At 38.5% G+C, this 108,647-nt stretch overlaps 12 protein-coding genes across 22 annotated transcripts in view; 4 read left to right on the forward strand and 8 right to left on the reverse strand.

Moving 5' to 3' along the window:
* Positions 1-5,088, reverse strand: part of ppef2a (protein phosphatase with EF-hand domain 2a) — an 11,491-nt gene extending 6,403 nt beyond the window's left edge. The window contains exons 1-11 of the mRNA XM_072664704.1: positions 5,037-5,088; positions 4,780-4,809; positions 4,527-4,535; positions 3,755-3,882; positions 3,507-3,561; positions 3,226-3,401; positions 2,830-2,944; positions 2,680-2,726; positions 2,228-2,394; positions 1,643-1,679; positions 218-367 (exon numbers count right to left, since the gene is read on the reverse strand). Coding sequence (XP_072520805.1) covers positions 218-367; positions 1,643-1,679; positions 2,228-2,394; positions 2,680-2,726; positions 2,830-2,944; positions 3,226-3,401; positions 3,507-3,561; positions 3,755-3,882; positions 4,527-4,535; positions 4,780-4,809; positions 5,037-5,088 — 966 coding nt within the window. The remainder of the gene's footprint in view (positions 1-217; positions 368-1,642; positions 1,680-2,227; positions 2,395-2,679; positions 2,727-2,829; positions 2,945-3,225; positions 3,402-3,506; positions 3,562-3,754; positions 3,883-4,526; positions 4,536-4,779; positions 4,810-5,036) is intronic.
* Positions 5,089-9,387: 4,299 nt separating this feature from the next.
* LOC140542061 (N-acylethanolamine-hydrolyzing acid amidase-like) lies at positions 9,388-18,903 on the reverse strand. Its single transcript, XM_072664895.1, has 11 exons — positions 18,603-18,903; positions 16,659-16,823; positions 15,682-15,805; positions 15,434-15,524; positions 15,278-15,354; positions 15,003-15,175; positions 14,199-14,255; positions 14,030-14,096; positions 13,247-13,275; positions 11,933-11,999; positions 9,388-10,252 (listed from the first exon to the last, which is right to left on the reverse strand). Exons 1-11 carry the CDS (start codon positions 18,770-18,772, stop codon positions 10,232-10,234), a joined length of 1,041 nt encoding a protein of 346 aa, XP_072520996.1. The 5' UTR covers positions 18,773-18,903; the 3' UTR covers positions 9,388-10,231.
* A 1,458-nt stretch (positions 18,904-20,361) lies between these two features.
* LOC140541931 (flavin reductase (NADPH)-like) lies at positions 20,362-25,491 on the forward strand. 4 transcript variants are annotated; one of them, XM_072664731.1, is made up of 5 exons: positions 20,362-20,515; positions 21,769-21,930; positions 22,827-23,028; positions 23,120-23,284; positions 25,271-25,491. In XM_072664731.1, exons 2-5 carry the CDS (start codon positions 21,796-21,798, stop codon positions 25,426-25,428), a joined length of 660 nt encoding a protein of 219 aa, XP_072520832.1. In that variant the 5' UTR covers positions 20,362-20,515; positions 21,769-21,795; the 3' UTR covers positions 25,429-25,491. The 4 variants fall into 4 exon arrangements, with proteins under 4 accessions (XP_072520832.1, XP_072520833.1, XP_072520830.1 ...); XM_072664732.1 differs by having other exon boundaries at positions 20,405-20,565; XM_072664729.1 differs by having other exon boundaries at positions 20,485-20,536.
* Positions 25,492-26,273: 782 nt separating this feature from the next.
* On the reverse strand, positions 26,274-39,437 carry LOC140542363 (Na(+)/citrate cotransporter-like). Of its 3 annotated transcripts, none has more exons than XM_072665314.1 (12): positions 35,876-39,437; positions 33,157-33,285; positions 32,926-33,062; positions 32,170-32,354; positions 31,802-31,982; positions 31,399-31,521; positions 30,299-30,508; positions 29,585-29,691; positions 28,758-28,876; positions 28,264-28,425; positions 27,680-27,817; positions 26,274-27,024 (listed from the first exon to the last, which is right to left on the reverse strand). In XM_072665314.1, the coding sequence occupies exons 1-12, from the start codon at positions 35,978-35,980 to the stop codon at positions 26,884-26,886; spliced, it is 1,737 nt and encodes a 578-aa protein (XP_072521415.1). In that variant the 5' UTR covers positions 35,981-39,437; the 3' UTR covers positions 26,274-26,883. The 3 variants fall into 3 exon arrangements, with proteins under 3 accessions (XP_072521415.1, XP_072521416.1, XP_072521414.1); XM_072665315.1 differs by having other exon boundaries at positions 28,758-28,872; positions 29,560-29,691; XM_072665313.1 differs by having other exon boundaries at positions 31,802-31,997.
* A 268-nt stretch (positions 39,438-39,705) lies between these two features.
* On the reverse strand, positions 39,706-50,435 carry LOC140542362 (long-chain-fatty-acid--CoA ligase ACSBG2-like). 2 transcript variants are annotated; one of them, XM_072665312.1, is made up of 15 exons: positions 50,223-50,435; positions 50,037-50,103; positions 49,605-49,912; positions 48,702-48,973; positions 48,190-48,278; positions 47,959-48,079; positions 47,662-47,742; positions 46,879-47,028; positions 46,466-46,633; positions 45,961-46,142; positions 45,134-45,367; positions 42,428-42,645; positions 41,515-41,654; positions 40,508-40,751; positions 39,706-40,159 (listed from the first exon to the last, which is right to left on the reverse strand). In XM_072665312.1, exons 2-15 carry the CDS (start codon positions 50,054-50,056, stop codon positions 40,083-40,085), a joined length of 2,304 nt encoding a protein of 767 aa, XP_072521413.1. In that variant the 5' UTR covers positions 50,057-50,103; positions 50,223-50,435; the 3' UTR covers positions 39,706-40,082. The 2 variants fall into 2 exon arrangements, with proteins under 2 accessions (XP_072521413.1, XP_072521412.1); XM_072665311.1 differs by having other exon boundaries at positions 50,037-50,106.
* Positions 50,436-53,066: 2,631 nt separating this feature from the next.
* hint2 (histidine triad nucleotide binding protein 2) lies at positions 53,067-56,011 on the reverse strand. The gene is made up of 5 exons (XM_072664586.1): positions 55,862-56,011; positions 55,536-55,676; positions 54,406-54,510; positions 54,248-54,320; positions 53,067-54,085 (listed from the first exon to the last, which is right to left on the reverse strand). Exons 1-5 carry the CDS (start codon positions 55,940-55,942, stop codon positions 53,994-53,996), a joined length of 492 nt encoding a protein of 163 aa, XP_072520687.1. The 5' UTR covers positions 55,943-56,011; the 3' UTR covers positions 53,067-53,993.
* Positions 56,012-57,825: 1,814 nt separating this feature from the next.
* mrps30 (mitochondrial ribosomal protein S30) lies at positions 57,826-61,615 on the forward strand. Its single transcript, XM_072664606.1, has 5 exons — positions 57,826-58,421; positions 59,163-59,308; positions 59,949-60,054; positions 60,165-60,341; positions 60,808-61,615. Exons 1-5 carry the CDS (start codon positions 57,848-57,850, stop codon positions 61,071-61,073), a joined length of 1,269 nt encoding a protein of 422 aa, XP_072520707.1. The 5' UTR covers positions 57,826-57,847; the 3' UTR covers positions 61,074-61,615.
* A 65-nt stretch (positions 61,616-61,680) lies between these two features.
* On the reverse strand, positions 61,681-67,685 carry emb (embigin). Its single transcript, XM_072664607.1, has 8 exons — positions 67,548-67,685; positions 66,960-67,013; positions 65,221-65,407; positions 64,486-64,568; positions 63,982-64,121; positions 63,176-63,464; positions 62,546-62,579; positions 61,681-62,350 (listed from the first exon to the last, which is right to left on the reverse strand). Exons 1-8 carry the CDS (start codon positions 67,615-67,617, stop codon positions 62,284-62,286), a joined length of 924 nt encoding a protein of 307 aa, XP_072520708.1. The 5' UTR covers positions 67,618-67,685; the 3' UTR covers positions 61,681-62,283.
* A 2,732-nt stretch (positions 67,686-70,417) lies between these two features.
* On the forward strand, positions 70,418-73,234 carry cplx4b (complexin 4b). The gene is made up of 3 exons (XM_072664608.1): positions 70,418-70,482; positions 71,866-71,953; positions 73,004-73,234. The coding sequence occupies exons 1-3, from the start codon at positions 70,418-70,420 to the stop codon at positions 73,232-73,234; spliced, it is 384 nt and encodes a 127-aa protein (XP_072520709.1).
* Positions 73,235-73,942: 708 nt separating this feature from the next.
* On the reverse strand, positions 73,943-83,749 carry malt1 (MALT paracaspase 1). Of its 3 annotated transcripts, none has more exons than XM_072664986.1 (18): positions 83,476-83,749; positions 83,055-83,322; positions 82,630-82,793; positions 82,140-82,261; positions 81,816-81,963; positions 81,163-81,341; positions 80,273-80,369; positions 79,814-79,861; positions 78,786-78,809; positions 78,658-78,687; positions 78,354-78,557; positions 77,816-77,993; positions 76,611-76,682; positions 76,379-76,506; positions 75,873-76,022; positions 75,543-75,697; positions 74,827-74,946; positions 73,943-74,587 (listed from the first exon to the last, which is right to left on the reverse strand). In XM_072664986.1, exons 2-18 carry the CDS (start codon positions 83,204-83,206, stop codon positions 74,132-74,134), a joined length of 2,427 nt encoding a protein of 808 aa, XP_072521087.1. In that variant the 5' UTR covers positions 83,207-83,322; positions 83,476-83,749; the 3' UTR covers positions 73,943-74,131. The 3 variants fall into 3 exon arrangements, with proteins under 3 accessions (XP_072521087.1, XP_072521086.1, XP_072521088.1); XM_072664985.1 differs by having other exon boundaries at positions 83,055-83,326; XM_072664987.1 differs by lacking the exon at positions 79,814-79,861 and having other exon boundaries at positions 83,055-83,326.
* Positions 83,750-87,203: 3,454 nt separating this feature from the next.
* On the forward strand, positions 87,204-98,675 carry prlrb (prolactin receptor b). Its single transcript, XM_072664710.1, has 9 exons — positions 87,204-87,280; positions 90,435-90,604; positions 92,063-92,195; positions 92,747-92,916; positions 94,093-94,268; positions 94,428-94,569; positions 95,440-95,536; positions 96,153-96,222; positions 97,149-98,675. The coding sequence occupies exons 2-9, from the start codon at positions 90,538-90,540 to the stop codon at positions 97,848-97,850; spliced, it is 1,557 nt and encodes a 518-aa protein (XP_072520811.1). The 5' UTR covers positions 87,204-87,280; positions 90,435-90,537; the 3' UTR covers positions 97,851-98,675.
* A 1,089-nt stretch (positions 98,676-99,764) lies between these two features.
* secisbp2 (SECIS binding protein 2) lies at positions 99,765-108,028 on the reverse strand. Of its 3 annotated transcripts, none has more exons than XM_072664914.1 (18): positions 107,881-108,028; positions 107,199-107,299; positions 106,879-107,077; positions 106,608-106,674; positions 105,800-106,026; positions 105,594-105,684; positions 105,362-105,486; positions 105,034-105,171; positions 104,810-104,890; positions 104,608-104,718; positions 103,794-103,914; positions 103,472-103,638; positions 103,180-103,330; positions 102,772-103,072; positions 102,398-102,618; positions 102,055-102,209; positions 101,543-101,702; positions 99,765-100,366 (listed from the first exon to the last, which is right to left on the reverse strand). In XM_072664914.1, exons 3-18 carry the CDS (start codon positions 107,056-107,058, stop codon positions 100,239-100,241), a joined length of 2,424 nt encoding a protein of 807 aa, XP_072521015.1. In that variant the 5' UTR covers positions 107,059-107,077; positions 107,199-107,299; positions 107,881-108,028; the 3' UTR covers positions 99,765-100,238. The 3 variants fall into 3 exon arrangements, with proteins under 3 accessions (XP_072521015.1, XP_072521013.1, XP_072521014.1); XM_072664912.1 differs by having other exon boundaries at positions 103,794-103,917; XM_072664913.1 differs by having other exon boundaries at positions 103,794-103,917; positions 106,879-107,102.
* Positions 108,029-108,647: the final 619 nt, after the last annotated feature.

The following is a 108,647-nucleotide window of genomic DNA, read 5'->3' on the forward strand; positions in this document are numbered from 1 at the left end:
AACCCACCAGTTAAACCCACAAAAACAAAATCTAAATGTAAAGGATAATAGTAGCTATGCTTAACCATATTATAATTACAACATTTATAATCTCAGCACTAGGAATTAAAAAATAAATCTATCTCCGTTGATGCGTTCGTTGACAGATGCTCAAGTCTTGGCAAGCCTCACTAAAGTGAAAATCATTGCTGTGTTTGTGTTTGTGTGTTGCACTCACTCTGTGTCTGTCCACTCTGGCCACCAGAGCCAGGTCAGTCGTGTCTGAGATCCCTCCATGGACTATCAACACCTTCTGATCAATCACTGTTGCCAGAGGCAACCAGCTAAAGATTTTCTGCAGCAGCTTCAGGATACGTTTACCATGCATCTGAAAGTGGACCAAAAATAGCCCCTCAAAATCTAATTACAGTCAAAATAAAGGATAGGCTGGCAATTTTGTCTGCTTCAACCCTACTGCTCAAAAGGACCAAACCTATAATGCCTAACAACAGGTCATAGGGTTGGCTGGATTCCAATTGCAGGGAAGAAGGTCCTGTGTTCTGGACTAGTGCATACTGCTGTGCAATTTAACATGTCCATAGCTGTAGTAATTATCAACGAGAGCCATTTTTACCACAAATGCACTGCTACATTTATTTGGGGCCCGTCCAAGACCACCTCTTCAAGGATCTCGGTGCGGTTGGTTTGGTCCGCATGCGAGTGCCATTGCTGTACAATGACAAACCAGGGTCTAAAAAACTGACTAAAAATTCAGGTGTGAGAACGCCAGCAAAAAACCAGCTTACACCACTATATTTTTTATACACCATTATAACTGGGGTGGTATGTCTGTGACCATTTCTGTGTCAGTAGCAATAGCCTTGCTCAAACGTCTTTTTGGATTCTGTTCGTATAACATGATTTAGTTAAGTAAATCTGTCCTTAATCTCTAGGGTTGTCACTACGATTTATGCCAGATTCAGTATTTGACCTAGAGACACTGTCTGGACATTTGTAAGACAATTTAATTTAGAAATTCCTAAAAAGATCTTCATTTTGATTCAAATAATCTTCAAAACAATAGAAAAAAGGTGTCTTGAGTCTTTGCACTGCCTCACATCAACATTCAGCGGTCCTCATGACCGGATCTTCATATGTAGACACTTCAGTTAACAACTGTGTCACTGTGTTTATTTAAAGACTGAGTAACAGCCAATACTGATGGAGCTAAAGACAGGCGACATCTTGAGGCCATAGACCTTTAACGACAGTGTAATCCTCTTAGCAGCAGACTGACCTGCATTCAATGTGGAAAAAAATAACGAGTGACCTCAGTTTGCCTGGCTAAGTGTATTTACCATCATTTTTAGTTTTCTTAGACAGCCACATACAGTACTATTAAATTGGCCATAGCATCTTCATAATAAAAAAGGGCCTCTGTTTTTAACCACACTGAAAAAGACTATATATAGACGGCTTCTTCTGGCCACCAGACAGAGCTGTTCACAGTTTATGTGAGGTGTTCTGGGAAAACCTAATGGAATCTCTTTTATCGTTATATAAGGAGGATAAGGTGCTAACACAGCAAGGTAAACAAACAACAGTGGAAATCCTGAGACAGCTTGCATGTAAGAACGCGTTGGAAATCAGATCAAAGGCCTACCTTGTACTTGCCCAGTACTTCTTTGGTGAAGCCATACCTTTAAAAATGGACAGGAACACCACAGTTGTATATATAGTTATGTACACTCAGCTGTATGTCCAAAAGTGTGTAGACACCTACTCATCCAATGTTTATTTGTAAAATCAAGGGTATTCATAGAGTTTCTCTTTCCTTTGCTACAGTAATAGCCTCTACTCTTCTGCAAAGCGTATAAGCTTATAAGCTAGGGCATTACTATGAGGATTTCTTTGTATTCAGCCCCAAAAGTGTTAGTGAGGTCCGGTGCTAATGTTGGATGATCAGTCTTGGATCACAAGCACTGGTTCCACTGCTTTACAGCCCAATGCTGAGGTTCTTAAACCCCTGTATCTGGTGTTTGGCATTAGGGATGGGGGTCTTAGAGCCACATGTTGCTACTCCAGAGCTTTTCATTTTACTAGCAATGCTTTTCTATTAAGGTTATATGAACTGAATGCCATTAAACACCTGTTAAAGCAATGACACCTTAAAGTAGCTGAATTTCAATAATAAGAAGAGGTGTCAACTTCCATTTAGACATAAAATGTACTTTATGTCTAAAATTACCTGAGATTTATTATGTGATCTTCATGATTTCCTCGATTAAGGTGAATTTCTCCAGGGTACACAAGCAAGAAGGCAAACAAAACGAGAAGAATCTCAATGGAGTCTTTGCCTCGGTCTACGAAGTCTCCATTAAAAACATACGCCTTCTCCAGCGATGGCATCCCATTCTACATATTTATAAGCAATATAATAATAATAATTATTATAAATCACACTCACAGTGTCACTTTATAAACAACATAGCTCTTGAATAAATGTGTAAATAAATGTGTATTATATAAACAGTACAGTATAAAATCTGTCAAACAGTCAAAGAAGCATGAATTCCAATGGCACAAGAAAGATCATCTAAAAAGGTGATTTTTCGGTTTAGACTAAACTTGATGTCAAATCATTTCTAGACTAAAATCAGTTGCTCAGTTTAGTCATTATTTTTGACACACAATACATACCTTATAAAATATTAGGAGCAAGTCTTCTAACTGTCCGTGTAAGTCACCTAAAATTAGAATGAATGTTTGAAAAGACTGACACTGAACTACAAAGTAATAAATTATACAATATATTTCGGAACAATAAACAACACTGGTGCGTTTCCTCACCACATATTGTGATTTCTTTGCTATGGCAGGTCGAGATTCGGTTGATATTTGGCAGAACTCTGAGCAACTTCCATGTTTCCAGAAGAAGTTGAAGAACATAACGAGAGTGGAGCTGCTACTCGACAAAGAACACAACATGCATAAAAATGTGTTTAAGGCATGGACCCTACACAAAACTGCTACAAGAAAATAGAATTTGTGATATGATGTAACCTACACAACTGTTTGATGAAGTATCTATCTGCATGTACTATGGATAAATGGAGTATGCTTGCGTTTTTGATTCAGGAACATAATTTGGGCCAATGACTAAAAATAGAAGGTGTTCTTCCCTTTTAAAGAGTGGTTATTGACTAGATCTGAGGGCAAAGTTTGGCGTGCAGTTGAAGCACCTACTTGTTTGTTTCGGAAGGCCTCTACAAGATCAGCAGCTTGATCTGCATCCAGTGGAAAAGTTAACCGTGGGCCTGAGTAGATGTCTGGCACCTCAATATGGTTGTAGCTGAAGTATCTCTCCCACTCTGCGTCACGACATACTTCATTTTCTCTGAAGATGTGGGAGATCAGGTTTCCTAGGTAGAGGAGCATATTATTAGCCCACAAACAGAGAAGGCTGTTGGAACCATAGGAACGCATAATAGAAGGACCTTATAAGGTATGCTCTAGATAAACCTTACTTTCAGTGCTTGGGGGTGTGAAGTTGTCCACAAGGTAACCGAGAAAATTATACAGCTGGGTAGAAAGAAAATAAAAGGAGTGACTAACCATTACTGACCATGGTTGCCTTTATTTTTCTAAGCTGTTGCATACAGTTCTTTATATAACCTTTTTAAAAACTCATTTTGCTAAGGTCAATCCACCAATGCATCAAACTGGCCATCTTATTATTCATTATAATTATAAATAACATGCAGAACTGTTTTACTTTGATCTGGTCTTGTTGCCCGGCGTACTCTATGGATTGGAAGATGTTCCAGGTGTATCTGCGCCTCATCTCCATGCGGGCCACATACTGCCGGTACCAGCGCTGGATCAGAACAGCAGCTCGGATGGCTTCAGTGGCAGTGAGACAAAATGTATATTCACAATTACATACATAATTATTCTGCATGTAGCCCCTTTCATTAGAAGGGGTGTTTCTTGTTATTTTTGCTATTGCTATTTTCTGTCAGAGCAATCTCACCACAGACTCAGCACTCTACGATTAGCAAAATCAGTGAAGAATGAACTCCGATGCAGTCTGACCCAATCCCACCTAATTTTCTCCCCAGTTGTGACTAACCTCTATATTGTTGACAGGCTAAAAACAAATGACCCCGTAGACAGATTCTAACTAACAGGGATGGCCCAAGCAAAGAAGGTTAGCCAAGTCTACAGTCAGCCATGTCCTAATTTCTTTAGAGTCTAGCTGTGAAGATTGCTTGACTGGGCCAGGGAGCAGAGCTCTGTGGGTCAGTCTCTTACTACTACTGATTTTCTGATTTGATGAAACCAGTGTTTCCCAGTCCTGCTCCTGTGTATATACAGCACTGCACATTTCAAGCATTCAGCTAATGAGCTCATTCATTGGGTCAGGTTTGTAGATAAAGAAGCCACCCAAAATGTGCAGTGCGGTGGGTCTCTTGGAGCAGGACTGAAAAACACTGGATTAGCCTACTACCACAGAAGAACTAGTAGTGCATCCCAAAATTACTTACTTATGGCAGCTATGGGTGTGCACATAAGAAAGGAGAAATGAAAAAAGTCGTTACTTAGAATCAATCATTAGTAAAAAACACATTAAAGGAGTGTGGGTTGTGCATATGTAGGCCATCATAGTTAATAGAAAGCTGACTGCGCTGTTAGCATGTTTCATTTAACTCAAAATTACATTTACATTTATCTATGAGGCCCAATTATTCTACTAAGCCTGTAAACAGTGCTGCCATCTGTAACCACATGTGATATTACCTGAGATCCTAACTGAGATGATATTTCCATCTGTGAGAAGAAATACATGGACAAATCTGTTATCAGATAATTTATATTCAAAAACCTATTTACATATACAGTTTTAATGATCAAAACTATCTCCAAAATAGCAACTTTACAGGAGAAAGATTTTTTTTATTAATTATGTAAAAAACTGTAAAACTCCAGAAAGGAGATGAAGGAATGACTCTACTGATTCTACTGATTCTACCTACTTCAGCAGGCACTGATGTTACCTTTGTCATATCGTTTATGGAATTCCCCCCCTTTTGTGACTCCACAGCCCATAACTTCTCCTACAACCACAAAAAAGTTATTTATCAAAAATGTATTTTTTACTTAGGGAAGAACAACCTAGACCCACAGTACCTTATTTGGATGCTGATTGCAAGGGGACAACAAGTTCAAGTGATCTATATTTGCCAAATGGAGTAACAGGAGAGGGAGGCGGTGAAAGGAAACAGCATATCTGGTAACCAGCAAGCATATGTTGTGTTTCAAAGGCTGGTAGGCTAATAAACCAGCACCAGACCAGTACAAACCAGAATTCTTGTTGGTCTAAGCATGTTGAACATGATGTATTTAATGTCCCATTATGTTGCACATATCTGAATATGTTAAATTTATCTAAGACATTCATTCTGCTTTAGAATGTGCAGAAGTGTGTCTCTGTAAAATATATGACTTTAGTGCAGAATTTACCAAAACATTTACCAGAAATTTACCAACATGTAATTTGACAAGGGGTGCCCAATATTTTGTATAAGACCATATATTGATCGCTTCTTTTTTTTTTTAAGCTGTACAAGTGGCAGACAAGAGCAAATGTCATGCTCTTCCGTGTCATAATCAGATCCAGGTGACAGAATAAATCCTAGTTCAGTCCTGTCCGTTCCAATGCTGACCTGACTGATTGGCCTCAATCCCCCTTACAGCACACAAGGCAACAGGAGTTATTTATTTTTTTATTTCACACCTGTAGTACAGCAAACGCTCACGAGCATGATTCCTGGGCCAATTACAGTGCAGGAGCCGGATGTGTTAGCCAATCATAGTACAGGGGAAATGGGTCGGAGTACGGGTGGGATCACACAACGCCGTTGCTATCGTACACTGTTATTGGTCCACTGTTTTTGTAGAACTGGGTGATAATAGAACTATTTAAGCAGATGTGGCAGATGTTTAAGCAGTTTTATCAGTAAGGTGAAAAGAGACTAACAGCGGTTTTGTGGTTAAAAACATTTCTAAAACGAAAATGTAAAAAAACAAAACAAACAAAAACTTAAATGACATTTATATGGTGGTAAATATATATGGTGGCAAATCTCAATAAATATGGATTATTTACTAACACATACATCTAGAAATAAACAAGTTACTGTTGAAATAAACTAACCAATGAATAAATGTTATTTCTAGGTCATTTTAAAGCAACTATTATACTGACATAAATAACTAATTATGTTACACATGTTCCTGCTTTTGAGTAATTATTTTAGCTCTGACTTCCCTTACAAAAATGGAATGTAGTAATACTATAGTAAAACTGCAAGAACCTGTAGGTCTGTGTAGTGTATCTTTCCTGTATAATACTTCTATAATAATGTATTTTTTTACCTCCTGTATGTTTCGCTTTGCACCACTTGCATACTATTCACTAAACTATAGGATTCCACCAAATCTACTGTAAGATTACTTATAGTAATATTGTAGTAAGTAGTATCTCTGTACGAAATCTCATTACTGCAAGTCCTTCCAACATATGAAGTGTGTGTCCAGAGGGATGACTCACCTGGTGGTTGCTTCTTCTCACCAAGAAAATTTGCCGAAAGGCTATGTATTTACCTCCTACACATGCCATGCAAAGGAATGTTTCTGCTGGTCTTTCCCCATTGATCCCTGAGGTGGCTAATTCTAACAACACAGCCCGAGTGGAGCTTAGATATGAAGACATGAGGGCTGCAAAGCTGCTGGCACCAACATATCCTCCATCGATGACCCTCAGTCCTTATCAGAAGCCAGTATAGGTTGTTATGACAATAAAAACACCCCGTTCTGCCAAAGGTAGTACAGGACTCTAGTCCAGTACTGCAAGGTCTGCTTCCTCTCCAGCCGTAGCAGGTCACTTAATTAAGAAAACAAGCCTCAGGGGGATTAGGGTAATAGCTTGATGCGACTAGACTGAGCCTTATATAGGAAATGGAATTCTATGAAAGGGCAGCTTTTGGTAATAGAGACTTATGTCATTAGCTAGGTGGAGCAAGATCAATTTTTGTCATGAGGATTATACAGAATGTAAATCCTGTAAGCACAGAATAATTTATTTTCCTCATTTTTTTATATACCCTAAACATCCTGTTGGCTTTTACACACTAAAACACTATTCTGGAGGAACTCTTTCCAAAAGTATTGACTTGAGGACTTGAGGACATTGCAGTCACTCTTGCAATGCTGGGACTTTACACCTTTCTAGCTGATGCTTGGCACTGGGCACCAATAGAGCATACGGTGCTATTGGTAATGCTTTTCTGATCACAGAAAAATGCTCAGATGCGATTTTACAACCCTGTTATTTTGCCTTTTTCCTTTAATGGTGGGATCCTGACAAGAATATTGAGGATCTGGGTTGATGTAGATTTTGAGGGTAAAAACATAACAGGTCAAGACTTAACTGTAACCATTTTAGAGTTTTGAAATTGAGCTTTACAGCTCTGGATTGTTTATGCTGGATTTCGGTTCAATTTGGAAACAACAGTTTTTGAGGTTCATGTTTTGTTTCTTCCATGTAACAACCTCTCATTATTTAACTATGACAAGGTAAATACAGTTTTCCATATAATGACAACATAGCAATGAACACCTGACTGCTGACGTCAGCCTAGGTTGTTGTCAGTCATTGGTGCACCTGTGTTTTTTTTGCCAATATAACAATACGCCAGAAATGTACCTGAGCACACCTCATTTCGAGACCACCACGCCCATCGGCGTATATATATTCACAAGCACCTTTGCTATTTAAGTGTGAAGCCGCTGGTGTTTTGAGGGCGGACTGAATCATTTCATTTGAGACTTCCAAGATCACTTTCTGTTACTCTATCTCCATCGAGTGGACAGGAGATGTACTGCAAAGATGCAGAACTCTACTCACTTTTTTAGTAACCTTTGAACTGAATACATTCAAGACAGAAACTATTGTTAAGAGATCATCTTAAAAGTCTTTTGGTCCAAAGCTGTTTTTGGAGTACATTCAAATATTAAAATAAAATGTATTGAAACATTTCTTGGAAAGCCAAGATTAAAAATGTGATATAGTGGTTGGTGCGGCGATATGTGATAGGTGATATGTGGTTGGTGTGGTGCAACAGAGAACACCACTATTGGCCAGTGAGCCAGTGAGCTACCACAGCATATGGGAGACTGGGGTTCAATTCCCAGTGTGGGTGACTATTCTGTGCTACACCAATAAGAGTACTTAAGAGGACAAGACTCCTAACACTACATTGGCTCACTTTTGTAATACCAGTAACCTTGTAAATCGCTCTGGATAAGAGCATCTGCTAAATGCCATAAATGTGAATGTAAATGATATTCATACACTCTCCAAACACTTCATTAGCTATACTGATCCAGGATTGTTACAGACTGTTTTGCTCTCAAAAGCTTAAATTCTTCATGGCATGGACTCCACAAGTTGTTTCACACAACCTCACAATGTTTTTGTCATCAACTGTGGTTGTTTTCTGTGGCCGACTTGTTCGATTTGTTGAAAAGGCTTTCTCCCATAAACAGCTCTGTGCTGTCTGTTTCTTTATCCTTTTTAACAACAAATGCAGAGTTCACAGATAAACCCAGGACTTGGACCAAGAGTAGACATTTGGAATCATCAACTGTTTAACCAGTCAATCTAACAGAGCACACCTGGACAACAGGAAGCACTGTCAGTCACATCTTGTACTTGCTCCATTTAAAATGGGTTGGTTCAAAAAAAGAGGTGTCATGTTCAATGTAGTCTATATGAAAATCTATATGAAAATAATTATCTTTTCATTTCAAAACCAAATGTCTTGAATGTACACTGTTAAAACTTAAAAGTCCTTAAAGAACCGTAAGGGGCCCTTTCATTTGAAGCTGTGGAGGAACCTTTTTCTTCTAAAAACCTTTTCTTAAAGGTTCCTTAAAGCACCCCAAGAGACGCATCTACCTATTCAAACTGAAGAACCTCCAAAAGTCCAAGGAACTTTCACTTTTAACAGCGTAGAGCAGAAACAAAAGGATTAGCCGTGTCATTTCACTACACTACAATATTTAATGTGTTAATTGATCAGGCTTTACACCCCCCACACACAAAACCTGTGTTTATATATAGAATATATACATTATACGTTTTCCTTGAGGGCTGCTCATGACTTTGTGTATTATGTACAAATAACTAACAATTTTTTTACATGACCACATTTTAAATGACCAGCACTTCTTATACCTTCAGTGTGAACAGGTGGGTTGAAGAGGCTGTAAGCTGAAGAGGCAAATAGATATATATGTAAACGTGTTGTGTTTTATGGCATCACAGAAACAGGGAGTTCAGTGTAAAAGAAGCTGTAAAACATTTTGAAACTTTAATGTTTGCATACTACATCAATCTCTTATTAAAAAAAAACAAAAAAAAAAGATTTTGAGATGGGCCCTTTAAATCTAAAGAGAGTGCTTTATAAAGCATTTCAAAACTCACAAATTTAATACTTAAAACAAACAAAGTAACAATATTTCTTAATATCGAGTAAAAGTTTCCTGTTTGACAACAGGATTTAAGGAAAAAAAATTAAAGGCCACTAGTTATGCTGGAACAACATTTGCCCACTGCATGTTAACACATACCACATAACACTGAATGGTAACTAAGTGAACGTACATTAAAATATCATCACTGTCCAGCAGAAACTTTATATTTCTATTGTTTGACATAATGTGAATTGTGAATGTGTTCTTTACAGTGTGTCAAATTTCATGATGAATGGACCAATAGAAATGCTCCAAAATAGACTTGGAATAAATTCTTTTTGTATTGACTTCTATTGAAAGGCTTTTGCATGACAGCAATGATAAGTTTAATGGTCATATGTAAGTTTTGTTAAGTACCATTACATCACACATGAAAAGCGTCCAGCTTCTAAATATAAGGCACTTCTTTAGCCTTGTGCGCCCAAAGCCAACCCAAAGTTACAACTCCTCCAATGTTAAAACTTTTCCAAAGAAAACTAATTCTGTCTGCAGGACATGAAACAGCAACTATAAAACCCTGCAGTCCCATCAGTAGCATTGTAAAACAGCTCATTTTTCAATTAAAATGATCTCTATTGGCTCCACAGAGTAAAATTGAAATATCACATTTGAAATGAAACTTGAGTGTTCAGGTTTGGAGCTTGAACCACACCTAAATGGAGTCGACGCATGTCTGTGAAAAGAGAGAAAACAGGGTCAAAGTGGTGACTATTTACAGAATAAGACTGGGGAAATCGAAACTAGAGTTAAGGTCATTTAAAATGTTTGCAGAAGCTCATTCGCTACACCAACAGTCAGCCATGTGACCTTATTGAGAAAGCATTGTCACACTTGCTTCCTTTGTGATGGTAGCACTAGCTGGATTGGAACCCGGACCTCCTGGGTATTAGTCCAGGGCCCTACTGATAGAGCTACCAGGGGTAGTTAGAATGTGACCCAAACGCTTAGCTGTCAAGATGCGGAATAGAAAGGGATAGATATCAGAATGATATCCCCACTACCAGCGGGGATCGAACCCAAGTCCCTGGGATTCGAGACTGGGTGCATTAACACTGCTCCACAGTAATTCTTATAACCCTCTTGGTCTCAAAAAGGTCTTTGAAGAAGTGCAAACTATAAGGTGCCATAAGAAATAGTCTGCTCAAACCCACCTGTTTTAGAGGAGGGTCTGAGCAGGAAAACAGAACAAAGGATGCCTGGGGAGGCTGGCTGCCTTCTTTGAACCGAGGCAAACTAAATTACTTGGACTCCCAAACAAAGCTATGGTAGAAAATAAGGAAATAAGGTGGGAAAGAAAAAAGGCTCCTAGAACCTCCAGTTCTTCCTAAAGAAGAATGAGTGAACTGGGAGAAGGGGAAGGAGAAACCTCACTGCCTTCTTTTAAACAGGAACTGGAAAGTAGGGGAGGGTGAGACCTAACTTTACAAGAGAGACAAAATAGAAGGAACACTGTGTAAGAGACAAACAACACCAAATGACCACCTGAACCTTGCAAACATCATGTGTCACACAAAGAACCAGCCATTGCTTGTTCCTTGGAGAGTATATATACCCAACTAACTCCCAGCATCTGGTGAGGACTGATAATCAGACTATCGCTGCCCTCTGGTGGCTGGAATTGGTCTGGCATCCAGGCCAACCCTCAAATCTGTTTCATCTTCCTTTCCTTAGTAAAACAACTTTTTGAAAATACTTATACAGTTGCCTCTGCTATGAAGGCCTCTTGGCAGATAGTCATACTGTGACATACTGACATACTGTGTGAAGCAATGCAGCCCAAAGTCCACAAAATACTATATTTATATAATTGAGATGGATTTATCAAACCTGTAGTGCCTGAACTGGTCACTTACTGCAAATTTGTGATCTTCATTCTCCCTACTGTACTATAATTTGAGGTGCTCCTGGCACACTGGCTCTTTCAGCTTCAAAGGGTTTGTGGAATATGGTGTGGTAAACATTTTAACAACCCACTATTAACTTCCACTACTTATGACTGTTAATGTTTTTAAAGTCTGACATAAGTAACAGCAACTCAGAAAGGATTCGAACCCAGGCACTTTAGATCCTGAGGCAAACATTCTGATTATAAGCCACAAATGGTACTCCCAACATTTCTTGGTCACAGTTTAACCATTTCTAACAATCTGAAACGATGTTCAGAATTACCCAGCTCGCACTGACTGACGCAAGGTGCTGTAAATATACTTTTTTTAATTATTATTACTTGCTTTCATATTCCACAGATTTCTTTCTATACCAAATGTAAAATTCCACTGACTAGTTATTGTCAGTCTCATTGAAGTGCATGCAATAAAGTAAGTCAGTTTTTTCACAAGTCAGATGCTCTTACCGTTCTAACCACAGTTCTGTACTCCGCTGGAGAAGCCGCACTCATTACTGTTGTGTAGACTGTGATACTACACACAAGAGGAAACTGATGTTAGACAAAGACTACCACAATCACCATTTGTGTTAGACACAGATGGAATCTGACTTCCCCCTCTAACCCCTCCATGCATAGAACACACACATACACACTAGTGAGCACACAGTGAGACAGTAAGCACATGTGCCAGGAGTGGTGGGCAGCCTTGCGGTGGCTGGAGCGCACAGAGTGTTAAGCGCCTTGCTCAAGAGTCTTGCTCAAGGGCCTAAAAGTGTCAGCTTAGCAAACTTGTGCATCAAGCCCATAACGCGGTAATCAATAACCCAGTCCTCTAACCACTGAGCCACCGCTAGCCAGCACTTTAGTGATTTATTACTTTATAAACACCAAAAAACAATAGGTCAAAATGCTAGGAAAGTATCAATAAATAACAGCCAAATGTAGGACTGCTGGCTAAATATACCTTTAATACCTTACTGTACAGATTTGCAGATTAAACTGGGCAACACTGATAAAATTTACTATCACAACAACTTTCAGGCGCATCATTGTTAACAAAAGTAATAAAAAAAGTATGTAAAAAATGTCAGTAATTAATAACGGTTAATGCAATAAGACTATACTTAACCCACATTTTAATTGCTTAATTTCAAATTAAATCCACTGAGGTGTATAGAAGCGAAATGACAAAAAAAAAAAAAAAGCACCACTGTCCAAATACTAATGGACCTGACTATGTTCAAAATGATTATCAGACAGAAACCTTATTTTCAGAAAGGAAATATTGATTGTTTTTTTTTCTCAAAACAGTGTAAAGGAGCCACCAATGACACTTTACTGTACACTACAGTTTTTATCTAATCAACATCACTAAATCCAAACATTAAGTTGTGACACTAATACAGACAATATACACTATACAGACAACATATTGCTCAGTGCAGTGTAACACAAATTATTATTTCCATTTCATAAATGTAAGATTGTGTAACAGCCATGAAAAATGGAACTTTTGGCTTTGTGGTCATTACATGACTGTGGACCATTGCATGACTCATTGTGAGTTGAGCTACTAGGGAATTCAGAGCTGTTTTGGTCTGATGATTTTGCTGAGCATGTGTTCTTGTGTAAGAGCCAAATTGTCTACAGTTCCTCATTATCACAGTTGCAAAATGGTCTTAAAGAGGAAGTGGTGGACGTGAAAAACCATGTAAATGAACAAAACACCAAGCAAAAATCTAGCATGTGATGACATTCCACAAATAACATGCTCCTTACCTGTTGCAGACTGGGACCACTGATAAAACCTGAAACAACATTGCATTTAACACTGTTGGTATAGCATATAGCATAGTGGTGAATAAAGCTGTTGTTGCGAGTCTGGGGCTGTCGATTAAACTTATAAAGTTTAATAAAATATATTTTTAATATACTGTTTAATGAAAAACATGTATCACCATTTATAATTCAATTCACTGTTTAAACCCTGTAGCTGCTCTGTAAATTAATAATAATGTAAATAATGTTGGATGAATAGATCAATAGAAATGCTCTAAATTACTCTTACATTAGAATAAACTCTTACATTAACTCCCATTCAATTTTTTTAATATTTTGGTCTTTTTACTTCTACTGTAAAGTCACCATTTTGGAGATACATGTTTTTTTTTTTATTGTACAGCGACGATATGTGCCTTCATGCATTTATTTCTCTCAGGCTAAGGATTCTGTATCTTCTGATTACATTTGCTTTTCAAGGACTAAAGAGATAAAGAGCATCAGTTCAAATGCCATGTTTGGTTCTGCACCAGAATTTCCACAAAGACATCTTTGTTTGCAACACAGTGATACAATGCTTCTTTATATTGATTAAAACTGACGTGTCATCCAAACACAACTGCTTGCAAATGCACAAAGTCAAAGTAAGAAACTTATGGCTGTTGTTTATTTGTTTGCCTGATATTATTAGATATTACTGACATTTATATATAATCAGGCTAATTATAAAAAAAATTAAACATTAAAAACAATCACTAGACACAAAGGAACTTCACTATTTACCTGATAAAGGGAACGTATGTTGATGTTACTCTGACCTGTAGCATTCAGAGCTTTCATTGCTGTCTCTCTAAAAAATAAATAAATAAATAAATAAATGCATTGACAATAAACACTACCAAAACTTGTAATTTAAATAAAATGAACGTATTAAAATAATTTAAGATAAAACCTTCTATGATCGGGTGAGGGCAGCCAGTGGTCAAAGTTTGTTTCAACAAGGTACCACCTAGAACACAGAGTAAATGTACAGGTCAGTACATACAGAACAACTCTAACACAAGATTACTGCAGTAGTATATGTATTTTTAGGAATTTTTAAGTCAAGGTTTATCATATATATCCATAATGTCTGGTGTTCCTTTCAATCCCCAACTGTTTCCAGAGAATATGACCATGAGACCTCACAGCACATCAAATTTGTTTATTTAACAATGACAACTTCAAAAAAGCTTCTGTTTCAAGGACCAAGTAGCATCATCACCAGTTGTGATAAAATGTCTAATATAAACTGGCTTCTATCATAACGATTACATATTATTATTTTAATATATATGTAATATATTCCATTAAACATTGTTCACTGATGGGAATGTGAGCTTGTTTTGGAGCGTAAATTACACTATCAAGTGCAACGTCCTACATTCCTTAAAGAAAAAGGTGCCAAAAAGCATAACAGAACACAGGCTCCCAGTTCAGAAAACATCCAATTAGCTGGGCCCAGTTTTCTAAAAGCATCTTAGTGTTACAATCATGTTAGCCAGTAGAAAGAATGCTCAGCGTGATGCTTGCTCTACCATTTAAACAACTATTTTGCAGAGATGCTTTTGGGAACCCTGATTAGTTGGATCCCGGACACTCTGATTAGTCAGATTAGGTGTGTTGGGAGCAAGGAAGACACTAAATATGCAGGAGTGGGTTATTACTACAAAAGTAGGTTTGGGAACCACATAGAATTATGAAACATGGTGCTTACTGTCCCATGGTCCAATCCAGAGGCCAAATATCTGCGGGCCCACTCCTGTCTCTGGTGATGACCACGCCCTCTTTTGGATGGACACCACCCACAATGTAGTACACGTCAGTAATGATGGGGACTTTTGCTAGCCTCTGCACTGCATCCTGGAAGTCTGTGGCCTCCTCAAGAGTCTACACACACACACACACATACATACAGCATTACTTAAGTTATAAGATGAGGCATCAGTGGCGGTTGTATTAGCTGTACTCTGCTACCCCTGGTTTATTTACCTCTCTCACCAGCCAGCTAACCGGAGAACTCTTTAGCAGAAATGCTGAGATGACATTTTCCCACCAGTGACCTTTATCTGGGTCGGCAAAATCAAACCATTAGATGCATGAAAGTAAAACACTGAGAGTGAAGTCACATGATAAAGTTGTTCCTACTTCGTTGATCCCCGGTTACAGTGAACTTGTTTGCACTTTGCCCGGTCCATAACCCAACATAGCCAGCAAAAGAAGTGCCCCTGTAGGCCACCTGGAAAAGCCAATAAAATGTAGCTCATGGCAGCTAATCGTCTAACGGGACACACAGTACCACAGGAAATGGCACAAGAAACACATACTTTAAATTTAATGCAGTTTAAGATGCATTTAAAATGGTGTAACATCTAATGTAGAACAAAAAGTCATACTTCTCCATTTTTGATGAACATGATATCAAGGGTAAGGTTTTTTAGAACATCGTGGGGGTAGTCCAAGTTTCGTCCATGGTAGATATTTCCATTACTGTTCTGAGCTACAATACTGGTACAAAACCTGTAACACAGAACAGGAACCTAGCCTAAGAGTGGAAACTCAACATTACACAACCACAGACAAACAATGCTTTTTTGAAATAAACCTGAAATGTGATTAAAATGATAATAATAATATTAATAATAATAATAATAATAATAATAATAATATTAACAACAACAACAACAACAAAACAAATAATACAAAGAATTATGTCTATGTAAATGTTCTTCTCCACTGAAGCTTATGTTTAGATGTGAATTTACATCAGAAGCTTTTTCATAAACCAGTGGAGTCCATGTAGCTTGAGTGCAAGCTCTCTTTAGTAAAAAGGGGTGAGAGTGGATCAGACACCGCAGATTTAAATGCTGTGTCCACTTACTGTCCACTCTAATTGACACCCCTACCTAGTTGATCCACCTCACAGATTCAAAGTCAGAGACAGAAGCTCATCAGTTTGTGTTGGTCATCTTCTAGTCCTTCATCAGTTTCTCCCCACAGGTCACTGATGGATTTTTCTGATTGGTCGACTGTTCTCAGTTCAGCGGTGATGCTGAGGTGTTTAAAAACTGCAGTACAACACATACTAACAGGTGCTGAGAACAAAACTGAGAACAACACTAACAGGTGCTGAGAACAACCCACCACCCAAATACTATCTGCTCTGTGATGGTCCTGTGGGGTCCTAACCACTAAAGAACAGGGTGAAAGGAGGCTAGTATGCAGAGAAACAGATGTAATTCCAGACTGGAATTATAAAACTACAAACTGACAGACTGTGTGTGTGTGTGTGTGTGTGTGTGGAATGAATTGGTTAATTCAAGCAAACATTAGTTCACTGCACTACATGCAGGTGCGAGTGAGCAATACATACGCTGAAACTTCATAGGCGAAGTTGAGAAGAACAACATCGGAGATGTCTGACTGATAGTATGAGGCCATACCCCTGATCTCGCCTGCATACGGCTGTGGTACATACTTCTCCAGAGCTTTCACGACAGGTTTGATAGCAAGGTGCACCCATTTCGGAACAGTGGTGCTGTAGGAAGACAAACTGTGTAAAACATGACAAAGCACAATAGCTGCTGTATATTTAACCTGTATTTCCAAAAGGGGAAATGCAGGTAGGAGGGTATAAAGCCCCCCTGGCATTAGAACTGTGTTCTCTGGAGATGTATCCTTTGGGATAAATTGGAATGGTGTTTCTGATCCAGAGCTAATCATCCAACATCAGTACCTGACCATTCTAATTAAATCCTTACAGCGATGGAACAGTAGAGGCTGTCCTTGATTTCAGAAAAAAAAAAACCTGGATGAGCAGGTGTCTACAAACCTTTGGACAGAGATTATAGATTTGTTAATGCTAGAGAGTTTAGCTTTATTTAGTTAGAAATAAACTATTTAGAGTTCTGTCTCAAATACACAAAGGTGTGTGTGTATATATGTTAACCCTAACCATTTTCAGTTCCTCCGCTGACAGATGCTGGATGTACTGAGAAGTAAAATCACTTACTGTCCCAAAAAGCTTCTGCAGATCTGATGTTGCTCTACTAAGCAGAGCATTAATTCTATTAGGTCCTCTGCTGTGTGGGAACTTAACATCTTTAACATCATTTCTTGTGACGGGTGACAGGTGCCAGTATGAATATGGCTACACAGAGAGAGACAACTACCTGCCACTGTGGTAATTTGATTTCGTGAGAGGTTAGAAATTATGCTGAATTTAGCTGCTCTTAACCATTTACCAATACGAAGAGTTACAATTACTGTTTCGTGTTTAAATGAAGACAGACAGCAAACTTCAACCTCAACCTTCACTAAATTACAACACTTTTACATTATTATATTTGACCAAGATCGAGCTGCACTGTTAGGGACTGTAGCACAATTACCACTCAAAAAAGGTCATGACTAAATCCAATGGTGCAGCTCGCTGCAGATGAGGGAAACAAGGTTGTGACTCGATCTTTGTCCATCAAGTAAATAAAATCAAATGAAACCCGCACTTTATTGTGAAAATGAGTAAATAGATATATTTAAATAATGAATAAAAGTCTCAGAATGTGACCTCATGTTCTCAAACCAACTTTGGCATTCACAGATATATGTATTATATTACTATTACTAACACACTACAATTTTTAAATTAATCAATTAGTTCATTTTAAGCTAATTTTAGTCATTACATGTTCAATGATCATTACAGATCACGGCTGTAAACCATGACATATCGGACATATATAAAAAATATATTCTTTATATACCACAAAGCCTATTTAATTAGTCAATTCATGCATTTTATACATAATTGTTACAATGGAAAAATACAAAACATGTTAAAATTGAGAACCACGTAACTATTATTAATAATATAAGTATGGTATGCACATATCTATACATGTCAAACGACAAATTTGACATATACAAATATGACAAATGAGAAGAAAATATATAAAATAGATGAATGGATTCATAAAAAGGAGTAAGCCATTCAGTACACATATACACACAGACTTATTCATCAGTCCGTAGTTGTGCTATGGTCCCTAACAGTGCAGCTCGATGCGGGAAGGGAGAAGGGTAGTTGCTCGACCTTTGTCAGATATAATAATTTAAGAGCGACGTTCAGTAATGATTGAGGTTGTAGAGTGGCTGGCTGTCTTCCATAATTTGATTATTTGATTGCTCTGATTCGTCTATGGTAATGGTAAATGGTGAGGAAGAGGGGAACTGCGATTCTCTCACCAATGTCGAATAAGTAACTAGCTCCAGTCTGCCTGTCCCGGTCAGGGAACCTGAGGACAGTCGGTGTACTCACTCGATCACGTCTGCAGCAGCTTTCTGTAAAAAGTCTTTGCCGAATATCTTTAGAAGTGGCGCCCATCTCTGCTCGGCAGGTTCGTCCAGACTGATTTTGACCACAGGCGGCGAAAAACTCCCTCCGCACACGCTCACCCCGACCACCGCCCAAAAAATCAGGATCTGCATGGCGAACCCCTGAAGTGCCTCAGCCCAGATCTGAGAAAGGCGCGAGCGGAGTGTCTGCGGTGGCTTTGGTGTCCACTGTGCGCAAACCACACGCAGCGCTCATCCCTGCTTAACTTCCGTGTTGTGCAATGCGTGAGAAGACGGGGCTGGAGTTCACAGCCTCAGTCCTTCCCCCAAACGACCACTAGGGGAGCTTCAGTCAGCTACAGAGACGCTCAGTTTCCCACTGAACCAGTGTTGGGAAGTGGAGTTTTCCCCCCTCTAACGATCACATGAAAAGTAGCAGGTGCTGATTATTAGTGAGCCAAACGTCCTTTATTTTAGTATCCGAGACGGTATAAGGGGACCTAAGGGTGCTGGTGTGTGGGTGGGATCAGTAAGCGCAGTCTGAGGTAGGTAGGTAGGTCTGTTTAGCCCATCTTTGACGGGTCGTTAGTGGGAGGGTGTTCAAGTACAGGTTTAGTGGTGTGTACTGGCTTGGTGGTCTGGAAAACGCGAGTAACTGGCTTTTAAAATATCTCTCTACCCTTAATGGCCATCTTTGCAATGTCGACTGGTATTAATTTGCCGCTGTCTCATGTGTACCTTTTCAGGTAAATGTTTTGACAAGCATTTCCCGTTTAATGTATGGGAACTTTGAGCCTGTTCAGGTTATAATGCAGAATTGCTGGATTATCTTCATGGCTATTCACACAGAACTGAATTTGCAGTGGGGTGTGTTTTTAAAGAAGTGAGGTTTAGTGTCTGGATCCATCCTGGAACTGCTTCTACAATTTACTGATGGCAAGAAAAATACTGTTCTGTGTCTTTCAAGTACTTTTCAAGCCTTATTTTTTTTTTGGCTGGGAACCTAGTGTGAAAAGAGCTTGTCCAACCAGCTAGATATTTAACCCAGGGTTGGGTCCCAAATTGAAGTTGACAGTAACTGTTTAAATGGGGGTTATTGGTCTTTAATTGTTCATGCAACAGTTGTCTAAACTGAACTGTGCAGCCATTTACTGAAGCATTAAGCTTGACCACATTCAGATTTTGACTCCCTATCCAGTAGGTGAAGGTGAGTGTCTCCCAAGACCTTTTGTAGAAGACAGATTGTCATGAGGTAGCTTCTATAATAACACAATGGTGCTTGTATCTTATTGGCTAGGACTACTTTAATAAAGTAGTAATATTTGTATAATCTGGTTGTAATGATGTAAACGTTTCTCCAAAGTGGCAACTTTACAAGAGATGCAAAGAACCTTAACTTTCAATGTTATGTAAAAGATTCATACAGTTGCATTTGTCGAATTTTGACAATGTAAAGGACAAAAGATGCATAAACTGTACACAGACTGACTGAGGTGTACTGTACATTTGTAATTTGGACGATTAACGCCCTCTAGTGGCCGGATGGATAGGTACCAGGCTCTTTACACAAGCAAACAGCAGCCAAAATCATCCATGCTAGAAGAAAAGGCACCAACACTGCCCCACAGTGGCTTAATGAAGGAACTACGTCTTCTACCCGCTGCGTCCGTGCTGTGATCTGAGAGCGCTGGTCCTGCTGCGCATGCGCATGCAGCTGTTTTCATAACTTCAGCGGAGTCAGGCTGAAGTGACACTTTCTCTCCCCGCGCTGCTGATGTCGGGCGTGTGAAGACGTTTGCTTTAATTTGGTGTGCGAGCAAGCCTACAGACAGCCCCGCAGGACCACCTACTTCACCCAGAACCACAAACTGACCCTGCAGATTCGCGCATCTGCAGGTGAAGACATTCACGTTACCAGTAAGGTCTTTCCTCTGTGTTTGGTCTGGGTAAGTCTCTGCAGTGCTGATAAATCAGAGCTCTTGCTTTAGGCTAATGCATGGATATTTATTTGGAGTAAAAGCCTGATGAGGGTATATGTGGAAGCGAAGTCTGGTTGTTATGTTTAATGTATGTAATGTTGAACCCAAATTATACCCATGATAGATATGATGATTTTATGCTCCATTAGCAGCATTCAGTCAGTGGATTTGTACTGTAAATATCTGCCACACACAGGGTTATGTCACGTTTCCTGCCTAATGGCAGGTGTGTGACGTTAGAGGGAGCTTTATCTACTACCTCGCACCACTAGTATTAACCCATTAATGACTTACTTTTGTGTGCATGTATGTGTATATATTTATATATAAAAATCTCATCTTTGAGCTTGCCTTCAAAAGTGATCTTCCCCTAAATCTAAATTTAGATTTGTAAAAATGAGTTTTGTTTTTTTCTTAAATGCTTTCCTTTTGTCACATGAGATTGCTGACTAATTTTGAACAAAACATGATCTTTTCTGAATAAAACATTAAAATGACATGTAGCCTAACTTTAAAAAAACAAACAAACAAAACTAACAAACTAGCTGCTTAGCTAAGGCAAGGGTGTCCAGTCCTGCTTTTTTAAAGCCCGTTCTAACACATCTGATGCAGGAAATAAAGGCTTTAGGGGCATCAGAATATTAGAGCCAGATAGGACTGGGCATCAGTACTCTAAACTTTTGTTTGTTTGAGTGCTTTCCCAACCCTGGTCCTAGAGAACTCCTGCCCCGTACATTCAGGTGTTTTCCTGCTGTTCAAACACATTTGCACTAACAGCTTTGGAGCTCTAAGAACAAGTTAAAGTATGTGGTTCTCTTTATTATAAATTGTTAAATTATAGATCATAACATTGCACACTCATTTTCCAACCTCCAACCCAAATCTACCACACCTCATTCAACTAATTATGTGCTGAGCAGAGCTGATAATCACAACATTTTCCGTAGATCACAACGCTTGATGCCATTTCAGTTTGTATTAATTAAGTTAATGATTTAATGCTTCTGCTCGATGCCAAACGAATGTCTCTCAAGCCTGACTAGGCTTGCTTTGATGAGACTGTTTTGTCCAGTGTTCGTCATGCTGTAAACACTGGCCTCTATACTGTAAGCCAAATATTTAGGGTAACTGGTTACTTTTACAATTAACTTTTAATTTTGCTCCTTTTAGAAGCAATTCGCTGAACCTTTCCTGAAGATGAAGATTGCCGTTCTTGGTGCCACAGGGCAGACTGGGCAGCAGCTGGTGAGCCAAGCTCTGCAGCAGGGGCACATTGTCACTGCCATTGTGAGAAACCCTGAAAAACTGACTACAGCCCACGACAACCTTAAGGTAAAGCATGCCTTCAAACACTCAATGAAGGATGAAGATCAATTAAGATCTTCCGAAGAAAGCATTGTATTCTCAGTGCACCTCTGTCTGGTTAATCATGTTTATAATTAAGTCAAAATAATGACAAGATTCAGTGGGTAAATGGATATTACTGATGTTTTGGGTTTGTGGTTCTTGAACTTGTCTTTCTGTATGAGGATCACTTTGAGTCTGAGGTACGTAAACGCAAGAACCAGTCACAATACACATGGTTTATTGTAGGGTGTATCTGTCTAGTACATGTTCCCTTCCATGAGGCCTTTGTGCAAGTGTATGCACAAAACATGGTCGTAACCGATTTTTACTGTACTGTTTTCCAATGGCTAGCCATCCCTTTTATAGACTAGTTAGAATATTGGGCCTTTGATATAGATGTATCTTGTTTGTAAATGACCTATCTTTTAACTGGCTGTCTTGTACTTTGCCTCAGTCCTTATGACTTTAGTGTGTAGGTGACCAACCAAGATGTTGAAGTTAACATATATGGATTGTGTGAACTCCATTTCTAAGATTTGCCCCCCTTTTAAATTCAGCCAATTAGAAGAGACTTAACATACATTATACATTAGAATTCTGAAAAGGTCAAGAAGTCAAATGTATTAATTTCAAAATGCTGCTGGGTGTTCGAAAACACTTTAATTCTGCCATTAATATCACAAGAAATGCATGACTTAAATACAGCTCTCCTAATCTGATTATCTCTGTCCTACATACTGCATCTGCCCATTGACTATTTTAGGCAGAACTGTTGCCTGAAAGATCATTGACTTTGGATGCAGTGGAGACGAGCCTAAGTGGTAACTAAAATGACAGATTGAGCCACTGCCTTACTGTCTAAACACACTGTCCCACTGTAGGTTGTGGAGGGGAATATTTTCTCTGAAGACAGCCTGAAACCACATTTTAAAGACCAGGATGCTGTTATGTCATGTCTTGGGTTTCCACCATCTGTTTTGGGTGGAGTCACTGGCTACACAGAGTCTATGACCGCAACGCTTGGTGCCATGCGAGAGGCCCGAGTGAATCGAATAATCACCATGACCTCCTGGTACACTGAACGTAAGTGTCTAGCTGTTGCCAAATGAAAGTGTACATTTAAAAACAATATGCATTATAATGGCCTACTTATGTGCTTTATAATGATTCACAGCAAATTCAGGCAGCAAAGCATCATTCTTTGTCCGTAACATGCTGCTGCCGATGATTCGAAGCGTTCTGAGCAACATGTACGAGATGGAGCAGCATTTGCAGAAGACCGAGGACATCAACTGGACAGTAATCAGGCCACCTGGACTCAAGAATATACCTGTAACAGGTGTGTAAGATGATGAACGACTTCCAGTTTAAACGTGTAAAAGACTTTTAAATGGGCAAGTGCTGTGGCAGATTCCCTCTTATAGGGAAATGGGTCTTGAATGCTTTTAGTTTACTCCTAGGGGCAGTAAATGTAGTTATAAGCTTCATTGTTCCTCAGCTGCTTGGAGTGCTACATTCCAGAAATACTGTAGCTAAACAGAACTCTCAGCCCATATAACTGATTTAGCTGTTGGAGAGCTGTTTTAAGCATTATTTTTCCTGCATTATTTTTCATGACTGGAGTGGGCTAAATTGCACAAATGTGATTTTAATGCATTCTGACGAGGATCCTACGAGGTTGCTAAAGATATTAAAAAAATAATAAAATCTTGTGTTTTAAGGTGGTAGTAACTTTAGGCTCCTGTAGTATTAATGCACAGCCCAATTGTCCTTGTGCAACAGGATTCATTGCTTAAGAGGAGGTAGTACAGTGCAGTGAATGTCTTGTTTGACGTGTGAAAAATGGGCCACAAAGTTAACAATTTAGAAAAAAGTACTGATTGCATTTGAGCATGCCAAAGGTATCAAAGGGAAGTGGCAAAAAACCCAGTCTACAGAATTTGTCAGAACTGTCTAAAAGACAAAACTTGCAGCCAGGGACTGCTGTTTGACTTGGGAATGAAAAATACTACTCACAGGCAAGAGCTGCTTCTAGAAGTTAACACTGGTCCTTCAATCAGTTTCTGGAAGAACAGTCTGCAGGGAACTGTATACCATGAACATATGGTGGAGAGTGGCCCGGAAGAGGCTCTGCTCAAGAGTGCCCTGTAGCCCGGGTTTTTTTTTTCCACTGCTGGTAGACCTGTATGACCTGTAGTCTTTCAATACACCTGCAAATTCAGCAACTTCCTGTACACTATGACCTTTGGCATGCCCAGTCACTCCTTTTTGCCAATTACTAACATCTGCTTTGCATTCTCCACACATCCAACAAGACGTTCAGTGCACTCTCTTCTTAATATATGAATCACCCTGCACACCTCACAGGTATTTATAGCCTGATCATCCTTGTGCAACACCATCTGCAGGAGCCGGACTATATTAGTAGTTTTTGGGGAACCTGTATACTCGAACTAGTTGGGGGAAACATAGTGTTTAGATTAGATGCCCAAGTCCTGAGCAACACCATTTAACATTAACATTTTGGACCATATCCACCCTTCATAACAAGCATGTGTAGGTGTGGTGTTACAGATGCAGGAGAGGCTACATTTTCAACCACTTGGGGGTGCACTAATTTAGGTTTGGAACACCAGACAGCAGCAAGTGTAATTTATTGGAATGAAAGTTGTTTGACAATCTCCTGTTTTAAGTTTTAGTCAGTACGATTTAGTTCAGTGTTTTTTAAACGTCCAGCAAAAATTGGATTTGCTATATAGAACATTGCTTAAAACACTGATCAGGCCTTTCTAAGATCATGTCCAGACAGTTCCATTCTCCTAATGGGTCATAAGCCTAATCTCGAATACCTCTTTACTCCCTATATGGTTACATAAGTCATAAACGTATGTCTACACAGACTGCGCTACATTTCAGATTGACTCATGAATAAATGCAAATACTGTTCTATGACAAAGTGAGATGTAAGACTTTATTTGGTGAGGATCAATTGGTTTGGGTTTCTGCTGCTCAGGGTGCTCTATCATCAGTGTTCCTGCCTTGTGCTGTGCTTTTTTTTTTTTTTTTTTTTTTTTTTTTTTTTTTTTTTTTTTCGCCCTCCCTCGTTTCCCCTCCAGCTTTCATATCCATAAGGAAATGGATAATGCTGATCTTTGTTTTTAAGGTCCTTCATCCTTGATCCCAAATGGCAAACTCATTGTATTTGGCAGTAAGCTTCTTTGTTAATAATTAATTCAAGCTAGACCGCTTTACATTCTCAATCAGTTTCGAGCGTCATAACCTTTTGTTTCATGTTGCTGAAATACTATTCTAAATGTCTTCACAGAAAACAAGTTCCTGACTCATGAAGGTTGCTACGTCCCTGATGAGAAGGGCTACCCTATAGGACAGACTATATCCAGAGCAGATGTTGCTCGCTTCATGCTCTCTCAGCTTACCAACAGCTCCTGGATAAAGAAGGCAGTTGCCATAATCACCAAATGATATTTCTGTGATCCATGTGATGCAGAGAATGTTCATTAAAACATTAAACAAGATTGCCATTTATTGCCTTTACTACACATTGCCTACATACTGTTTAAAGTGGTTTCCTACAGGATCTTTAACTATATTTGTATTTAATCATTATCTGATGCCTAAAATGTCTAAACCACAATGCTTCTGCCATTAAATCAGGTTCTTCAAAGTGGCTAAGCAATAGTTCTCTAAAACAGCAGATTCTTATTTAACACAATTTAATATGCAATCACAATGATTCCTTGTGATTCATGAAAGGGTTGTATGTGTAATATTTATTGCAAGCAGTCTTTGACCTGGTCAGAAACATTACAAACATAACACTTAACCAGTGTCCCCAGTCTTGCCCACTCATAACAATAAAGGCTCTTGAATATACAGTTTAGGTACTGTATATTCAGGTCTTTTACACAGTGTGTGTGCATTGTGTTCTTGCATTCAGTGCTTTTTCACTACTGTACCCAGCATACATTATGCAAATGCATCATACAACACCCCCCCCCCCAACAGTGACATTCCACAGTGATCAAGATCAGTGCTGTTACCTATCTACATTATCTAGCGAAAAAGCATTCTAAGCATCTTGTTTACTGTCCTGTACTTTTTCAAATGTTCCTCCCACCAAAGTTAATCTTCAATGTATCTTGATGTGTCGAGAAAATCTTGCTCTACTGCAGTGCCAGAGTAGGAGGTAAGTATATGTATTCTCAGATCTAGCTATGATTCTATATTAAATTTTTTAACAGTGGGCTACTTTAAGTTCTCTTCTGTTCTCAAAAATAAAAACTTGCTATGAATTGATTTGAATCCACTTTATTAATCCCTGAGGGGCAATTCACACTGAGCACAGACATCATAAACATTACACAACAGCCAAGGACAAAACATTAAAAGTGAGTACAGTTGCCAAGCAATTAATGTGAGTGCCCATTTAAGTCTGATGGCTTTATGCACAAAAGGTTACTCTCAGTGATGGCCATACCTTTTATCAAGAGGTGAATGCATTTGCATTACAACTTATTTGACTTGTACTGCTACAACAATATATGAATACAATTAATTCATGCAGATGTGCAAAGAATTATATTACACAATACATACACTTATAATTGTGCAGGATTTATGCAGGGCTGAAAAACGTGCTGCATACACAACAGTCCAAACCAAGTTGGTTTAATTAAAGAATACTTCAGCAGTTTTCAGCTTTTGCATCATGGCTGAATGAGTGTCTAATGAGAGACAGCAAATCTGAGCAGTCACAATGTCACACCTAAGTGTAAATAACACAGTCCAAAGGCTGGCTGCAGCTTCTAGAATGGGACAATTGTGTGTTGTTTTCTTGTTAAATCCGTTCCACTTTCAGTCTCCAGCTTTGTTCATCTGTGCTGTCTATCTGGACTTCTTTTCCCTCTTCTCCTGCACTCAGGGAGCAGTTGTAGGGATGGTAGTGACATTGGCCCATGAGGGAACCTCATTCAGTTGGAACAGAGCAGTGCCCCAAGTGTGAACAGCAAAGTTAACACAGAGGATCCCCAGCAAATTCAGCATTAAGCCAGGCTTTACCTGTAGGTGGAAAGTTACAAAGTTACAGCCATGTTGTCCATGTCATACAGTCCATAGAACTGACTGGAAGAAAGTAGTGCTGGGTGATACGGATGTTGGTCTAATGTGACAATATTAGTGTATTTTGTATGATCCCACAGATGGTATGAAGTCCTCAAAATGTTTAACAATGTCCCCATGCTGTTATAGTAAACACTTACAGGAGCAAGTTTGTATTGTTATCTGTATATTTTATGATGTTTGGGATGTTTTCCCTCCCTTTACCTGTACCTACTTTAGGCAGGGGTGGTAAGTGACAAAGAAGTAATTCTTTACTGTATTTAAGTGATTATTTTAATCCTTTGCAATAATCACTAGTATTATATAGCCTGATTTTAACTCACTGGATATACAAACAATATATTTTATTGTAAAATAAAACATTGAAAGTTATGAAAAAAACATATAAAAAAACAAATAAAAACACTATAATTTTTCGAAAACAAATCTCTAAAGTTAAGACGACATCCCTTATGAGCTGGATAGTCATTTGCTGTCGTCGGGTTTCAGATTGTGTTGAAATAAAAACCATTTCATGCATTTGATCAATTTTGCTGCCCAACACTGTAAGAAAACACACTCAATATAAGCCTGAGAGAGAAACAGTGAGGCTCACCATGTCCATGATCTTGAGTTTGGCATAGGAGAATGTGATGGCATTGGGGGGTGTGGCCACTGGTAGCATGAAGGCAAAGGAGGCAGAGATAGTGGGAGGGAGCATAATGTACAGTGGGTGAAGCTCAACAGCAGTGGCCTGGTAATGCAACATGAGAAGATGATGTCAGAAATACTAAAGAGGCCATATATGATCATACAGTCCTTTCAGATGTGGATATTTTTTGTTTGCCAGGGTTTCGTTCAGTCTGGAAGATCACCAAGTTTATTCCTTTTCTGCTACAAACTGTGTACAGTAACATCACTTCAATGTGAAGGGGCAGGCTAAACTTTATTGGCTGTTGTTGATTGAATGGCTTGTTATATGTAAATGTGGTAATGATTATTACATCATATGTATGGCTAATTTTAAATGCACAGTCTTGCAGCTTACTTTCCATTTACAAACTGTATTGAATCCACCAATATTTACATACACCAAACAAAAATCTAATTTCCCATGATACCAGTCCTTTAAACACACTGTATACATAAATCTGCCAGTCTTTCTTTTGCACGTGTACTTGGGTGTGTGCTTGATCTCACCATGGATGCCAAAACAGGCAGCAACATAGTGCTGATTACTGCATTGTGGCAGAGCTCCGTGAGCATAGCCATTATAAAGCAGAGTAAGAAAGAGAGAGCAACTGGGGGGATGTTCTTCAGAGGCTCAAGAGTTTGTGCAAACATCAATGACAGTTTGGATACCTAGACACAAAACAGAAAGACAGACACAAAAAGTCTCAGTTCATCGTTTAAGTGTTAACATGTGATACCCTGGTGTTTTTATGACTTTAGCAGTGCCCCTCATGTAATTCTGTCTACTGCTCCATTTATCACAGTCATAACATCTGCTCTGTGAATTATTGATGACTGTGCTGCCAGATTGCTCACACAGAGAGATTCCTCAGTTGACTGAATAGACAGGTAAACCAGACAGACTGTCATACTTATGATGTTCGTCAAAGGCTGTGGACTGTCATGATCTTAAGGTTGGCAGGTAATGTGTTTTTAGGTTGGTAGTGATGAGGTCGATGTACCTCACAGCCTCTAGCAAGCGCAAAGGACCCTCCTAGCAGCAGCATGATATTCCAGGGCATCTTCTTCTGCACCAGCTCCCACTGCAGTAAGGTTGGAGGAGCCTTCCATTTCCTCCTTCCTGCCATTAAGAAGAGCAAACACTTCTTATCATGCACTGTTTTTATTTTGTGGATTCAGCTACTTTAAGGGTACATTCACTGCTAGCACTAGTGTTCAGGGATGCCCACAGAGCCAAAAAGCACAGAAGTGCACTTAAATGCAAAAGTGTTCATACAACCTTTTATTGATTTCCAACATGGAAAAACGTAATAAACGTAATAAAGTCCTATACAGAAAACAACCTTATAAATGCACATTATTGCAAATTTAGAACACAATTTAGAAATTAGAACACATATGTTATTTGGAGTACAAATGACACTTCCATAGACTGTGCCATTTACATTAATTCACCATTAATACATCATTCTCTACAGATTAGTGCTGGGTAGAATCAGGCTTTTCCTGCAACAACAGCTTTGCTCACTGTTAGGGAGGGATTTTCACACTTTGTACATGCTACATGTTTTTAAACGCACTATAATTGTGCATTAAAATGTAAATAATTGATAAGAATTTGTACTTATCACTTAAAAAATAAACAAAACAAGTATTTTGACCAGAGCTTCACAAACCTTTGTATATGACTATACTTCTCATATTGAGATAATCAATGAAAACACAGACTAATGGGGTTTAAATTACCAGACTTTGGTCAAGAGTTTGGTTGAGTTTGATTACTTAGTTAAAGGAATGCCTGACAGAGACAATAAGCAAGTTTCAGTACCAGTAATGTCTAAAGAACCAGTATTCCAGCATGAGAACTCAAGTTTGGAGGGGATGATGAAGAACAAGAGGCAGATAAATATGGAGACTGTAGCATCGGTCACAAACCTGAAACATATAACAAAGGACGGATAACTAACAAAACCTAAAATAAGGAAGCTGATGACAGATACACCACTAGTTATATAATAATGCTAGCTGCCATAGCAATGTAGAATTGGAGAGTTGTATAGTACAGAGTTTAGTTCAAAGACTAAATGACATTTATTGCATCTCAGTCATACAGTATGCATCTTCTAACCACATGGCACAACAATAAACTGAAATAAATCTCATATTTTATATGACCTCATATAAACCTCATATATTATGGGTCTCATACAAAAAAACAGTGTGACTTTACATAGAACCAGAGATATTTATGGAGTTCTTATCTCAACCAGTCTCATGATGTGGGGGCCCATAGGCACTTTGGTGGATTGATAATAGGAAACAATGATGTTAAGGAGAACCAGAATATGATTATGCCTATTTTATACATGTGTCTTTAACTGGTTTTATATAGTAGTGTGGAACTACACATTCAGAACACATGCAAATGCTACAATTTACTCCAACCTTTTTTGGTAGTGTACCAAGTCTTACAGCTTTCTGTCTTTCTGGAACTATGGTCGAACGTATGTGTGTGTCTTGTGTTTGTGGTGTGTATGCTCACTTTCTCTCTTGATTGAAGAGCAGTGAGGCCCAGCCCGTGGAGAATCCAGGTTCTCGTGTAAACCACAGCAGCACAAGCAGCAAAAAGAGCACCAACACAGCACATTCAGCAAAGCTCATCCTGCACAGCTTCCTGTACTCACTCTTCATCGTCTGATACACCTGCTGCTCACTTCTGCTGGTCTTTCTGCAGCCAAATGTGTTTTTCACACTGGAGAGTAAAGAAAAAAAAAAAAGAAAAAAAAAAAAAAAGAGTTCATTTATTTTATTTAGGGCCGCTGGTGTGAAAAACAGTATTTACCCAGAGAATATTGTGTTCTACATAATAGCATATTGTAAAATGCATTGCTTAGCAAAAATAATAATAATAATAATAATAATAATAATAATAAAATAGCCCTTAACCAACTGTCGTCAGATAGCATGTGTTTGCACTGACAGGGTTAATATAGTTAAAATGTAGCCCAACAAAAGCTTTTTTACAAGTAAAGTTTCCAAAAGCTATATGACAGTGCTATTTATTAACATGGATAAAATGAGTGAAACTGAGTTTGTACAGTATGTCTGGTGATTTAGAAATGCAGTTTGAGTATTAGCTACTGGGTGGGAATTGGATTTTAAAAGGTGAAAATCAGAATAAAAAACAAACCAAAAAAAATAAAATAATCCAGTGAGAACAACGGATACGGATAAGTATTTAATATGCAAATGTATGCATGATTAATCAGATCATCTTATTCATATATAAATTCGTTTTCAAAGCAAGGGTTCATTATGATAATCAGGTTTCCCTGAAGTGTCTTGCCATAAACCTAAGTTGTGACTTTTAGAAAGCACTAGTTGCACATTAGCATTGAGGCACTACCACTACAAACTCACAGTTAAAGTTCTATTACAGTTCAGTTACACATTAAAATGAATTAGGTTTAATTGCAATATGGGCCAATCATGTGATACAAAAAATCCCCAAAAAACAAAACTAGATTTTTAAATGCTATACTTTTCAGTTTATTCATTTTGGTCTGATGGTCATGGCTGCTTCATTTTTACCATTTTAGCATGGTGTGCACGGTGTCCAGAATATACTGTATTTTAACTTACTTGAACCCCAAGTACAAAAACTGCAACCATAACCAGGAGGTGACCAGCATCAGCACCATGTTGGGGAAGGAGAATAGAAACCAGCTGGTATAGTTGATCACGTCTTTGTTCTCAGGAAACAGTCTATATTGAAATACACAAACAGTGTGGGACATGCTTCTTTAGACAGCACATCGAATATCATATGTTTATTATCATGATGGGTTTCAGATTTATCAATAGTCAATAGTCACTTAAAGCAGTTGATTAACCATTTTCACATGACTGAACTATGTTTAACACAGTTCAACATACCAAAAGTACAGTGAAAGACAAAATTATACTGTGGAAATGACTGACTGTTCATGTATGAATCACATACATAGTATACCCTCACTGGAATGGTTGGTAAAGTGGCTATTACTTGTCAATCTGGCCTTTGAGGATGAGGTTTGGGATGGAAGCGTTCAGGGTGGATGTGCCTCCGATGCTGGCAGCGTAACACACACTCAGGCTCATTCCTTTAGTAAGTTTCGAATACTTCTCCTCATGCATCACCCTCCTTTGCTCATCACTGAGGAGATCTTCAGAGTTCAGTTTGTTCACTACAGGGGAAAGAGCTGCGACTGGTTAGTGACTCTCTAATAAACATGAGAATGATAGCATTGCTCATGACACTCTCTGGAAAGTGTACTGCACAGATGACGGTTTTAAAAGACCCACATCCTTCTCGAGTTGTATAATAGCATTAAAAATCTTTTTAAACCATATTCTGTCCCTCTGTTCACATACCAGTATCATCAGTGCTGTGAATGGTCTGTCTGGCTCTGCTCCTCTGCAACTCATGCTCCTGAGCCTCAGCTTCTTTGAGGTGCTTCAGCACAGAGTGGACAATGGGCAGCATCATAGCTGTGGAGGCCACGTTAGTGATCCACATGGAAATAAAGGCTGTAATGGCCATGAACCCCATCATTAGCCTGAAAACATGTGTGTGATAGAGGAACAGATGGTAAGAGAGAGAGAGGGAGAGAAACACAGGGTGAGAGACACTTCATACTAATGTGTCTAGTGTTTTTGCCTCTAAGCAGCTTTAGCAGATTTTTTTGTGTAGCCCCACTGCCTCTTATCTCTTTTAAGGATGAGTACCACACTTTAATGATGAGATGTATATATAAAATAACGTGAACACGTTTTCACACTCAATTCATCTACAAGCCTTTTTTTTTTACGCAAACTAATCATCTTACCAAGTTTGGCCCCAACTTCCTCCTGTAGAACACTCTTTTGAGCCTAGTGAAGTATTAGCAGAGCTACTGCTAAATAGATTACACTTTATTTATGTTAAAATATGAAATAAATGTTCTAACTAACCCTCATTCTCTTACCCCTTCCTTTAATCTCTCTCACACACACTCACACACACACACACAGAGCTGCTTCCCTCTTAGACTGCTTAATTGCTTAACCAGCTAAATGCAATATATTTTTTAATTCAAAGATTTTAAAAAATTTGTTCAATGTGTTCGATCATGCAGAAAAGGCTCTTACAGTGCTGGCCTCGCCCCTACCAGCATAAGCATGCCCAGGGCAAAGCGCTTGTGGAGGTTCCAATACTCCACAGCTATGGCCACCATCAGGCCACCAGCACCCATGATGTTAGCATCGCCAAGATATTGTAAACACACCTGTGAGGAACCAGATAAACTGGGTCACTTATTCAGACAGAGAACTAGGTTTGCAAAAGCTGGATGTGTCGCGTAAAGGGCTCCGCACTCGTACCTGTTCAGACTTCATGATCCCCATAATGGGGAATAAGATAACAGGGAGAAGACCAGTTGCCGCCAGCGGTATACACTCTGTACACCAGTATAAACCCATCACGAGGACTACATAGCCACATCTGGCCTCCTGCAAATCGAAGTGTTCAGAGTTAGAATGCAGAGATGCACACACAGATACAACGGCAGTGCATATAAAGACATTCAGAGGAAGATACATTTAATCAGAGGTGGATGAATAGAATTCCTGTTAGCAATTACACATTGCTAATTCACTGTTAGCAATTACACATTGCTAACAGTGCTGGAAGGGGGAAGGCTCTATTGCATCTTTTCTAACCCTAGTACAACGTCACTGTACAGCTAAACACACTTGGAGGAGAACACTAACTGCCAATTCTGTTACATCAGCTAACAGACACCATACACTGACTGGCATCACCCTGTATGTTGAGGGGGAGACAGAAGACCATCCTACACATCCAGAAAGGATAGAGCCCAATTATGCTATCTGAGCCTGTAAGCCACAGATGACAGTGGCATCACTGGGTATTAAACCTGTGATCTCAATGATAGGGTCAATGCTTTGACAGCCCTGAAGTTTAGAGACCATATCTCATCCCTAGACCCACACAGGGCCTAATATCGGATTAAATGGTAATGGCCAATCCACCCTCTGAGAAATCAGCCCTACGAATGATATTGTAAGTGGAAGATAAATGTTGCTTTCACATATACTTTAATAAAACACAATATAGTTGTATTGTGGTTCAAATATCTGCATTAATCTGCATCATTTAATCAGGCCTATTTTGAATCAACCTACTTTTAGAGCACTGATCCCTTCTCTTCCCAACATTATTGACGCCGAAATGAATTGTACTGACTAATACATTATGGAAAGAATTGTGTGCTCTATTATTACAACAAAGTTTAGCAAACTAGGTCAGAGTTCAACCAAGACAGTTGTACAAATGCTGGTGAAAGTAAAAACAAACTCAAACTGGTTCCTAAAAAAACATGATTGTCTGATAAGGCCTCCAGGTAAAGCAATCTGCCAGCAGCACGAGACATGAAGTCCAAGGTAACTTGCTAAAAAGATGCAATCACATCTCATAGCAAGGTTTCAATTTGGAGAAACATTGGATGAGCAAGTGTCCAAAAACATTTGACTCTACAGTGTTTGAACCATTGCTAATTTTTATATTTAGCAATTTTAAAAAGCATCCCTTAACTACTACACTCGTTATTTTACTTTTGTCTCTTTGTCGGGCTGGATTACGTTTTTTTTCAAGTATCAGAACAATGTAAACCTTCAGGTTTGCTTTAGGTACTCGGAACAGAATCAACAGCAGTGAGCAGCTAGTTCAAACTATCAGAGCCACCAGTTCACCAGATATTTTATTTGGCAGCTTACCTGTATACATTCTGCATTAATGTAGGTAATTACAACAACATGTTTTATCATGGAATGCTAATTCAGTATCACATACTCACAGTCATTGATTAAGCCTAGTATTGGATTCAACTGCAGTGCAAGTGATGAATAACACTTGAAAATTAGACTAGACTTATGTTTAATCTGGGTCTGGGAAACTGATCCTAAATGTCCAAAAGAAAGTATTCTAGTGAATTCAGCTACAGCACTCAGTTTGTGTAATCTACACAGAAAAGCATGGCCAGTAGAATGGGGTGTTCTGGAGAAGCTGCACACAAGCCTAAAGTCATCATCCAACATCAGTACCAGATCTCCCAAATGTTCCCAAGGCTTAATGCAATCAGACCCTCACTATCTAGTGTAAAGCCTTCCCAAAAGAGCAGATACTGTTTTTATAGCAAAAGGGGGACAGGTTCTCTATGATACCATTTCTTTCAGAGGAGATTTTTGGATGAGGAGTCTACAAGCTTTTGGGCATTAAGACATGATCTTAGTACAGTAAAAGAACCTGTAGCCATGAGTTCTGACATTCAGTAAGCTACAATGTTATCAACACTAATAACTGATATAGTAAGTGTTAAGGAAAGTTGCATATTGAGTTGCAGAGATTGCTCTGAAATTTTTAAGTGAGGTTTAAATTCTCAAATCTGCTGCATAATCAAATCAGCAAGGTTGTTAAACAGTCATACAGGAAGGTTTGATGGGAAATGCTCTGTTCTAGAGAAACCCACAGTAATGGTGATATATTTGAACATTTGAAAAGGAGTCTGAATTCCACCCACTAAAAGCTAAATTGACAAAAGTATTGGGACACTTGCACATTCATTGTTTCTTTACATAAAATAAAGGGTATTTGGAAAAAAATCCTGCTTTTGTTTGAGTTACTGTCTCTACTGCCCAGGGAAAAATGCCTAAAAAAAATAATAATTTAAAAAATAAATAAATAAACAGTGGAATTCCCATTTAAGAGAACAGTGTAATCTTTGCCTTCAATTCTGTATGTTGGGCTGTGAACAGTCAGGCAGTTTGTGTAGTGGATTCTGAGACATTTGTCTGATATCTACCCATCATTTCTAAATGCAAACAAGACTAAGACAAGTTAAATACATGCAGAAATTACAGAGACGTCCTCCAGCATAACACATTTTTTCTAAACTGATGTTGTGAGGGTGTGTGTCAAAATTCAGTTAGCGTGCCTGGAATAGAGCCTGTAGATACACATGCATCACCCGTATGCACTCCAGAGCTGAAGGTTTGTACACATGCACACCCATATTCTTACCGAAGTGTTGACAATAATTGGTAGAGGCAGGAACAGCAGAGGCACCAGGAAGGCAATCAGAAAGTTTTTGTAATCCCCTATACGTCTCACAACAGAATTTGCCATAATCCAACTGTAGGAAGTAGCAGGACAAGAGAAGGAGAAAAACTTCACAGGACAATCTTTTAATCAAACCAGCTGGTTTATGGTGTGATCATGATGACAAAGATAAAGTATGGGTATATAACATACAGTCAAAAGTAAATATTAACCTCAGATGTTTACAAGGCTACAGATAAGAAAAAGTAACAGACTGAAGGTGTTATTCTGATAACTAGGTTCGGTCAAAACTAGCATAACATGCAGGACACTGAAGGCCTTCAGATTGAAGTGCTTGAGAAAGGGGGGTGTAGACACTAAGGAAAGCCAAGAGAATTGAACTGTTTGTCCTTGACCACTAGAGAAAAATAAAAGCTCCATTGCTCAATATCTGAAGCTGAAGAAAGTCTGCACTTATATTTTGTGCTCATGAGGCCAATCTGTTCAGACAATAGCTGTGATAGAGATACATCTTCTAATCCGTGCAAGTTGTACTGAAGACCAATAGGGGGCAGCAGCACATCATTTCCTCCCTTGTTGAATAACACAACCGCATCATTTTGTCTTCCAACCACTTTCATGTTTCCATATTTTAACACTGCACGTTTTAGAGAGGAATTGTATGTTGTAATACTTTTCACAAGATGGCATAAATCTGTCAGAGGGTTCTTCACAGGTCATTTGTGACTGTATTAAGTCAAAGCAACATTCATATTGGTCTTAATCAGGGGTGATCGGGTTGATTGACCCAGTTTTCATTCTCAATCATAGAGCATATCTAAACAACTATCAGCAAAAGAAGATCTGACGCATCTGGACATACTGAATTCCATAAAGTTTTTCGAATTTTTCCATGTTACCTCAGCCAGGGCCTGACAGGTCCTGTCATGGATTTCCATAGAAAAGAAAAATCATGAAAATCACACCAATTTTACTTCAACAAGCTCACAAAATATTACTACTATAGTTATTAAATAGTAAGTAATACTTTTTCACAGCAGGTTTATTTTCTGGAGGAAATTTCTCTATGGTCAAAACACTATTTTTTTTTTTTTTTTTTTTTGTGCAAACGGTGTGAGACGTTCCTGCATTTCTGTCAAATCTAGAGTGTGAATTGTTCATTTCTGCATGCAGTACTTCACAGCACCCATTTTTACTAATATGTTATTCAGGAAGACACAAAAATGTAACTTGCAAGTAGAAATTACTAATGTATCGATAGATGGATAGAAATGCATTGATCGATGTATTATATTGAATTTGAATTGAATTGGGATTATAAAAAGGTTGAAACTGCAGTTACTACAACAACACAAACAACTACACACTGCACAGACAGATACCATTTAATTAAAAGGTTAGTATTACATTAAAACATTGAAAGTAGCCTAAGAATTTGGCAGTTTAAGTTTTTTGACCATTTCAAACTACACATTAAAAATGCAAATCGCTTTCTGATCATCAGTGACTAGAACTGATGCTACTAGTGGTTGGCCTAGTGTTGTGGGTAAGAACATTGCTTTCATCACAGTGGACAGGATTTGATTCCAGGTTCAAATATTTTGAAAGGTGCTAAGGGGAATTTACCACAGTTTACATTCAGTTTTCTGTCACTTGAACACTGATTGCTTGAATTTAGTTGCTCATAATGTGGGTCTTTATTCATTACGTGCGTCAGTGGAGTACCAGTAAGACAGTCTAGTGTTTGTGTTGTGGTTTATAGATATTTAAGCCTTGTTGTAAACTAAATGTTAGCCTCCAGTGCTAAGAAGGACAAGTATGGCTTAGCTAACAACTCCGCTCATGTGTGTGCTCCCACAACTTTGTCTTTATCGTAAATCTGCAGCCACATCAGCTATTTGAAATAAACATGTATTTTTTTAAAAATGCATATTTTAGAAACAGCTACAAGGACAAGTCAAGTTACAAAACTCTGCGACCTTTAGTCCTGCAAATTATGGTCAGAGGGCATTTGTTCATAAGTGGAAGAGAGCATTTGCTAATCAGAAGAGCCATTACCAGACTATTGAGAAAGATGATTGATGAGCCAAGTTTCTCTTTCAAAACTGTAGCTGTATTGCCTCAGAAATGCTGGGAGATGTGCTCACACAATTCCCAGGTTTGTTTAAAAAAAGTGACAGTTATTCTCATGCTAGTAGTTTTACACAAGAAGTTCCAACTTCAGCCAAGCCCTCACATTTCACTGGGACTGAGTAATAAACTGATAAAGTCTCTACACTTTTATACTCTGGTGTTACCTTTACACTATTCATTATCTTTGTTTTCCAAGTTCAAAGGTGGAAGCTGCTGTGGTTTCAAGCAGAGGAGGACATTTAATCTTATGCTTTCTAAATGGAAGAGAGTTTTACAGGCAGACCACTGTGTTTGTAAAGAGGAGAATTTCATTGAACTGTTGTTACAGGAAGGGAGGGGGGGGGGGGGCCAAGAGTAGAGATCATGGTTTATTTATTTTTAACATGGAGAGAAAAAAATAAACTAAAAAATGGATAATCAGAAAGGTGAACAAGGATTATCGGGTGTGTTGTGCTTGGACTGCTTGAGCAACCCACTGATCCCACCGCACTGCAGGGGAGGTGTGAAAAAAGTGAAAAAAAAAAGGCACTCCAAGAAGTGGTGGGGCAAAAAAAAAGGGCAGAAACAGCCAACAAAGGCGACACACTAAATGGTGTTCTCAAACAAAGGGAGACAAATATCCAACAGGGTATTTTTTTTTCACCAAAAAAAAAAAAAAAAAAAAGAAAAAAAAGAAAGAAAAAACACCCTCAGCCTTGAGAATAAGGAACTGAAATGTTTGTTCACAGAAATGACTAAACTTAAAGGCTGTTAGCTGAACCTCAGCTCACACTTTAAACACACTTTTGAATTCTAAATGAAGAATTCAGTTGTCTTGTCTCTCTGTCTTGTTTTTTTTTCCTTGTTCTTAGTTTTTTTTTTGTCTTTTCTTTCTTGTCTTTTCACTTGTCTTTTCACTTGTCTTGTCGCTTTTTCTTCTAGTTTTCTCTTTACCGTTTTACCGTCTGCCCCTCTACAAAGGTGCAGCACTGAGCCATGGGTTGGGAGAGCTTTTATGCAGAGACCAGCAGGTGTGCCTGATTAGCTGTAATTAGCGCCGGGGCTTCTGGGAAATTGAGTTCAGAGCTGCTCCCAACTGCTTTCTTACTACACCGCCTTGGCCTACTGCTGGTGTCTGGCGGTGTGGACTGAACACTTCTGTACGAGTATAAATGGTAATACAGGCACATACCTATTGTATACTCAACTGTTGTAATATGAGACAAATAGATTTTCTGAATGAGAATGTGAAATGTGAAACCCAAGCCAGATCACTCTATGTTAATTTGTGAATAAAGAAAGAATAAAGGAGAAGCCCTATTATTAATTAACAATCCATCTGAAACTGGTTTAGCAGCTAAATACAAACAATTAAAGTGTAAGATGGCCATATAATCTAGTTTCTTTATGTAATCTTTAATCCAGAAAGTACAGTCTAGGGTTACTGAAGTTGAAGAGGCCATACAAATCCAATCTGTGTTGCAGTTAACATGCAAACTATTCCTTTATCTGCATCTGTTAGCATTCATTTATTAATATTGGTTTCTGTTCATTTAGTGATGAATAAAGGAAAATGTAAAAAATAAAAAGGATATATTCAGGATATAACTTGGTTAGAGCAAAATAGTACACTTTATTTAAGCATAATGCTTAATAACATTTTACAGATTACTATTCAGTTTTTTTGGGTAAACTAGACCTACAGTTTTATTGATAGCATAACAATTTACCAAATAGGTAGATTGACATAGAGTGACAGACATAGAGAAACACCCAGTAGTTAAATTAGCAAAAAAAATATACATCAGATACAATAGTGTTATCACAGATGTACAAAGTTGTGGGTGCTAGTTTTATCTATAATTTGAGCCCATTATGTACAAAAAGTGCAGTCATCAGCCGAAAGTGCTATGTACACACAGTGTCAGAGACATGTTTCTGGTAGCTGTGTGTAAGGTGGAGTGAGGGAAACCTGATACATTTCTAAGCAATATAAAGGTAAATGGACAGGGGTGTTTTGGTCTAGATTAACATGTCATTGAGTTCAAGTCCAAGATTATGATGCATAAAACTTGTCGATTTCATCTTTGTACATTTTAGCGACAACAGGCCTCTTGAGTTTCATAGTAGGTCCTGTCAAAATTCAAAAACAGAAATCAGTTAGAGAGTTTAATTACATAAATCATGCATTTTCCTGTTGTTCCTAAGTGTTTTATATCCCTTTATGTGCCTGTCCCACTCCTGAACTGCCTGTACAGTTCGAAAACACCCTCTTCAGACAACAATGGGGGCATCTGGGGTTGTACAATGTTCACATAAAGATTAGACCTTGTTATAAAGGCCTGTAGTACGTAGAAAAAAAAACTGCAGACACATGCTGCAACCTAAGTTGAAAGTAACTGTTAAGAAATACTTGTTATTTAATACTCACAAGCTCAGTCATGCAGATATCTCATTAGAAAACATAAAGAAGAGACTTACCAAGCTCCCCTCCAGATATAGAGAAGTCTCGTAAAAGAATGGCCCACTTCTGAACCTTCTGAGCATTGGATGTGGCTTTTTCATTAATGTGGTTCACGCCCTCCTGAATGGCTTTGTAAATGCCTGGCTCTTTGTTGTTGATAATCTCAGAAACTTTGGTGGCGGTGACTCCTCGCTGTCGGCAGAACTCCACAGCCAGTGGGCTTAGCTCATCCATGGGCTCGCCGTTTTCATCGGCCTTACACTAAAAAAAGCAGGGGGTTTGCCATTATAATGGAAAACACAAGCAGCTCAACTACAAAATGTGTTTGTACTTGAATTAAGTTTTTTGTCAGTTGTTAAAAGCAAAGATGCCTGATTTGATAACTGATGAAAAATGTACAGTCTAATTCCAAAATGTTCTCAACTTGGCTGACTATGTGAATCTAGTCAATGATACTGTTGTAGATTATGCTGCACTTATATAAATATGTCATCCAAATATGTTAATACAGCTATTAATGAATAAAAACTACCAAAAGATGCCATGTAGCCAAAACACATGCTAATCATTACCCACTATCCTGCAGTTATTCTGGTATTTGTTTTAGTTTATTGAAAAACATAGACAGTGTCAGACATACATGTACACTGAAACAGTGTACACAAACAATATAAGTGTTTTATGTAAATGTTATATGTAATTAAAAATATAGGTTTGCTAGGTGGATGCAATTTACAACAAAATACAGATGCTTTAACAGTTGTAACAGCTTTTTGTTTTAAGGGGGTCTGATTTCATTCAATTTAAACGTTCCCTCTCCCTTTCAAATTCAACAAATGGCCTTTTGCTATTAAAATTACATTTATGAACGTAAAACTAGAAGTAGTTTTTAGTAAAACTAAAAATATATGATTTATCATGCTGATATATTCCTACTTATCACTATGACCATCCTGCAGTTAGCAATTTTGGATGAAGTAGTGAAGTATTGGAAAAACCCTAACATTTGTGTGAGCTGCCTTACTTTTAAAGTGAGAAGCATGGCCAGGAATTTCTTTTTATCTCCCACCAACATAGCATTGCTAATGATGGAAACTTCCTCCTTGAGTGCGTCCTCAATTGGGACCGGTGGGACATTCTCTCCTCCAGCAGTGATGATCAGCTCTGCAAAACACATACAGCATTTTCAGTCTTGTGTTTTTCTTATTAGACTCGTTTTAAACTAATGTCATAAACTATTGTCTGCACATTACTGTCAGCAGTTATAAGAACATCCATGTGTTAAATGGAAACAGCATGCAGTAAAAACCTTTTTATGACAAACTACAGCCTGTAAAGCCGGTTTTCAATATATTAATAAATCAAGATATATACACATTATGGCCAAAAGTATTAAGGCATCTCTACATCACTAAATTCAGGTGGTTAATTTAATCCCATTGCCACGGGTGTATAAAATTAAGCATCTAGCCATGCAGTCTGCCTTTACACACATTAATAAAAGATTTGGTGGTTCTCAGCTCACTGAATTCCAGTGTGGTGCTGTAATAGGATGTCACTGTTAAAACAAATCAGTTAGTATCTAGGAACCACAGCAACTCAGTTTTGTCAGAACATGTAGAGTTACAGAACGAGGTCACAACAATTACAGCAGTGCATTAAAGTATTAATGCCTATGGATTTAGAATAGGATGTCATAAAAGCTCCTGTAGGTGTCCCAATAATTTTGTCCATATAGTGTACTTACTTAAATTTAATCTTAAAACTCTCAAGCCTTCTAAACTATGACTAATAAAAACTTTACTGTAAAGTACTAGATTCTATTCTAGCACAACAATTTGATCTGTCCATCCTAGTCTTTCTAGTCATTTCTTTTCGAATGTTAAAATGACCTTTTTACTGCCTCAGAGAAAAACCTACAAAATGGCCACTCCTACCTTTTATTCTGCCTGTGATGAACAGGAAGTCATTTGTGTCAAGCTTGCCCAGATCTCCAGAGTGCAACCAGCCTTCCTGGTCCAATGCCTCCTCTGTTTTTTCAGGCATGTTGAGGTAGCCCATGAAGACGTGCCGGCCCCAGAAGCACACTTCCCCATTGCCGTCCGCATCTGGCTTGTCCAGCTTGGTTTTACAGCCCTGTACTACTTTTCCACAGCTGTGGGAATACATGATTACACATGCTGAACATATTAATTTGTTGAGGGTAAGTCTGAGCATTTTCAGTCTAGCTCTCATGTACAATGCTGAAAAGTCATATTCTCTGCTTGTTAGGACAAATCTCTTGTTAAGATGTGTGACTGAATAGCATTTTGAGTTCAAAGAACCTTCGTATATGGGAAGGTTCGACACACAGAGTTGCTGCACAATATTTTTTGCTTTTTAATTCCCTTTTAACATCAACAGAAGAAAATAATTGGAAATAATGTTAATGATAATAATAATTGAACAATTAAATACCCAAAATTGTGGAAACTGTTTATTGCTATGTTACTTTTTATATTCTTAAATATTTGTTATTATCTTTGAATATATGTTTATACTTAATTAATTTAGGTTACTTTATTTGACAGGTTTAGCAGAACTGACAGGCAAAAGTGAAGTGAAAAACATTGATTATCTTCACCTACATTGGCACCTGTCAATGGTTGGGATATATTAGGCAGCAAAAGTGAACAGTCAGTTCTTAAAATGTGATGTGCTGACAGGGTCATGGGCAATGTAATGTTATGGCAGATTGGTGTACTTTAACCATTTCCATTCCTCTCCTTAAGGAGGTCCAGTATTATTTGTTGTCATCATTCAGTTTGTAGTTATTACATGCTGTGGCTAATCAATGCTTTCATATGTTCATTAATTATATACATTCTGCTGCTGGTGGTAAATTCGAATAAATTCATGAAATGCCTGCTGCTGTGGGCATTGAGGAGAAATCTTAAACCAAACATATGTACAGTGCCCTCCATAATTATTGGCACCCCTGATTAAGATGTGTTCTTTAGCTTCTAATAAATTGAGTTTTTTTCTAAATAATATAGGACCACGATGGAAAAAAGAGTAAAATCCAACCTTTAACTCAAGTGAATTTTAAGGGGAAAAAAAATCCCTGACTAAGAAATAATTATTCTTCATAAAATCACCTGTTCCACAATTATTGGCACCCCTAATATTTCTTAGGAAATAAACATAATTAAAGTATTTCTGTCAATTCTACAGTAGTTTACGAAGTTGATCAGAGTATGTAGGAACATTTAATTAGTAATTCACAACTTCCTGTTACCCTGGGGGTATAAATATGACGTGACACAGAGGCCATTTCTCTTCAACATGGGAAAGACAAAGGAACATACCATTCAAGTAAGGCAGATGTGTGTTGACCTCCACAAGTCAGGCAATAGCTACAAGAAAATAGCCACTCACCTACACCTGTCCATATCAGCTGTCAGAGGAATTATTAAGAAGTTTAAAACAACTGGAACAGTGGTAAACAAGCCTGGACGAGGACGCAAGTTTATTTTGCCACCACGCACAGTGAGGAGGATGATAAGAGAAATAAAAAGGTCTCCAAAGCTCACTGTTACAGAATTGCAACAAATGGTAGCTTCTTGGGGTCACAAAGTCTCCAAAACAACCATCAGGCGCTATCTGCATGCCAACAAGCTGTTTGGGAGGCATGCACGGAAAAAACCTTTTCTCACTCACAATCATAAACACAAACGTTTGGAGTTTGCTAAGCAGTACTGGAACTTCAACTGGGACTGTGTGCTTTGGTCAGATGAAACTAAGATAGAGCTTTTTGGCAACAAATGCTCTAAGTGGGTCTGGCGTAACACAAGAGCTGAGTATGCAGAAAAGCACCTCATGCCCACTGTGAAATATGGGGGAGGATCAGTGATGCTGTGGGCCTGTTTCTCTTCCAAAGGCCCTGGGAACCTTGTTAGGGTGCATGGCATCATGAATGCTTTGAAATACCAGGACATTTTAAAACAAAATCTGGTGGCTTCTGCCCAAAAGCTGAAGATGGGTAGTCACTGGGTCTTTCAGCAAGATAATGACCCAAAACATATGGCCAAATCTACACAGAACTAGTTCACCACACACAGAATCAAGCTCCTCCCATGGCCATCTCAGTCCCCAGACCTCAACCCCATTGAAAACCTGTGAGGTGAGCTAAAGAGGAGAGTGCAGAGGAGAGGACCCAGGTTGCTGGATGATTTAGAGAGATTGTGAAAAGAGGAATGGTCAAAGATCCCTCTATCTGTATTCTCCCATCTTGTGAAACATTATAAGAGAAGATTAGGTGCTGTTTTGTTGGCAAAAGGGGGTTGTACAAAGTATTAACATCAGGGGTGCCAATAATTGTGACACACATGATTTGATGTTAAACAATTATTTCTTAATGTGGGATTTTTTTCCTACTAAATAAATTCACTTGAGTTAAAGGTTGGATTTTACTCTTTTTTCCATCGTGGTCCTATATTATTTAGAAAAAAACTCAATTTATTAAAAGCTAAAGAACACATCTTAACCAGGGGTGCCAATAATTATGGAGGGCACTGTATTAAAAAGTAGTTCAAAGATAATGACTACCAATTTTGTAAATATAATATGCACAGCAGCTGCAGAAAATGACTGTAGTGACTAACCTCATAATACGGACATTGTTGATCCAGGATAAAGTGTGCGGGCCTGTGCTCTCGCTCATGCCGTACAGCTCGTGCAATTGAATATTGAGGCTCATGAAGTATTCCAAGGTCTCCTTGGTGATGGGTGCAGCTCCCGTAAAACAGATTTTACAGCGGTCCAGCCCAAGGGCAGCACGCACTCTCTTAAAGACCAGATTATTGGCCAGCATGAATCCCCAGGGCACAGAGAAATCACTGGGGAATAAACAAAAGAACATTTAGCCACCATAAGAATTGGCCAAAATCAGAATCAGAATCAGCAAGCAGTCAATTTATTATTTTGATATGGGCAGAACTGTTGTCTTTTACTTTTTAATTTCACATTCATTTTATGTTTCATTTAAGAAATCTAAATGCAAAAACTGGAAATGTTTTAGTGTGTATTATGTTATTTTAGCCCACAGAGAGGCTAATTAAAATGTGTTTTGTGTGTTGCCCAATAAAACTCATGATCGGTTCAACTATAGTGTACAATATGGTGTAAAGAACAAAAAAGACAAGACAGTTAAAAAATGTTGAAGTAAAGTGACAGTGAAAGTTGAAGATATAAGATATAAACAGACATAACTTTCTGTGCATAGGCCACATGCATATTCATGTAACACTACTTGTAAATATAAACAAATATGAGGAAAAACATATGCAAAGAGAGAAATAAATAATAAATAATTGCATATTGCATAAAAATTGTTTTAGATTTTAATCAAAGCCGGATCAAATCATTAGGTGCCTGGACATAATCATTCCTAAATTACATTTTTAAATAACAGTAATTGACCCCAATTTACCCATTCATGATGTTGTAATTGGCCTGAAGTCCGATACCCTTTGCCCAATCAGCTATTCTTTTCTTCATGACGGAAGACTTTGCACCAATGGCTTGCATGGCTTCCTGCATCTTTTCCCAAACACGTGGAACTCCCAGAAAGGACGTAGGCCGCACTTCTCTCAGCGTGTTAGCCAAAGAACCCTACAGGAACACAGCATCCAAGTTTGATATTAAGTCATTTACATTCATGCAAGGAATGTAAGGATTCACATATAATGCAAATTAGGACTACTGACTGGTAAGTGCCCAAAACCATAACAAGTGTTTAATGTAAATATAAAGCATTGGACAATTGGTTCTAATGCTAAAGGTTCTAAATAGTTTTTGGCTTGGACAGTTACATGTAGGTTCTTTAAGAAAATAAATGTCGTTCCTCTATAGCATCAATCTAAAGAACCATTTTTGTCAGCATTCACACAGTCGAGAAGAAAAAGACAGTGATAACAAATGATAACAGTGCTAACCTTTAATGCGTCTGGTTCGGCAAAGTAGGTGGTACCAGCAAACTTCATACAGATCCACAGGTCATTGACCTGGGCTGCAACATGGCTAAGGGGGAGGTAGCTCACAAGACACTCTTCCCCCATGCTGACACCAGCCACCAAGCCAGCTGCGTTCGAGATCCATGTGATCTGGACAGAGGAAGGCCAAAAGGTGAAATCTCTATCGATTAACTTTGCAATACTATTTTTAACAATCTAGCTAAGGTTAGGTTTCATAAAGCTTTTTGGGACCCAAATAGAAAGAGCAAGTCACTGAATACACAGATTTAGTTATGTCACTCTATTTGAACTAGTCTAATAGTCAGTGGTCAATACACCAGTGTTATAACCTCTATGAAAACCCCTTTTCATTTTGGGGTTACAGCAAAACTCACATTGTCATGACTAAGCATAACCCCTTTGGGGTTTCCTGTGGTTCCTGAGGTGTAGATAAGTGAGCAGCACTCGTTGGCCTTTTGGCTGTTCATCACTTCGTCCAGCTGGGCATCTGCAACCTCCTCACCAAACTTCATAAACTCAGCCCACTGAAAGAGCAAGTCATATTTAAAAATATCTTTAGATATGGGGAGACATTAATGTTATGGGGAGACATTAAGCACTCATTTTTAATCACGTCCTTGATTGCTTGAAATTGTAGAGTGTGTTCTGTCATTTTTTGTTGCAACAACCAACTGAGTCTACATATTTGACAAATGCTGGTAAAAATGAAAACGTAGCTTGATTAAAGGCATATCAGTGTGTCTTTGCTATGGTAACAACAGGAAAAGTATGCCTTGCATGGCTTGAAACACACAAAAAGCGTGTATTAATTAGTGTGTCACTCGCCATTCCCTTTAAGAGCCAGGTTCGGCCTTACTTTGGCGGATCGCTATTTTAGTGGCGCAAAAGGGGGGTGAACGTGCGTTGGGCACGCGCCTGTGTTAACAATTCACTGCCAAGATAGCAATGAACATCTGACTGCTGACGTCTGCCTAGGTTGTTTTCAGTCAGTGGAGCACCTGTGTTTTCTGTTGACAAGATTGCAATACGCCAGGAATTTACATGAACACACCTCTTTTCGAGACCACCATGCTTATCGGCATAGTTACATTTGTAAACACGTGCAAACGAGACTTCTTTTTGGTGAAACTGACCATGTAATTAAATGAAAGTCTTACCGTATACACATTTGCCATCTTTCTCTCCAGTTCCCCCTTATATTGAACAATAGCCTTCAAATGTGGAAGCTGGTCTTTAACCTAAAAAAAGAAATAAGCAAATTAACTTTTTTCTTTCATAGGTGTTGTATTGTTTAAGAATTAAAAAAAAAAAGTCTTAAATGATATTCATTGAGAAGTATAATGTTTAAAGGAAAAAATGCTCCACTGTGTTACATAATGCTTATATTTGACTCTTTTAGAAATGGGCCCCAGCAACTGGTCTTATAAACTGTCATTCATGCATCTGTTCTCTACCTGAAGGATTTTCGCGAGCTGTTTGCTGTTTTCGACAACAATGACATTGGCTTCACAGTTATTGGCTACATACTGGCAGGCTTCTGGAGAGTTGGTTGTGTAGATTCCAGTGGTGAGGCCTCTGAAGAACAAACAGTGATCAGATCTTGCATGTTTTAGGTGCTGCATAAAGGTTCCTCATATTTTCTAAAACTTGGCTACAGATAAGAGTGTCTGTATAAAATACAGTACCCAGCCATAATACAAGCAATGTTTGCGATGAACCACTCTGGAGAATTGAAGCCCAGAATACCAACGCCATGGAAACGCTCCAACCCCAACTACAAAGGACAAACGTACATTTTATTCATCTTCAGAGAATGGCCATATAAATATGATATGGTTATTTATACATTGTTATATGTATACAGGTAGATATTTATCTATGGTAAGGTGTTGCACACTATTCTATAACCTCATATGTCTCATTACGTTTGTAAGTACACTAAAGTAGCCTTGAAATATAGACAAAACAGGAAGAACTAATTAAGAAATAAAAAAATTATCATTATCATAGAAAGTGTTCAGTGTGATGCTCACTCTACCATTTAACAATCATCTTTGCCTATAATCTATACAGCAATGTTTGCGATGAACCACCCATAACCTTTGCCTATAATCATCTCAGCCTATAAATTAATAATTCCACAATTACAAGCATGCTAGTTTCCAACCAAATATGTGGTTTATGTCTTTCCAGGTACCTTGAGAAAGCTCTTGGCGGCACTTCGGCAATGCTGATGGTATTCTTTGTAGGTCAGTGTGACCCAAGCGCCGTTTTTCTTCCACCGGAGGGCTGGGCGATCGCCAAACCTATTCACTGTGGCTTGAAACATCTGATGGATGGTGAGCGGAGGCTCGGAGCCTGGACCGGATGCAGCCATCCTCAGCTTTACTGCCTTGTCCCTTGCAATGCTCCAGTATTGCTCTGATGGAGCCAGGTGCACTTCAGCTGTTATTGGGATAGACTCTTCCTCTGGTTGATCAGGAGGACAGCATCGAGGACAAACACGAGACATGATGAGTACAGTTGCTTGTTTAAAAAACAAACAAAAAAACAAGCAGTAAAATCAGGGTAAACGTCAAGTTGAGAGGACAGAAGATCCCTTTATCCACACACATGCACACACTGCCCTGACAACTCTGAAGATCCAAACCCTAACTAGATGGAAGAACTATCTCAAGTTACTGGCAGGCTATTGAATCTCACCAATCAGGTTTCTGTTTGTGAAAAAAAAGGTGTGATGGTGATGACAATCTGAAAGTTAGGGTGGAGGAAAGACACTCCCCTTGTGGTTACTAAGCAATTTCCAGAACATGGAAAAAGTTAAGACAAACAGAATTGTTGAATTATGGATCTGAATTTAATATACTGATGGGGCTACACAGACGTGCAATTGAACAAAGGTGCAGTAGTCTGTAATTCAATAATTTTGGAAAGTCAAATGACAACACATTCCACCCTCTAGCACTTTAAATACCTTGAATACCTGACTTAGATCTGGTTCTACATTTGGCAGAAGGTAGTTGTTCAGATGACCATTTACCCGAAGCCTTTTCTGACGGGCCAGATTAAAAATAATCAGACAGTACATATAACATCTTACCTGTGATCTCGCCGGCTCCTTTTCGTGCAGTCAAAGCATCCTCAAAGCTCTCAGCTGATGCCTCCTTGCGTTCGACAGTGGAATCTGAAAGCGACAAAGCTTTCACCTCCTCCAAAAGCTTGCCATCAGAATCTACGCCTGGACTGTCAATTCCAGAATCATCTGCAGAGGAAATCTCCTGTACCTTGCTGTCCATGAGGTTCATGCTACCGTGGCCAATTAAAGAAGTCGGGCAGCTTCCGTTAAGTTGTGCCTTGGAGCCCTGGAGTGCCTCAGTTTCTTTTATAGGGCCTGAGACCTTTGGGACACTTGCAGGAGAGCAACAAAAGAACATTACACCAATGCCCACTTGGAGACAAGCACGTGACATTCAATCCATGTTATTTCCTCCACTGTTGTTATGTAGCTATGTTTGCATGCAAGTCTACATACCTCTCAACTTTATTTTCCATTGCGTGAATTCCTTTGAAATGGTCGGGTTTCCCAAAATCGCTGACACCTTCTTATAAAAATAAAGGGTCTTTGATTAAAATACAAATAATATAAAAAAACTAGATAAAAAAATACAATTAACATGAACTGATGTCAAATTAACATAAAATGTTGTCAGTTATCAACCTTAAACAATTGTCCGACCAGATCCAGAGCCTCCAGTAATACCCAGTTATATCTCTAACATACCCTCAATAACAGTACTTCCCACTCATTGGTGCTCTTTATATGAGACCATGATCTTGCAACATGCTGAAAGTCTGTTAAGTGTACCAATGACAAGTCAGCATTAGAAGAGTGAAGAAAGCTGTCAGACTATGTCCCATTTCACCCATTTCCGCTTACTTAACTACCTCTACAGCTTCATGAGTACACACAATCCCTTACCACTGGTGCCATCTAGGGTAGCTTATAGCTAATGCATGCAATTTAAGAAGTGATGTATTTATTAGAAATCATGGAATTTGACGATACTTTAAACATGCTTTCAGACTTTAGACTTTCTCCCCACTTTTTTATCTTTACTGGTGGTTTAGTCACCAATTCCCAGCGTAGTGGGTTTCTAACCTACATCGACATCACCAATGTAAGAGGGCAAAAGGACAAAGGTCGTAATTACAACATTGGTGTGGCAACATCTAGGTCTGTACTCAAATGAACCTTTGCCCACAATTATGCAAAATCGGGTAAACCCACCGAGCCTCAGACCACATCACATGAGATCAAAGTAAACTTTAATTTCAGAAATGTAATTGTCATCCTAATTCTTTTCCCAGAATTAATGATCTAATCACTTTGTACATCATGCAAGAAGGTCAAAGTTGCAAGTAGATGCATTCATTCATGTACATTTATACATGTACAGCCAATAAACTACATTTGCACACCAGGGCCTGCATTAATAAACTTCGCAAAGTAGGTGTGCTGGTCTGGGCTAGGAATCTGATCCTACAACTGTGAAAACTGAATATGGGTCCTGTTCTTCACAAAGCATCCACATCAGTGCTGTGGACCACATAGTGGTAGAGTTCTGTAAGAAATACAAAGCTAATCTGATCCAGGCTCTTCTGTGCAGTTTCGGGATGCTATGTGAATGCTCAGCCATGGAAATCAGAAACAGACCAATCTTAAAAACCAAGAAGGCAAAAATTGCCTATATGCTTCTAAAGGATGAAGACATCTGATGTGGCCTCAAACACCACCAACATGACAGCATTCAGGAACAGTGTCAGCATTATTGCCAGTTACCCACCACTGAAAGCGAGCCAGTTCCCACTTGATGCACCTGATCCAACTCTTCACCTATTAACATGGCTCCCTTATTACTGTATTACTGGCCATGTAATAAATAACTATGCAGAACAGTGGTACGCTAGGCTTAAGACCGAGGAGCACTGGTTTAGACAAATACAAATACTAGTAATTAGCTACACATACATATGGCAGATCTGAAATTATCATCACCTTATATGATGGGTAGGCTGGGGGATTTTCTTTGACCTAGCACACACTGCTCAGTCTACACAGTAACTAATAAAAATAGCTAATATATGCACGAGTACAGCTGTTAAATTCAATGAAAACAACTTTCAGCCAATTAAGATGCGCTACTTACGTTCACGACAGGCAGACACAACCGTTGTTTTGCCTATAAGTACAGTGGCTCTTTTTTTGTCGCGACTCCAAGCACGCCAATTACACTATTTAAGGGTATTTAAGGACAAATAGGACACTTCACTCAGGTACAGCCTTCCAGGTGGAGGAGAAAGACTACGGAAAAAACAAGACCAGAGGTCATTTCCAACTCCTAACCCTATTCAGCAATATTGGCGTGTCACGTGACAAAGCTATGCCCGCAGGTGCTAGAGGAAAGCCTGGTTGAAGGTGTAGGTGTGTTTTTTTTTTTTACCCACCCATATTCGCACATGTCCCGCCTCCTGCGTTACGATTGGCTGCTAGTGCATCATGAGCAGTTATCCTAGGCCAGGATTGGTTAAAAGTCCACCCTCACGCCTAGCCCTCCAAATATCATTGGAAAACCATCGCACAATTTTTTAGAATTTAATTTGTATAACCGAAAGTCTGTTTCTTACCAGTTCATCAAACTTCCTGCATCCAGTGAAACAGGTATTTATTTACATGTCATTTGAATTATTTTAATGTATTTAAGCCTCGGGCTTATCATGTGATGTAGGGCAAAGGCCTCTCAAACAAACAATAAACACATATATTTTATGTTTATCAGTACTGATAGTGTTGAGTAAGACCCAGCTACACATGTAAGAGGAAAGACTCGTTTTTATCTGCAGATAATATGCAATGTGAGGAGATGAGATTGTACAGAGCCTATAAAAGGTATTCAGCCCCTTGGATGTTCCCCTTTTATTGGAACATCCAATTTATAAATGGAATTATGGTCAATATAATTTGGCCTTTTTATTACAAGAAGTAAAAACAAAGTAATGTCAATTAAATAACATATATAATGTAAAATAAGTGAGATACAAGATACATATTTAAAGTGACTGACCTAATGCAAACCTAAACTTTTGCAGCGACTGTGTCTCAATTGATTGTAGTAAATTGGTCGTTATAAAAGCAATGAAATGGGATGCGTCCAAGGGAGTACATTTTATGAGCACTGTACACCCACAAATGATAAAACCTGTATTATGCTGATAAACTCTGTCTGATACAATCAAAAAGATAGTTCATACTATCTATCCCAGCAGTAAGTGTGGTTTGCCTGTTAATATCATATTTTCAGACATTACTGATATGTAGGTTAGAAGAACATTTTCTGTGAACTTGAGCCACTGTATGGATTTGTTCAATTCCAACAGCAGCTCACCTGATTTACTTTAATGAAGGACTGATTAGATAAACTATGTGTTGGATAGTAACTATTAATGCTAGCTTTCCTCAAGGAGAGGTCTGGAAATGGTTAAGCAACACACACACACACACCCATCAAATCACAGTGTATTTAATGTTACCTGGTTAAAAACTACACTCTGAACCTGTCAGTTTAGCAAACAGTGATGAAATCTCAGTTACTATGAACACAACCTGAAATCCTGGCTATCAATGTCACTCGATTACACCAAATAGTCACCAAATGGTCTCAATATCAGCTACATTTGACTTCACCAAGATGACCTGATTTACAACAGTCTCTGTGAACATGAGAGTGCATCTGACAAGTAAACCATTTTAAGGGTGGCCGCTGGTATAATACAGAGTCTGAGTTACTACACATTTCAAACTATTCTTTATTCTTTGGAGTGCTGACACTTTTCATCAGTGAATCATTTTCGATTCACGAAAAACAAAATCTTTCCGTGGTTGGCTCTTATTTTTGTAATTAAGATGTGCAAGACTGAATATCCTTCAGGTAATGGAAATGTTATAAATGTATGCCAAGCCCAATAACCGCATAATGACCTTCTTTTAAAAAGAGAGTGGCTGGAGCTGGAGTTGTACTACTGATTTACAATAAAGGCTTGGGACTGGCATGAGGGGTACACTGTAAAAATTGTTCAGTTCTACTTACGATAAATAATTAAACAAATAATAATACTAATACTAATAATATGGGAAAAACTGAACAGGTTTTATTTAATCTCTTGAATGAAACCAACACAATATAAAATGCTAGTTTACATCAGTTCAAACTTCAGATACACTACAAATCAACTTACCCTTCAACGGTACAAGCAATAATTAATAAACAAATAAGGAGAATTGTCACTGCCAGTTTGTTGAAAACACACATTCTTGCAATAAGATATCAAAACCATTATTGCTTCTCATATTTTTATCTTCATTTTAAAGTATTACATTATATGTTTTGGTATAACAACACAGAGCACTGATTTACGCTGGTAGAAGGTCCATCTATCCTGGAGGCCATCTCATCTGTCGCCCTCCCAGGACATGAATGTGCAGGTGGTATACAGACTGAGCCCCATTTTTCCCATCATTGATCACTGTTAAGAATTCACACATTCTGTTAGCATACTGCCTTTACTCAGAATAAAAATACAGACCAACACATTAAAATAAGAACAAGATTTTAGATTAGAACATTAACAATACACTATATGGACAAAAGTATTGGGACACCAGATGATTCATTGTTTCTTCCTTACCTATTCTATATCCTTCATCCAATCCCTCTTTCTTTGCCAGGTTTTTAGCCACCACCAAGAGGTGACCGAGGAGCTGCAGAGGAGAATATCAAGGTATGAAAATTATGCACAGAATGAGGTGCTAAAACATAATGAGGAAAAAGAAATCAGAGACAAACCAGTGCATCGTCATCATGCGCTTCACTGATCCTCGGGATGGGAGTCCTTGGAATAACCAGAAAATGCACCGGGGCCTGGGGATTGATGTCCCTGAATGCCAGACACTGATGAAATGTTACAGCAATCAGGGTCAGTGAAATGCACTGCAGCTTGCATCAGTAAGTGTTCAAGTTCAACAGAAGTCAAACCTACAAATGCACTCTAGTCTTGATATCCAAAGGAATTTAACTACATATCACAGTCTACGCTCGGTTTGCCTACAGCGCATTAAGACAATTGTGACATGATGAAAGGAAAGTCAGTAAAGTAAGGGTACATATTTAGACAGCATTCATACTTTTAAATGTATGATAAGACCTTTTAGTAGCTACTGTGGGAGTACATTTCTATTGCAGTCATAGTCTTTCTACGTAGCATATGTGTCACTGCATCTGTGGCAAGCTATTTTAGCCCCAAATACCATCAGAGAAGCTGTAAATTAGCTGTCAAAGCAGTCAAAATCAATTCTTGTTTTTTTTTTATTTCTAGTAATAACACCAGATCTGCAGATCCTTAATGTAATTTTAACTAGACATTTTTACCAATGATTTACGTGAAATCTCATGCGTTTTTATCTATTAATACAATTGTGCTAGTAAAAGTCCAGTTAAAGATATCTGCCATTACTTTTTTCTTTTTAAGTAAAAAGTGTATTTTAAGATATCCACACTCTAATTCTGACTAGTGGACCTAGACTTTTTATCAGTCACAATAACAGATATGTGAAATTAGTATATACTAGTAAAGCATTATGTGTATCCTAGTACACGTGTAATTACAGATGAGAGAGAGTGAGATTCAATGTCAATCAATGGAAACATGACTATTCAGAGATACATTAAGAGCTATTTTATCTTATAAGATATTCAGATCTTGTGTCATAACTAGTCAATACAGCTGTTATCTGAAACATGAATTTCTACTAGGTAAAATAACTGCATTGCAGAGATGTGGCATTTAGGTTAAAGTGGCTTGCCATATGTAGGCCATCAGTTTATGCATGAATATGACATTCTGGCTATTACTGTACATGGGTATTTATTATAGGTCAGTCCTAACAAACCTGTACAGTTTTATCAAAATAAGTTACCTTGTCATCTTCAAAAATAATGTCTGCTGGAATACTTTTCTCAATAACTTTGGAGAATATAGTTGGTGCAGGATTGCCATATTTCTTGCTGGCTTCCTCTGCCAGGCGTACTTCATCAGTGTGTGTAGACATGCAGAGGCTCTAAGAAAGACAGGGCAGACAGACAGACAGACAGACAGACAGACAGTGTCTTGGTGTTTAAAGAAATACAGACATGTACTCTGTGCTGCTCGTGTAGCAAAGTTAGGCTAAACACACAGTTAGCTTGCTAAAATGCTAACCTCAGCGAGCATAACAGCCCTACACAACTCGAAAAATATAAACACCTGCACAAGCACAGCTCGACGGTGCAAATAACACACAAAAGGCAGAAGTCGTCGGGTGTGTAAAACACTTCGCGCTGCCATTGCGGTGGACTTTATTAACGCTGTACTCCAGGCAAGCGTCCACGCACTCCGCGCATGCGCCGAATCGGCAGAGCACACTACAGGCGAAGGGCAGCAGGGGGCAGCAGGGGGCAACAGCACCCAATATCACCACTGGACCAGGGACACAAAGCAGGGGGTACTACATTAAAGCAGGACTGTAGCTGGACAGTGTAAGGAAAAATAACATCAGTTGCCTTTCTTCTAGTTTTGGTGCCAATTTCTGTCTTGTAATTTAAATTGTGTACACAAATCAATGATTTTAAAATAAAAACAAATAGGTATTTAAATGTTTACATTTATTGCTGTCAAGGCAAAATCTACTGCTTTAGCATATCTTTGTTATTAAATAAATATTGATGTTTGACTTTTGAAATTACAGTGTTCACTCTGCATTCATACAGTACTTTTCCTGCATGATAAATCCCTGTTGGTACATGCATGTTTCCCCTGCACTGGACATTTTATTACTGCTTATTTTTGCACTGGTCATGCTTTTTTTTTTACACTTGTACGGATCCTGTTATTTTTTTATTATTTTATTTTATTTTAACTACAGTAATACTACCTCATCTGTGAATAACTGCTATTAGGACACTAACACTGTGGGAGCAGTAACTATGACCTTAACTGTAACACTAACTGTAACCTAATACTGTACATTTGGCACCTTAGGGACAGTGATAGTTTGTACGTATATAGATGTACACACCTGCACACACTTATCTGATTCTTATGCAAAAAGAAAAACAGCTCAGGCTAATCCCAAAACCCAACAAGGCTCGGTATGACAGACACTAGAGTACTGGCAATACTTTGCAAAATGTAAGTGCAACTGAAAGGTTTAAGAAGCAGGGCTGATTAGAGTGGGGATGAGGATCAGGTGGCAGTAATAGTGATTACTGGAATCCATGCACTGCAACATGTAGGAGCTCACTGTCCTGGCCACACATCAGTGTGCATGAACTATTGGTTCTTTGTTTTTTTGGTTTTCAGGCAATGTTGTTTCATTTCCGGTTTGACCGTGTTCCTACCCTCTTCAGGCCATGAGTTCGATTTTTCTGTAGGCCCTCTTTAAACTCATAAAGAGGGCCGGCTCTGTCCTGGGATGCTTCTTAGACCCAGTGCAGGTGGTGGGAGACAGGAGGATGACAACCAAGCTGGCATCCATGCTGGAGAACAGCTCCCACCCCATGCATGAGACTCTGGCAGCACTGGGCAGCTCCTTTAGCGACAGGCTGCTTCACCCCAAGTGTGTGAAGGAGCGGTACCGCAGGTCCTTCCTTCCTGCTGCCGTCAGACTACACAACCAGCACTGCTCCCAGCGGACCACATACACACACACTTAACTACACACACATGTTCATGCTCAGGGAATACTATGTGCAATATCCCACCCCCATGTGCAATTAAGAGTCTTTTGCTGTAAATAATATTGTTTATTGCTTTTTTAATTCTTATCTATATTGTGTGTATATAGTGTAAATTATTTATTTATCTAAATTTTTGTAACTGAGTGTCCTGCTATCCCTTTCTGCTGTTACACTGTGAATTTCCCCACTGCGGGACTAATAAAGGACTATCTTATCTTATCTTATCTTATCTTATCTTTTCTTGTGACCTCAGGGTAACAAGTTGTTTGTTGGGATAAGCTGTTTTGTCGAAATTACAACATACTTTTTCACAAGATTAATAAATCGTGGTCACGAGATAACAGTATAGAAAATGTAATTAACTCGTGGCCTTTCTGAACTTTTCTGGACATGCTTGGAAATGTAACCTGGACTCTTCATCCGAGTCAGCAGGGGGCGGTAAAACCCCCTTTCCAAACGTCATCGTTGATGTAAACACATGTGAAGGAAGCGGAGACGCGTGGGGAGAGGAAACATGGCTGCCTGCAGCAGAGTGCCCTTGCAGCGGCTTCTGTCCTCACCATCACCGCGCCTGACCTGCAGCAGGCATGTCCAGGTTGAAAGTGCAACACCAGGACCTTTATATCCCCCGATTTTACCGTCCCGGACAGCTAAGAGTAAGTCTGCGAAGAGACGGGTGTTGCTGGAGTTCTTCGACAGCCTGCGGGGAGTGGAGCCGCAGGAGAAGATCCGAGCCCTCACCCGCATCCAGCGGATGAAGTACGTCGTTTATCCGCAGACGTTTGCTCTGGGCGCGGATCGGTGGTATCAACATTTCACCAAAACGGCGTACCAGCCTGGACTTCCAGAGACATTCACTGCGAAAACTGAGCCGATTCAAGAGTTCGGGATAGACGACAATGCATTTTCCGAGCTGCGATCAGCGGTGTGCAGCGCTCTCCTGCAGGAGAACTGGTACATGAAGAAAGGCAGGACGTTCGTTTACAAAGAGCAGAATCAATATGCTGCGCCTTTTTTGACCAATATAGTGTCTACTCTTGTCAACTCTCTGGCCAGCAAAAATCCTGTACTTCGTCTGTCAAGCTTAGGTAAGTCAGTGTACTGATCTGAAGTTCACTGTCCATCTTCTCATTTAAGTTCTCCAAACTCTGCTGGACACTTTGCTTCCAAGGCCACACCACCTGGGCCAGAATCATGAGGGACATAAAGACCTGGCATAAATTTCCGTTTCTCTTTAAAACGCTGCAGCAGTTTGGACCCCAGCACGTAACTGATGCACTATTCAAGGTGAATGGAAAATCCATGTTAAATCTCTAGGTTCTTCAGGGTTCTCGTCCAGGTCTGTTCTGGTGTGGTTTTGAAGGGAGTGTGTGGAGGTGTCCCTGCTCAAACAGACCCTCTTCAGCTTACTCCATATATTTAAAGGTTAATCCGGGCACGTTTCTTTGATTGAATTCAGCCACAAGAGCATTAGTGAGGTCAGGAGCTGATGATGGATGACCTTAAGGTCACAAGAAAAATATGTTCAGATCATGAGTTATTTTTTGTTATATTGAGATCTAGGAGTTCTCCATCTAATAATAAATGATTAGCTCTCCAGCTCGTCCCTAAACTATGTATGATGGCCTGTCACCCTGGAGAGTGCCGTTCCCCGCTCCTCTATTCCTCTAGCCAACACTTTTGGTCATTGGCCACTGGTTGTTGCCCAGTGACTGTTCCTGTATCAGTACCGTAAAGTAGGACCAATTAGAAAAGGTGTCTAGATACTTGTCTAGATGCTAGTTTGCTAGTAGATGTTTGCTTATTTGCTCATGTATGTGCTTTTGTAGATGTTGATCCTCAGGTCAGCTTTTACTGGGTGAATGGAGAAAGGACTATTCCAAGAGGACACAGGAGTGGTAGAGTTGAGCCACAAAGGTTTCAAATTGACGACCACCCTCACAGCCAGATTAGGATCCAACACCAGCTACCTGAGGTAAACCCTTTTTTTGGTTCTGTCATTTATAAAAGCCTTCAGACTCAAGCTAATAGGAGTACACATACAGTGATGGTAAATCTTCTGAGCAGTGTACTGTTGGGAACATAACTCTTAGTCTATGCCCAGCATGCTCGTGAATGAGGGAAAGATCACACAGAGAGCTGTCCGCCTTGCGTAGAAGAGTTTTATTGCGTTGGTCTGCAGAGAACGGAGACTACATAACATACAGAGATGTCGGGTGTGGTCTGAAAGACACTTCAGGCTACGTTGCTTATATTCACAATGCAGGGCGTTGTCTAGTCCTATCTTGGCTAGTTTCACTTCCTGTGTTTTGCGTGTTCTGATTGGTGCCGTTGTTGGCACCAACTGCCATGTGCTGATCCAGTTACACCCAACTTGTACATTTTGTTATCTTCCTTATATGGCATTTCTTAGAATATACACTGTTCTGCTTGTCTGGTTTCAGGGTTATATTGAGCAAGCAAGTTCCCTCTAGTCTCATGATTCAAACCCATAACTATAATTATAATCTCACAGTACTGAACAAATAGCTACCACTGTAAGAATTGATGCATCCTTGATTGGACATCTATGCGAATCAGTGTATTAAATAATTGTTGTTGTTTTTTCTCTTCAGTTTGTGCCACTCGATGCAGAAATATCTGCTGAAGTCCCAGTCATCCAGCTTGCTCCTGATCGACTCCCCTTGTTCCGAAGACAGTACGACAACATCATCTACACAGGTTTGAAAAAACCTTCTGTGATCTTTACCTTAATTAATCACTGTGAAATGTAGAGTGGATTAGCAGATCCTCACTGTAACCGTTCATTATGTGTTTAATGTGTTTTATAGGTGCTAAACTGGAAGACCCATGCTGCTATGGGCACACACAGTTCCATCTGGTCCCTGATAAGTTCCGCAGAGACAAGATGAGCAAGAAAAATCTTTCTGATCAAATTGAGGTGTTTTTGAGAGCCAATGCTGTTGCAAGCCTCTTTGCATGGACAGGAGCACAAGCCATGTATCAGGGTGAGTTCTCGTATGTTGCATTACACTTGAAGGTTTGTTAAACATCGGCATCATTACTTATAAAGAATGAAAGGTGGTGTTACGTAAGACACTCTCATTACTTCCACAGATGCATTGAAAGAAAATGTCAGTTGTAGCAGTGTAAGGTGTCCTTTTCTAAACTGATTTCAGGCTCCACTGACATGCTAGATTTATCTATCCTTGATCAGCACTTACCCCCTCACACGTTCTTGTGGCTGACTGGGATCAAATCAAATCATTCTGCTGTTAAAATACAGTATAAACATTCAGTCTACTGGGATATGAGAGCATATTCACTCTTAAAAGTAAAAGGTCTTAAATAACCCCTTATATTAAAGTGATCCAAATCAAATTGCTCTAAAAACCCTTATTGGCAACTTGATTCCAGGTGTGTACATCTGGTTTAACTAATCATGGATATCTTCTCTCCTTGTTCTATTTCAAGGATTCTGGAATGAGCAGGATGTGAGCAGGCCATTTGCATCTCAGGCCATCATTACAGATGGGCAGTACTTCTCCTTCTTCTGCTATCAGCTTAACACGCTGGCTTTGAGTTCGTTCTCCACCCCAAACAACCCCCGCAAGAACCTGTGCTGGGGCACAGATAGTCTGCGCCTCTATGAGGCGATCACCGATGGAGATGTGGTTGGCTGGGATGACCGCGTGCTTAGGCTGCTTGTGCAGTTTCTGCTAAACAAGCCACAAAATTAAACCAAGGGACATTCAAGTATGAAAAGGTGGTAGAACGTTCCCTGTAAAAAAAATAAAAAGGCCAATAAATGTATTATATGCCACTGCCTGTTGCAGTCTTGTTTATTCAAGTTAAACTGCAGGAGTATACTTATGTGCAGAATGGGTAATGAAAATGTAATTGACCCCAATCACAGTAAAATACAGAAATAATTTATAATAATAATAAATAATAATAGTAATTTTGAATTAACTTTTTTGTTTGTTTTTTTTGTTTTTTTTTGCTCGAGTTATTCTACTGGCTTAAACCTTGCAGAGGCTTCCTGCACAATGCCTTCCTAAATCATTTGAATGCTTTCTATGGCTTAAATAGTCCTTGTAAGTCCTTTGTAAGACATTGAAGATGTTTAGTATGCGTTTTGTTTCCATTTACTTGGTTAATAATGCTTCACCTTACAGCTGCAAAAACCTGAACCGTTACTGTCACTTTGTTTACTTTCTATAGCTCGACAATAAAAACATTGCAAATTAGTGAACCATGCAAATAAAAGCTTTTATAGGCACAGTTGTAATGATGTATATGAGCAGTTTGTTGTTTGACAGTACAAACTACCTGAAAACCATCAGATTTATGCAGGCCATCTTTATTCCATATGTCAGTGCTGTCCAAAAACAGAACAAAGCAAAAATATGTATCTCCAAAATGCTTTATAGGCTTAACAGATTTACAGTCATTTTGGAGAATTTATTTTGGTCCACTTAGCATAGGATTTGACAATGTGAGGAGCATTTCAGTATTTGAATGATGTAGAAAAATAAGAACAGACAAACAGTTATTTTTTTGGACAGCAACAATATTTAAAATAGAAATTTTAAAACAGAAAAACAGAAATTTTTATATTTTTACCAGATTTTGAAAAGTAATTGAATTAAAAAATCCAGGCACTGCAAAGAAATTTATATACAGTTTTCCACAAATGTTTGGAAGAAAAAAAAATCAGTTCAGCAACCTGCCTGTATCTGACTGTACATACACATACATTTTTATCATATATATGTATGTATTGTGGGAAATATTTACATATCCAATTTTTATTACTATGTAATACATTATTGCTCTGATTTATGAGATTTGAGTAAGCATGCGATGTTGGTATTAAAAGACTTATATTTTCTTACTTTAGCCCCTAACACAACAGCAAAACAAAAATACAACTAATTAATGTCTGTCTCACTGTTCAACTTTTCTTTGTCTTGTGGTGGTTCCGCCATCCATGCCATTACTCTCGTCCTGCGTCCTAAAACAAACCCAAAAGTCACAAATGCTCAATATTATTTCTGCTTTCAGAAGTCATGCTCAACAGAATCCTATAACATATGGCTTTAGTAAGTTAATAATAATAATGTATGCCACTGTTTAGTAAAAAAAATCAAAACTTTAAAACTGCAGCTAAAGAAGTATTAATTGTTAAAATAAACTATTGACTACTCACAGTTTATTTGTCTGTTCAGACTGTGGTCCGTTCTCTGCAGAAATGAGAAACAATACTGATTAGTAGCAGTAACAAACCTTTTCCCCCATATTCCTACTACCGGTGAAGCCCCACTTCTTACTTACTAAAATGATTGCTTTTGTTTATTTAACTTTGTTTACATTTACTGCAGATTTAGTGAAATGGAAGTAGCTTTAACCCAAAAAAACATTTGCTTTTTTTCTTTAACAATGTGTGGTAAAACTAGAAGCACACACACTAAGATAAATGTAGATACAACATATACAAATAATAATACATAGGCTAGATGGATAGATAAATAGCTAGCTAGATAGGTATTCGGTAGGATTGGCTAGTATTCATACCTGCACAAGAACATATCTAAAGATGCTACTAAAAGCATAAAAACATTTATTTTAAAAAAGCAGTAAGTTAGCAGTAAATCTGAACTCTTTTCACCCAATCCTTGACTAAATATTGTGGTAAATGCCTTTTTCTCACTTTTTATTAAACAAGTTTAAATCCTCATGCTAGATCTGGATCCCCAGGTCCACACTGATTAATCAGGAACTGAAGGCATGTCATGGTTTGTCAGAATACAGGTAGAACAACGCAGCAAGCCTATATTACCTGTGGTTTCTGAGGCCCGCTGGCGGCTGCGGCTCTGTCTCTCATACAGAAGAATGAGTGTGACAAGAATGAGCACTTCAACTGCTATGGCAAGGAAAGGTTTTAGGGGCTCAGTGAAGGATAGAACCTTCAACTCCACACGGGCTTCACTTGTGCCGATGTCCAACACAGCGCTACAGACATATTTACCGGCGTCTTCCTTGGTCAGGTTCAGCACAGTTAGTTTGGTGACGTTTGTGTCCATGTTGAGCATGTACTTTGTTGTGTGAACAGTGACGTTTATTTGTTCCTGGGCAAAAGACACTGTTGTTAAAATATTTTAGTATCATATTAAAACCATTTTGTTTTGTGCATCTTTAAAATAATATGAATAGGGTTCACTGAGGCATTATGGGACATTTGATAACGCTGGAGGTTTTATCAAATGTCCCATAAAAAATGTAAAAAAAAAAAGGTTGTATTAACATACTGTATATCAGTCTTAAAGGTAAAATGGACTGTTTAAGTTTAAAGAATAAAAAAGTGTGATCATGTACAAATGAATTTTACTTAAAAAATAATAATCCCACAAAATGTCTTTCATCAACCTCTGGGAGTAAATTGCACCTCATTAAGAGACAAAACATAAAATTGTGAGCTTTTAAAGTTAATAATAATGCATGAACTAGAGGCTATAAAAACTTTATCACTTGCACAACAAAACAGGTATTTGGATGACCAAAAAGCCACTTTAGCATGGTGAAGCATAGTGAAGCAGACTGAACCTAATGTTGTGTTGCAGTCTCATAAATCCTACAGCGTGTTACCTTCTCGGTACCGTTGACTTTGTACCATTCCCACTTTGTATATTCCCAGGTCTTTTTTTCATGGCACATCTCGCACTGGAGTACGACTGAATCCCCAATATAGCTCACAATGGGCTTGTCTCGCTCTTTAATAACAGGAACTGTAATTAAACATATCCATTCAGAGAAGATGTATATTTAAAGGGAAATGCAGTGATGAGTGTATAAATGTTAGTATGGTATGTTGCTTCCAAAGTGTTTCCAAAGAATTTTTATACAGGACGCTCTAAACCAGGTGTATAAAACATATGAATAAAATTGTGTGCTACTACTTCACAGCACGTTGCAGAGATTTTTTGCCAGTATTATTAAAACTTGTCCAACATAGAAACTGTAAATATGAAAGAACGCATTAATAGGTCAGTTACAAAGCCTTTTGTGAGTGTTACACAAGGGCAATGTGTACTACAATGTATAGTGTCCCAGTAGATGTAACTGTTAAAAGGCTCTATTTTGTGAACTTACCTTTTAAAACAAATGTAGCTTGATTTACAATTCCCAAAAAACTGAAGATACATGAATAATTTCCTAAGTCTTCTATAGTAATGCTGAAATTGAAATAAAAATATGTTGTTATACATGATTAGTATTTATTTGTTTTTATTGACATTTTTTATTGACATTTCAGCCAAAATATAATCTAATATATAATCTATAAATATAATCTAATTTTTTGTCCAATTTTAATCATTTTCAATTACCATAATTGTTCAGCTGAACAGTTTCGGAGAAGAGCGCTAACCACAAGTTCTATTACAGACTACACTTTAACAGATTAGCATCACTCTGGATGATGTGGGGAGAAGGTGGGCCATCCTCCACACCCAAAAAGAGCAAGGCATATTATGCTCTCTGGGACTCACAGCCACAGATACCTGAGGCATCAACAGAGATGGAACTAGTAAGCTCCTGATGATAGGACCAATGCTTAGACAGATGAGCCACTCAGGAGCCCTCCATTTATTGTAATTGAGAGTGTCTTGCACAGATGTACCCAAAAATCAACATACTTTATCACATCAGTGCAGCAACGTTTCAGGTTATCTATATATAGTGTTTATTTTTCCATTCTTTCATTAATATGTGAATAATAATGAATTGATCATGTGAAAAGGTGATATTGTCTAGGTGATATTGATATGTTAGACCAGATTAAAAAAAATAGAAGTTTCCTTTTTCATCCAGGAGAGACATACTTACTTTCTGCTAAGGATGTACTTTTCATTGGTTCTGTTGACAGTTTGTTGTGAATTTTCAATTTCAGCACCGTTCTTTTTCCAATAACCAGTTACGTTTTGGGGTTTACTTGGTATGTCAGCCATTTCACATGAAAACTCTTTACTTTGACGTTTCAGGATTTCATACTTTTTGATGACATGACCTTTACCTGTGTGAATTAAAAGAAGAGAGTTATCACACCCTAAAGGTAACATAATCTGTCTTGTCTCTGTCTGTCCTGCAAATGTTGCTGGATCCTCTAAACAGGTAAGCTAGTACTACTGCATACTTAACAGACAACACAAGACTGAAAATCTCACCAAATCACCCCAAACGAATCAGCAAGCTTCATCCAATGTGGCAATTTCTTTGCTTTAGCACTAACTACCACACTGGACAGTTTAGCACAGTGGTAGCTTTCAAGGGACATAATTGCAATAAGCAGCAGAGTTAGCTTGCACATAGTTATAACATACTATATAAGAAATATACATATTTATATTATATGTATAAATATAACATATTTATAACTACTGAATAACCTCAAAACCGAGAATATCCAGTGAACTTCAGGGGAAAATGTACACAAGCTTGCAGGTAGTTTGTCACAGTATAGGCTGTATATTGACTCCTTGTTCAATAATAAGGAGTCATTCAGGGCGTAATTGCAACATAATTGCAAAAGAAAGAGCGTTGGTCTTGAGTTGGCCTCATTTCTCAGTTCCACAGTTGTTGCTTCATAATTACAGGAAGCATTTGTAATGCTTTGACACAATCTTAATGGATAGTTTAAGGTTTGTTCTTAATGATCAAAAAACATAATATATGTTGTTCTCTAAACATTTGACTCCTAAATGTACATCCTAAATGTATACACGGTCTGGTAAACCAATATAATTAGTTTATAAGTATAAATATTTGGGCTTTATGCTAAATTATAATCTTTATTTTAAATTAGATGTCAAACACATGACTAAGAAGCTAAAGTTAAAGAAAACCCTATAAAATAGCTGGTTGGGTTTCGTTTTCAGTACAAACTCAAATACACTGGGTTATTTAAAAATGTATTTTAGATAGAAGTTTACTTCTATGAATTATTTTAAATGAAATCAAATTGTATGTGTTTGTGTATCTCCACTTCATTTGTTATTATTTAGGGTGTAGTCTGCGTTTATGTGCTGCTGTCTTGGGCAGGGCTCACTTGTAAAAACAATCTCAATGTGTCTACCCTAGTTACATTAAGGTAAAATAAAAATAACATTTGGGCATGACTATAGGATGACACATGAATTCAGAGGTTTATGCTTGCAATGACAGTAAACGCATTTGCTGTCATCGGACAGCCACAGGACATCATCTGTGCATGAGATGAAGATGCCATATATATATATATATATATATATATATATATATATATATATATATATATATATATATATATACACACACACACACACACACACACACACACACATACAGTAATGTTATTAGGAATGAATCTTCTTCAACAATGTAGTACTTGACATGAGCTGCCCAGGCAATCCATGACGTTTTCCATGGCATGTTTATAGCTTGGAAATGTAAAGTTCAGGATTCAAGTGTTACCACAAAGACATTGTTGCCTTATGGTAAAAGGGTAGGCACTGCATTTATCAAGGCAACCCTATTAGTTTAGCTCACAGAGGGGACTCAGAATAAAAAAAGTGATAATCTCAGTTTACCTTCAGATATTACAGCCTTGAATACAGCCTCAGTGGGCTGGGAGGGGGCACAGCCTTAAAAACATACATATAAAAACATCAGGACTTTGGTATACAATCATGACAGCACTTCAAATACATTCAGACACACTTCCCTGTTAAACACATGTTGATCTGAAAGCACACAAAGGCGTACGCAGCAAGGAGACATTTTCTATCCTCGGGCATAAGTAATTAAGAAACACTACACAGCACTCACACAGCTACACAATAAGCTGCATATCTCCTCCCTCCTGGGACAGGGATATAAAATACTCAAATCCCTAATATTCAAATAGCATTAGAGGCACTTTTGAGGCCTTACATCAGCCATCATGATGTACAGAGGTCAAAGAAGGTTAAAACTGAAATCAGCTAATTCTCAACGTGCTGTTAGATTATTATCAGCACAAGATTGTAATATTTACAGTTTATAATTTTAAATCTAAATTATATATAAAATCATAAGAGGCCCAGAAACACTATCACTGCTCTTCGGTACACAGATCAACTAACAAATAGACATAAATACTACTTATCCTATACTATGTACAATAAAATCTACTTTACCTGTGTTCACTCCTCGCCAGAAGAACAAAACAAGGAGGAAATGCATAGCCTTTGTAGCAGAACCCAGCATGGTTCCTCAGTAGCTCCAGTGCGGTCGTCCAAAATGAGGCATCTCTTTCAGTACTACCTCTTCAGATGCTGCACCCCCTTCCTCTTCTGCTCCTCCTCCTCTTCCTTTCTCTCACCCCTCCCCTCAGTGCTTCCTGCAGCCATGGTGACTCTGCAGCAGTGGGACCTGCTTGTTGTGTCTGTGTTTTAAATAAATCATGAGGATGGACCAGCTGCAGCAGCAACCCTGCCTGTATCAAATGATCCCACAGCCAGTACAGTCACGTAGGCGTGTGTTTACCAGGCCACACTTCAGTAGGCGAGGAGAATTATGGCATTTTAGAATGATATGTTATTACAGAGTTGCAAATATACTGTACTTCTGTACTTCTGGGAGCTCTAGAGTGAATGCAGTCCGTAGGCACCTCCAGAAACACATCAGCACACCAGTCTTATCAGCATGTAAAAGAGTGGGGAGACGAGAGAGAGTGTGAGAGAGAGTAAGAGAGACATCGAAAACAGGAAGTTGAGCATTTTTTTCATTTTGAGGTTATACAGTTCTTAACTGATAATCTGCACAGAAGACAATCTTGCACTAAAAAGGTGAAGCACTGATGTACTCAATTAAAATAACAAAAATTACTTTCACACAAATACAATAAATCAACACAATTACAGTTAGAAGGAAAAGAAATGGATGAAATTGTGCTTATGGATTTTAATATTATTATGGAATTTTAATATTATTAATAGGATATCAGGGCTATACTTTTGTATGATTTGGTTCTTCTGAAATGTCTGTATGTCTACTAACATCTGTGGTAGTACCAAAGTCCACCAGCAGAGGGGCCAATTGCAACGACTGATTAAGATTCACTGAACACGAGTTTATTTATAATACAAATACGAAGAACAAGATTTACCATTTTAGCTATATAATTTATATTTATATAATTTATATGGCCGTTACTTTTACAACATTATAATAGACTGTCAATTTAATTTGGTAAACTGAAGCCACATTCACATCTAGCATTAAAGGGAAATGAGTCTCAGAAGGTGCTGCATCTTGCCAGAGGTTTGAAAAAAACCCAAAAAACATTAAAGACATTTCACAGAGAGAAATTGCATGTTAGAGAGAGGACACATCACCCACGAGCAGTCCTATCCCCATTAACCCATTCCCAAACCCAACAGAAACCTTTCCCTCTCTGACACTCACAACACAAAGGCAGTCTCGCCAACCAGGAATACAGAACCAGCCACAGTGGGAGCTGGGCTTTAATAAGGCAGAGACTAGCGATGTGTTTATATTGCTGGAGTTGATTCTGAAGTGACTAGAAAAGCATTTAATTCTCAAGCAAAAACACTGGAAGTGATTAAAGAGAGAAAACAGCACCTGCACAAACTAATTTACCTCAGAACATTTTAGCTAGATAGCTAACTCTAGCTAACTCTGCTAGCTAGCTGGGCTAGCTGGGCAGCTCTTTCTAGCTGCTTGACTTTCTGCTGGTTGTGAAATCGGTTTAAAAGGCCAAACTTTGAATCCTTCTAAAAAATGTTTGGAATACATGCAAATGTTTCCGAAATGTGTTTTAGTTTCTTTCAGCTTTTTTTCTCTCAATGGCAGACACGTTTCGTCCTGCGTGGTCTTCAACAGCACAATGCAAATTAGTTTGGTTAATTAAACAGAAAACAGAGCCTCGCCGAAGTCCTGAGCTTCGTTCAACATCGCTACATTACACAAATAGTGCACTATTAACTATCTGCCATGTTGTAGTGCTGATCACATTCTCAATTCTCAATGTTTTCTGTGGAATTAACCAAACTCATTTGTTAATAAACAAGCATCCGTGCTGTCAACAAAAAAAAACACCCACCTCCACTACCTATAGAATTATAACCTGTCAGCATCCTATTTATGGTATTTATATATTCTGGAGAAAACCTAATTTAATGTCACTGTGTACTTGTAAAGAGCTGAAATGACAATACAAGCCACTTGACTTGGCAATGGAAAATCTTTTAGCCATGGTCCTTCTTTAGTCAAGTCACTACATAGTAAATGTTATGTATTGTACAGTAAATGAGTTAACATTTGAAACACACACAGCAGTACGGCTAAATTGGACATGCTGCTCCGTTACAGCCGAGCCCTCACAAACCATGTAACAGTGCAGCAACTTAAGGAGTTTTTTATTTATAGGCTGGAAAATTGGTCAAATTTGGAGGTGTAACTATTCCCTTTTAACATCTGTCTTGAGTTATCCAATTCTTATTGGACAGCAGTAAATACAGGTGCAAGTGACATCCACTGTGTCCTGGAGGTGCAACAGATTGGAGGTGGACAGTGAAGCGCATACCATTTTTTTGTGAGAACACTAAAGCATCACAAGGGCTTCCCAACAACAATGATGGACCACCTAACATAGGGCAACATCATTAGGGCGGTTTATTCAGTCCACTAACACCAAGAAACGAAATATATTTGAATGTTTAAAAGTATGTTTTGTCTCACACTAAAAGCCTCTGTCAGTTTCATGCTGACAGCAGGACGGTAAGTCCAGCTTATGAAGCAGTTTGGCCACCATGTCCTCTCTTTTTTTGGACACAGTCATTGTCAGTGTGTCCTTGGTGATGCAACTAGTCTGCAGGCTTGTTCTGCTGAAAAGCCTCTCAGTGGATTTACTCAGACCAATCATGAGGCCGGGATGAAGTTTCATTCACAAAAAAGGGAAGAGTATTCTGGCCTTTTGTAGGATGGCTCCTCAGTGGAGATTCAGTGCGAGTTCCCTGCTAAAGAGGCAAGACCTACCGGCAAAATGGCCCGAGATGGAATGTCAAGAGAGGAGTATGAAGAGTACCAGAAACAGTTGGTGGAGGAGAAGTAAGTACAGCATCTTTATTTCCTCCATTGGCACAAAAATAGGATGTGTCAAGAACCACATACTATCATACTAAATGTTATAGTCAAAATAGTACACCTCCATTTTAATAGTGTAGTATATAGTATAGCAGTATGTGGTTTTGGATAAAGCCAGTGTCGTCTGTTTTGAGCAGGACTTAATTGTGCAGTTTTCAAAATAAAGGTACCAGACGATGGCCTTTGGAGCGATGCAATAGAAGCCACATTTGTTTTTGGGGGGGGGGGGTCTAAATGTTGACCCACAAGTGTCACTTCAGACTCTTTCCTGCTTTAGTTTCCTTCACAAAACCACACAAACCAAATTAACTTCAGAGGAATTAGAACATATTTGTTACAAATAAGATAAATGCTGTAAGGGCCTTTTGGTAGTGTTTCTAGGAACAAATAAATACTAACTGTCCAGATATAGTCGAGTTTATAAAGTTTTTCCTCGGTACACCACCACAACGAATTGGCAATAAACCTTTTAAAATATGACCGAAGTGTAGACTTTCAAGGGGACTAGCAAACATATTTGTCGCATTATGGTTATATGCAGTTAGGAATTACAGCCATTTTTGCCTAAGATTAGTTTGAACATGGAGCATTAAAGGATCCAAAAGCATATCACATCTTCTGTCAAACATGGTGGTGTCACTATTATGGCATGGGCATGTATGGCTGCCAATGGAACAGGCTCACTCGTGTTTAATGATGATGTGACTGCTGATGGTAGTAGCAGGATGGACTCTTAACTATACAGAGCTATACTTCCTGCCCAGAATTAGTGAGATTCAAATGCTGGAAAACTGACATGATGGCACTGTACAGTACATACAAGGATAATGACCCAAAACATATCACAAAAAACAACCCAAGAGCTTTTAAGACCAAAAAGGAATGTTCTTAAATGGCTGAATCAGTCACCTGATCTCAACCCAACCCAAGCAGCTTTTCACTTACTGAAGGCTGAACTGTAGGCAGAAAGGTCCACAAACAAACAAATGGACTACAAATGGGCACTACTGGGCACTACAATGCTAACAATTCTGCCCAAATACACAATCAATACATTTTTCAGGGCCACTATCATTCACAAACCCCAGAATCGTCCTAACATTTCCCCCTCTTACGTGCTCTGGTATTGGCCGGGCAAAGCATCTCAAGGAGGAAACTCGCTTAAGGGTTTGGTTGTCCATTGATTTCGGAGCTCAGGCAAAAGTAAAGTGCAACAGGCTCCCAAAAAAGACTATTACGATTAGACTGTGGAAATGTGTAATTATAATATAGAATTAAATACAGGAATACAATAATAATTTTATAATTTCTGTTTCTTTCTGCTCTCCTCTTCCTTCTTGCTTAAAGAATGGAAAGAGACGCTGAGTTTGCGACAAAAAAAGCAGAAAGGGCCTGTCTGAGGTCATGTCTAAGAGATAAATACCGCATTCCAAAGGTAAGACCTTTCACTTGATTATAAGGTGACTATCCCCCTCCTTTTCTGCACACAAATAGCCAGAGTTCACAGTAAGAGTGGTTGTAGTTCAGGCAGGTAGCACTAGTGCTATTTGTGGACTAGCCATGGAGTGCTGCATCATGCCAAGAGATTAGAGCAGAGAAAAAGAATTAAAGGCTTTGAAAGGACCGCAAATGACCGATAGCGTTCAGTCCATCTGTCTCTGCTGCTGAGGTCTAAAGCACCACTCAGCTTAACTCTGTACAAGCTGGTAAACCCATACAGGCAGTGCAGATTTAGTTTCATTTTAGCAATTTAGAATGGGCTATCTCTGTATACATTAAATTTGGAGACCTGATGGCACGGCAGAGTAAAGAAAAAATATTTTCAAATATTAATGTACATTTACTTAGGTAGGCTCAAAATATTTCAATAGGGCCAAAGCCCCCCTAAACCTGCCTAATGACACTGTGTTGCATTTTGAAGTAAACTTCTGTGCTTTTGAGATTGCTGACATTGTATGACACACTGTTGAATGATTCAAGATGGTTTCTAATGCTGCTTTTAGCTATGCCACCTAGTTCCAGTACAAAACTAACAAGGCAAATATTAATATGCCAGCAAAAAACATCATATATTGTGTTTTGAACAATACCAGGTCTGTGTAAACCAACAAAATGGCAAAAACCTAACTTTCAATGGAAGTCAAAGTAAAAAGATTTAATGTAAAAACATTAAATTACGTAAAAATGAAAAATAAAATCAACCAAATACAATTGGTCCATTGAGCATTACACACAAAAAAAGATGTATGTTTATTTTTATGTGCCATATGTTATGTTCTGAACACTGGTATGCTGGTCAGCCAGCACTAGATCAGAAATTACTGGCCAAGTTTCTGTAAAGAAAGGAGGTTTTTGCCCAAATAATTGTTTAAACATAATTATGGACTGTACTTATGAATTGAATCTAAATTGAATATAAGATAATAAACAATATGGAAAAATCTAATCAACTGCAAATTGCTTTATTTTCCTTGGTGTTTTGTAGAGTGAGCAGGATGAGATCATGATCCAGCAGGCAGGAGATGACATTGATGTGCCTGAGGAACTGGTAAAGATGGTGGATGAAAACGCTCCACAAGAAGAAGAAGAAAAGCAGAGCATACTTGATCAAATGCAGAACATTCAAAATATGGACATGGATCAGATCAAAGAAAAAGCTCAGGCCACGCTGGTGGAGATGAAATCCAAAGCTGAGGAAAAGTGCACCGTTATGTAAAGAACCATGTCAGTGGTTCAATTAAAGGATTCACACAACATGTTCTGTAAATGCCATTACATACTGCAATGTGATGAAAATGTAGATGCCACTACAATTATCAGCAGTCTGTTCATCACCTCAGTACTCAGGACAGTGTTTGAAGATTTGCACTTAATATAAAACATTACCAGTTATTATTAGTACACATTATTAGAACTGTGTGCTCAGAATGCTGCTGAACAGAAAACCTGTTTATGTATAGGTGCACATTATCATTTTTAAAAATAAATGGTAATGACAAAAAATAAGAGGTGATATCCAAATGCTAACTTCATATGTTTTGTTTTTGTTTTTAAAATATACTTGTTTTTGGTGAAGGATTTATTGAAAATACTTTAATAACCGTCAAAGTAAAAAACATAAAACCCAAAATGTTTTCTTGCATTTTATTTTTGGGTCTGTGTATCACATGTGTGTGTGACCAAAAACTGTCATATTCAATGAGATGACTGTTTTCTAGCCTCTTTTTAACCCTATATAATTAAACAGGCAGGCAATTAAACTGCATTTTTAAGATTGATATGTGCAAAATGACCTGTTTTGATTGGCTGGATGCCTATAGTTTGTCTATAGGCAGAGTGGGTGGGCGGATCAAAACTGCTGTGTGCAGAATGTGCTGATTTTGTGCCAATAAAATTTATTTTATAAAATGAGGAAAAAAAACAGTTTTTCATAGTATAAGCCTTTATTATCACATTAAGTCTTAATGGAATATGTTAATTTAATATTCTATTTAATATGCTAAAAGTATTTTTTGCATTTGTATGCAATAAATCTATGGAGGTAAAACGGTAACATTGTTACATTGTTGTGATCTCCAAATAATCTAAAAGTAATCTAATTCCAGTGACCCATTCAAGGCTGGTTGTACAGATACAAGCTATTCATGAATTTATTCTGCATATCTTCAATGTCATCAGTGGTTTCAATGGGCACACTGGGTAAGGGCATATATGGTGAATAAGGAGGATCCTCATAGTGATATGCATATTCACCATGCAGAGAGTTCCCATAACCCCCGACAGCTCCATGCAGGGGCTCGTAGACGCTGAGGTAGGGGCTGCTGGGCTGCGGGTGGAGGCAGGGAATTTGTTGCAGCAGCAGTCGCTCGGCTCCTGGACTGGGGCTGGGGCTGGTGCAGGGGCTGTGGGGCATGTGGCATGTCTGCTGGCAGCTGTTTCTCCTGGTGGGTCGGTAAAGGTCCAGCTTGGCTATGAGGGGCTTACCAATGTCCACCTCCATTGTCCACTGGACCTGCTCTTCCAGAGCTGTGAATTCAGCCTGCAGACACACTGTGAAAACCAGATTCTCCTGGGGAGGGGGGAAATAGGGGTGTAAAAATGCAACCATGCATTAATATTGGAACATTAGAATAGATTACAATCAAGTACAGCTAAATGTAAAAGTTTGGGCTGCCTGCTGAAATTACTGTTTAGGTGCAAATAAGTATACATGCTGTACAGATAACACATTTCTGTACATTTTAATACACAATTACTATTCATTTGCTAAATAAAAGCATATTCAGGTCTAAATCATATGGGTCCTACTTTGAGCTTCTGTAAGGAGCTGAGTCTGGTGTAGAGACAATGCTGAGGGAGACTGCCTGACAGCAAGTAAGTCCCTGTCTCTTCTGGAGTCTCCTTATTCATAAGCTTAGGGTCCAGATCCTGCAGGAACACAACAACAATACATCTTAAAATCCAGTCCCAAAACTATAAATTTTTTCCTACATTTAATTATTTAAATTTCACTTGTCTCTCCTGAAAAGTAAAAGCATTCAGAAGAAAGTGTAGAATTTGGAATATGGAAAATTTTGTACAGTCTTGATTTGCATAAAGAAAAAGCTCTATGTTCTGGCATTGTTTGACACTGAAACAAAGTCAGAATGAAGACTCTGGATGGAATACAAATTAAATGTAAATGTAATTACTAGCAGCTAACTGTGTAATTCATTATGTAATAACTATAGTGGTCAAAGAAGCAAAATAGCATGAATCTCTGTTGTCTAATGAAAACCGTGTATCTAATTTCTGTCCGTTTTCTCTATGGTTTGAACCCTACAGCTGCTCTGTACACTGCTTAATTAATTATTGATGAACAGACCAATAGGAATTCTTCAGATTACTTAAGTAATAATAAACTCTAATTTTACATTTACTTTCAAAGTTAAGGACATTTTGCCTTCTCCTGTAAAGTTTTGGAGATACATGTTTCTCTGGACAGCGATGATATGCTCTTACAAGATTAACAGGGTAGAACTCACTGAGAGGTTGATGAGGTGAGCTTGGCAGGAGGACATCTCCTCTGGCTTCTTCACAATGCTGGTGTAGATGACCAGCACGTTGGAGAACTCGGCCGCAAAGCCCATCTTTATCTGCACACCACACTCAAAGTCTAAAGTCATGCTCTCTGGTAGTTCTGGATTGAAATCGAGGAAAGTGTCATCACAAGAAAACATATGGTGCTTACATTATATAGGAGCATTTTCTTTGATTGACTTCTGGTAGACATATTATGCCAGATGACCACATGCCACATGTAGGAATTTATTTAAAAATAAAGTTTTTTTACTTATTAAAACATTTAGTTTTACCATGTGCTTTTGCCCATAACAGGCTGTGGGCCTGGACCACATCTGAACAGTCTCCAGGAAGGATGGGGTCAGTCAGGGACCGTCTCTCTGATAGGCTGCTACGAATCTCAAGAGCCTGTTTCCCTTTAGTGGGGTCAAACTGACCCATATCTATATGCCGACCCAGCAGATCAGAGGACAGGGGAAGATACACACACAAGCGATGTTGGTCAGTATGACCGAATATGAACAGTTGTAGTCATTTCCTAAAACCTAAATTGCATTCCAGTCTGAATGAACACCATAACCAATAAGTAAGACCATATTTTATATCAATTGCATCAATGATTTATGAGTGAATATTGTTATTACTGTTGATTTTGTTGATACATTATGGAAATTAGAAACATATGTGCTTAGAAATGAGGGGATTTCATGTTAGAAAGCATTACTACTAAATCACAAGGATTCTATATGATTATTATATATACTTTATGAATAAATGTAATTTTTAAAAATCTCCACACCTTCTGCCACTCTGTCCAGGAGCACAGTAATCTTTTCATCCTCTAGGAGGCGCCCTTTCAGAAACTTGATGAACACTCCATTGGTGAGTCCACTCGAGCTCAACTCAAAGGCTTCAGCATCTTGACAGCTTCAGTGGTAAGAAATTATGAGTACTTATTATTTAGACTTTATTAGATAACAACATGACATTCCTTAACAAAGGAAAGTCTAGGCATAAAGCATGGCACTTACGTGGCATATCCAAACACAATGTTGGCTGTGACTTGAAGCATGACATTTGGCATGTCCTTATCATGAAAGTTTCTGAAATTATATTGACAGAATTTTTGTTATATTGGCAGATAATTTAGTGTGCATTGAGAAAAGAAAATGCAATCAAATACAATTATATTAAACGAATGATCCACTGTAGAAAGATTGCACTGGAGCTAAATGGATTTATACTTCCTAGAGCTGAATTTTTCAACTGAGGCCTCACGATATAGACCTAAACACCTACATCCTAAACTGCATGGGATCTAGAATGTGAATGGAGGCCAATATACTCTTATGAGCCAAAACATTATATGCTGTTGCGTCTTGCCATTAGCAGACATTTGCAGAATATTGTTGAACGATAAAGCCATCAGAGATCTAACTTTTTGTGCCAGGACATTTAAAAGATGCTCAATCAGATTAAGATCTGAGGATTTAGGAGGCAATGGTAACACCCTGAATTCTTCATTATATTTCAAAAATCATTCCTAAACAATGTGTGCAGTGTGGCAGGGTATGAAAGAGGCCACTGCTATCAGGAAATATCACTGCCTTGAAGGAGAGAACCTGTTGTAGGCAAGTGAAACATGTCAAAAGGACATTCCCATGAATGCCCAGTCAGGACTTTATAGCAGAATATTGCCCAGAGCATCATTCTCTTACTCCACCGACTTCCTGTGCATCCTGGTGCCACCACTTCCAACGTGTCCATTGAAGCTATTTTCAACCATGGAGAGGGTTAGTATGGACACTTTGATGTGTCTGTGGCTATGCATTTTCATACATAACAGGAGATGATGATCATTCCTGTGTGTTGACACATTCCTCCCCTTCCTTAACCAAACCAAAAGCCACAGAAGCAAAACTGTTGCCAGTTGGTGATTGTCTCCTATCGGACCACTGTTGGCCACATGCATCCTACTAGCCATGTAGTTTTAGATGCTTAGAAGTCTTCTGGTCATAATAATTTTGACCAAGTTGCTCAGGTCTTCACGCCTGCCCAATTCTCTTGCATACAACACGCTGACTGGGATTACGACTTACTTAAGGTTTACTGTATAATATATCATGCAGCACTGTTACTAGAAAATCAACATTATTCACTTTCTAATGTTCTGGCTCATCAGTGTATGTTCCATAGCTGGATAATACACATTCATGACACTAAAAAGTGTAGCTACCTTTTTCTGCACATATCCAACAGAAAGACATTGAGACCGGTCTCCTTCTCCTGCATCAGTTTCAGAATACTTTGCACACACAGGCAGTTCGCTGAGCGGTAGGGGTTTGGAGCATCAACAGGCACCATGAAACTGTTCCCAAAGTTCTCATAACCATGTCCAGCATAATACAACAAGCCTAAACAGAGGAGAATATGTTTGTGCAATCAGTGTATCTAAAAACCAAGAAACCAAGAACTAAGAACTGTAGCTTGAAAGTGAGAAGCGGTCAGTTAGTTTAGCTGAAGTGATACCTCCTGACACATTTTAAACCTGAGCTTGCTGTACTCTAGATATTATTCACTTATTATGCAGCAACTATTACAACTGATTTAATATTATAACTGATTTAAAGTTTTAAAAGAGGAAGAGGCTTAAGAACAGATGATACACTCAGAAAAGTGCCCTGTGACAGAATTTATTATGACAAAAATAAAACTCGAAGTATTATATCATATCAAAGCCTAACTGAACCCTCAATGGAATGAAGATGCATTACCATAAACGCCTTTGTGAAGCAAGGACAGGAACTCTTCCACAGCATTGCGCATCTCAGACTCAGTCAGGTCCAGAAGTGAGACCACTTTAAAGTTGAGCTGACGAAGCAGGTTGGTAAGGTCATACACGTCCACCATGGGTGCCTTCAGCTGAGGATGGTTCTGATACGACATGTTCCCAATAAGAAGCGCCACTTTGTCTGTAGCTGTGAGGAAAATAACTGTATTAGATACCTAGCCAGCTGAAATTAAATACTGCATAAACGTTCTGCTAGACTTTAGGAAGACTATTTCTGTCTTACACACCATAAGGCTTCTCGAGACTGTTCCCTGAAACTGAAACACACAGAACCACAATTACCAATAAAGACATTGAAGACCAAGGAGACATTTTGAAGAATTTGTATTGTAGCATAGCTGAGAAAAACGCTTACTCTGTCCAAAGGCAATGAAGTCATCTGACAAAACAAACAAACAATAGATAAATAAATAAACAAAACCTTTAATTAACAGATTTGTAAGACTAACAATGTCAAATAACTTCAGAAAAGCTGACAGAATTGAATGAAGAAAGAAAAGACACAATCAGCACCTAAAGAAACATGCCAAAAATGCCTATTAAGGTTATTAGAAGTCATGCAAATGTGAAAACTTGTTAAAAGAATTGCTCATTTAACAAAAACTGATAATTATATATGTACTTTTACTTACATATTAACAATTTAACCATTTTAATACTTATTGAAAAATCGATAGGATAGGCTTTTGTTATTAACAAGGCAATGTTCAAATGAATTTTAAAGTTATTTTGAGTTAATTGGCTAACTGGTAAATGGTTCTTTGGGCCATACCATAGAAGAACCACTTTTGGTTCCATAAAGAACCATGTTTGTATTAAGATTATGAGTATAAACAACCTGTACTTGTTCTATTCCGCCTATTGCAACTCAGTGGAGCACCACAAAGATTTCAAAGCTGTTAGTTTAAAATAACAATGCTTCATAACAAGCAGAATCTTAAACAAGTATCAGCGTTTGCATGAACTTGAGGTTAAAAGATTGAAACAGTAATTGTTATCCAAACTATGTGAGCAGAATAAAAGAACCATATTCCATTAAGATCTGGCACACGCACACCATGGCATTCAGTACATGCACATACTGTATCTGTACTGTAGGGACTGTATCTCACCACTATATCTTGCTTTTTCACCAGAGGCTCAGCTCTATGTGGTCTTTTACCTCCTTCGAGCCAGTGAGAAAAGCGGTATAAAGGAAAGATAATGAAAGCAGGTGAATACCAGCATAAGAGTAGGGAAAATATGCTCATGCATGCATTAAGCACATGCTTATTACAATTGGTCTTATACCCATCCATATCTAGATTCAGATTCTTCGAAAGGAATTAAAGCCCAGAATTCCCAGATGAGCATGAAGGAGGAATGTTATGTCTTACAGAATACCTTCAGAACATTCTGTTGCCTCTGAAAACTGGAAGGATGTCCTTGGCCCTTTTATTTCAGATTAAGATCAGTTACTTGAGAAATGATGGCTTTATTGTAGCATGGTATAGTATGACATCTCAAACTGGCTAATTCAATGGGCTACACTAAAGAAAGTGAGGCATTCCATTTCAAGCAAAGTTATACTCTACATTGATCTTCTTACAAGGACAATTGGTCACTCTGATGTCTAACTGTGCCTAGCCTGGGAGCAGCATAGCATCACCAGTAGAGCAGCACTGCCATAACCACCTTCTGGTTGCTGGCTCAAATTTTGATTGAAATGTGTAATGTGAAATATTTAACATTACTTCCAAATAAATAAAATGTATTACGTCCACATAGTTGCTGCCAAAACTGTCAACTGATGGAAGAATAATTTGTGTTGATGTAATATCAATGTAATTAGAGATGTCATACCTATGAGAATGTCTACTTCATTACTCCATGTCCGCTCGTTGTTGCAGGAGATTTCACAGCGGTATCTTCCCTGGTGCTCCAGGGCCAAATAAGCAATCTATAAATAACATAATATAAGGTTCTTCATTTAGGATCCTTAAACAGAAAAAGTGATGCTAAATGTAGCATGATAACAGCCATTGCTTTGGAAGAAAACTGTGAACTAAAAAGCTACACAAAAGGTAAATAATGATGTGATTATATTTTTATTACTCTCTTTGAATAGTGCTTAAATCAGCACTTCTCTCACACTCTCACAGGCTTATGATTGTACTCATGTCCTACTTGATCTGTTTGATATTCAGGCAAAGTGGAGTGTATGTTGACTATTGTGTATCCAGGTATCCATACTGACTTTTGTATTTGGCAGCATGGCATAGTTTGATGTATCTTTTGGCTTCTAGCCTATACAAAGTAACTATGGATATTTTCTGGGTTAACAGTGAATCCCTTTTGTTAGTCGTTTTGGATAAGAGTGTATGGTAAATGCTGTAAATATAAATGCAATACCTCTTCATCACAATACACACATTTCAGGGCATATTGCCTTACAAAGAGTTTTTACAAGAGGCTCAAAATTACTGGAGATGTTTGCCAATTACTGTGCAACTTCTGACAATCCTGGATCGGTCCTGCTTAACTGCTTGTAGTGCTGTGCAGTATGTGAAATATTGTACTCATAGTTTAATAGCATGGTGTATTGTTTATGTTTCTCATCAAACCTCTGAAAAAAACATAAAAATTATATGTATGGTATTTCATGTAGCCCATCATGACAACAAAACCATGTGCAGCCTTCTAGGCACAACTAATGTGAACATATTGAAGTGTGTTCTCTACTCATGCCTTACAGTGAACTTCCTCTTGGTAGCGTTCTTAAGAGGAACTCCATTTCTATACCACTGGTAGTGCGGCAGAGGTCTTCCCACAGCTCCACATTCCAAATACAGTGTATCTCCCACAAGCAGACACTGAGGTTTAGGCTGAATCACAACCCTCAGCCTTCCCTCCGAAGGAATAGACATCAATCCTGGAATGACTCATAAAATCAAATGAGCATGAGGTTCATGCAGGGAGCATAGTAAGACAAAACAGTCCCAAAATAGTGTAGATAATAGTGTGACTGCTGCAGTTTCACATCAGAGCACACTAATTGATTAACATTTACCATAAAAATAAATGATGTATACATTGTTAATGCTATTTCTAAGCTTAATTTTTAATTTTTTTATTTCTTTTTTTTTAAGCTTAATTCAAATTTGGGACATTTCTTAATGTTAATCCCCTTAAATTCTAGGCTTATTGTTCTATTATTATTCTTCAGATTCATAATTTAGGGGCTACTATGAAATTAGCATGTTGGTTATGTAGTCATGTTAAAAACATCAAATTAAAGTGTGGGCCCACATAAAGACCCTTGCATTGTAATAGGTTAAGTTATCTTTGCCCACCTTCCCAAAAAGACCCTCCTTACTGAGCAAAACGGATATGGTTTGTGGCTCACCATATGTTGGCATAACATCCAGCACGTCCACCTGAGCCCAGTGGCTAAACTCAAAGGATTCACCGCAGTTCACTCTACAGATATAGAAGCCAGCATCTCGGAGCTGGACCGGACTCAGCACAAGGTCTGGAGAGAAACTGCCAGGAACCTGAAGTTCAGGAGTTCAACACCAAAATGGTGTATATGTCATCTAATTAATGTGAACATGTAAAGCTGGTTCCCCAAACAGGAATAAAGCCTAGTCCTGACTGTTAGGCTTAATCCTAATTCAGGAAACCAGCCCTTAATGATTAATGTTACCCAATAAAGCCTACGTTACTGTACCTCTTCTTTTGCCTTGAACCACTGGTACTGTACAGAGGAGGTTCCAGCTGCATAGCAGCTGAGGCGAATGGTGTGTCCAGCGATCACAGCCACAGACTGAGGCTGGACAAGAATTTGAATCCCTGTTAGAAACCATTAAAAAAAGATCAATAATATTGTCAGCATTACACACTGATGCTAATACTGTATGTATGTATGTATTATCACTGTTTTGGGTATGTACTGTAACTTTCCCAATACAGTACTGTTTATAGATGGCACACCCCCAGTCCAGTACTGTTTATGGTTAGTATAGAAATGGCATTCTGTTACAAACCAAGAGACTAAAAGTGAACATCAGAGAGATTCTCACCAATATAATTTACTGGATTTTAGCAGTCTTGTGTTTTACAGTGTGAGGCACAAGTGTGTCTATTAAACACTCTATTTTAAAGGCGATTAGAACCGCCACACAGCCATGTTAGAGGGTTTTAGGTAGAGGCAGATGTACCTGATTTAAGGCATTGAATGGCTTCGCTGTGTCCCATCATCTTCAGAAACTCCACCAGGTTTCCTAGTGTACAGCCTCGATCTCCCATGAGCCTCAGCAGACTGCGGGAGGGGCTGCCTTCCACCTCCAGCACCTTCAGAGAGCACATCTCCATATCATCTAAACTGAGGGGGGAGGGGGCAGTGAGAGAAGGAGAATGTGAACCAGAACAAGAAAAGAGAAAGAAAGGGTGAGAAAGAGAGAGTTATGAGTTAAGAAAGAAAACCAAGGAGGGAGCGAGAGCAAGAGCGCGAGAGAGAGATAGACAGATTTAAAAACATCAAGTAAACCATGGCCACTTTCGAAACAGATTTAATACAGATTGACCATCACTAACAATCTAACAACCCTGAGATTGAGCAACAGGCTTAGTATTGAGATCTTACCTCACTTTAAAGCGCCGGTCACTGCTGACAGTCTCCCCCAGCTTTCTCCATCCTTTATTGTTGGCTCTATCAAGACACTCACAGAGCTTCTTTAATACAGACTCCCTCAGAAAGTTTATGTTCAGTGAGTTGTCGTGAGAGTCTTGCGACATTGCTGAAACTCTGACGGTAAACTGGGTCAGTCTGGCACACAGGGGTTCTTCAGGTTCCTGGGTTCTGCTACAAACCTGCGTAGCACCTACAGCAGGACACTGCAGAAGTTTCTAATCTGCCTGAAAGAAATAGCACAGCAAGCTCGGTCTAATGTGAGGTTAGAGAAGTGACATAAATAGAAGTATTCAATAGAAGTCCAATTCAATTAGTCCACACAACAGAGAAAGAGAGAGAGAGGGAGAGAGAGAGAGGGGTAAGAGAGATGTACCTCAGAGCTGCTCAGAGAAGAAGGTGCAAAGACAAGAAAACAGGATGATACATGGCTGTAGTTTCCTTGCTCGGTGGGGAAATCCACTTCACCTCAAAACATGTCTACGTTTCTTGCTAAGGTCTACTTCCTGATGTGTGTGGCTGTGACGAAGGTGTGCGTGTGTGTGTGAAAGCTGAAGTTCTGCATCTCACGAGCACATCACCCTGATACACACACCTATACACTCTCCTCGCGGCGATTTCGAGGTTCAGTGATTGAAGATGGTGACCGTGTGGTAATTTAATTTCAGGCTCAGCTTCAACTCGCAGGATTTTAATTTCAGAGCTAATGAACTCGACTAGTATCCTCGACTAGCAAAGTCAGTGTGATTAAACCGCCGCACACTGTGAGATACAGTAAACCTCAGGTTTCGGAGTCGGATCAGGTTCTTCACAAGCGTGGCGACAGAAAGGTCACCCCTCTTTGAAGAGCCTGCAGACAAACGCAGGTCGCCGTAACTGATCTCTCAGCAGAGCCCCAGCCTCTCGGTTTGTTATGTTTCCCACCTGTATTGCGTCAGGCCCCGCCCACCGCGCTGCGACTGGTTTGTACGATGCACTCCAGACTGATTGGCATAATGGCGTACTCACTTAGGTAGATGTCGTGACACATCCTATCCCCCCGGACACAGCCTATCCCCTCTGACGTCATCTTACAAGAAGGACCATTTGGGTTCTTCTGTACTTAAGTTCCTGTGGTTCTTGTGAAACATCATCAGTTGCAGCCCAAGTACTGATCCATTCAAAGGTTCACCAGGTTAAATCCGAATGCCCGGATGTGTTATTGGACTTGTGTGGACTTGGTACAGCCAAATATCCCAGAATGCATTATGCACCACGCTGCTGTTCCAATTGCAAAATGATCATACGATTACCGTCCTCCTGCACTTGCCAGGTCAGTTGTACCAGGTAGACCAGTCCGAGTTTGGGGTGCTCTGTATTGAGAATCCCCCACAGTGGACATTTGTGTTGGACACCGCCTTTAACCCTGCTCATTTACATTTACAGCATTTAGCTGACGCTCTTATCCAGAGCGACTTACAAGGTTACTCCTATTACAGAATTGGGCCAATGTAGTGTTAGGAGTCTGGCCTATAGACTCGTATTGGTGTAGCGCAGCATAGTCACCCAGACCGGGAATCGAACCCCAGTTTCCCCAAGGTGTGATAGCTCAGTGGCAGGTAGTGGTGTTATCTGTTGCGCCACACCAACCAACCCACCCCTGCAGTGAACACACACACAGTGAACTGCAATGAGCATGCTTGCCCGTAACGGTGGGCAGCCATGCTGCGGGAGTGAGAGCAGAAAGGGTGAACGGCCCGACAGTGGCAGCTTGCTGAGCCTGGGTATCAAACCCACAACCCTGTCATCAAACCTCTTTCTTCAACCGCTGAATGATTGTCAAAAGTGGGATGCTGTAACCTCCAAAACTGAAACGCAACAAAAAAAGTGTCAATGTAAAAATGTGAAAAATGATTAGAATCAGTTGCACTAATCAATTAATCACATTATTCAGTGTTTGATTTTATACACAAAATATGACAGTAACTGAAAATGTTTACTGACACAAATCTGTTCCCAAACCTGGTTCTTATACACCCCTTCCTTGTACGCTGGCATCATCTTATCCGCTTCTTCCTGGTCAGGGTTGTGGTGGTTGCAGAGCTTTTGGGTTCAAGGCAGGAATAATTCCTAGACAGTGCAGCCCAGTCGACTGCAGGGTATAAAATATTAGTATAATATATAAAAACTCAACAGTATTTAATTATATATGCTTACTACTTATTTTGATAAACTATATTTAATATTAAAAAGATTTTACATGCAGCTATGTTCATGAACATACATAACCAAGACGAATAAATAGCTTTAGAGCCTATATGACCACATTTTATTTTTTGTTTCTTACAAGAAAAATGAACAAATGTTTTACCAGTTTTTACATATTATTTCTACTCCCGTATGATGCTCTCCTATGTCTGGAAACAAGAGGCTAATGTGAGAGTATCTGTGAGTGAAATAGTTGTCTAATAAATCTATTTTATCAGCTCTGTTGATGGATTTTAGTGCTTTGATACTTGATATTGCCTCTTTACCTTCAAATAAAACATTGAATCATTTACAGATTAAAAAAATCAATAAACAACCTTTTAAAATCAAATCTATGAGCTTATTTGGAACAAGCTTATGCATAAAGACTTTCCCTTTTGTATCAATTTTAAGTTACATAAACATTTAAATTAAGTTAAATATTATTGTATGAGATGTGCTCTAAAGATGTCGAAATGTAGATTCTGGTGAGCTTAACAGGTACACTTACCATACTAATTCAGTCTACTAATACTGACATCATTTTGGAAGTTTGAAATCTGAAAGTGTCGAATGCATTTATATTTGTATTCAGTTATATATTAAAACATGAAAAACATACAACCCCACAACCCAGCATATTTACATTTTTAAAGAAAATGGAGGAATAGCCTAAAACGATAGGAAATAATAAGAGGAAAAAAACACAGGAATCGACTGTCAAAAGAAAGATTTAAAAATGAAATGAACAGAAGACTCGTGAACCGACTCACGAACCGACTTCTAGGTCACTAGATCTCCGTACTGGCATTTTGTACTGTGACTAAGTGAATCATTTACCAATCTACTCTAATTAGATCCAAAACATTCAGTTAATTTAGCTAATGATAAAAAATGGCCTTCCTTGTAATCGCACAGATTCCAAAACGTATTAGCTATCTAAATTATATTAATCTACTTCCACTGAGTGACATTTTAATCAAATATCGCTCTTAATTTAATTTACATTAAATAACAATGACTTACATCGTGCTGTGCCTTGATACTAAAACTTGTTGATAAGTAGCTAGTGCCAGCTTTCCCGAGCTGAGCTGAAACTATCAAACTTACGGCAGGTTAGCTATATCTAGCTTGCGCTAATGTGAACCCCCCTCTCTGAGGTAGCTAGCTAGCTAAACCTTAAACACGATTTTAGCCACATTTAAAAATATAGTAAACATGATATTGTTGGCCGTGTGAATTGTTCACGCTGTAGTTTATTAGCTAGCTTTATAACCATATATTCCATATCTAGTACGTAACATTATAGCTATATGGGCCCAACATCGACTCATTAAAACGTTATTTAGCTACATCCGATTAGTCAGCTAACTTAGCTAGTTAGTTAGGTAGCTAATGCTTATGTATTCAGTTCAGTGCACTTGTTTAAAATGAGATGTCACGAACACTGTACAGATTATCCGACAGGTAAAACATTTAGACAGCACTGAGCCAGCTGTGTTTATTTTAATACATGAATCAAACATTTAGTGAGCCGGATTCTTTACAGTCTACAAGACTTTCTGCATTATTATATATATAAAAAAAAATAATTAAAAAAAAAATATATATATACATAGACGAAATGTCTTCTTTTAAATAAAACAAATAACAATACCCAAACTACTCAAACTGCCAATCATTCTGAGGGCACTCCACCGGCCAATCGTAGCGCAGTGGGCGGGTCTTGTCGGAGTACAGGTGGAGAAAGAAAAACGCTCCTTTGGTTGATTTGTCTTCCTCCACTTCCTCCTTGTGTAATGTGGGCTGCGCCCCCTCGTTTCGTGGGCAGGTTTGTGTTGTGAGAGTGAAGACAGAGCAGAAACTGACTGACTGAGGAGCTACAGGTGCTCTTGCTGAGTCTGGCTGGGTTTTACTGTCGGACACACTGGAAAGGGTCACCTATGAAACAGAAGGTAGGGCGTGTGGTAATGGTGTTTTATGTGGCTCTTGTTTTTCGCACTTCTGAGCGGTGTTGATGCTTTTACCAGGTTTGAAATGAATGCAGGCATGTTGTGGGCTTGGATATTTTTCCATGTGTTATGACTGTGTTTGTGCATGAATGCATATTGGTTTTACGTTTATATATGATATTATACCGCCCACAAATGCTACACGTATACACACACACACACACACACACACACACACACACACACACATAAATACATATAAATATATTCTAAAGGCATTCTACATATTCTAAAAATAAAAGCTATAAAAAACAAGTATGGTATGTACATATGTAAATGTAATTATATTTATATACTATTATATTATAGCTAGATATGTGTTGTATGAACAGGGTTGCCCACACTTTTACTACTCTGTCCAATGTATCTCCAAAATGGTGACTTTACAGGAAAAGAGAATTTTTTAAAAAGTAAAATAAGTAATTTAGAGCTTTTCTATTTGTCTACTCAAACGATGGAGAAACCCAAAAATGGACGTACATTGTTTTTCTATTTATGCTGATTTTAGTTTTTTGATATTTGGAGTCTGACAGTTTCATGACTTCATGATTAATTAATTAATTAAATAATAGAAATGCTCAAGAATGATTAGGAATAATATTTTTTTATTATTCCTCCTGTTCTCCTGTTAAATTGCCATTTTGGAGCTACGAAATTTTGCGTGACCGCAACGATGTACATATAATTTGAACATCTGCTGTATGACCTGTCCCCACAGTAACCAAGACCATAAACAAGCACTGTGAGAACTCAGTCCCCTGTGGAAGAAATACGCTTAGCTGTTTTGATTGCAGTACAGAAGCGGTTCTTCTCAGCTGGTCTCTTTACTCCATGACCAACATCCTTAGCCTGTTTTTGGAGGACTTAGCTTATTTTTTCTCTCAGGCTGGAAACATTAACCACTGTATGAGGAACAGCTCTAGCCTATCTACCTTGCATGTCTTTGTCAGCCAAACAGCCATAAATAATTAGTGCCAAAGGTTGGTAAATAATTAACACCTTTTAAAAGATGGATGCTCATTAACACATTAGATTAATCAAGAGAGAGTGTATAAACAGAGGGTGTGTACTGTGTGTATGTCTGTGTGAGAGAGAAAGATGGCCTAGCATCATTTTGTTGTGTAAATGATCCTTGATGTCAGTCTTTAGTCAACAACTGAGCTTCAGGCTTAAAACACTGAGTTTACATGACAGAGAGAGAAATACACCCTTACGTAAAGTATTGTGTGTTAGTGTACAGGTAACCATAACCGTTAAAGGGGTGGTTCAACATAAACATTAAGGCTTACACAGCTTATATTCCCTTTATTCCAAATGTATTCAATTAACTAGGAAATGTTGATGACTCAGGTTTGCTCATTTAATTCTGCACAGGAACTACACTGTTTAAGGTATAAGATACTTGGTTATTTGGTTTGAAACTGTGGAGAAACCTCTTAGGGTGCTTTGAGGAACCTTTAAAGAATTAAAGGTTCCTCAAAGCACCCTAAGAGGTTTCTCCACAGTGTCAAATTGAAGAACCAAATTGAAAGATTTTGGGTGATGAAGACGTCCATTGCTTGTTAGCTACATTTGACCTTGTATCTTCAGAACTACAGAAGGAGTGACCATGCCAGACTTTTATGAGCCTTTGGGCTCAAAATAGAAAGAGATTGTGACTAAATGTTTCTGAGCAAATCGCTAAATTAAAACTGGACTTTAGTCTGCTTCCTCTTTATGGTAAACACAGGTTATTGACAGTGTAGAAAGGTTTTTTTCAGGGCTGCACAGAGTTCAGCACCTCTGCTTGAAGGTGAACACACACCTCGTCTTCCTGTGCTGTCTGTTCTCCCAGGTGTTTAAAAAAAATTATCTTCTCTCCTTTTCCTCCTCCACTCTCAGATTCATTTTCCAGGCAGGATCTTCTGATTGGTTTAAGTTGCATCTTTACAACAGAACAATATATTTTTGGTCATCATAAGCAGCGCACAGATGATAACAGGTTAAAAAATTTAAAACAGTGAAAAACCCCATTCCTTTGTTTAGTTTTTTTTTTAAACACAGGCCCATCTTCCACAGGGCAGCTGGATTATTCAGTAACTTTCCATTAAGCGCTATACCTCTGGGCTTTCCATGCCCAGTTATCTCGTCTGAGTGACTTCTAGTATACAACAACCTTGTACATTTCCACAAGCTCACTAACCAGGAGATCTAGCTGTGTTTTTGTTCTCTAATGACACTGTTCTTCAACGAAAATCACTACATTTATTACTCATGCATGTGCATGAATATGGAAGAATGGACTGTGTCTGTCAATTTTTTTCCGAACAACTACCTGATCGATTCACTATAAAAACTGAACAAGACAGAGGTTCAGAAGTCTTTAGTAAAGGCAGTTACTTAAAGAAGCATCTGAATCTTTAAGTAGTTCTTCCCAATGATAAAAACATGTATGTTTTTATGTTATTAAATAATAATTTTAAGAACCCTCTTTAGAGTATATCATTTGACCAACTTTCCTGTTCAAAACTACCTAACTGTACTATACTCACAAATGATGGTGCCAAATAGCTTAGATAGCACATGATTGTGGGTCATATGTGGCACTTTTGGGTCATTTATGAGTGGCAAGTGTATCTCACCTGTCACCTACAGCATTACTATTTAGGTGCAAAACAGACCGAACTTCTGTCATTCCATGTCGCTATACGGTCTGGATGAAAGTGGTATTTGTAAGCCAGAACTGGACCACACCATATTTGCTATCTGGGAAGATTCCTTGGAGTGGTCTCTTAGTGAACCACATTTTTCAAGAATGAAAAAAAGGAACTAAATATGGTTACTCTATGACACCCATTAATATAATATGTTTAATAATATAAATAGGCTTTATATAGGCTTTAATAATATAAATAAGCTTATGTAAAACCCACATACATTTAATCTCAAAATAGATATTGTGCAGTAACAGAAGTCATCACTGTAACAATGTAACCAGATTGTTTTGAAATATCGTTTATTCATTACTATCAATCAAGCACATGTTTGTGCCTCATTTTCACACACATTAGAGTGCATTGGTGTTTACACATGCTAAGTGCTTGTTTTCCACTCTCAGACTGATGTTTGGTGTCAAAACAGCCCCACAGCTGGTGATGTGCTCCGTGTAGACACCTCCTTACCTCGGCGAGTGGATGCGTCCCATCTGGGACTGAGGCAACATGTGGGGGGGCGCCACACTAGCCCTGGCTGCGATGTTTCTTCTCTCTTGGATTCCTTATTGCAAGTGTGAGTGCTGATCCTTTAAAGTGCATGAATTGTGAGTTGTTGTTTTTTTTTTTAATGACTGAAAAACTTTTAATTTGCCGTAAGATACAGGACTAGAAATGCATGATATCCATACTATACTAATATTGCTGTATTCTATTATCCATTGCAGCTCTGGCACATTGGGTCCCACAGGTTTTGATTTTGCTGTCAGCAATTGACAACAAAACTGCCTATAGCTTCTGATTTGTCTTGTTAAATCCAATTCCATTCTGTACTGTGGGCAATGCTACTACAAACCCAAGATTTATTCACAGCTTATAAATTGAATCTACTTTAAGAGATATCGGATTAAAGGTTTGTGCAGACAGTTAGAAGGATTTTCCGCATGACACTGATGATATACATTATTTGAAGCTGCTCGTAGTACGCTGTAGGTTTTAGGATCCACCCAATAAATTCAAAGGCCATGGGCAATAATGTTGTCACTTATAGCGCAGAAGGCAAAGTAAAAATAATAAAAAAAAACTCATTTAACATATTTAACTATATAAAAGTAAAAAGTAAATGGTTTAACACATAACATTAATAATATGGACATCAGTTACAATGTAACATAAAATTTGTTGACCATTGAATTTTACACAGAATATTTAATGTGTGATACCTTATGCAAGTCTGCGATGTCTTGACATCTCATGTCACCTGCTAATTTAGTCCTGAAATCAGACATTAGAGAGTATAGGTCATTACAATTAAACATGTCATATTAACAGGCATAATCTGTCATGATGAGAAACGTTTAAGTGCTGAATTTATTTCTTAGATGATAGTCCATCTGAAACTGAAGCCTTGCTACCCGTCCTGTCTCGTAAGTTAGTGCCTTAGAAGGCGGTGTAGTGATGATATTCCCTGTAACTGAAACTTAAAAGCAACTTTAGTTCATGATATTGTCAATGTTAGTGTTTAGCTGTTCTAGCATTAGCCGCTAGAATTAGTTTGCCTAATTAAAGATGTTTTAAGAAGGTTGTGATTCTGCACTTCCATTCAGACATAACTGGGTGTTTGCTCCATTTTAGAAGATGTCCTGCCTAGTAAAGACTTTAAAGACCATACATAGTCTTGGTCTGACTGACACACTGTGGCAAAGGCCAAACTTTACTGAATCAGCACACACCTCCCATTAAACCTCCCAATAAATCTCCATAGGGAAGCCTTGGTAATAGAACAGGATGTCCTAAAGGAGCTGCATTTAGCCTAAGGTATCAGTGTCCCAATACCATGCATGGACTAGAGGGGTATAAATCCCACCCAACACTGCTCATTGGAGCATTGGTGTTCTGTCGAGTGATGGCGCTCCATTTTGGATGAACTGGAGTGGCTGGTTTGGAACTAATCACCTGACATCACCAAATGTTTATGTTCAATTTATGTACAGTATATTTGTACTGTAACCATACTGTATATTACATTTCGTAGGTCAGTCTGCACCTGGACAGCCCAGACTCACAAGCTGTCGCTCTCCTGAGAAAGAAACCTTCACCTGCTGGTGGGAGCCGGCGTCCACCGGAGGTTTGCCCACTACCCACCGCCTGTTCTACAGAAAAGAGAGGTGAGTGGGTATAGCATCAACTTTCACCCATATGTACAGAAGCGAGTCCACTCCTTAATGATTTACCATTGCCCCCCGCAACTCAGGTGGTCTAAAAAGTTTGCATATTGTCTATGGTTCCACAGTTCTCCTCAACCATAAATAATGGCTGTTGTTTTTGATGGCCATTGGTGTATTTAATGTTTAAACATGGAGTGTGAGTGCTCTTGCCGCTTACCAAGGTAAACCATGAAAACCATGTGGAGATATTGGAGAAAAACCTGCCAAACACATGTATAATCTGCATAAACAATACTTGATACTTGTTCTATGCAAGTCAAAAAAGGAAAATCACAATTACAACTATACTAAACACCTTAAAAATAAAGGAGTCAAAAAGATTACTTAGCAATGCAATGCACTAGAAGAACCACTTTAGGTTCCTTAATGATGATTCAGTTAGTGCTTTATAAATAACACAATTAAAACTACTCAACTGAGAGGTTTTTCAGGGAGTTCAAAGAAGATATTCTATAGATTTCTTATGAATTTCAACCCCTTTGCTTTTGCAGATCTGAGAATGTGTTTGAATGTCCAGACTATCACAGCGCAGGGAACAACTCCTGTTTCTTCAGCAAAGCGCACACGTCTATCTGGATTATTTATAATATTACAATTATAGCCTCTAATGCCCATGGGAACACCTTTTCAGAATCAGTGGAGGTGGACGTCATGGATATTGGTAAGTCCATTTATCAGTCTGATTAACTGAACAATGCCCTGAACTTATTCACTGTAGTTCACTGTACCATTTCAGTTAATATAATATATAAAAGTAATGTTTTTAGTAAAAGCAGCATACAGAAGAAAGTCCAGTGTTTTCTTCTACATTCACCGAAGATGCTATGAACTCATTTCCACAGTTGGGAGTAGGGAAACCCCACAAATTGGAATGAGCTTTTTTATGGTTTAATAGTCACATTTCTCATTTACTAAAGCAGCTCTTTAGGAAACCATATATCTGTCTGTTCCATGATTCCTCCTTCAGTAGCAGTATAGGAGTATTGAGATCTCTCTGACTCATGTTTAGCTCTGATTGAAAGAGAGTGACAGCATGCTCAAGACAAGAAGTGTTTATTTTAAACAACTATGGAAGCTATAGAAATGTGGCTCTTTTTAGGTTATGAGATTAATCTGAGAGAGATGGGTTTGATATGAAGTAATTATCTAAAGAAACTTAAAAACTTAGTAGTGCTAATAGGAACCAAAAGGTGGGATGTCTACAGTGCACATTTGGCTGTTTTTTATGTGTATCACCCAAAACTACTAGTGAACATGTCCTCTAAGTTTTAATGTTGATGCTAAACTGCACAAAATCTTTTTTTCAGAGATTTATCTTGCCTTACAACATCCCTCATATACTACTCCACTCTGGCTTGTGAAAAATGTGTTTTTGGCCAAAACCTAAACCACAAAAATCTATTCCATTTAAATATTCTGGGCAAAGTTGCCAAATTTACATTATGGAAAATGTAAAAAAAAACTAAAAGCTGGAAGTATTAGTATTAAGTGTGAAGTAACTGAAGTTCCTTAAGTATTATTAAAATTGACTTGATTTCTTTTTACTTGACAGATCTAAGAGAAAAAGCACATTTGACTCCTTACATTATCATCCATGCTCTCAAATTATTTGTTATTTATTATAGTAATTTAGTTTTGTTATTGTTTTGTTATTTGTAATTTAGTTTTGTATTTTTTTTTAACCATAGCATCTGATCAACATTCATATCGGATACAGAAACTGCCCGCGACTATTCTAAGTTTACTCAATAACCATGCTTTCATTTAAAGGCAGTTTTTGACATGATTACCGTTTTGACTGTTATTGTAGTTAAGATTTTATTGTGTTTCCACCCAGTTCAGCCTCATTCTCCAGAGAATCTGACTTTGACTCTGGTGGGAGTGGAAGACAACCCGTATTTTCTGGTGCAGTGGGAGGCCCCGCATGACACGGACACTCGTTCAGGCTGGGTAACTCTCAAATACGAAGTGAGAGTGAAACTGGAGAACAACAGACTGGCTGATGAGTGGGAGGTACACGCCACACTGTCTTTTTCATACTTCTTTCATACTTCATACAACTTCTTGCATATTATCATTTAAATTAAATCACACACTTTTTCCCATTGACACAGATGAATGAACCGGAGATGAAGCTTTAATGTTAAGGTCTATGTTCTGTTGTGGTCATAGGTGTATAGTGCTGGTAAACAAAAGGAGCTAAGTATCTACAGCCCCCAACCCGGAGGAAAGTACACCATGCAGGTGCGCTGTAGACTAGATGAAGGCCTCTGGAGTGAGTGGAGTCCTCCAACTTTTATCAGTGTCCCAAACAGTAAGATGTTCTGCATTTTAACTTTATCCAACCTTCTTGCAGTGAATCAATTTTAGGCTTTGGTGTACATAAAACATCAGTTTGACTGCTAAGCACACCTTTTTTAACCTGTGTAAACAGCCTACTATCTGACCTAAGGTTACTAGAAAGAACCCATCAGATCAAAAGCTGAAAGAACTGATTACCTCAACATCTCACAATGGTGTCAAGATAAAATCATGGTCATGTAATATGTTACTTTATTGATTTTTTAAAGGTGTTTTTGCTACTTTCAGCTAACCAAACTTTAGTAAATATAGAAAATATGTAGTGATGTCACTCAAGCCTGTTCTTGTTTTGAGTGTGAATTTTAAATATAGCAGTTTCTATATTAGGAACATTTGGATTATTAAGTGATGGCCATATTAACAGTTTTGTTACTAATGGGCTACTGGGGTATAACCCCCCCATGACCTGTGGAGCAGTGGTACTGTGTTTACTGGAATGATGGTGCTCCATCCATACTTTTGGGATGAGTTGAGGAGTTGGATGATCCCCACCCCTCCTCATACCCAATATTCTGACCTCACTAACGGTTACACTAACGCAGTTGCTGAAAACTTTTGACTTTAATGTTGGGTCAAAATGTTATATTCTTTAATTACTGAATATAAAATAACACTGATGAAAGTGATTCCAAATTTTTGATATGCAGTCACATATGAAAGTTTGGGGAACCCTGGTTAGGTGTCTGTATGGATCTGTCTAGATTTGTACATAGCTTTTTTGTTTGTACTTTGAAAATCAATGAAATGTAATGCCAAAACTTTTGCATGCAAACACAGATCTGTGTAGGTTATTCTTCCTTGTGGCTTTCTTTTCTTCTTGCAGACGATCTAAAAGAGAGGTCAGTTGTGATTCTTACAGCCGCCGTCAGTACCATCATTTTCCTGCTCACTGTTGGAATCCTTGTAGTCAAAAGAAAAAGGTAAGCTTGATACTCTTCTTTTTAATCATTCATAACTAAAGTCTCGATTATGAAAAACTATTACGGACACTCAAAACCTAGCTTTTAAACTTATAAACAGACAAAGTATCAGCAAATATGCTCACATTAACTGGTACAGACTTCTTGCCTACTTACTCTCTGAAGGCCTCCACACAGACAAAATGACCTGGGTGAAGTATTTAATGTTTAAAGGATTAGCTGCAAAGTGTGGCCAACCAACCAAATATGTTTTGAGTTTGTGCTGTTTCTATAGTTTTGACCTTGAGTATCAAGGTCAAGTAACTAAGAGAAGTAAAAGTCCTCAATCAGCATTTGCTAAAACCATCACTTTATGAAGCAATAAAATATAAAAAGAGAAACACATCAGTAAAAAGATAAAGCTATTTTTATATTTTCACTAAAGAGTGTATTCAACATAAAAGCATATTCCTCAGACTACAGGCCCTCTGGCAGTAATGCAAAACTTTACCAAAGCAAACCCATGAACACAAACCTGCCTTGGTTGATCGAACAAACTTGGAATAAGTGGGAAATCATGTAAATTTTTGGGCAAACTATTCATTTAAGTTAATGTTTTGTCTTTTCTCTCCTCTAGTGTTAAGCATTGCTTACTGCCCCCCGTTCCAGGGCCAAAGATCAAAGGCTTTGATGCCCAACTCCTGAAGGTACTGAATAATATCCACAAGATTCACTGACTACAGCTTTCTTTAAACTTTACAACATCTTTAAGATTGTTAAAAACTTTATGGATCCGTTTCCCAGATAGGGATTAGGCCTAGTCCTGGACTATATTTTACTTTTAATTGATCATCCCTATTCAGAATGCTTTGTAGTCCAGGACAATGCTTAATCTCTGTGCATAAAACCAACTCTTTGAGTATGACAAATCTATGACTCAAGATTATAAAGTGAATAGTTCTGGTTCTAATGGTTTGTTTTTGTTATTGTCAGTAAATGTAGTTTTTTTTTAAGAAAAATGTTACATTTTGTAAAAAACCCGTGACAAACTGATGCAAGAACTGGCTCCAAAGAGATGGCCTAATTACAAAGAGATAGTGGGTTGGAATGAACAATAATGAAATTAAAGAAAAACAATTGGAAAGAATTATTAAAAAGTTTTTATCCCAGATTGTAAGATTTTGAAGTGGGTGATATGCCCAGGTATTGTGGGCCATTCATTGTTTCTCTCAAGTTAAACGTTTATCCTGCTTCTCTAGTAACTGTCTCTACTGTTCAGGAAGACTTTATACTAGATTGTGGAGGATTTGATTGCATTCGGTGTTAATGAGTTGATGGATGATCATCACCCCCAATTCCCCAAATCATTGCAAAATTATTGACTGGAGCACCATTCTTCATTCCAGAGAACACAGTTCCACTGCTCTACACCTCAATGCTCTTCAGAGACTAAACAAGCTGTGTGTGTGCATTTGCACATCTGTGTCAGCAATGCTAACTTACAGTAGTTGAATGCATCATTAGAAGTGGTGTCTACAAACATTTGGACATATAGGGTACAATATTACAATATTCAAGACTCTTTGAAGATGAAGATTTGCTGAACCTTACATTTTGTTACTCTCATTGACAGACGGAGAAGTCAGAAGATCTGTTCAATGCTCTGACCTCTCAAGGCTTCCCTCCATTTGCAGAGTGCCCAGATCAGGTAGATTACGTAGTGGTGGTCAACAGTGAGGAGGACAGCGAGGGAGCTGGAAGTAAAGTGCCTCATGAACATCAAAAGACAGGCCAGCTTTCTTCAGCTTCTGAAGATGAAGTCCACTATAGCAACCTATCCACAGAGAAGCTAAATCTCATTCAGATTGATAGATGGAAAAGACCAGCTATTTTACGGGACTGTCAGGACTGCGATCCTGAATTTACACCTTCACAAACATTTACAGGGGGTACACAAGTGTCCCTGCAGGAAGCGGAGCTTGACCAACATGGTTCTCAGATCACATCTTGTAAAATCATGATTAAGAACTTTGAGAAGGACACAATCAGCGTTGGTCCGAGTGGACTTGTGGAGTATGTGGACAAAGACAGACAAAACTGTAAGCTTAAACCCACAACAGAAGAAGAAGGAGAAAACTACAGCAAAGTGAGTGGGGTTTACTGTGACCGTGTGCTTGTGCTTCAAAAAGACAGCATCCCTGCTCACACGCTCACAAAGATCTGTGATGATCGACACAAAAACATCAAGGGTGAAAAACCTTCCCCTGTTAAAGAGCTCACAAACACTCAGGACTATGTGGGCTCTGTGTATTGCTATTGCAGCAAAGAGACCTAAAGATATGCAAATGTTTGGGCACTCAAAGACACCCATATTCACCATTTGCGTTGGACACAGATGGCATTTGACTTCTGCCTTTAACCCATTTGTGCAGTAAACACACACACACACTAGTGAGAAAACACACACACAGTGAACAGTGAGCACACGTAGCCAGAGCGGTTGGCAGCTGTTGCTGCAGCACCTGTGGAGCAGAGGGGTAAGGGGACTTGCTCAAGGGTCCAACAGTGACAGTTTGTCGAGCCCAGGTATTAAACCCACAACCCTGTTATCAATAGCCCGGTGCTCTAACTGCTAAGCCATCACTGCCCACACTTCTGGACATGGAATGATGTTTTTTGATTTCTTGATTTTTATGTGAAAATATGTTTAAAGAAATCCGCACAGAGAATGTGAGGCACATTACAGCAGATGTAAATTACATCCAGATTCTCGATCAGACTGAGGTCTAGGGAATATGGAGGTCAATTCATCTTGAACTCTTTGTCATGTTTCATGTACCGTTCCTTACCAAAGTTTCCAGTTTGGCAGGAGCATTATCCTGCTGAAAGAAGCCAGTTCCATTAGAAAACACTGAAGGGTAACACATGAAGGAATGAACATTATTCTACCTTGGAGCATTTTTAAGGTACTGACCACTGCAGACCGGGAACACCCTACAAGACCTGCTTGATGTTTTGGAGATTATATCGATATATGGTTATATGGATCCTTTTGCTTGTCCATTGTTCTCATCACCTCCAAGAACAGACTGTACATGCTGTCGAATATGTCTGTCTCACCCCTTGACATGTGTCACTGTAATGGGATCAATCAATGTTATTCACATTACTTGTCAGTGGTTTTAATGTTATGGCTTTAATAAGGCTATGGCACATTTTGTGTTATATTTATTTTTCCAAATATGTTAAATTGTGCTCTAAAATGTGCAAAGAATGACATTCAAGATTGGTTCCTGTATTTGTTCTTACTGTATTTTCACTTAGAAAATCAACAAAGCATAATTGAACAGCAATGTCCAAATCATTGCATCTGCCAGAAATGGGAAATCTTTCTATAAAACAAATCACATGTGCACTAATTTAACACTAAGTTACTGACCTCGCAATTCTGTGACAGATGCGTTAAGTATTCCTAAATTCAACTGCGAGATTAAACCAGATTTTATAAAAGTGACATTCCTTGCTGTTGCTCATCAGAAAGTAAACGACACACACTCAATTTTCTTTTTCAAAAGTTATGATTATGTCCATTCATACTACCTTCATATTTCTGTATCAATGACTCTTGCTGGCCAGGGGCTTATTCAGTGAGCAAAAAATGAATTGACCTGTTTGCGTGCATTGTTAAAAAAAAGCTAAGAGAGCAGTGATCAGATTGCAGGAGACTTGGAGGTTTGTATTATCAGTGTGATGTATGGTGTTTGTCATATGATTATTTTCATTATTGCTGCACCTTGCATCTTAAACATTTTCCCTCTTTAAGTAAATAGACCTCGGAGATATTCGTAAACTTGACAAGTGCTGCAACTACCTGCTATTGTTGTGAGTTTGTTGTAAGTCATTTGGCTATTGTTTAATTATGTAATGTAATGTCACTTTAACACAGTTAGCTACCTATAACATTTCTCACTGTACCAGCTTTACGTCTCTGTGGAAGGCATCTTATAGATTTGTTAATTACCTCACGATTCCATTCCATTTTTGCTGGCTTTCACTTTTTAGCGTAATGCAAATCTAGCAAGTGTTCTTTACATTGTATCAGAATTTCAGTGATAAAAATGGAAAGATCTCAGATTAAATAAAAAAGATTAAATGTTCAGCTGTTTTACAATTCATATTATTACATTACTTATTTTTAAATCTTGAAGAGAAAGTCACAAATTTAGACATGACAACACTGTTGTGCTCAATTCTTTATTCAAATTATTTACTCATTTCTTTGACTGATCAACAGAAAGGAATGTAACATATTTTTCATTATTCAGCACTAAAGAGTTTAATAGGCAAATAAATCTCAAGCTCTTTTTTAATGTTAAGGATCATGTAAGACAACACAGTCGAACAGGTTTTAACACACCACGTGAGCAGTGTACGACCCTTTAAACACCTTCATAATTCACAGCTGAGCTCTGATGTTAAAAAAATTCAAACAAACCAAGGTTACAAGAAAGACTCAGTACTAAACAACTGTAACGAGACTGTACAGTAGAGTTCTAAATAACATTATCTGTTAAAGTCACATATTACAGGGTTGCAAGTGCAAATTGGTAAACATTTACATTCATAAAAATATGAAAAATTATTTAAATAAATGAAGAATCCACAATCCGTCATCATGGAATCTTTACAAAATCTACCAGTCAGTTATGCAACTTGTGAATTATCAACTTCCGTCATGGTCATCTGGCAGTGCTTCTGAATCTGTGCTGATGGCAACTGATGAAAACTGCTCCTCAAAAGCCAAGAACTTATGATTGTGGTCTTTTTCTAGCATTTTCTTCCAAATTTTAACTAAAAAAAAAAAAAAGAGAATAAAAGGTTATATATTTGGGGGGGGGGGGGGGGGTCACGTGTATAGTACATTCTCCTACTACAGTGCGCACACTCTTAAAAATAAAAGGTGCTTCAAATAAGTCTTTAAGAATTGCCAAACATAGCAAGATGTGCCAGTCTAGGAGGAACCTTTACACTACTAGTAAAGAAACTTTAAAAAAGGTTCTTCGCATTGTTTTCTATTGCCATCTCTATTACAAACATTGTTCCTTTATGACAACTCTAGACCCGTTTGAGGCACCTTTATTTGGGCGAAATCCCAGATTTCATGACTACATAGGCATGACGGAGTCTCCTGCATAGGCACTATGGCGTCAATCAGGCCATGCACATTGTGGAATATCAAAACAAGGTTCAAGAAACATGAAAAGGTGACACTGGATATTCTAAAAAAAATGAAGCGTCACATTGAATACTTATAACATGCAAGTCTACAAATGGCTTTAATACAATGGCTTGTGTATATTACAATGGCTTGGGACATGGCAGGAGAAATAATGAATGCTAATAAGTGCACTACTCCCAAATTTAGCCCTGCACACAAATTTCTGGGATGTGCAATAAATCAGTAAAGCAACATAGTTTCCCCAATGCATGCCTGTAGTGTGAACTCAGAGACATATACTGTAGGAACAGCATACTGAGAGTATGAGGGAAAAATTCTCAAGGAGTGAGGTTGCAAGCAACCAGAAAAACAACAAACAGAGACGTGGTTACTGGAGAGAAGACACATGAATATTGACAGAGGCAACTGCTCACCACTACTAAAGTTTGGAGCCTCTGGGTCAATATTCTACAAGGTAATGTAATGGGATACCGCCAATGATTGTCAAGTAACCAAATGCCGACGTTTCAAATGTGATGATATTATCGATAATCTCAAGATTTGAACATTAGAAAATATAGAAAGTATATCACCAAAAGTTAAAGCAGGGCAGCAATGGAGGGGCATCACCATAAGTCATTGCATTTCTCAAAGTTATCTAGGTTTAAGGATGCCATTTTTGGATGTTTGTTTTTGTTTTGTTTTTCTTTTTTTTTGGGGGGGGGGGGGGGGGGGAATAACATTTTAGGTTAATATTATGATTTTAGGGGTCAATTAATGCACACAGATGTATAAACATCTGATCTTACTGTATTCAGGTTCCTCTGTTGCCAGTGGCTCTGACATTGACTCTGTGTTCTCATTCTCTTCTCCCTGCTGTTCCTGAGAGGTTACCTCCAGATTGGCAATCATCACCTCATAGGCTTTCCTGGCCTGAGATGTGAGCTCAATCATTTTGTGGTAATGGTCCTGTGAAGGTGATATTCCAGAAGACATTAGAATATTACATCTGACACAGGTCATTTTACGGCTTGAACAATTCCAGTTGTAAAAGAACATTTGGCATCTTTTTTTTTTAAGTTTACACTTCAGTGTTCCTATATTTTGGGTTAGATATTTACAGTGAACAGATGTCCAGGACAAGCCTTTTACTTTGTAAAGCTGCAAATGAGCCCTCTACCAGAAGATGGATGAAGCAAGAGGCCTTTCAGTGAAACAGCTCAGAAATCAACATCTAGAGAATTATAATGTAGTCTTAATTTAAAACAAAGTGTGTTTGCTGAATCTTCTGGAAATGTAAGAAGGATGTTAGGTCGGGTACCTGTGCTCCGTCATAGTTGAAGATGCCCACCAGACTCACAGGAACAGCTTTGTTCACACAGCGCCCTAAAGACTTCCTTGACAGGGCAAAGACGAAGGGAACACTTTGCTCCCGGCATGTATCAATGATGGTGTGAAGTGCCTCATCTAGACCACCTGCATAGGAAACACAAGTTAATGCAACCAGTACACTTTTGGATGCCTAATACTTGTCACACACACACACATTTGTATGGCCAGGTTGTCATGCCAACAAGCAAATGAAATGGACTTCATTCATGGCATACACGTTAAATTACATATTTGTCTATATGTAAATTATGCCCCCCCCCCACCCTGCGTACCTTTAGACTGTACACGCTCACAGTTTGGGGAAATGATGACACACTTGACTTTTCGGAGCTTCAGGTGTTTCAGGACCTCTCTGAGGCCCATGACCAGCCGTCTCTTCATCCTGGCCTTCATGGGGTCCTTCTGGTACAACCGATCCTGGAACCTCACCAGTTCCTTCAGCAGAGTGGTCACACATTCGTCTACATCTTTACTCAGCATCTGGCTGCAATATCTGTCACAGGCAAGGATGGTAAGAAAACTCAGGCATAACACTGATGATGCATGCATTTACTGCGTTGCAGGTTCACTTTACGTAAATGGGTGATGATCCTACTAAGGAATGTTTTATTTAACTTAAACTTTAAAGAAATAAGGAATTTCTTACTCTCTGAATTTCCTGCTGTGGATTTTGGGTCTTTTGACGCTGGTATCTGCATTACAGATTTTAGACAGTGCATTTTCTTCTGCAGACTTTTCTTCTGCAGACCTTTCTTCTGCAGACTTTTCTTCTGCAGACTTTTCTTCTGCAGACTTTTCTTCTGCAGACTTTTCTTCTGCAGACTTTTCTTCTGCAGACTTTTCTTCTGCAGACTTTTCTTCCTCTGCCACATTTTCTTCTTCTGTGTTGAAGACCTGTGGGCTCGTTTGGTCCATCTCCTCAGAATCAACATGTCCACTGAGCTCACCTTTCACCCAAACAAAAACATATGTTAATAATTGATCTTTAAATACTAAAAAGATACACAGCATATAAAAGGATGAATGCATGTTTTATATACAAGGATATGCCTACTTATAAGTTCATGAGGTTGAACTGAACTGGTCTCAACTGGATGCTCATTGGAATGTGACTCTGTTGGACTGGATTCATTTATCATTTTGGCTGGGTCTCTCTCCTCTAGCAAGCGGTTCTGTTTCCTTTCTTCTCTCTCTTTCAGAATAACCTGTGCATTTTTCATGACATGATATTTGTGATATTGATTAAAAAGTTCAAATCGATTTGACTAAAATCATTTAGACTGACATCATAAAATAAAAACATAAAAGAATGGCAAGTCTAACAAAAGCATGCTATTTAAACTCACTCTTTTGAGGGGTGTCGGTTTTTTGGCTTTAGGAACCTCTCGTTGTTTCCCCTTTTTCACCAGAGGGCATGTAGAGTCCAGGGGGTTGTGAGCGATCCTCTCTTGCTGCCAAGGATGCTTCTTTTGAATTGCTGGTTCTTTATGGACAACCGGTAGGGCTCCTCCGACTGATTTTATAATCAAGACATGAAATTAGTGATGTAGTGACAGAAGTGTAATAAACATAAATTTTGGTTATTCCAACAGGGATCTCCATTTCAGCTGACAGAATAAAACTGGAGGACAGTGCACTGTGTTTGTCATTTAACAAATGACCCCTTACCTGAAAGGGTTAGTGGCTTAACATCCTGTTTGGACTTCTGAGACTGTTGCTTCTGCTCCAGAACTGCCAGCATGTTTCCAAGGTCAAGCTGAACAAGAGCTTTGCTCTTCTTCTGACTCACCTGCTGGAGATTAGGAATGAGAATGAATTGCCAATGACCAAAATTTAATGAGCTTTTATAGTTAGTTTTACTTTACCGCACATGATTGGTTGAAGCTACCTTTAGGAACATGTGGTTTATATAGGACTACTGATTAAATTTCATCCACTGTAATTTGCTAGTCTTTGAAATCTCACACCAAGTAAGGCTTGAAATTCTTCATCTTACATTCTGTTTGTTTCTCATTCATACATGAAATGTATCAATGTATCAATTTCTTTGACAGAAATTCTATCAATCTGATGAACAGCTACTACTGTATGTACAGTTATATTTTATAGAAAGAAAAAAAATGTTTTGCACATTTTTCACATTGAGAAATATATAAAAACCATGTACTGAATAATGTAACGTGTTGTGTCAATATGTAATTAACTGTAACAAAGATGTGGGCAACATGACAATGTTACTATGATACGCAATAAAAAATAAATAAAAAACAAAAAACAAAACAAAACAAAGAAAACACTGTACTTAGTATAGGATTGTGGTTGGATCATAATATAATATTTTTACCATATCACCCAACCCTAGTGTTTTAACATGTGCTACATAATAAGGACTAGCTTTGTAATTTGAATTGAATGAAACACTTCATGCACACAGTCACACTTAATTGCAGGTCATCACAATAACAAAAAATTTGTAACCAACCTGCGCTTTCTTAGAATCAGTGGGGACAGGCTTCCCAGCAGTGGATTTGATCTTATTTATAATCTCTGGCTGCACAGATGTCCTCTCTTTCTCAGACATGCCTGTATTATCCTGCATAACATACAAAAAAAAATTAAGGGAGGGGAGAAAACAAACAAACAACATGGTCATCCTCTACATTTTCATTCTTTAGACATTGTACCTGAACTGCTTGTGTTGTGTGCCTCAGCCCTTTGTGGGGATTAACAAAAGCAAAGGACAGGTCTGGGAATTCCTCTTCATCCTAAACACAAAGTGCTATTAGTGTTATTCGTTGTAATAACATAGGAAGGAACAAACAAAACAAATACTGATACTGATCTGAAGAAGATACTGATCTACAAACTTGAATATAATCTAAATCAAGGTTTAAAATACTGTTACTACCTCAAACTTTGGAGGCTCCTGCTGTATCACTATATCATCTGGCTGGTGCTCCAGTCCCTCAGATACTGCTTTAGATTTCTTCTTTTTCTTCCTTTTCTTTTTTTCAGTAGTTTGGTCAGCGTGTTCAGACTTTTCCACCTCAAGATGAACAATAAAACATCCAGTTATAGGAGAAACAGTTTACATTGTCAACAGTCAACATTTATATTGCTAAACTGTATATTATCACTGTTTTTACATCTTGTTTTTTTAGCTATGACAGTGACAATGTATGCAATGTGCTGAAACTAAAACCAACAGGCTAATTCTGGATACTGCAGTGGTGAACCTGAGAGGATGCATCATGTGTGGTAGAACTCTTTTGGATGACTTTAGGAGGCTGAGAGGCAATGTTGGCCCAGGATGTTGCTGGTGATCCATAAGGGTTGGGTAAACTAAGCCCGGTCTCCTGACCTAAATAAAACAACATGTTACACAACTAAGGACTCATCTGGTGCACCACAGTCTGTCTCCTCTCACTGATGGCAGACTGTGTGGAAACAAAGAACTGGTTGCTTTACCTGATGTTTTAGGCAATTCAATAGTACTCTTTTCTGTGGAGGTAACTTGCTGGCTTGACTTTTGTTTTGGTCCCTTCTTCCTTGGTGAGTCCTGGGAAAAAAAGACAAAAAAACAATCAACATAAGGGTAAATCACCCATGACTGTAGCACATCAATATCTGTTTGCTTCTGCTGGGCACTGTGTAACCTTTCCAGTATAACCAACCATGTTCTGGCAGATATTTTGGTCTCCAATTGAATCCTGAAGGGCTGGCGAGGTGCTTGAACCCCAGCATGACCGAGGTTCTTGGAGGAAGGCAGGTTTGGGATAGCTGGAGGTAACATCACAAAGCTCTGGAAAATCAGACAGCTTCACTTCAAATGCACTGCTGCTATTCGTAACTGATGATCTGCGTCGCTCGTCTGAAGACGTTGGTCTAGTTCCCTTATAACCTTTAAACACAGAAGGTAAAGATCAACTTCAACTGAGGGATGACTACAGTGACATCATGTGGTGGTTTCTTGAATACAGGTTATGCCTAGGTGTAGACCAGAGCTGCCCACCGTGTGGAAAAAGAATGATTTGTTTAACACAGATTTCAACAAAGCAAACCAATTAAGTAAACATATCATTAGTAAATAAGTGACTGCTTAAATATTTCCCCCATTTAAAGTGACCGACCTAATACAACAGTGGTCCAGACAAAAAGGGGTGAATACTTTTCACAGGAACTGTAATACTTGCCTTGACTAATGTTGAATTTCAAACAAATTTAGATGCTGGAAGTTTTTACTTTAGTCTTTTTACTCCAAGAAGAAAATAAAACACAGCAATATATTTCATCATTTTAGAGTAGAATCAGGGCTGTTGAATTGTGAGCTTCCCACCAAAAGTGGCAATCCATGGCAAACCATGCTTCTCCTAAAATGAGGGTGGATGCTTTAACTTTCTGAGTTCTCTGGAACTAACCATACCTGGCACTACCAGAGACAGCACTTAAGTACACAAATGAGACCCCACACATAACAATTACCTCTTCTGGTTGTGTCTGCTGATCTCCTGTTCTTTCTTCGGTCATGGGAAACAGGCTCAGTTCCATGCTGTAAAGGCCGTGTGATTTAAAAACAAGACAAAACTCTGCACTATATATTATACAAGTGAACTGAAATCTCACTCCCAACATTTCAATCATTCACTGTTTTCAGCATCACGTTACAACAGATATCAAGCAAAGAAAATGACAACATTGCTAAATTTGTCACTGTACTAGTTATTACAGGGACTGGTAACAGGTAGAAGAATACCTTTTCTGCACACTCAGGTGTGTGTCTCTTTCGGGCCATATCTGTTTGGAGGCTGTTGCTTCCTCTTGGCTGCTGGACACCACTGGGACCATGTCCCTTTGGTCCACCGCCATGCCGGTTCTCGGTCATTGCTGACCCCTGCCTTCTCTTAAACCAGTTTTCAGACGATGATGGATTCATTTGATCTCTTAATAGCAGCCTGACAAAGAAAATGCCAGACAGAACTGGAGAGATTATGGGGGTAATGTTATGAATATCCAATAACACTGTCCATGTAAAAAAAAAAAAAAGAACAAACTAGTACCATACAGTACAATCACCTTCTCAAGCCTGCTACAGTGTTGGTCTTAAATCAATCAGCTTCAGTCCTGAATATTTATTGTCCAGGGACAGGTCCTCAGTCAAGTGTCCGATGGTCAGACTGATGATCAGACACAATCGCCACCAATAAACATCAAATACAGTTACGTTACATGTCCAGCTACACGAGCTGTTCACTTACCCACTTTTCTGTTACTTTTTTGCTAGCAAATGTGCTCGTATCTGAGTAAGGTCTCCCAACACACACATATCATGGACAGAGATCCAGTTAACAACAACTTACTTACTAGCTAATATCTTTGCCAATAACTGCGTATTAGCTATTTGCTTTGAGTAGCAATACTTTCTCAGAAAAGTAGTTAGTGCTAGCTAGCTGCCAATGCTACCCAACTTTATTATGTCATCTGGGAAGCTGCAAATCCTAAGTACCACTCTGTCCGCTTATAGTCACGTCAGTCCTGGTAATCACAGATCTCTGCGGACTGTCATAATAATAAGATGAATATTTTAGCTATGTTTGTTTTATGATATAGCGCTTACTGACTGACTACGTGAGTGAGAGGCCACCAAATGCAGAGAGCAAAGAGTACTCCGCTGTCGTTAGCCAGCAGCTAGCTAAACACCACCATAATACACTCAGCAGAAAACACTGCGTCACATTAAATTAACTGTCCGGCTTACACTTGTCGAGTAGCAAGATCCATTCCCACCGGTTTATTTCCAGGCTTGCTCTGCACATATTTCGAAACTCTCCCTGACTGCACCCGATAGCAAACTTAATGTCTAACGCTGGATCCAAACAGGTCAAACTTCATCTGCCAGATGAACTCCGTCACTTCGGACTCTTATTTTGAAAAGTGGAAATTTCAGGGCGGGACGTGTGTTATTTGCTGTTTTTGTGATTTGATGTTTGTGGAGTTTTTTTTTGTGATTTGAGAAGTAGTTGTGTTGCAGATTTGAGGAAAACTATTTGGCAACCAACAAACAGAAAAAAAATAAAATATAGCTCGCTAAACCGAGATAAGATGTGACAAAGAACACAAGAACTGCTCCTATTTCACTAGCTAGCTACTTGTTTGTCAGTTTTATTCTTGTTGATCTTTTAGTGGTTAATGCAGTAAGAAATATAGCTCTGGTGCTACCTTGTCAGAGCTTTGTACCACTGAGTATGTTCATCGGTAGACTGCCTAAATAAACAGTAGCTAGGATGTACTGAAAGGCTTAAAGCACCATATATATATATATAAGTATAGGCAGAATATCTGGATCGCAAATCACTGCACTACAGGGTAAAGATAGGTGAGAAAAAAGGTGATGTAATATTTTTTTCCCATTTAATAAGATATTTGTTTATTTTGTTTAATTAATTCTCCATGTTCACGTTTGGGACACTTAAGGTGATAATATAAGTAAGCCAAGATTGTGTAGCCCACCAGAGAAACAGTTTT

The sequence above is a fragment of the Salminus brasiliensis genome, chromosome 20, assembly GCF_030463535.1.
Source record: "Salminus brasiliensis chromosome 20, fSalBra1.hap2, whole genome shotgun sequence".
NCBI classification, from domain to species: domain Eukaryota; kingdom Metazoa; phylum Chordata; class Actinopteri; order Characiformes; family Bryconidae; genus Salminus; species Salminus brasiliensis.

Coding starts and splice junctions, on each gene's coding strand:
- hint2 (XM_072664586.1), bottom strand. CDS start 55,942: ATGGCAGCGCGAAGTGTTTTACACACCCGACGACTTCTGCCTTTTGTG. Junction 54,321..54,405: donor CGCATGATGACGATGCACTG/GTTTGTCTCTGA, acceptor TCTCCTCTGCAG/CTCCTCGGTCACCTCTTGGT. Junction 54,086..54,247: donor GGATGAAGGATATAGAATAG/GTAAGGAAGAAA, acceptor AATTCTTAACAG/TGATCAATGATGGGAAAAAT.
- mrps30 (XM_072664606.1), top strand. CDS start 57,848: ATGGCTGCCTGCAGCAGAGTGCCCTTGCAGCGGCTTCTGTCCTCACCA. Junction 58,422..59,162: donor ACTTCGTCTGTCAAGCTTAG/GTAAGTCAGTGT, acceptor GTGCTTTTGTAG/ATGTTGATCCTCAGGTCAGC. Junction 60,342..60,807: donor AGCACAAGCCATGTATCAGG/GTGAGTTCTCGT, acceptor TTCTATTTCAAG/GATTCTGGAATGAGCAGGAT.
- malt1 (XM_072664986.1), bottom strand. CDS start 83,206: ATGTCGCAAGACTCTCACGACAACTCACTGAACATAAACTTTCTGAGG. Junction 81,964..82,139: donor GGTTCAAGGCAAAAGAAGAG/GTACAGTAACGT, acceptor CCTGAACTTCAG/GTTCCTGGCAGTTTCTCTCC. Junction 78,688..78,785: donor CTTCATTGCCTTTGGACAGA/GTAAGCGTTTTT, acceptor TGTGTGTTTCAG/TTTCAGGGAACAGTCTCGAG.
- LOC140542362 (XM_072665312.1), bottom strand. CDS start 50,056: ATGGAAAATAAAGTTGAGAG. Junction 49,913..50,036: donor ATGGAAAATAAAGTTGAGAG/GTATGTAGACTT, acceptor CTCTCCTGCAAG/TGTCCCAAAGGTCTCAGGCC. Junction 46,143..46,465: donor CCGAACCAGACGCATTAAAG/GTTAGCACTGTT, acceptor GTGTTCCTGTAG/GGTTCTTTGGCTAACACGCT.
- LOC140541931 (XM_072664731.1), top strand. CDS start 21,796: ATGAAGATTGCCGTTCTTGGTGCCACAGGGCAGACTGGGCAGCAGCTG. Junction 21,931..22,826: donor CAGCCCACGACAACCTTAAG/GTAAAGCATGCC, acceptor GTCCCACTGTAG/GTTGTGGAGGGGAATATTTT. Junction 23,285..25,270: donor CAAGAATATACCTGTAACAG/GTGTGTAAGATG, acceptor ATGTCTTCACAG/AAAACAAGTTCCTGACTCAT.
- LOC140542061 (XM_072664895.1), bottom strand. CDS start 18,772: ATGCAGATCCTGATTTTTTGGGCGGTGGTCGGGGTGAGCGTGTGCGGA. Junction 15,806..16,658: donor TTCGCCTATGAAGTTTCAGC/GTATGTATTGCT, acceptor TCTGTGTTACAG/GTTTTGTACCAGTATTGTAG. Junction 15,525..15,681: donor TGTTCATCAAAAATGGAGAA/GTATGACTTTTT, acceptor TGGCTTTTCCAG/GTGGCCTACAGGGGCACTTC.
- emb (XM_072664607.1), bottom strand. CDS start 67,617: ATGCTGGGTTCTGCTACAAAGGCTATGCATTTCCTCCTTGTTTTGTTC. Junction 67,014..67,547: donor CTGGCGAGGAGTGAACACAG/GTAAAGTAGATT, acceptor TATGTTTTTAAG/GCTGTGCCCCCTCCCAGCCC. Junction 64,569..65,220: donor AAGTACATCCTTAGCAGAAA/GTAAGTATGTCT, acceptor TTTCAATTTCAG/CATTACTATAGAAGACTTAG.
- cplx4b (XM_072664608.1), top strand. CDS start 70,418: ATGGCCCGAGATGGAATGTCAAGAGAGGAGTATGAAGAGTACCAGAAA. Junction 70,483..71,865: donor AAACAGTTGGTGGAGGAGAA/GTAAGTACAGCA, acceptor TCTTGCTTAAAG/AATGGAAAGAGACGCTGAGT. Junction 71,954..73,003: donor ATAAATACCGCATTCCAAAG/GTAAGACCTTTC, acceptor GGTGTTTTGTAG/AGTGAGCAGGATGAGATCAT.
- prlrb (XM_072664710.1), top strand. CDS start 90,538: ATGTGGGGGGGCGCCACACTAGCCCTGGCTGCGATGTTTCTTCTCTCT. Junction 92,917..94,092: donor GGTGGACGTCATGGATATTG/GTAAGTCCATTT, acceptor GTTTCCACCCAG/TTCAGCCTCATTCTCCAGAG. Junction 94,269..94,427: donor GACTGGCTGATGAGTGGGAG/GTACACGCCACA, acceptor TTGTGGTCATAG/GTGTATAGTGCTGGTAAACA.
- LOC140542363 (XM_072665315.1), bottom strand. CDS start 35,980: ATGGCAAATTCTGTTGTGAGACGTATAGGGGATTACAAAAACTTTCTG. Junction 33,063..33,156: donor GGATCATGAAGTCTGAACAG/GTACGAGTGCGG, acceptor GGTTCCTCACAG/GTGTGTTTACAATATCTTGG. Junction 27,025..27,679: donor AACTCAAGATCATGGACATG/GTGAGCCTCACT, acceptor TTCCACCTACAG/GTAAAGCCTGGCTTAATGCT.
- secisbp2 (XM_072664912.1), bottom strand. CDS start 107,058: ATGAATCCATCATCGTCTGAAAACTGGTTTAAGAGAAGGCAGGGGTCA. Junction 105,685..105,799: donor AAAATATCTGCCAGAACATG/GTTGGTTATACT, acceptor TTTTTTTCCCAG/GACTCACCAAGGAAGAAGGG. Junction 104,891..105,033: donor AGGAGCCTCCAAAGTTTGAG/GTAGTAACAGTA, acceptor CTTTGTGTTTAG/GATGAAGAGGAATTCCCAGA.